Here is a 144,179-nt window from a genome sequence, read left to right on the forward strand (position 1 = left end):
TATATGTATATGTCACAAAAACTGGCTAACAGATTGAAAAACGAAATCTGTCCATAAATCTCTGAAATTTTTACAATGCACGTGACACTTTATTAACAGGATGCATGAAAATTATGAAAGTTGTTTGATGACTGGAGTGAAAAACGCTACTTAGCAATACAAGAATACTCACCACAACGCTGAGGTACTTTACCAATGCATCCTGGGACTTGTAGGTTCTAGTTTGGTCACGTGATGCAGTACATTTAAAGCACCTGTGTCTGAACACTGCTTATACCTTGATCCTATGACTTTGGTATATATGTATATATATATTCCAACATGCTTCACTCCTTCAGAAGAACTCGTTTTTTAGTGATAGACCGCCGCAAAAACCTTGAGACCACGCACACAGGTGAAGAAAGGCGGAAACGAAGGAACAAATGCAGAACAGAAAGATGAAAATGCAAACGTAGGTGGCAATTACAAAAGCAAGAGGGGCAGAGCAAAGAACTGGCAAAAGAAGTAAGCAAACAAAATATTACAAACAAGACGGTCATTAATTTATCTGACATCAAACTTACGAATGCTGAGACACAATTACTAGCTTTGGGCCTTTCCTTCTGTTCTCCTAACAATTTTAACTATGTACAAACACGAATCTACGTATTTAAATTTATACATAAGCTCAAATTAATGAAGCACTTTAAGCTTACCAAAAGTATTGAATCTATATCCAGGCCAGCAACAATTGAAATGTCAAGCACTACACTCCAGGTATCCGACATAAGCACATTACAATCTATATATGCGCTGGGACAAGACACAGAGGAACAGCAGAATTCCACACACGAACAATTAAAAGGAATGGGTATCATGGACAATCTTCCTTCTAATAGTCCCTTTTGTCCAGTGTCCACATTCATAACTCTTATGCCAAAAGATGCCATAAACACGTTTAGTGATTGCATAATTGAGGATTTAAAGAAATTGAATCACAGGAAATTGCAAAAACAGAAACGACGAAAATCTACTGACATACAGTACTCTGCACTTATGCGTAAATTAAAAGACAATGTGAATGTCATCATTAACAAGTCGGAAAAAGGGGGCAATGTAGTGCTGTGGCCCCGACCCCAATACATAGCTGAAGCTCAACGACACCTAACTGATGAAACCTGCTATAGAAAAGCAACAATCAAAGGCAGGTGAAGGACATGGTACATAGAGAACTGGGACAATGGAAAAGAGAAGGATTGTTAAACAAAAAGGAACACAGCTTCCTGAAAACGGATCATCCGATCACCCCAGTACTCTATTTCATACCAAAAATACACAAGAAACAAATACCTATACCAGGTCGCCCTATCATTTCTGCCCAAAAGAGTCTACTAGAAGCAACATTAAATATGTAGACTACCTTTTGCATGAACCAGTAGAAAATGTGCCTTCCTATATCAAGGACACAGGCTATTTCTTATCAACATTGTTAACAACTACTTGGAGTGAGGATTATGTATTCATTGTCATGGATATATGCCCTATTTATACCAGCATACATCATGTGGATGGGTTGAAAGCTGTGAAATACTTTCTGGAGAAGCGAAGCATACATTTTCGTCAACACAATGTTATGCTTCTACGCATGATTGAACTATGCCTCTTCAACAACTACTTTATGTTTAACAAAGAAGTGTATCAACAACTTCATGGAGTAGCTATGGGGGTATGCTTCTCTCCCAGCTACGTGTGTCTTCACGTTGGCTGGTGGAAGGAGCATGTCCTCAGGCAGACCCACAAGGATATCTATGAAGCACATGTCTCACAATGGTGGCGCTTCATAGATGATGTTTTTGTTATCTGGAAGGGGTCGATTGAATCAGCTAAAGAGTTTGTGGATTTGATCAATGTTAAAACTCTCAACCTAGAATTCACTGCATACATTAGCAAGGAAGTTGTTCAATTTCTAGATGCTGAAGTATATGTCAATAACAATAACATACAGACTACACTACATAGAAAATGCACAGCAGTGAATTCGGTACTCCATGCTAGCAGTGCCCATCCCAAACACCCAATTAAGAGTATTCCTTACGGTGAATTCCTAAGAACTAGAATGATTTGTAGTTCTGATGAGGACCTCTTACAATGTCAAACAGAGTCTTTTGAAAGATTTAGTGCCAGAGGCTATACAGCTAAAGACTTAAAGGCAGCTATGACTAAAGCAAAAACTATGCCTAGAGAGGAGTGCTTGAGTAGTGCCTCTAATAAAACTTGGAGTAAAGATCTACCAAGCACTGATATCCTCCATAAGACTACTAACCAAGTGAGAGTAATAACCACTTTCAATAACCAGGAGAAACTAATAAGAAATATCTTTTATAAAAACTGGTCCATAGTCAAAACAGATTTAACTATGTCTCAACTACTGCCAGATCTCCCTCAGATAACATTTAGAAGAGCTCCCTCTCTGAGGGATGCCCTGGTTAAAACTAGTCCTGAGGTTGTTAATACAGGTACCTGCTTATGTAAAAGAATAGGTTTTTTTTAATGGTTCGCCTGCAGAGCATGCAAATTTGGTACCAACATGTCTGAATATGTAAATGCCTTCCAAACCACACCTACTAAGATCAGAGGGACATTCACTTGTAGAACAGACTATGCTGTATATGTACTTGAGTGCTCTTGCCAAATGAAATATGTAGGTAGCACGAAATTACAAGTATACATGTGTATACTACAGCATTTACGAGCTATAGTCAATTCAGACAGCACCTATCCTGTAGCACGACATTTTAAATCAGTACATCAGAATAATTTGAATGATTTAAGCTACTATGTGATAGATGCAGTACCCAGACACCACAGAGGTGGTGGCAACAAAGAAAGAAAATTGCACCAAATGGAGTCACGATATATCTGGTTACTCGACACTAAAATGCCTAACGGTTTAAACAGAGGAGAAGATCTGCACAACTTTTTATGAACTTGGTCTGTTTATGTTGTTAAGCGCTCAACATATTCCTATGAATTTCAGTACTTGGTGGTTTTACGGGGTTAATGAGTGTTTTTATGGTTAGGCTGATTTAGTAGCGATTTTTAAACCATTTGAGAACCATTTATGAAGATTTTATATTATGATTTAATATAAACTTGCTTACATTATTGTTTACAGTTTTCAACACATCATGTTGTTGTTCTCTATTAATATTATTTATTCTCTGCAGTTGCACTTTAAATGCTCCTTTGGCAATTTAATATGAACTTTATGACAAAGCAAATTCTAAACTATGATTAGCTATGTGCACTTGCACTGTGGCCAGTTAAGATCCCAATAATATTCATTATCATTATGGATTAAGGGTGAAATTCAATACATATTGGATTAACTTGCTGCTATTTTGCTTTATTTTGCACATTGTATTATGAACTGAGTTTATGGATTTTTAAATAATATTTTTAAAAAACATATTCATTTTAGATTTACTAGTTAGATTATGATATGTGCTGTATGATACCTATAAGCGAAGATAATGCTAATGAATTGCCAATACATCGTCAGAGAAAATAATATCAATAAGAAGTAGGATTAGTATGGCCTCCTTACGATGTTTTTAATGTTTTTTATGTCTATGGTCTGTTATGTGTTTATAAACAGAGATTAGAAGACGATATAATTTTGCACTTGCACTTTATGTTTCATTATTTTATTTCTGGTCGATACCTATTGGTTTTTGGACTAGCCAATTTTGACATACGTTTTATTAATCTTATCCAATGTCATTAAATGCCACTTGAGATATATATATGTCTATGTAATACCATTGTAAGTGCACTAAAAGTACTGAATAATGTGGTATGGATCTACTTTGATAGTATGTCTTCTATGGCTATTCTACGGAAATGACTGGAAATGATGTGTCGTCACTTTAAATTGTTTGAATTCACCGCAGTGTGTCATGTGATCAAGGCCATGGAGACACGGCCGAAACGCGTCATGCTGTATCAACTGCAATAAAAGCACTTGTTAAAGAATCCAGCTTTTGTGATCCGTACCTGTTGTAAGTGCCGAGGACTTGGTACTCAGGATCGTGTTCTTATATATATATATATATATATATATATATTATCTACTGGCGGTCGCCAGTAGATAGTTATAGTTAGGACCGTGTTTCCATAGGAAATCTGAAAATTCTATTTTGAATAACTTTGGCGCCGGTTGACGAATCTTTGTGAAATTTTCAAAATAGGTGGGGCGCTCCGCTCCGCTCCTACCCTGAAAGTCTCGGGGGGATTCGTCAAGTGGGGGCTGAGAAAAAAGGGGGGTCCCAAAACACGTTTTGCCCATGCATTTTTCCATAGGGACCTTTAGTCCAAGGTACAGCCCGAACGGCTGAACAGAATTACTTGAAATTTGGCAGAGAGGTAGTCCTCAGGTCAGGGATGTGCCTTTTGGATATCTGGAGTCAATCTGTTCAGTAGTTCCTGAGAAAATTGCAGTTAAAAGTACATACATATCTATAGGCGCGCACTGTGCGCGCACGGTTCGCGCACGGTGACGTGCACGAGCGCAATTCTGATTGGTTGTTAGATGGCAGTAAACATTCAAATCGGTCGAAATCAGGAAGTGTCGGCCGCCATTTTGTCTCTCGCAGTCTGAGGCAGTGAAAAACAAAGGTGGAGAACGTGAAAAGGGGGCAGGGTGGACAGTTCCTGACCCCCTAGCCTTTGTCAGGCGGTCACTGAAGGAACCCCAAGGGTGAAAAAAACATTATTTTTTTTCGAAAATGCGCGGGGTGCGCGCACCATGTGCGCACGGCACGTTCAACGCATCGGGGGCGCTCGGTGCGCGAAGCAAACCTAGCACCCACAGCGCGCGCACGGTGCGCACGGTGAAAAACCTGAAAAAATATATATATATTAATAAATACATAACTTAGCATTTAAAAAACCGTACAAATTCACTTAAAAAACCATAGGTTTCACACACGTTATAGTTAGGAATTAGCATTTAAAAAACCTTGCAAATTCACTTAAAAAACCATAGGTTTCACACATGTTATAGTTAGCTGGACATTTCCCTCATAAAAAAACTATGAAATTCCCCCGTTATAGTTAGTGCAGGCAACTATAACTCACACGACCGCAATCCTCTGCTGATGACGTCAGATATTACATCACTGATGAAATATGTGTCTTTCTGAAAAATAAATATTTGTAATATATGTATAGCTAAAGATTAATGGAAGAAAACATGGGTAAATAAGTGTCTAAATACAGTGATGTAATATCTGACGTCATCAGCAGAGGATTGCGGTCGCGTGAGTTATAGTTGCCTGCACTAACTATAACGGGGGAATTTCATTGTTTTTTTTATGAGGGAAATGTCCAGCTAACTATAACATGTGTGAAACCTATGGTTTTTTAAGTGAATTTGCATATATATATATATATATATATATATATATCTCCACACAACAGGAACCCCAAAAAGGAGAAGCCACGAAGAAATATGTGAAGCTCACTGGTTTTATTGACAGCTTGCCAGCAGAAACCTTGTCTTGAAACATGCATCAAAGTTGATACACCAGACGCATTTCAGGAGTCAAAAATCCCTTCCTCAGTGGCGTGTTCATGACAAAATGAGAGCGCTGTTCAGTGCGCACAGTTCAAATACCTACACCTGCCCCCATGGGCGAGGCCATCCTCATGTACGAAGGGATTTTTTACTCCTATATCTGTATATCTGTATATATATATATATTCACTGAAAAAACCATAGGTTTCACACATGTTATAGTTAGCTGGACATTTTACTGATAAAAAACCAATGAAATTCCCCCGTTATAGTTACTGTAGGCAACTATAACTCACGCGACCGCAATCCTCTGCTGATGCTAATACTGTATTTAGACACTTATTTGCCCATATCTTCTTCCATTAAATTTTAGCTATACATATATTACAAATATTTTTTTTTCATAAAGACACATATGTCATCAGCAGAGGATTACGGTCGCGTGAGTTATAGTTGCCTACAGTAACTATAACGGGGGAATTTCATTGGTTTTTTATCAGTAAAATGTCCAGCTAACTATAACATGTGTGAAACCTATGGTTTTTTCAGTGAATTAGCAAGGTTTTTTAAATGCTATTTCCTAACTATAACGTGTGTGAAACCTATGGTTTTTTCAGTGAATTTGTACGTTTTTTTAAATGCTAAGTTACTTTACGCCATTTGTGGCGTGCGCGCCCACTTAACGCAGTTCGTTCCGTGCACGGTTTTTATCAACTTTAATAAGCCCTGTACATTTGGTGGCCTTCGGCCACCAAAAGCACAGGGGGTGAGGTCAATGTGGATAGTGTTTTTTTTATTTCGATTTTATAATTTCATGTTGCCAAAATTACGTTTTTTTTCTCTATTAATAAGCCCTGCACATTTGGTGGCCTGCGGCCACCAAAAGCACAGGGGGTGGGGTAAGTGTGGATAGTGTTTTTTTTATTTTTATTTTTTTACCGTAAGCGTACGGTAAGCTTACGGTAAGCGTACGGTAAGCGTACGGTAAGCGTACCCCGCGAAATTGCCGAAAAAAAAATAAAACCGTTTTTGCTCTTGGGGGATGTTTGGGGACTCCCTCAACATGACTATGTGGGAGGGAGTTGTCAAAACAGCCCCGTAACATGTTTTTGGCCATCATGTTTGATAAACAACACTCAGTGCGAGAGACAAAATGGCGGACGCCGCTTCCTGGTTTCGGCCGATTCGAATGTTTACTAAGATCTAAGAGCCAATCAGAATCGCGCTCGCGCACGCCACCGTAAGCTTACGGTAAGCGTACGGTAAGCGTACGGTAAGCGTACCGTAAGCGGGCTCAGATATATATATTGATTTAAAGGCTATTTTCTCAGAATCTACTGAACAGATTTACACCAAACCTACAAAAGGCACTTCCTTGACCTAGGGACTACCTCTCTGCCAAATTTCTAGTAATTCTGTTCAGCCGTTCGGGCTGTAGCTCGTTCTAAAGGTCCTATGGAAAAATGCATGGGAAAAACGCGTTTTGGGACCCCCCTTTTATCTCAGCCCCCGCTTGACGAATCCCCCCGAGACTTTCAGGGTAGGAGCGGAGCGTAGCGCCCCACCTATTTTGAGAAATTCGCGAGGATTCGTCGACCGGCGCCAAAGTTATTCAAAATAGAATGTTGAGGTTTTCCTATGAAAACGTGGTCCTAACTATAACTACCTACTGGCGACCGCCAGTAGGTAATATATATATATATATATATATATATATATATATATATATATATATATATATATATAAATATATATTATCTACTGGCAGTCGCCAGTAGATAGTTATAGTTAGGACCGTGTTTCCATAGGAAATCCGCAACATTCTATTTTGAATAACTTTGGCGCTGATTGACGAATCCTCGCGAAATTTTCAAAATAGGTGGGGCGCTCCGCTCCGCTCCTTCCCTGAAAGTCTCGGGGGGATTCGTTATGCGGGGGCTGAGAAAAAGGGGGGGTCCCAAAACGCGTTTTCCCCATGCATTTTTCCATAGGACCTTTAGTCCAAGCTGCAGCCCGAACGGCTGAACAGAATTACTTGAAATTTGGCAGAGAGGTAGTCCTCAGGTCAGGGATGTGCCTTTTGCAGGTCTGGTGTAAATCTGTTCAGTATTTCCTGAGAAAATAGCATTTAAATCAATATATATATCTATAGGCGCGCTCCGAGCGCGTACCGTAAGCTTACCGTACGCGCACGCTGCCGTGCGCGAGCGCGATTCTGATTGGTTGTTAGATCTTAGTAAACATTCAAATCGGTCGAAACCAGGAAGTGTCGGCCACCATTTTGTCTCTCGCAGTCTGAGGGGGTGAAAAACAAAGGTGGATAACGTGAAAAGGGGGCAGGCTGGACAGTTCCTGACCCCTTAGCCTTGGTCAGGGGGTCCCAGAAGGACCCCCAAGAGCAAAAATGCATTTTAATTTTTTTACGAAAAATCGCGTAGTGCGCGTAGCGTACGCGCACGGTAGAAACGGAAAAATTCCGCGAACTACGTAACGTGGGCGCACGGAGTGCGAAGCGCACCGTGCGCGCAAGGTACGCGCACGGTGAAAAACTTAAAAAAAATAAATTAATAAATAAATACATAAATTAGCATTTAAAAAACCGTACAAATTCACTGAAAAAACCATAGGTTTCACACACGTTATAGTTAGGAATTAGCATTTAAAAAACCTTGCAAATTCACTTAAAAAACCATAGGTTTCACACATGTTATAGTTAGCTGGGCATTTCACTCGTGAAAAACCAATGAAATTCCCCCGTTATAGTTAGGTCAGATAACTATAACTCGCGCGCCCGCAATCCAGTGCTCATGACGTCACATATTACATCACTCATGACATGGTCAGTGGCATTACTCATGACATCCCGATGACATCATCCTTGTGATAGAGTGGCGGTCCCGTGAGTTATAGTTATCTGACCTAACTATAACGGGGGAATTTCATTGGTTTTTCACGAGTGAAATGCCCAGCTAACTATAACATGTGTGAAACCTATGGTTTTTTAAGTGAATATATATATATATATATATATATATATATATATATATATATATATATATATATATATATATATATATATATATACATTCACTGAAAAAACCATAGGTTTCACACATGTTATAGTTAGCTGGACATTTTACTGATAAAAAACCAATGAAATTCCCCCGTTATAGTTACTGTAGGCAACTATAACTCACGCGACCGCAATCCTCTGCTGATGCTAATACTGTATTTAGACACTTATTTGCCCATGTCTTCTTCCATTAAATTTTAGCTATACATATATTACAAATATTTTTTTTTCATAAAGACACATATGTCATCAGCAGAGGATTACGGTCGCGTGAGTTATAGTTGCCTACAGTAACTATAACGGGGGAATTTCATTGGTTTTTTATCAGTAAAATGTCCAGCTAACTATAACATGTGTGAAACCTATGGTTTTTTCCGTGAATTTGCAAGGTTTTTTAAATGCTAATTCCTAACTATAACGTGTGTGAAACCTATGGTTTTTTCAGTGAATTTGTACGGTTTTTTAAATGCTAAGTTACTTTACGCCATTTGTGGCGTGCGCGCCCACTTAACGCAGTTCATTCCGTGCGCGCACAGTGAGCACGCGGTGTGCTTCGCGCACCGCGTGCTCACGTTACGCTAGATGGGCCATGAACGCACGATGCGCTTCGCGCACTGTGCGCACATGGAGGACATATGATGAGCATCGTTGTGACAGGTAAAATATATGTTTTGTTTTGCTGTAATAAGCCATGCACAAATGGTGCCCTTCGGGCACCGTTTGCACACGGGGTGGGGAGAATGTGGATATATATATATTTTTTTTATTATTTATTACAGTACGCGTACGGTAAGCGTAATCGGCGAAATTTTCGAAAAAATTAAAATTGCCTTTTTTCACTTGGGGGATCGTTGGGGACTCCCGCGACATGGCTAGGTGCTTGGGAGCTGTCTAAACAGCCCCTTTACATGTTTTTGCACTTTGTTTTTTCAACCCCCTGTCAGAGTGCGAGAGAGAAAATGGCTGCCGCCTCTTCCTGGTTTCGACCGATTCGAATGTTTACTAAGATCTAACGGCCAATCAGAATCGCGCTCGCGCACGTCACCGTACGCGTACGGTAAGCGCACCGTAAGCGCACCGTAAGCTGGCTCAGATATATATATTGATTTAAAGGCTATTTTCTCAGAATCTACTGAACAGATTTACACCAAACCTACAAAAGGCACTTCCTTGACCTGAGGACTACCTCTCTGCCAAATTTCATTAAATTCTGTTCAGCCGTTCGGGCTGTAGCTCTGTCTAAAGGTCCTATGGAAAAATGCATGGTAAAAACGCGTTTTGGGACCCCCCTTTTATCTCAGCCCCCGCTTGACGAATCCCCCCGAGACTTTCAGGGTAGGAGCAGAGGTCAACGCCCCACCAATTTTGAAAATTTTGCGAGGATTCGTCGACCGGCGCCAAAGTTATTCAAAATAGAATGTTTCGGGGGAGGAGCCTAGCGCTTGACCAAGATGGCCGCGTGAGCTCAGAGCTCCCGAGACCCTCGCGCCCTCCGTCGACTATCCTGTCTCTAATCCTGTCGGTATGCATGGCATCGTGTAGATGATTGGTCAGGGAGGCGATTGATGCTACCCGCGGTCGGATCGCCCACCGGGAACCGGACTTACGCCTGGCGGAAGACTGCGGCCTATCTCCCGGGGAAGCCAGGGGCTAGAGTTGGCTGGATGCCCGTCTCCTAGTTGAACAACAACGGCCAGGCGAGGTGTGAACTGTCGGACGGAGGTCCCCGCTCTTTCACTTTCGATTTCGCTCCCTTTGTCAGCCCTGCCACTGGAGAGCTCTGGGTGACTTTATTACCCCAAGGACGCTCTGCAGGCTATTCTGGCGGCCCACGGCAGAACTGATCACTCCTTATTCCTTTCCTTGAGAGGGACCTGTCTTAACTGAACCGACCTGCTTGGAGTCAATCATGACGGGCAAAGCAGAAGGGGATCGGCTGAAGGCTAAGTCTACCAGGCGGGGAACTTATACCCAAGTCAACAGCATGGACCGATATGCTCTGCAGAAGGGATCACCGAGTGGATCGAGCCAGGCGCCGGATGCCCAGAAGGAGGACTCGCCTGTGGCCCCGGAGCTCTCCCTACAGGATGTCATGGGTGCGCTCGAAGGGATGCAGACTTCGATTGGGAGACAGTTTGAGGCCCTGGCGCATAAGGTGGATGCCATCTTGGTGGATGTCAACCTGATCCGTGCGGACTTGGGCAAAACGAATGAACGTGTTAAGAGCTTGGACCTCAAGACCACGGGCCTCACTGATGATGTTACGGAACTGCAGACCGAGGTTCGTAAGCTGAGGACCGAGAGTGATCTCGTCGCCCGCCGGCTGGAGGACTTTGAGAGCCGGGCCAGGCGCAACAATGTGCGCGTCATCGGGGTCCCGGAGTCCTCGGATGAGGCTTCGGTTGACCTGCTTGTTGAGGACTTGGTCCTTAATCATCTGAAGCCTAAGGGCCTTGGGAAGTTCTTTGCGGTGGAAAGGGCCCATAGAGTGCCGGGCGGGAGGCCCAAGGCGGGTGCCCCGCCGAGGCCGATCGTCGCCCGGCTCTTTCATTTTCGAGATCGGGACGCTATCCTGCAAGCATCGAGGGTGACGGGCCCGGTCCCCTTCCAGAACGCGTCGGTAGGTGCAGAGGCAGAGACAGGGCTTCCTGGGGGTGAAGCGGCGGCTCCGGGAAAGAGACCTGAAGTATGCCATGCTCTTCCCTGCCAGACTGCGGGTGGTGCACGACGATCGGACATTCTTTTTTGACTCTCCTGTTATGGCCGACGAATGGCTGGACGCTTTGCCCCGGCGACGGACGGGGGACGACATAGCCGAGGATGGAGACAGTGGCCGGGATGGAGAGGGCTGATATCTCGGAGCCGGTCTGACTTGATTTGACTATACTTGAAGACTTGCATAGAGTGCAGTAACTGTGGAGGGTTGCGGGAGGACGAGGGGTGCTCTTTTCCTCCCTTAGGGTACTTTTTGTAGACTTTTGGTTTTGTAGGGCGACAGGCACACTGCAAGTTGGGGGGGCTTTGTCAGCTGCAGCAGGGGTGCAGGGTGGGGGGAGTTTCAGGGATTTTGGGTTTGTTGTTGGGGGGTTTATTTCTGCAAGGCATGATGATTATTTCCAGGGCTGTTCCATGGTGGCTCCTCGGGTGTGGGGTGGGCCTTTTTCCGTTTGAGGATGGGGGGTAGGGGCTTAAGTGTTATAAGCTGGAATGTTAATGGTTTGGGGGATCGCATTAAGCGGGGGATTGTTTTGCAACTCTTGAAACGATCAATGCCGGATGTTGCCCTGCTGCAGGAGACGCATCTTATAGGTAATACGTGCTATGCCCTGAATAGGAAGGGGTATAAATTCATTGCACATTCGGGATTCTCATCTGGGTCCAGGGGTGTGGGCATCCTAGTTAGAGCTTCGTTGCCATTTGAGGTGGACTCCACCATTGTTGATGATAGGGGGAGGTTTGTGGCGGTGGCGGGGCGGTGGGAAGGACGGACTTTGGTTTTAGTTTCGGTTTATGTCCCGCCGGCCCTGCAGGCCTCCACGTTTGCAGATCTGAGTAGGGCCCTGCTGGATCTCCGGGGGGAATGCTTGTGGTGGGAGGGGATTTCAACGCTGTTGGCTCCGGCCTGCTGGATAGATACCCGCCCAGAGACACAGGGGGGGCTCAGAAATGGCTTCCAGACTTCCTAGACACGCTTGGCCTGATAGACTGCTGGAGGCTCCGGCACCCCACACAGAGCCAATACACGTTCCACTCCGGGGCACATGGTAGCCTTTCCAGGATTGATTACCTGCTCACTCTGGCCGCGCATGCCTCGTTGGTATCCGAGGCGAGGCACATGGCGCGCGGTATATCTGACCACTCGCCAGTGTGGATCCGGCTGGATCTAGGTCGGGAGGGAGGAGGAAGGGTGGCCCCTATCAACCCGTGGTATTTCCGAGACCCTAAGATGCGCAGCGCCCTGGTAAAGAAGGTAGATAATTTTTTCAAGGACAACCAGGGAACCGTGGACTCGGCAGTGTCGCTGTGGGAAGCTTTTAAGACCGTGCTTCGGGGGGAAGCCCTCTCCCTAGTAGTGGCTGCCAAGAGGCGGAGAGATGGCGAGGTTCTGCAGGTGGAGGAGGAGATCGCGGCTCTGGAGGGAGCGATGGAGGAGGAGGTTACAGAGTCCTCACTGCATGAGCTTTGTTTGAAGCAAACTGAGTATAAAGACCTGGTGACGAACGCCGCTAAGACCCTCAGTAGGGAACAGCAGGGCCGATTGTATGATGTTGGTGATAAGGCAGGGAAACTCCTGGCGTGGCTGGACAAAAAAGAACGGGTCAATAGAGTGGTGCCAGAGTTGACGGGAGAGAGGGGAGAGGCGATTGTGGAGCCTGAGGGGATTGTAAAGTGTTTCTCGGATTATTTCTGAAGGATTTATGCCTCTGCGTCGGATAGGCCGCCCGAGGACTCGTGTAACCTCCTCCGTGATATCGAGTTGCCCTGCCTCTCTGCTATAGATCGGGACGATTTAGATGGTGACATAACGGTCGACGAGGTGGCGGGGGCTATCCGCGCGTTAAACTAGGGTAAGGCCTCGGGACCGAACGGCTTGCCGATCGACCTGTACAAGCTGTTCCCGGATAGGGTCGCCCCTCACCTGCGCGCCATGTTTTTGGAGGCGCGGGGGGGGTGGGACCCTCCCGTTGGATCAGCGACTGGCGTCGATTGTGGTCATACACAAAGAGGGTAAACCCCGCGATAAGTGCGCCTCATATTGGCCTATTTCACTTCTTAACGCGGAGCCGAAAATTCTGGCTAAACTCCTGGCGACCCGTCTGATTAGGGTACTTGGCGAATTGGCCCACCCGGATCAATCCGGCTTCATCCCGCACCGAAACACAGCGTTGAATCTTAGGCGTCTTCATGGCGTAATCGCCAGGGCGGGCACGCTGCGTGAACCGGCTATTGTGGCGTCTCTTGATGCCACGATGGCCTTTGACACGGTGGAGTGGGCATACTTGTGGGCCGTGCTGGCCAAGCTCGGCTTTGGACGCGGTTTTGTGAGCTGGGTGAGGTTGCTGTACGAGGGGCCGCTAGCTAGTGTTGTGGTGAATGGTCGGGCGTCGACTCCGTTTCAGCTTGGGAGGGGTACTCGGCAGGGTTGCCCCCTGTCGCCTCTGTTGTTCGCCCTCGCCCTTGAGCCTCTGGCTGCGTGGATACGTTGGCACCCGGATATACGGGGCCTTCGGTGGTCACCTGAACACGAGGACCGTATTTCGCTCTATGCCGATGATATCCTGTTGTATCTTGCCTCGCCTAAGAAGTCACTCATAGTGGTCTGTGACGTACTCACATCTTTTGGTAGGAACTCGGGTCTCGTCATCAATTGGAGCAAATCGTATTTGTATGTTCTTAGTGGCGAGGTTCCACCGATCCCTAGAACATGTTCGATACAGGTCGCCCAGCAGGGTTTCGTGTATTTGGGGATCTTTATCTCCATGGACTCTGCTGTGCGCTATGAGAAGAATCTGCTCCCCCCCCTGGCACGCCTGAGGCGCGATGTTGAAGGTTGGCGGAGGCTGCCGCTCTCCCTCGTTGGGCGTGCGGCCCTGTTCAAAATGATGTCTCTTCCCCGCTTCCTCTACGCCTTACAGAATACCTTGGATTGGGTGCCGGCCAAATACTTTCGGGAGGTCGAAGGCCTCCAAAGGACGTTGCTGTGGGATGGGCGGCCGCGAATTGCTATTGCAAAGTTGACGCTTCCATGGTACGACGGGGGCATTGCGCTCCCAGACATCCGACGGTACTATTGGGCCACACAGCTGAGCGCGATCAATCATGGGTTGTATGGCCCTGCCCTCAGCCCTGGGTATGCCATGGACAGGTGGTTGCTGCGTGGTGGTAACTACTACAGGGCGTTGTACTCGCGGTCCCTAGACTCGTCCCTCACGGGGCCCACCTGTGTGGCAGTGCGGGTGTGGAAGATGGCAACTGACTCGCTGGGCTGGAAGGATAGGCTCACCCTCGCTACCCCGTTGTTTGAATCGGAGAGATTGGGAAGGCTTTGGCATTCAAAAGGCTTTGATAAGTGGGACCTGATTGGCATCTCCAGGGTGGGTGATGTGCTGCATAAGGGGAAGGTGAAGTCCTTTGAGGAGTTGCAGACTGAGTATGAGCTGGGGCCCTCCGAGTATTTCAGGTATATTCAGATGCGCCACGCCCTCCGATCAGTCCTCGTGGAGGGTGAGAAGGTGCCTGAGTCCTCCCCTTTGGAGGACCGGGTCCTTGATGGCCATATGCCCGAGAGCACGATCTCGCTCATATATAAGAAACTGATAAACGTCCGGGCGGACATGCTTCTGGGGCTGAGGGACCAGTGGACTAGGGATGGCCTCGAGTTGGATGATGAGGACTGGCAGTCAGCTGTTTCTTCTCCTAAGGAGGTTGCGATCCCGTCGCGTCTGAGGCTGGTGCAGCTTAAAATACTGCACCGAGTGTATGTGACTGGGCCAAGGCTGGTCCACATGGGGTTCTCGGAGGACGGCCTGTGCAGGAGGGGGTGTGGTATGGTGGGTACTTTCCTGCACATCATTTGGGAGTGTGGTGTCATTGTGGAATTCTGGAGGAGAGTCCATGCAGTTATGGGGGAGGTGACGGGCATTGCTGTGCAGCCAGAGGCGCGGTGTTGTCTCCTGAATGTCTGGGGGCCCACTGACCTTGATGAGGCGCGGACCCAATGGGTGACTCTGGGTAACATGGTCGCTAAGAGGGATATCGCGCGATTGTGGGGCTCCTCGGGGCCCCCCACACTGACTGCGTGGAAAGAAAACATGGACTGGAGCATGTTTAGGGAGAAGACGGTCTATTGCTCTAGAGGCCGCCCCCGGAAGTGGCACGCCATCTGGGGGCGATGGAATCAATACAGGGGGGGAATATGTCTTGCCCCTGATCTGGAACCTCCCGAGGAACAGCTTTCCCCCTGACCTTCTTTCCAGCACAGTCTGGTTTATGAACTATTTGGGCCTCTGCTGTCCCCCTTCTTCCTCCTTACACTATCTTGTAACTGGTAGATGAGTGGGGTCCGGCCTCCCCTGGGGGCTCTCACCATGGGCTTTTAGTGTTCTTGCCTTGCTGGGGTTTGTTGTGAGTTTTTGTGTTTACTTAAAATTGAACCTTTGCACTCCTCTTTGTACTGTACTGGGGACGCATCACTGTTTCTAATTATCGATGCTGCCGAACCTCCGGGTTGTCGGCTGAATAGCTGTGTTCTGATTTTTAAATAAAGGTTTTTCAAAAAAAAAAAAAAAAAAAATAGAATGTTGCGGATTTCCTATGGTAAGAGGGTCCTAACTATAACTATCTACTGGCGACCGCCAGTAGATAATATATACATATATATATATATATACATATATATATATATATATATATATATATATATTCACTGAAAAAACCAAAGGTTTCAAAAACGTTATAGTTAGGAATTAGCATTTAAAAAACCTTGCAAATTCACTGAAAAAACCATAGGTTTCACACATGTTATAGTTAGCTGGACATTTCACTCGTGAAAAACCAATGAAATTCCCCCGTTATAGTTAGTTCAGCTAACTATAACTCGCGCACCCGCAATCCACTGCTGATGACGTCACTTATTACATCACTCATGACATGGTCAGTGACATCACTCATGACATCACTGATGACATCTCAAATGACATCACTGATGACATCATCCAGTGAATGTGTGTTTTTCTTCAAATTAAAAATGTTTTATATATGTATATCTCAAGGTCGATGGAAGAATAAATGGGTATATAAATGTCTAAATGGATGATTTTTTTATGAAAAATTGATTATGTGACTGATTCAGTGTATCATAGTGAATACATGGCTTTGTGAGTAATGTTTAAGTATGTAAATATCTATATCAGTCTCTCACTTTGTGTATAGGTGGCTGCATGAGTTGGTGAGTAGCTACATGGGTGTCTATATAGGTTATTAGTTGGTTTTTTGAGTATCAGTCTGAGTGTCTGCATGGTTCGGTGGGGGGTATTACGTAGTGCATAGGTGCATGAATTAGTGACTCACTGTTTGTATGTGTTGAAGACAGCATGTGTGCAGGACTGTATGGGTGGATGAGTGTGTGTATGGGTGTGTTAGTGAGTGAATGACTGTGTCAATAGTGTCTCTATGAGTAACTTCATATGTTTTATACTAGTATATGTGACTATTGGTGTTTTTAATTGAGTATATGTGAGAGTAAGAGATTGAAAGAGTTCCTGTATGAATAAGTATGTTTTTCTATAAGTGACTGTTTAAAAGACTAAGTATGTGTAAGTTTCCGTATAAGTAAGTGTGGTGGTGTGTTTATAACTGTATATGCATATAATTGTATGTTTTAATCTTTATTAGCATGAGTGACTATGTGTGTGAGTAACTCTATGGATGAGTGACATTATGTAACAGGATGTATAGGTGTATGAGTACATATGATGAGTGAGTACATGTATGAGTGACTGTATAGGACTGTTGGTGAATGAGTGGATTTGTATGTGGATCTTTGAATTATTGAATTGGTTGTTGTAACTGGTATTGGTATGTCCATTATTTTGAACATTGTAGTTTCTATTTTTGAATGTGTGTATCAAAGGTTATATTAGGGTGAGAGGAGGTCTGCTACTCAATCACAAGGATGATGTCATCAGTGATGTCATCAGTGATGTCATTTGAGATGTCATCAGTGATGTCATGAGTGATGTCACTGACCATGTCATGAGTGATGTAATATGTGACATCATCAGCAGTGGATTGCGGGTGCGCGAGTTATAGTTAGCTGAACTAACTATAACGGGGGAATTTCATTGGTTTTTCACGAGTGAAATGTCCAGCTAACTATAACATGTGTGAAACCTATGGTTTTTTCAGTGAATTTGCAAGGTTTTTTAAATGCTAATTCCTAACTATAACGTTTTTGAAACCTTTGGTTTTTTCAGTGAATTTGCAAGGTTTTTTAAATGCTAATTCCTAACTATAACGTTTTTGAAACCTTTGGTTTTTTCAGTGAATTTGTACGGTTTTTTAAATGCTAATTTTTGTATTATTTAATTAAAGATATTTTTTTTTTATTAAAAATAAAATTCATATATATTCATCTATATATTATCTGTATCTTTTTTTTTTTTATTTATAAAAAAATTTCAATTAGGATAAAGTTTTTCTTTTATTAATTTTGTAAATTATTTTTTGTCCACTTTTTTTTTTTAATATAAATTCTTGGGGTGCGCACTCTGAGCGCGCTCCTAGTACTATATCGTAAGTTTTTTATGAATTCCGTCGTACGTTATTTACGTACACAAATATACGTCATAGTGCGCGCTGGGAGCGCGCACCCAGTACATATGTGTGCGTACGTACGTACGCATGCGTGCATGCATCCTACGCGCTCTACGCGGTTTACTTCCGCATACGCTAAAATTACGCGCAATAACGGTCGCGTATACGCGTGATCAACGTATGCGCGCTAGGGACGCGCATATGACGTATGCACATGCGCTCTTACGCGTTCGCGCATACGTAATCACGAGGTGCGCGCTCGGAGCTTGCGCAGTGCGCGCACCTCGGGTTTATGCATAATAAAACAATATTTCTTATTGGTTATCATTACTTTCAGTTTCTAATTGTTTCAATACCACACCCAATCCCCTCATGGCAAGTCATGTGATCAAGAATCATCACTTTTGATTGGTTTGAAGTACTTTCAGTTCCAGATTCTTCCCAAACCACACCTACTCCCCTCATTATTAGTTCTGATTCCTTTGGAGAAGGAGCTATTCTGTTGTTGAGAGACAATGGCTGAACAGCAACCAACTTCAGACAGTGACCAGGACACTCTTGAGAGGCAGAGGAACAGGAAGCAGAAAGACAGCTTTATATGGCAGTTTTTCACTTTTCCAGAAGGTCTGAAAAAGGTAAATGCACCGAAAGTTACATGTGTACTTTGTGATAAAGTCTTATCTCGTGGGAATCCTAACAAGAAATATTCTTTTAACATTCACACTATGTTGAGACATGTTAACAAAATGCATCCAGTAACTTTTCGTCGAGCTTCTGGAGCAAACCCTCCACCTGCTCAGCCGACGACATCTGCAGCAGCTCAGCCGAGCACATCTTCGGCAGCTCAGGCGAGCACTTCAGCTGCGATGGTGCCTTCACCTGTTTCTACACCTCTTGTTGGTCCACCTTGTTTGGCGAGGTTGTCTACACGGTGCACTGATTGCGGTTCTCTTATTTCTGTGGGGGAGACCAGTCTTGATCTCCTTCAGAGAAAATTTGATGCGCATCTGTGCACTAGGCCATAGATGTTTTTTCTTTTTTTTCGTTTTTCTCTTCCTGTTTCCCTCCATTAACTCAAGGGCTCTTTTAAGAGCCACTTATAAACTAAACCCCCCAAATATTTTTTTGAGATATATTTTTTTGAAATTTTTTTGAGGTGCGCGCACCCTGCGCGCACCCAAGGTATTTTTTTAATTTTTTATTTTTTTTTATTTTTAAATTAATATACAAAAGGAGGTGAAGAAATGGAAGCATGAAAAGGGAGGATTGAATAATACTAATATTTTTCACTTATTTTTTAAAAAAAATAAATTTTTTCTAAAAAAAAAAAAAAAGTATTTTGCAAGGGAACAGAATTTTTTTTTTATTTTTTGTTTCCAGTTCTGCAAAAAAAGAAAAAAAGTATTAATATTCAATCATACATTACAAAAAGCATTACATGTTTTTACATATTTTACAAAGCAATTTTTTGCCCTTTTTTTGCTGTTTTCAGAATTTTTTTATTTTTCACTTAAAATAGTGAAAACAATTGTATTCATTATTTAACAGCGGGCAAAAAAAAACCAATCTAAAAGATTGCTTAAAAAAAGCCCCAAAACTATCCTCACTAAAATATACCTTGTTAGTACTTTTCTAGAAGAATAAAATTTTTCTAGACAAACCGTCTTTAAACCTTCTCGCAAAAGCACACATGCCAAAATAATTTCTGTCAAAGGAGTCCACAATTGTTTTTATTACTTTTCCTTTAGGCCAAATAGTAATTTCAAAATCCTTTTTAAGTGATATCTTCAATTAAAAACCTTTAAAATTACAAAAAATGCTTTCTTCAGATGCAGATTTTAGTTTTCAAAATTTAGGTTTCAGAAAAATTAAGTAAGAATTGGGTAAATCATAAGGCAAACGTTGCTTGAAAATCAATTGGGAATCATTACACAGTGTCCAGCCTTTTTCACATTTAAGATAAACTGTGTAATGTCCAGAAGTTACAGTAGGTCCTTCATGAAAAATTATTGCAACTGTAACAAAAGTTTTTCCAGAAATTGATAATTGCTGTCCTGTAAACTTCTTTATTAAAGTGTCCAATTTTGAACCATCACTTCTACAACGTTGCATCATTAAAATTACATACTGACCATATTTCTGTAAAAATAATGTAGAAAACATGTCAGATTTACATTCAGAACATTCCATGTTGTGATTGGCATCTTTAACTAATTTACTAAAAGTCACTGATTTACTTTGTGGTAATGGTAAAAATATGAACCTTTCGGAATCAACATTACTACTACATGTGTTCATACAGTTTTCACAGCAATGTTCCCACTTGTAAGAGACACCAAATAAGTTTTCTACTTCTACTCCTTCATCTTCTAGTACACTCAAAATAAATATTAAGAATTCCTGAGGATCTTGCTGGATATTTTCTTTAAACTGTGTAGAACCAGAACATACATCTAAAAGATTTCTAACATCAGTAGCACTTTCTATTTCAGTTTTATCAGTACTCAGCTTCTCATAAAGGAGACTCAGCAGTGAACACAATCTTTTTCCATGATTTACTTTTATCTGTTCTAGCAACTTTTCAAGATAAAATACAACATTCAGCACTACATTTGCATAGCAGTTGACACCAGAGCTATTTTCAAAATGGCAACCAACAACCTCTTCAACACTGTCCTTTTTCTTTTTCCTTGCTATCACATCACTGTCCATTTTTTTTTGTTCTGTTCATCCACATTACAGATATTTTCAAATTTCCTTTTCCGAGAAACAACATGTTTTTCAATCACAGGATACTGACCTAAATGAGGAGCATAGGTTCTTCTTAATCTATTGTACTCCTTTACACAGTTTGTATCAGCACTAACTTTTGAGTCATCAAAGTCTATCATAAATAAACCAGATAAGGTTTTCACTCGTGACAAAGCAACATATGCCATACCTTCTTTGAACACAGTAGAACCAAGGTTTACAAAAGCACTATCTACAGTCAATCCTTGAGACTTGTGAATAGTTACAGCATATGCTAGAGAAAATGGGAACTGCTTCCTACGTACATATAAGTCTTTTACAAGCATGAAACGAACTGAACAACGACAAATGTCTTTAACTTCTTCTATCTGATCAAATTTTATTTTTAAACATTCAATTCCTTCTTTTTTCTGATAATTAATAAAACCCACAACTCTTCCCATAGCTCCATTCACTAAACCTTTTTCTACATCCAAATTTCTCCTTAAAATCACTCGACAATTCATGTAAACATATAGATTTTTTTCTAATCCAGCTGTTTTGGAAATATTCTTCTCTAGTGAATCCAATTTATTTTTCAGTTTGCCTGTTAATGTGATAGTAATTCTTCCATCCTCAATTTTGTCCACTGCTTCCATTTTCTTAATCTCTTCGTTTTCCAATTTCAAAAGATCCTCATTGAATATCGAGCACTCACGTAGTGTTGGCATTAAGCAGATTACAGTATTTTTTTCTGCAATGTTCTGGTATATTTTCTCTGCAACTATTTCTCCATTTGGAAATAAGTTATGTAGCAACCGACTCTGTAATGCTTTTTTGCCAACTTTTGGAGACTTTCTGGTTATAGTATGTCGCACAGCTGACATAAAACTGTTGAGTCTTCCTTTTGAAAGAACAGGTCTAGGAAATCCAAATCGACACTTTGTGTAGAATTTATCTTTGGTCTTGTACTTCCGTCGACAGTATTTTCCACACCGATGACTTTGGAAACGTAAAACTTGTTCTTTTAACTTTTTCTCTTCTGTGCTTTTAGGTATAGCACATGTTGCATATTCTTCAATGAAAGATAACACTGCTTCATCAGTATCTGTTCCAAACTTTGGGGCATCCTTGATCCACAACAGCATATGAATATGAGGAGCACCTCTTGCCTGGTACTCTTTTCTCCAAAAGAAATCCACTACTTCTCCAAGAGGTGGATTTTTTTTATTGCAGATGAAGGACATCATAGCCTCAAATCTATGATTGAAATATCTGCAAACATTAACCGGATCCAAAGAGCACAGTTCACCAGCTGTCTTGTATTCAATGTTTTTAATGTTTGAATTTGCCTCTCGAATAAAATCCAATAAATCATCCCAAGCGTACTCGGCACAGCTTAGGGTTACAAACCATGTAGGAGTTCCTAAATTCCGTAACATGCATTTTAACTCACCATGGCGTCGGTACCAATATTAATTTGTCCCACGCTGACAAGCCATCAGATTGATCAGTTGTGTTTCCAAATGATCATCTCGGTGCTGCACTTTCTCCATAAAATCCTTAGCAGACACATTATGTAGATGTACTCCACTTTTCAAAATGTGATTTACTGCATAAGATAATGCAGACAAGTCGCTTTCAAATAAAAGATGGAACAAATATGGAATACTTTGACGAAATCTAGGATCTTCTGCATATAGTCTTGTAGTCCGATACTCAGAAGCTGGAATCTGTTCTGGGCGTTCATCGTATCGACCACCTTTTCCTGTAGGAAACAGCTGAGGAAAACATCGAGCTTCCAAGCTCTCCTCCCATACACTCACGGGAGTTCCTTTTGCTTTCTTCATCTGAAACAGATCCATAGTGTCTCCCATAACTTCTTTCGAATGAAGAGGATGTATGCTAAAATGTTCATAAATTTCTTCTTCCTTTGACTTGTCCACTTTTTCAATTTGACCAGTTGGTGTTTCTGTGTCTTCTTGTAAATCTTCTTCTTTTTCTTCTATATAAATTGATTCATACCATTTATTATTTTTTTTCAAATACAAATTTGCTCTTTGTACTTTTCGCACATCCACCAGCTCTTGCCAAATCTTCTTATTCTTTGTAGGTACACCATTAACCAGAATTACTAATGGTTCAGTTTCCAAAGTATCTGCATCAATAGTTTCCATATTTTTTTTCAAATCCAAGGGCAAATACACCACTCTTCCTTTTAAACCTCTCAGTAAATCAGAAGGAGGTAATTTTCCAGTTTTGGGCTCCATACGTACTATGGTCTGGAACAGATGAACACATTGAATAAGTATAGACTCATATGTATTTAATTCAGAAAGTTCGGCAGAAATAGCATCCAATTCTAAATTATTATGTACAGCTCTGGTCGGCATTCTATTTTGTTCTAATTTATTATAACAGTATTTACAAATACGCTGATCTTCACCCAATTCAAAACAATTTTCAAGAAATATATATGTTGCAAAATCCTTCCACTTATAATTATCTTCATTTTCACTTTTTTTATACAGATCAATATTCCTTGTTTGATTTTTATAATGACTTCTGCGGCAACAAATACAAGTAATATTTGGTGTTTCATTAGAGGTGATAGTAAATTTTGTCATTTCATCCTCAAAATTTTTAGTAATAATGAGTTCTACATTCTGTTCCTCATTTTCCTCATTTACTGTGTCATTTTCTGCACTTTCTTCTTCTGGACCAAAGTAACAAAACTGAATCTCATCAGTAACCTTCACTACATCTGATACAGATCCACGGAACAGAGCATTATTCAACTCATTCAACTTTACTGCTGGACTTTTAGCAAAATACAATGTTCTCACAAACTTTCTCATTTCAGTATGATGAACAGCCAGCATCCTAAAATGATGAAAAACACTTTTACACACTTTTCTAGATAGACAAGCCAGAGAATGTCCCTGCAAACCAGTATTTTCTCTCACTCTGCATGGATCTAGTGTTTGAAGCACCTTCATCTTCTGTTTTACACTCTTTTTACTATATTCTCTTAGAAAGTCACGTAATTTATCAATAGATTCCTGACGCACAGTACAAATACTACTACATTTCCAAGTATTCACTGGGGCTTTTTGACGTCTCCCCATAGCCTCAGCAGCCATTACTTCTTCCTCATTTCTAGGGACCATTTTCTCTTTTTCCATCACACAACCATCCTTCACTTCATATGCTCTACCATTAGTGTCAACTGCATACAACAAACTATTACTTTGAAGATAACTCTCTTCATTAAAAAATGGTTCAGTACTTGAACTGTGTTTCCATTCTCCCAAAAACACTTTACAAAAGTTACTTTTTTTCACTTCTCTTTTCCTTTTGCTTTGTGACTTCGTTGCATTCACTAATTTTTCTAATCTACGCATCCTAATCAAAATTAGAATAAAAAGTTTTCTTTTTTATTTCCAAAGCTTTACTTACAATTTTTTCTATAAATTTTTTTTTCTTAATAAATTTTGTTTTTTTCTTATATTTTTTCACATCCTTTAGCAAATTTAACATCACTCTTCTCTGAAACATTTTTCGACGAATGTTTTTAAAATCTAATTTTCGTGTTAAATCTGTTTGACATACTTCTGATTGTACATTAGCTTTTTTTTCTGTTGTTGACTGTGTTGTGGCTTTGTACATAAAACTCTCTTTGTTTTACAGTTATTTTTGCCATTTTTTTGTTTTTTGAAAATCTGTTTTATGAAATCTCTGCTCTGCTTACCAGTAGATTTTTTCTTTTTGCCATCACCAGCTTCTCCTGCTATTTTTTTTTTCCCAGTTTTGTCCAGATATACTTGTTGTTGCTTTTCTTTCCTTTTTCTTGTCCTTAAAGGCATTTTTTTTTCACTGTTGCTCAGCAATACCTGCAAGGAACTAAAAAAAAATCCTTTTTGTAATTATAATTCATTTAAATATTTTTTTTTACTTTTCATTTTTTTCAAATGTCTTTCCATTTGTCTCTCATTTGTCATTTACAAATTTGTGCACAGTACTAACCACCACAGTTGAAAAAAAACAAGCTGCCCCTTTCCCGCAAGTGCATTTTTTAACAGAACAACTGCAACACAAATTATATCTGTGGCCACAATTTCTGTGCACACACAGCCTCATGGTGTGCTTCTAAGCAGAAAACAGAATTTGATTTGCAAATTCAAAGCATATTTACTACTCTGTTAGATCAAGTGATAATTGCTGTTACAGCCTTACACATTTTACCTGGAAAATCACAGAGGCAGAAAAGAGCACATTTCCAAACAGCTACTTCATACCATAAGTATCTGCAACCTGGCTGAGTGTTTAGAGTACAGCAAAGAAAAAGAGGCCTTGATGACGTTGAATGTGTTTGCATTACACACAGACCTGAGTACTACACATGAGAGTGTTGGAGAAGCTGCTGCGTGTGTGCCAAGAGTGTGTTTCTGGAGACTGTGTATTCTCTGGTGCAAGAGAGATGAGCAAGGAGATTTCCAGAACTGCATGAAGACTACAGGGATGTACGTAACAATGCATGTGTGCTAAGGGATAATTTTTGTAAACACAACAGGCTGCCCCTTTCATGGGACTGCATTTCTTACTGAACAACATCTTCACAAATTAAATCTCTGCCCACAATTCCTGTGTGCACACAGAGTCATGCTATGTTTTTTGGAACAAAACAGTGTCCCTGAATAGTACCAAATTACTGTTACAGCCTGATACATTTACCTTATTATTTACAGAAGCAGAAAACAGCACATTTCCTAACAGCTCCTTAAGACCATGTCCATATGTTACAGAGTGAGTGATTACACTAGATCAATTTAAATGAGGCCTTGGTGACGTTGAATGTGTTTGCATTACACAGCGCTATCTGAAACAGCACACAGAGCTGAGTACTACACATGAGGGTGTTGGAGAAGCTGCTGCGTGTGTGCCAAGAGTGTGTTTCTGAACACTGTGGATTGTCTGTTGCTTGACAGATGAGCAAAGAGACTTCCAGAACTGCATGAAGACTGCAGGGATGTATGTAACAGTGCATGTGTGCTAAGGGATAATTTGTGTAAACACAACAGGCTGCCCCTTTCCAGGAACTGCATTTCTTACTGAACAACATCTTCACAAATTAAATCTCTGCCCACAATTCCTGTGTGCACACAGAGTCATGCCATCATTTTAGGCACATAACACAGGCTGCCCCTTTCATGGGACTGCATTTCTTACTGAACAACATCTTCACAAATTAAATCTCTGCCCACAATTTCTGTGCGCACACAGACTCATGCTATGTTTTTTGGAACAACACAGTGTCCCTGAATAGTACCAAATTACTGTTACAGCCTGATACATTTCCCTTATTATTTACAGAAGCAGAAAACAGCACATTTCCTAACAGCTCCTTAAGACCATGTCCATATGTTACAGAGTGAGTGATTAAACAAGATCAATTTAAATGAGGCCTTGGTGACGTTGAATGTGTTTGCATTACACAGTGCTATCTGAAACAGCACACAGAGCTGTGTACTACACATGAGGGTGTTGGAGAAGCTGCTGCGTGTGTGCCAAGAGTGTGTTTCTGAACACTGTGGATTGTCTGGTGCTTGACAGATGAGCAAAGAGACTTCCAGAACTGCATGAAGACTGCAGGGATGTATGTAACAGTGCATGTGTGCTAAGGGATAATTTGTGTAAACACAACAGGCTGCCCCTTTCTACGAACAGCATTTCTTACTGAACAACATCTTCACAAATTAAATCTCTGCCCACAATTCCTGTGTGCACACAGAGTCATGCCATCATTTTAAGCACATAACACAGGCTGCCCCTTTCATGGGACTGCATTTCTTTCAGAACAACAACTTCACAAATTAAATCTCTGCCCACAATTCCTGTGCGCACACGGACTCATGCTATGTTTTTTGGAACAAAACAGTGTCCCTGAATAGTACCAAATTACTGTTACAGCCTGATACATTTCCCTTATTATTTACAGAAGCAGAAAACAGCACATTTCCTAACAGCTCCTTAAGACCATGTCCATATGTTACAGAGTGAGCGAATAAACAAGATCAATTTAAATGAGGCCATGGTGACGTTGAATGTGTTTGCATTACACAGTGCTATCTGAAACAGCACACAGAGCTGAGTACTACACATGAGAGTGTTAGAGAAGCTGCTGCGTGTGTGCCAAGAGTGTGTTTCTGAACACTGTGGATTGTCTGGTGCTTGACAGATGAGCAAAGAGACTTCCAGAACTGCATGAAGACTGCAGGGATGTATGTAACAGTGCATGTGTGCTAAGGGATAATTTGTGTAAACACAACAGGCTGCCCCTTCCATGGGACTGCATTTCTTACTGAACAACATCTTCACAAATTAAATCTCTGCCCACAATTCCTGTGTGCACACAGACTCATGTCATCATTTTAAGCACATAACACAGGCTGCCACTTTCCTAGCACTACATTTCTTACTGAACAACAACTTCACAAATTAAATCTCAGACAACAATTCCTATATACACACAGACTCATGCTGTGTTGGTAGGCACAAAACACAGGCTGCCCCTTTCCTGGGTTATCAATTCTAACAGAACTAATGCTTTTTTCAAATGTGCTGCCATTTTCCTCCCTTTTTTTTCAAAGTGATTTCTGCTAAATGCTAACCATCACAATTAAAAAGAAGCTGTCCTTTTCTTTCAACTGCAGGTCTTACTTTTCAACAGCAACACAAATTAAATCTCTGCCCACAATTCTTCTCTGCACACAGACTCATGGTTTGATGGTAGGCACAAAACAGTATTCCTCATTGTTACCAGTACACATTATCTTATGTTGAAAACATACTCCATAATATTTTACATATTCAAAACAGTTAAATATCTCGCAAAACAGAAAATGTAAATCACAACTTTAAACAAATAATCATAATTTTTTTTTATATATCAAAATTAACCACAAACACCCCCTCTCAAACTCATAACTCACCTTTAAAATTAGTTAGTTGTGAAAGAAATGTGGCAGTCACACAGCAGTTTATCAGACCAGAATCACTGAGCTCCACACCTCTCTCCTCTCAGCAGAACCAGTTAATGGCACAGTTTCCCTCTCTTTTTTCACACATATACATGTTAATTTTCAATCTCAGTACTTCCCACATTTTTTCAAATGAAATCACACATTTCTATTGGTTGAAAACTTCAACCCCTTTCCAAATGTACCCTTCCCCCAACTTAACTTCTGCCTGCTACCATAGCAACAGGTCATGGAACACAGGTGTGAGCAGAGAGGTCAGAAGTTCAACAGACAATGTTTCATTTCCAAAGAGCAAGAGTGCTTGACTTTTCAAACCTAACAGCAAATCCAAACTAATGTTCTTTTTTCACACTTTTTTCTGAACCAATGCAATACATGCTTTTTAAAATTTAAACATACAGCCTAGTTTTTAGTGTAGAATGCTTTGAAATAGCCAATGAGTTCTTTTTATAAAAAAAAGTATGTGTGCCCCCTTTTTTCAACTGTCTTTCCTTTCTTTTTGCCTTTCTACTGAAAGACACCTCCTGAGTGCATCCAGATCTCCTTTGAAGATGTTCACAGTGTGGATTGTAGGTCACAGCTATGTCTTCTGGAGTGAAAAATTTGCAGTAAAAAGAGGTATGGTGAGAGACCTTGCTTTGCCAAATGTAGACATCAAATGGATTGGTCAGAGAGGGTTAAAGTGGCACCAATTAATGCCTTTGGTAAAAACCTTTCTACATCTCCCACAGCCTAACCTTATTATTGTGCACTGTGGTGGAAATGACCTAGGCACTTTAACTGGGGTAGGTCTGGAAATGCTTATTAAGGACACCTTTGTGCAATTGATGTCGCTTTTCCCACAAACTGCCTTCGTATATTCTAACATATGCCAAAGGCAAAAGTGGAACTGGTCCAACCAATTTTGTCCGCAGATTGACAAAGCAAGGAAGCACATCAACAAATCTATTTCTGCTATTTCTGCTGGCTTTTACATGCTTCAATGGATTTATTCAGGCAGACCGGTTTCAGCGTTTCGCCTTTTTCAATGCCTCTAGATATTTCCCAATCGCATTGCCCCCATTTAAATATCCGTGTGTGCTTCCCCATTGGTTGTGAGAAGCAATGTCAGTGATGACGGACAATAGTAGTTCTATCCGTTTTCATGTCCGCCTGAATAAATCCATTGAAGCATGTAAAAGCCAGCGAGTGCGTTATTTTCCTTTCAGGAAATTTGGTGAACGATAATTGCGTGAAAGCCACTTTCACGATAACGGCACCCGCCCGTGAGTTGTTCGGCAGTGAGTGGCATTTGATGGGGAATATTTTTGAACTGCCTGAACCGCCGCCACTTACCAGCAAGATGACATTCATCAACACTATGTTGTCATTTACTACAAATGAAAGGCATCCAGTTACTAAACAGGAACTTGTGTTGTCATCCCTGTGTTAGGTGGATTACGGCAGGGCGAGGAACATTCTTCAGTGAGCCCCTGTGTGGTGAGTGAAATCCGGCAAAACATGTGAAAGAGAACTGCATGCCCGCTCCCACTTAGGGTTGAACATTACGAAAATGAATATGCGAGCATGCAGCCAAGCTCACTTAGAGATTAACAAAACTTTCATGCTGACATGGCGGACATGAAAACGGATAGAACTACTATTGTCCGTCATCACTGACATTGCTTCTCACAACCAATGGGGAAGCACACACGTATATTTAAATGGGGGCAATGCGATTGGGAAATATCTAGAGGCATTGAAAAAGGCGAAACGCTGAAACCGGTCTGCCTGAATAAATCCATTGAAGCATGTAAAAGCCAGCGAGTGCGTTATTTTCCTTTCAGGAAATTTGGTGAACGATAATTGCGTGAAAGCCACTTTCACGATAACGGCACCCGCCCGTGAGTTGTTCGGCAGTGAGTGGCATTTGATGGGGAATATTTTTGAACTGCCTGAACCGCCGCCACTTACCAGCAAGATGACATTCATCAACACTATGTTGTCATTTACTACAAATGAAAGGCATCCAGTTACTAAACAGGAACTTGTGTTGTCATCCCTGTGTTAGGTGGATTACGGCAGGGCGAGGAACATTCTTCAGTGAGCCCCTGTGTGGTGAGTGAAATCCGGCAAAACATGTGAAAGAGAACTGCATGCCCGCTCCCACTTAGGGTTGAACATTACGAAAATGAATATGCGAGCATGCAGCCAAGCTCACTTACAGATTAACAAAACTTTCATGCTGACATGGCGGACATAAAAACGGATAGAACTACTATTGTCCGTCATCACTGACATTGCTTCTCACAACCAATGGGGAAGCACACACGGATATTTAAATGGGGGCAATGCGATTGGGAAATATCTAGAGGCATTGAAAAAGGCGAAACGCTGAAACCGGTCTGCCTGAATAAATCCATTGAAGCATGTAAAAGCCAGCGAGTGCGTTATTTTCCTTTCAGGAAATTTGGTGAACGATAATTGCGTGAAAGCCACTTTCACGATAACGGCACCCGCCCGTGAGTTGTTCGGCAGTGAGTGGCATTTGATGGGGAATATATATATATATATATATATATATATATATTGTCTACTGGCGGTCGCCAGTGGATAGTTATAGTTAGGACCGTGTTTCCATAGGAAATCCGCAACATTCTATTTGGAATAACTTTGGCGCCGGTTGACGAATCCTCGCAAAATTTTCAAAATAGGTGGGGCGCTCCGCTCCACTCCTACCCTGAAAGTCTCGGGGTGATTCGTCAAGCGGGGGCCGAGAAAAATGGGGGGTCCCAAAACATTTTCCCCATGCATTTTTCCATAGGGACCTTTAGTCCAAGGTACAGCCCGAATGGCTGAACAGAATTACTTGAAATTTGGCAGAGAGGTAGTCCTCAGGTCAGGGAAGTGCCTTTTGCAGGTCCGGTGTCAATCTGTTCAGTAGTTCCTGAGAAAATCAAAAGTAAAATCATATATATATGTGGGCGGAGCCTAACCACACATCTCATCCTGAGATCTGATTGGCTGTCAGCACTTCATCCAAGAAGTGTTGGCAGCCATCTTGGGACCAATATACATGATAGCACCTCATTAAAAAGCATTGCAGTTAATAGAAGGTTTTAAGACTTTAGTTACATTATAAATCATTTGTTGATGGTACCATACTCATTTTAGGAATTGTGTTATGTTCTAAGGTGATTTCACCATGTGAAAAAGCCTTCTGCTGGGATATCATGATTGAGAGAAAAATATTTTCTCATGCTTTTCCCACAGAGGTTTGGAAGGTGATCTATAAGCTAAACTGAGAGCACATTTTCTGTAAATTCACATTATCTTTCTCATTCATGTGAGAATGAAGTCTGACATTCTCAGTAAAACATGTACATCCAAGAAGGGCAGAGACTGTCAGTTGATTCCTTTGTGTTCTACAGCAGCTTCCCAGAGTGTTCCAAAGAACAACTAGAGCACTAACAGTCCTACTTATGATAAACGTATGGCACACCTGAAGCCATCTTGCTTGGATTAAAGTGGTAACTCTTAAAACATTTAATTTAAAAAGGAACAACATGAGGGGGTTCATTTTTCCATTAAAAGTATGATTAGTGCTGCAGAAAGATAAATTAGGGCACATTTTGAGTGACTTCTCAAATCCTCTTCTATTTCATTAAAAAATTCTGACATGCAGACTGAAACATGCACTTTCAATACCAGCAGCAGTTTTCCCTGATGAGCAGTAGCTTTACTACAGTGATCTAATGAGCAAAAAGAGTGCTAACATTCTGAATTTATGGCAAATGTGTGACACATCTGAATGCCTTCTTGATGGAGTCAAAGTAAAAAACTGAAAGTATTTCCTACTGAGGAGACTGCAGTAAATGAGGAAATTAGGAAACTTCATAACAAATAAGTCTCCCAAGATGGCCACCAGAGACAAAAGAGCCAAATGTAGCCCAAATATCACCCAGATGTAGCCCAAGTATAGCCCAATGACAGAATGTCCCAGAGTGTTCTTAAAAACAACTAGAGCACTTACTGTCTTCATTATCACAAAAGTATGGCACACCTGAAGCCATCTTGATTGGAATAAACTGGTAACACTTAAAACATTTAATTTAAAAAGGAACACAATGAGGGGGTTCATTTTGCCATAGAAATTATGATTAATGCTGAAGAAAGAAAATGAGGGCACATTTTGAGTGACTTCTCAAATCCTCTTCTATTTCATTAAAAAATTCTGACATAAAGACTGAAACATGCACTTTTAATACCAGGAACAGACTTCCATGGTGAACAGTAGTTTTACTACAGTGATCTAATGAGCAACTAGAGTGCTAACATTCAGAATTTATGGCAAATGTGTGACATATCTGAATACCTTCATGATGGAATCAAAGTAAAAAACTGAAAGCATTTCCTGCTGAGGAGACTGCAGTACATGAGGAAATTAGGAAACTTCATAACAAATAAATCTCCCAAAATGGCCACCGGAGACAAAAGAGCCCAAATGTAGCCCAAAATCACCCGGATGTAGCCCAAATATAGCCCAATGACAGAAGTGTGCAAAACACTAAGGTGCCGATCACGATCCGGCAAAAACCGGGTACGAACCGTCGGACGGAGCACAATCTCCGCCCGACGCGTACCCGGTCGTCAATTTTTACAAACAAGGAATTACGATTCGCACGGGTACACCATTACCGTACGAGTCGTAAAAAAGCCCGACTGAACAAAAAACACCTACCAATGCGATCCGGGAAAGCGCCGACCTGACGTCGGGACGCTCGCAGCCAGCCATTCACGACCCAGGAATCACGATTCGCACCGACGTCACCCCGCACGGTGAATATTTTGCGGCAGCCAAAAACTGCCGGGAAATCAGGACGACGCGAACAAGGACCACCAGTACGCGACGGACAGACGACGCCGCGAACAAGGAGGACCAGTACGTGACGGACACACAGGACGACGCCACCAAGGAGGACCCGTACGCGACAGGACGACGCGATCAAGGAGGACCCGTACGAGACAGGACGACGCGAGCAAGGAGTACCAGTACGCGACGGACAGACATGGACCCGAACCTACGAGTCATCCCTGCTCTCATAGCAGTACACCTCCTCTACAGGTTACGACGCAGACGCCGCAGAAGGTCAGAATAACTAAGGGAGGGGGGAAAGTGGGGTGGGGTGGGGGTGGCACGACCAGGGCAGGCCACAAAACAACCACATAAGTCACACACCACACATGGCCTGGACATACCTGACTCCCATGCCCTGGTCACCACGAGGGGGTGGGGGCGTGTCCTGATAAGCCAGCGACCGCCACAACGGAAGTCCGTCACCACGCGAACCGGCAACACAACCAGACAGGTACGTCCCGTACCCACGCCTGAAGAGCGTGGGTATGAGTCGGACCACGCCCACACACGTCACCCCAACAATGGCGGGACGGATCGCACCCACGTGGCAAAGGCCTGGGTACGGGCCGCACAAACATCACATAGCGTGGGGACGGATATGTACGGACCCTACCCCCACCCCGTATGCAAGGAGCGTACCCCCCAGCCCAACAGTGCAAGTACGACCCGTACCCCCACCCGCGTATGCATGGAGCGTACCCCCACCCCAACAGTGTAAGTTCGACCCGTACCCTCACCCGCGTATGCATGGAGCGTACCCCCCATGCCAACAGTGTAAGTACGACTCGAACCCCCACCCACGAATGCAAGGAGCGTACCCCCCAGCCCAACAGTGTAAGTACGACCCGTACCCCCACCCGCGAATGCAAGGAGCGTACCCCCCAGCCCAACAGTGTAAGTACGACCCGTACCCCCACCCGCAAATGCAAGGAGCGTACCCCCCAGCCCAACAGTGTAAGTACGACCCGTACCCCCACCCGCGAATGCAAGGAGCGTACCCCCCAGCCCAACAGTGTAAGTACGACCCGTACCCCCACCCGCGAATGCAAGGAGCGTACCCCCCAGCCCAACAGTGTAAGTACGACCCGTACCCCCACCCGCAAATGCAAGGAGCGTACCCCCCAGCCCAACAGTGTAAGTACGACCCGTACCCCCACCCGCGAATGCAAGGAGCGTACCCCCCAGCCCAACAGTGTAAGTACGACCCGTACCCCCACCCGCAAATGCAAGGAGCGTACCCCCCAGCCCAACAGTGTAAGTACGACCCGTACCCCCACCCGCGAATGCAAGGAGCGTACCCCCCAGCCCAACAGTGTAAGTACGACCCGTACCCCCACCCGTGAATGCAAGGAGCGTACCCCCCAGCCCAACAGTGTAAGTACGACCCGTACCCCCACCCGCAAATGCAAGGAGCGTACCCCCCAGCCCAACAGTGTAAGTACGACCCGTACCCCCACCCGCAAATGCAAGGAGCGTACCCCCCAGCCCAACAGTGTAAGTACGACCCGTACCCCCACCCGCAAATGCAAGGAGCGTACCCCCCAGCCCAACAGTGTAAGTACGACCCGTACCCCCACCCGCGAATGCAAGGAGCGTACCCCCCAGCCCAACAGTGTAAGTACGACCCGTACCCCCACCCGCGAATGCAAGGAGCGTACCCCCCATGCCAACAGTGTAAGTACGACCCGTACCCACACCCGCGGACGTACGGAGCGTACCCCCACCACACCAGTGTCAGTAGACTCGTACCCTCACCTCGCATGCATTGAGCGTACATATCCTGAAATCGGAGGTGTGTGTGCAGAGTCCACCCAGCAGTGCCCTGAGACAGGAGGGGTGGGTGTGGAGTCCTCCCAGCAGTGCCCTGAGACAGGAGGGGTGGGTGCCTATCACTCCCAGCAGTGCCCTGAGACAGGAGGGGTGGGTGTGGAGTCCTCCCAGCAGTGCCCTGACACAGGAGGGGTGGGTGCAGAGTCCTCCCAGCAGTGCCCTGAGACAGGAGGGGTGGGTGTGGAGTCCTCCCAGCAGTGCCCTGACACAGGAGGGGTGGGTGTGGAGTCCTCCCAGCAGTGCCCTGAGACAGGAGGGGTGGGTGCAGAGTCCTCCCAGCAGTGCCCTGAGACAGGAGGGGTGGGTGCCTATCACTCCCAGCAGTGCCCTGAGACAGGAGGGGTGTGTGCAGAGTCCTCCCAGCAGTGCCCTGAGACAGGAGGGGTGGGTGCCCATCACTCCCAGCAGTGCCCTGAGACAGGAGGGGTGGGTGTGGAGTCCTCCCAGCAGTGCCCTGACACAGGAGGGGTGGGTGTGGAGTCCTCCCAGCAGTGCCCTGAGACAGGAGGGGTGGGTGCAGAGTCCTCCCAGCAGTGCCCTGAGACAGGAGGGGTGGGTGCCTATCACTCCCAGCAGTGCCCTGAGACAGGAGGGGTGTGTGCAGAGTCCTCCCAGCAGTGCCCTGAGACAGGAGGGGTGGGTGCCCATCACTCCCAGCAGTGCCCTGAGACAGGAGGGGTGTAACACATGTGTGTGAGGCCAGAATTATCCACATGCATACTGGCTACAAGGGAACATGTCCCCATGAACTCATGTCAACAGACTCCACACACAAGTACAGTGATCACCAAGGATGCCACGATTGTCGCAGGTGGAGACATGGCCCTGCATGCATGGCCAAAGTAGAAGGGCTCCGTCACACACACAGCTCATGTAGACACAGCTCTGCGCTAAACATTGGGAACACCCTGCAGGGAAGAAAGCTGGGTGGAATACACCCTGGGACAAGTGCACCATGCAGTAACTGCTTACATGAACAAAGAAAGTTAGCCAACACCTTGTGATGGCACACAGATCACAGGGTCCCACCAATGAGCAGTACACTACTACATATCCCACACACCCAAACCCTTACACACCACCCAAAACCATGTAGCAGCCCCACCAACACCAATACCAGCATAGCAGTAGTGTGATAATGAAAACAAAATTAAGCTTTATTCAGCATGAGCACAATGTCCGTGGATCGCAGGCAGTTCAATCTTCACAAAGCCCATAGGGCAGTCAATGATTCTCAGCTGGATGGGGGACACAGTGGGATGTGTGTCCCCTACCTTGCCTGCACAGTCAAATGGCATCGTCTTCCACACTGGTGAGGGCATCAGGGGGGGGGGAAGCAACAGGCACCGCAGGGACATCAGGGCAAAGGGGCGGCGTTGTGGGTGCAGGGATGGAGGACTCCACCACAGGGGGTGGGTCAGTGCCAAAGGCGGAGGCCAGGATGGCACTACACACCTTTGCAAGGTCCTCCAGGGAGTCCCCTGCACCCGAAGGGACCTCAGGCCCCAAGGAGGGGGGGGGGGTCAGAGGGATGGGTCGCAGCGCCACCGGGGGAGGGTGTAGACAGGGGGGGAGACTCAACCACCCTGACCGGGGACCTCCTTGACCGCTTGCGTGGTGGTGTAACTGTGGGGCTCAGGGACAGAGCGGCCATGAAGGAGTCCTTGGGGGAGATGTGGCCAGGAGAGCTGAGGGGAGGGGATTTGGAGGGAGTGGACTGGGTGGAATGCGGACTCCCACTATGGCTGCGTGTCACACGTTTGCCCCCCGACCCAGTGGGTGTGCCTACCTCACCCTGTGTGTGCGTGTCAGGAGGAGTGCGGTGGACCTTCCCTGCTGGTGTGGTGCCCGTGTCCGTTGATGTGGGTGCATGCCGACGTCTGGGTGTACGTGTGACAGGCATGGGAGTGGGAAGTGTGGATGGGGCAGGGGTAGGTGGGGGGAGGTCGCGCTGCAGGAGACCCACTGCTGCAGTCAGTGTGGAGTCGATGGACCTCAGCAAGTTGCGTTGGTCAGCCTGCGATGAATGAATGCCCTCCAAGAAAGCCTCGATGTTGGTGAGGGTTTTGCCGTGGGCATGGAGGACATTAAGGATCGCAGCCTGACCAACCTGCAGTTGCCGCTGGATGTCCACAGACTCTGCATTGGCGGCAGCAGTGGAGACAGGGGCAGGGGGTGCGGTGCCTGGCAGGAAGGAGACATGCTGTGACCGGGCATGCTGGGAAGGGACACGAGCAAGTGGGAGGCGGCTGGTGGAAACTGAGGGGGCGGTGCGAGGTGTTGTTCCGCTGTCAGCTGCTGGTGCAGCCTCCGCCCACTCGGAGACATCGTCCCCGGACCTGTCAGCTTCGTAGTCTGATGTGCCAGTCGACAGGTCCTCGGCCACACTCTCCTCCGCCTCTGTCCCACTCGATGTGCCAGACCCGATGTCACGGCTGGCACTGGTGCTCGGTCCCTCCGCCTGGTCTGTGTCCATGTCTCCCTCTGTGTCCCCCGACGATGCTGTGGGCAGGGTGGAGAGACAGAAATTAATCAGACACCTGTACACATCTGTCACATGAGTCCAATCTACATAGGTAACATTGCATGGCCTGAAAAGGAAGATCCCTAACATCTACTGAACAGGGTACCGATGTAGGGCATGAAACACACAGTTGGTTGAGCCACCATGCCACTGAAATACCATGGAGAGCATGAGACAATAGCTAAACACAGGAAAAGGAGTCTGACATAGCACCCAGGCCCTGGGGACAATCCAGCACTGCATCTGCACCACACAGCGTTGGCGAAAATACCGATGACCAGGGACCATATCCATGAACTTGAGACACATGCTGCATAGGTAATGCTGAAAACATGCACAACATGACTCGGTCACTGCACATTGCGTGTGTGTCCAGACACATCACACACTGCCCAGACCCAGCAAGTGGTAATCAGGATTTAACACATAGGCATTGCCCGCCCCAACAAGACCCTACACGAGGCAAATTGTTGAGACACAGGTGGCACCAACATCTCATAGTCTGGGTGATACACACAGGGGCAGGCAAAAAGCAAGATTGGACGCCAAACAGCCAAGGTGCGCCTGTACAAATAATGAGGTACCAGTGCCCATCCTCAGATGAGTATAACAAGACACACAGGCACTGGCAACTGTGAGTATGAAGAAGGACAATCAGGTCAGGCTGCACAGTGGACACCTGTACAAAATAGCACGTCTATATACATGGTGACAGGGGACAATGGCACAGAGCACAACTTACGCTGTAGACACTGACAGTGGCCACGTTTATGATGACACATACACCACTGAGGAAAAGGTGCCCCAGGGGCCAGTAGTGGGCACGCAACTACATGCTACTGAATGGTAATCACTGCAACACACGTCACCATCCCTGCACTATGTGTATCGCACACTCATGCACATCATGTCACAGGCCACTACATGGGACATGCGCGCTGTAAGGCATGACACATGAGAGACCAACTCCCATGTCTGGAGTCAGCATCAGTGCCAACTGACATGGAACCCACATGCAGTGAACTTGACAGTGCACAGGCAAGGTCCCACAACCTGTTACACACCACCCCCACACATGATGCTACAGTCATTGTTCCCGTGGACAAAGCGCCAGCCTACATTACCCTGTGAAGGAGTGACTACACACAGACCAGGGAACACATTGCAAGGAGGGGAAGTGTGGCAGGGGCACAGCGCTATACTGGGGCAAACAGGATCTGCACAGCACCTTTAAACCCTGCCAGTGAATTCATGCTACTGTGCCCTTACAAATGCCGGTGACACACAACAAACACACATGTACCTACCCCCTTCCGGCTGCTGCATCGCCTGTAAGCGCCTCTCCAGGTCTGGAAAGACCACCGGCAGCACACGCCTGTGGAGGTGGCTCAGACGGCGGCGGCCGCGGTTCTTGTGGCTCTCAGGTGAGTCCCCCAGCAGGAGCCGTGCAATCCTCCGCGTCCAGCACCGGATATCCTGCCAGCGTTTCCTCACCTGGGGCAGGCTCCGCCTCCGACCATCCACACCCCTCACGGCACTGACGGCGGTCAGCCAGATCTGCTCCTTGGCAGTGGCGCCTACCTGTGAGGAGGAACAAGTGACACCACATCAATACACCAGCCACATGTCACAGAGAGACATATGGGTACAAATTAGCTGGTTACAACAAGGCATGTCATGCAGCCAACGCATTGCACCTTTGTCATAGGGACATCATCCCCTGGTGAGGGAAAAAGCACTACGTGCCACAGTGGGTACACAGGTGGAATGATGGCAATGTCACAATCAATGATCAAGGCTCACACTGTGCATCACACCCACCCCTCCTGTCTCAGGGCACTGCTGTGAGTGATAGTCCCCCACCCCTCCTGTCTCAGGGCACTGCTAGGAGTGATAGGCCCCCACCCCTCCTGTCTCAGGGCACTGCTGTGAGTGATAGTCCCCCACCCCTCCTGTCTCAGGGCACTGCTGGGAGACATCAGGCACCCCCCCCCTGGGACCCCCCCGACAGTACATGGCATGTGTGTTACACCTGGACGCAATGGCAGAAGTCACAGTCACCACATAGGGACAGTCTGTGGCAGTGGCCTATGCACTCACCTGATACCCTGGTCGCCCATACAGCATGGAGTACTGTGGGAGGATCACATCCAGCAGAGCCATGTTCTCCTCCAGGGTGAATGGCTGTGTCCTCTCCACAGCCCTTGACATGGTTCCAGGGAATCAGTAGCAGCAGCTGGGTCGACGAATGCAAAGATGTGCAGGCAAGTGCTCCCTCATGGGACCTGGCTCCCTTATATGTGCCCTTCTGCCCAGTCTCATGCACAGGAGTACAGAGAGATTGGTCACTCACATTTGCATCCTATGTTTCCACCAATCCCTTCAAACCTAGCAGTCTGTGGGTTCTCTATCGGTTTCATTCTCCTGCATGATGTCAGCCCCACAAACACATTGCAACAAAGTAGACAAATTCCAACTGACTTCTGCTGTGCACCTTCCAGAACAATTTCGAATTTTGAACTTGGTCTCCATGACAACCAGCATGCATGTCGGCCTTAATACTTGTCCCCTATGTAATTTGGAGCATCACACACAGGTACGGTGCGTGTGGGGGCCCTAGGGCACCCCAAATGCATGGCAACGGCCCGTACATGCATGCCTACGCTCTCCATCACTATGGGTCTGCACGCGTATGCGTACCCGTAGTGGTACGGAACGTACACTCGCATCTACGCTCTCTATCACTATGGGTCTGCACGCGTATGCGTACCCGTAGTGGTACGGACCGTACACTCGCATCTACGCTCTCTATCACTATGGGTCTGCACGCGTATGCGTACCCGTAGTGGTACGGACCGTACACTCGCATCTACGCTCTCTATCACTATGGGTCTGCACGCGTATGCGTACTCGTAGTGATAGTGAGCGTAGATGTGAGTGTACGGTCCGTACCACTACGGGTACGCATACGCGTGCAGACCCATAGTGATAGTGAGCGTAGATGCGTGTGTACGGCCCTATCACTATGGGTCTGCACGCGTATGCGTACCCGTAGTGGTACGGACCGTACACTCGCATCTACGCTCTCTATCACTATGGGTCTGCACGCGTATGCGTACTCGTAGTGATAGTGAGCGTAGATGTGAGTGTACGGTCCGTACCACTACGGGTACGCATACGCGTGCAGACCCATAGTGATAGTGAGCGTAGATGCGTGTGTACGGCCCTATCACTATGGGTCTGCACGCGTATGCGTACCCGTAGTGGCACGGACCGTACACTCGCATCTACTCTTACTATCACTATGGGTCTGCACGCGTATGCGTACCCGTAGTGGTACGGACCGTACACTCGCATCTACGCTCTCTATCACTATGGGTCTGCACGCGTATGCGTACCCGTAGTGGTACGGACCGTACACTCGCATCTACGCTCTCTATCACTATGGGTCTGAACGCGTATGCGTACTCGTAGTGATAGTGAGCGTAGATGTGAGTGTACGGTCCGTACCACTACGGGTACGCATACGCGTGCAGACCCATAGTGATAGTGAGCGTAGATGCGTGTGTACGGCCCTATCACTATGGGTCTGCACGCGTATGCGTACCCGTAGTGGTACGGACCGTACACTCGCATCTACGCTCTCTATCACTATGGGTCTGCACGCGTATGCGTACTCGTAGTGATAGTGAGCGTAGATGTGAGTGTACGGTCCGTACCACTACGGGTACGCATACGCGTGCAAACCCATAGTGATAGTGAGCGTAGATGCGTGTGTACGGCCCTATCACTATGGGTCTGCACGCGTATGCGTACCCGTAGTGGCACGGACCGTACACTCGCATCTACTCTTACTATCACTATGGGTCTGCACGCGTATGCGTACCCGTAGTGGTACGGACCGTACACTCGCATCTACGCTCTCTATCACTATGGGTCTGCACGCGTATGCGTACCCGTAGTGGTACGGACCGTACACTCGCATCTACGCTCTCTATCACTATGGGTCTGCACGCGTATGCGTACCCGTAGTGGTACGGACCGTACACTCGCATCTACGCTCTCTATCACTATGGGTCTGCACGCGTATGCGTACCCGTAGTGGTACGGACCGTACACTCGCATCTACGCTCTCTATCACTATGGGTCTGCACGCGTATGCGTACCCGTAGTGGTACGGACCGTACACTCGCATCTACGCTCGCCATCACGATGGGTACACATACGGCAGCACTCCCACAGTGATTTGGGAACATGCACAGGCCCTCTCAGCAGCAGTACGGCGGATTTTACACATCACTGTGGTGATAGGCGACACACATGTAGGAATAGGGCGGACATACTTGTCCATGGATGGACATACTTGTCCAGGAATGGACATCAAGGCATTGTCTGTGCATTACCACATGTGTGGGGCACAGGTGTCACAGGCTGTGATGTGGAACATGCCTCCTGAGTGGAGAAGGCACCAGATGTATGATGAGATGTGTACATGTGTACTGTGTGAGGGTGCAATGTGTGCCAGGCATGCCCTTGACTCCTTTGACATGTGTGCATGTGGGACTGCGCACTTGGGGTGAGCGTCACTGGCATGGCACGGATACCAACACACGGAAGTGTCCCATGATGCCCGGTACAGGGGTCATGACACATGACTTGTCACTACCCACAGTGCACAATGTGACTATGCCATATATGTGTCCGGGATTTACATCAGGTTGATGTTGTAGCACCCTCAAAAGCTGCAGCCGTTGCAGCAACCAACATGTGGCTGTGTGTAGATTGTCATTGCACACTGTTCCCAACACCATGCCACATGTGTTATCGGATGTGAGGTGCACATGTATGCAAGGGACACGGAGTAGCGTGACAAGGCCATGTCAGCAAACTCACAAGGAATGTGTGGTGAGTCATGACATGTGCACCTTCATGGCAAGGTGTGTGGGCTGGACTAGTGTAATGTCATGTGACCTGTGGCTCAGGTGTTCCGCTGCCAGTCTCTGCAATCGGCATCACACTTCTGCTGATGTGTGGGTGTATGTCACTCCTGTCTTGCGTCGGGCAGTGCACTTGCACTGGGACACAGCTATTTCCATGGCGTGGCATGGGGAGGTTCTCAATCACCGTGTGTAGCTGGGTCTTGGAAGGAGTGTCACCTTGCATCCATACGTGTCCTGGGCATGTAGCACATGCCTGACTCCCTATGTGGCATGTGTGTATTGCCAGATTTACATGTGCTCAGTAGACATGAGTTGTTCTCGTAGTGCACTCACTCTTCCTTGTCACTTCCAAATTACTGCAGAGCGCCTCCTGTTGCCCGAAGAATTCCAGACTTGGCCACCATGCAGGAGAATGACAGGATCCGGCTCTACCGCTTCACCCAACCGTTGATTCTGGAGCTGACGGCGAGACTGGCACCACACCTGCAACCGCAGCACAGGTATCCTACGGCACTGACACCCCAGCTGAAGGTAATGGCTGCCCTACATTTCCTTGCCACGGGTACCTTCCAAAATACCATAGCTCATGTTGGTGGCATGTCCCAGAGCATGTTCAGCGGTGTGCTGCATGATTTCTTGGAGGCCATGTTGATTCACCTGGATGACTTCATCAAGTTCCCAACCCCTGAACAGATGACTGAGGTCAAGCGTGGTTTCTATGCCCTGGGAGGGATGCCCCATGTCATTGGGTCCATAGATGGGACACATGTAGGTTTGGTACCACCACACGCACGGGAGGTGGCGTACCGCAATCGGAAGCACTACCACTCCATCAATGCCCTTGTGGTGTGTCTGTCCAACATGGTGATTTCACATGTCTGTGCTCGTTTCCCAGGATCAGCACACGATGCCTACATCATGAGGCGTAGCGGGATGCCTGATATGATGATGCAGCTGCGCAACGAACGGGCATGTGTTGTTGGTGGGTACCGTCTGTCTGTCCTGTATTCTGTTTGGCCGAGCAGCACTACCGCTTCGCCAGTTCTAACGATATCCATGTGCTTTCCATTTAGGGGACGCTGGCTATCCCAACATGCCTTGGCTGCTGACACCTCTCCGCAACCCCATCACGCCGGCCCAGCTCCGCTACAACACCGCCCATGGCCGGACAAGGCGAGTGATAGAGAGGACGTTTGGCATGCTGAAGAGCCGATTCCGGTGCCTCCACAAGACCGGCGGCGCACTCCCATATGCCCCGGCAAAGGTTTGCAAGATCTTCATGGTCTGCTGCATGCTGCACAACATGGCAGTTGAAAGAGCTGTGCCACTCATCCTGAATCAACATGACGAGGACCATCCACCCGTGGAGGACGAAGGGCTTGGCAATGGGGCTAGTGATGTGGAGGATGTGGAGCCGCAAGAGGACATCCGGACTCGGCTCATACGCGACTTCTTTGCTTAGTGGTGAGTACCAGTGTCTGAGTGTGCACGCCTTGGTCCCCGTGTGGCATGTGTTGTGATGCGTGTCTCCACCTGCATGTATGGCACGTGAGTCAGAGGTGTGTGTGGGTGTGTCACTGGAGTGATGGTGGCAGTGATGGTAGTATTTCCCCACTCATAATTGTGACCTAGCATGTTGTCATCCATACATGTGTCGAGTCAATGCACATGCAAGTGGCTGTGCTTTTTGTGGCTGACTTCTTGTGTGTCTCTCTTCCCCAGGTACCTGCGCATGCCGTCTTCTGGTTGCATTGTTGTGGCACTGCTATTCCTCATGGACATGGCATCGTGGGCTGACTCAGCGTTACAGGCACGGACACGTTTGGAAGTCTCCATGGGGTAAGGGATGCATCTGGGGTGTATTGGGTGTGGCAGTTGTTCACGATGTGTGCACACTGCCCCGGTCGGGGTTTGGTTCCTCTGCAGACATGTGGCATCCCCATGGGACACGACATGCAGCTGGGTACACCTGAATAGATGGGCTGCCTGGTTGTCAGTCATCAGTGATGGGATAGTGGATTGTGATGAAGGCATCAATGTGTGTGACACTGCCCTCGGACACATACGGTTAACATTGTCTTGACATGGCGTGGGACTTCCACATCAGCGAGTTGTATGGTGTATGGCAGTCTCTCCGTGAGCAGCTGTGGGTATTTAGCTGTTAGCCGACACTTGTGTGCCAGTTCCATGGCTATCACGCATTTGTGCTGCAGAAGGGGGGTGCCAGTGTTGGAGCCACATGTTACTCCACATGATGTGTTCATGTGTACTTCAAGTTGCCTCTGCAATCCCAAAAACATGACTATTAAAGGTGTCCCTATGCCTCCAAGGTGCCTCTTCTCAGTCAATGCTGGTGTGTTGCCACGGTGCATCCTGCATGTCTGGCATGGTATTCCCTGATTGTGGCTATGTGTCAATGTGTCGAGTGGCAAGATGCAAGCTGTGTGTGTGTGCTGAGACTGTGTATTGGGCATGATGTCCATGACTGTGTGGGTATTGTGACATGTGCCATCCCCATGCATCCAACGTTGTCCATGACCCCATTCTCTGCATCCACCGGACTCAAGCTTGCAGGACATGGTTCTGCCACCTGTCTACACATACCTGGGTGCCTCCCAGGACACGGGCCAGGATCCCTGACCTCTGCGCATGACTGTTGCTGTACTCAATGTGTCTGTCAGCACGGTTGTTCGGCCACCCCCTCAGCTGGTTCTGACCATCACGGGTGTGTATGGTGCTCCATGTCTGTCTTGCCTAAAAAACTGTGACCCATGTGTCCTGTGCCAGACTCAGGCCCCAGGGTGTGGATGGTTGAAGTGAACAGATGACTCAGGCATGTTTAGACTGTACAAGACACATGTTAGGTAATAATGCTACCAGCAGGCATCTACTCTTAATAGTGTGATTTATTATTGGGGGGGGGGGGGGGGACAAAGTGAGGGGCTTTCCGGGATTAGGGAATCCAAAGTTCAGTAGGGGAGTTGGTGTCCTTGCCATTGGAAATCCTCAGAGTCCATGCCACAGTCTTTGTCAACATTGGTCAGCCAGTGACCAGCAGGGCCATGTGGCAGAGAATGTCTCTTGATGCTGTGATGCTGTTGCTCCAGTGGGCCAGGTGCCAGGCCAGGTGTCCTGGGAGATGGTGATGTAGCAGCCACCCTCACGGTCCTTTCCGTGGACGACCCGGCTTCCTGCGGGGAACCTCAGCAGCAGGCCGTGACGACGTCTGGGATGCTCCGTCGGATGTTTCCTCCTCCTCCTCATGATCCCTCCCTGTGGGTGGTGATGTTCTCCGCCTTCTGGCACAGGGAGGGTCGGCCATGGTGTCGGCCATCCGACGGAGTTCAGCGTGAATCCCCTGGGACGCCGTCACTTGCTCAGCCTGTCTGTCCTCCATCCTCCGTTGGTGTCCCTGTAGACAGGCTATTAGCTCCGCATGTTGCTGGGCCTGCTGGACCTTGATACCCTCGAGGACGGACACAACCTGGGCCATGCCCGTGGTGTCCTGCCGGTATGAGTCCAGGATGTTACGGACATGGGAAAATACCGGATCCCCAGCCAACTGGTCAGGCTCGCGCCTCCGCCGTCCTCCACTCCCACCACCCCTGCCCACTTGCGCCTGGCCTGCCCTTGTGGGCACATCGGGTCTCCGGGACCCCTGAGGGGTGGCATTGGCGTTGTCGCCTGCCTCCTTCTGGGTGCCCGGGACACCGTGTCCCTCCTGGCGAGCCTGGCTGCATTGTGGTGTTGGGGCAGGGATCCTGGGTGTCTCCTGGGATGTGGCAGGAGTGGGGGTGGTGGTTGGCACGGTTGTACCTGACGCAGGTGCTGCAGGTGGTTGGACACCAGAGGGGCCAGGTCGGTCGGGGTCGTCCGCAGAGTGGTGAGAGTGGTCGCTGCCGGTGGGATCGGTCTCCTGCAGATCCGGGTCCTGTGAGTGTTCCCCCCCAGTGTTGGGGGGTGCAGCACGACGTTGACCTGTGTGTGAGAGAGAAAATGTTAATTTGGATCCATGCAACATCCATGTTTCATCCGTTACAAAGTTGGCACATTTCCTCTTGGAATTAGGATCTGTCTTGCATTCCACTCACAGTGCACTTGTGCATGGGTGTGTCCCTTGGGCACCAATTTGGCCCCTTTAACTATGTGTGGCACAGTCTTACTTGCTGCGTCAAGTGTGACTGCAGTCAGCAGTGGAGTGTGCATGTGTGCCGAGCTATGCATTTGCGCCTTCCTTGTAGCACTGTACATGTGCACATGGAGTGGATCCACACACTTATATGATGCAGGTGGCTGTCCTTGTGCTCGTGTACAGGTTGTGACATGGCCCTGCGTTTTGCCATGATGAAGAGGGGGGGTTCTGGCACTGGCCACCCTTGTCTACATGCACGCAGTCCACCTGCTGACGAGCAGACATTCCCACACACCAAAGGACTGATTTGCTCTCCCTGTGTCTCCCTCCTTCTCTGTCCCCCTCTCCCTCCCTCTCTGTCCCCCTCTCCCTCCCTCTGTGTGTCAGCCTCCTCCCTGTGTCCATCTTCCTGTGTCTCCCTCCCTCTCTGTCCCCCTCTCCCTCCCTCTCTGTCCCCCTCTCCCTCCCTCTGTGTGTCAGCCTCCTCCCTCTGTCCATCTTCCTGTGTCTCCCTCCCTCTCTGTCCCCCTCTCCCTCCCTCTCTGTCCCCCTCTCCCTCCCTCTGTGTGTCAGCCTCCTCCCTCTGTCCATCTTCCTGTGTCTCCCTCCCTCTCTGTCCCCCTCTCCCTCCCTCTCTGTCCCCCTCTCCCTCCCTCTGTGTGTCAGCCTCCTCCCTCTGTCCGTCTCCCTCCCTCTCAGTCCCCCTCTCCCTCCCTCTGTGTCCCCCTCTCCCTCCCTCCGTGTGTCACCCTCTGTCACCTTGGCCCAGCTTCCTGGGCACACACTGTTAGCAGATCTTTGAGTGGCCCTTGGCCTGTTGATGTGAGTTTGTTTCTGATCTCCAGGCACCCATTTTGTCTGCTGTGTGTCTGTGCGCTGCTGCTGTGGTGGTGTGTGCTGCCACTCTTTCACACTGTTGGCTGTTCATTAGCTGCTGGCATGTGCTAAACAGTGCCTTCACCCCCATGTGTTGATGCAAGGCGTCCGCCATTTGCTGGCAAGTCATTCCTGTGTTGGGACACAGTGTTTGTCTGGCTGTGACCTAGGCCATATGGGCAGAGGGCATTGTTGTCTGCTTTGGAGTCGCACTATGTGATTCTTGGTGCCCAGCCTCCCGCCATCCGGGTTACCGTGTCATGTGTTGTTGTCTTCAGTGGCCTGTGACTTGACATTGTCCAGCTGGGTGCATGGGGCATGGTGGCAGCAGTGGCATGTGCCTGCTCATGGAGTGTGGTTGAGTAATAAGATGGCTTGTGGTGGTTGCGTGGCTGTTATTAATTTTGGTTGTGGTTGCAGTTCCCCCCATGTGAGGTGCGTTGTTTGTGTACTCACCCGGGTCTCGGAGTCCTTCTACTCCTTCAACTGCCTCCACCGGCAGTATGGCCATCACCCTCTCCTCCCAGGGATGGTACTGTACGGCTCTGCGGGAGGGCCCTCCTCCGGTGGCGTTGGCCTGGTCGTGTTCCTCCTGTCTCTTGGCTCTGACCCTCCTCCGCAGATCGTACCACCTGTTCTGGCAATCCTGCTTGGTCCTCCTGGTGTCCGCAACAGCATTCACAGCATCGACGATGGTCTGCCACATGGCTGTTTTGGCTGCCTGGCTGGTGCTTCTGACCAATGTTCCAAAGATCTGTGGCTCGACTCTGAGGATTTGATCAACAAGGACCTCCAACTCTCGGTGACTGAACTTTGGATTCTTGGTAGTGGGCATGGTGAGGGGTGTGGGTGGGGATGGTGTGGGTGTGGGGGGGGTGTGGATGTTGGGGGGGGTGTGGATGGTTGTGTGTGTGTGTGAATGTGATGAGAGGGTGTTTGTGAGGGTGGTCGTGTGAAGGTGTGCAAGTGTAAGATGTGGTGTCGCTTGTAGTCTGGTTCTGTGGTGTCTGGCAGCAGTGGGTCTGTTGCAAAGGCTCATGGTTTGTGTGTGTGGGCCCTTTTCATTGGTCCATGGGTGGGTGTGGCAGTGTTTGAATTTTGGGTGGGTGTGTTATAAGGAGTGGTGGTGTATTGGGCCTCTGTTTGTTTTTGACAGTTGCAGGTCAGTGATTGTGTTATTTTAGTGGTTGTTGGCCATGTTTAGTGGCTGTGTGCCTTTCGAATGGTGTATTGTTGTGTTGTTTTGTTTTGTCCTTGTTGTGTACGTGCGTTTTGAGCGTGTGTACGGTGTGTACATGGGCCATTTGGTTGTACGATTATGTCCTTGTGTGTGGCTTTGTACGACTCGTACATGCGGTTGTGATGTTGGGGCATGGGGTGCGCTCCGTACTTAGGAGGTTGTGTTGGGGGTGCGCCAGGAACGTACTGGGGTGGGGGTAGACGGGGCTATGACACGTCCTGGGGTGGGGGTGTGGCTCGCACGTACTGGGGTGTAGGTACACGGGGGGTACGACACGTACAGGGGTGGGGGGGTGTCCATGGACGATGGTACGACACGTACTGGGGTGGGGGGGTGTACATTGACGGTGGTACGACACGTACTGGGGTGGGGGTACGACTGGAACGTACTGGGGTGTGGGTGGACGGGGCTATGACACGTCCTGGGCTGGGGGTGTGGCTCGCACGTACTGGGGTGTAGGTACACGGGGGGTACGACACGTACAGGGGTGGGGGGGTGTCCATGGACGATGGTACGACACGTACTGGGGTGGGGGGGTGTACATTGACGGTGGTACGACACGTACTGGGGTGGGGGTACGACTGGAACGTACTGGGGTGTGGGTAGACGGGGCTATGACACGTCCTGGGGTGGGGGTGTGGCTCGCACGTACTGGGGTGTAGGTACACGGGGGGTACGACACGTACTGGGGTGGGGGTACGACTGGAACGTACTGGGGTGTGGGTAGACGGGGCTATGACATGTCCTGGGGTGGGGGTGTGGCTCGCACGTACTGGGGTGTAGGTACACGGGGGGTACGACACGTACTGGGGTGGGGGTACGACTGGAACGTACTGGGGTGTGGGTAGACGGGGCTATGACACGTCCTGGGGTGGGGGTGTGGCTCGCACATACTGGGGTGTAGGTACACGGGGGGTACGACACGTACTGGGGTGGGGGTACGACTGGAACGTACTGGGGCGTGGGTAGACGGGGCTATGACACGTCCTGGGGTGGGGGTGTGGCTCGCTCGTACTGGGGTGTAGGTACACGGGGGGTACGACACGTACTGGGGTGGGGGTACGACTGGAACGTACTGGGGTGTGGGTAGACGGGGCTATGGCACGTCCTGGGGTGGGGGTGTGGCTCGCACGTACTGGGGTGTAGGTACACGGGGGGTACGACACGTACTGGGGTGGGGGTACGACTGGAACGTACTGGGGTGTGGGTAGACGGGGCTATGACACGTCCTGGGGTGGGGGTGTGGCTCGCACGTACTGGGGTGTAGGTACACGGGGGGTACGACACGTACTGGGGTGGGGGTACGACTGGAACGTACTGGGGTGTGGGTAGACGGGGCTATGACACGTCCTGGGGTGGGGGTGTGGCTCGCACGTACTGGGGTGTAGGTACACGGGGGGTACGACACGTACTGGGGTGGGGGTACGACTGGAACGTACTGGGGTGTGGGTAGACGGGGCTATGACACGTCCTGGGGTGGGGGTGTGGCTCGCTCGTACTGGGGTGTAGGTACACGGGGGGTACGACACGTACTGGGGTGGGGGTACGACTGGAACGTACTGGGGTGTGGGTAGACGGGGCTATGGCACGTCCTGGGGTGGGGGTGTGGCTCGCACGTACTGGGGTGTAGGTACACGGGGGGTACGACACGTACTGGGGTGGGGGTACGACTGGAACGTACTGGGGTGTGGGTAGACGGGGCTATGACACGTCCTGGGGTGGGGGTGTGGCTCGCTCGTACTGGGGTGTAGGTACACGGGGGGTACGACACGTACTGGGGTGGGGGTACGACTGGAACGTACTGGGGTGTGGGTAGACGGGGCTATGACACGTACTGGGGTGGGGGTGTGGCTCGAACGTACTGGGGTGTAGGTACACGGGGGTACGACACGTACTGGGGTGGGGGGGTGTACATTGACGGTGGTACGACACGTACAGGGGTGGGGGGGTGTACATTGACGGTGGTACGACACGTACTGGGGTGGGGGTACGACTGGAACGTACTGGGGTGTACCTAGACGGGTGGGGGTATACATATACGGGGGGTACGTGTCGGACGTACGGGGGCTGGGGGGAGTGTTGGGCGCGTATGCGGGCACATGTCTCCATGGTTGCTGTAGGAGTTCGGTGCGGACGGTGTTTTTTCCATACGGTTGTAACCTCGGACGCACGGGATGGATCGTGATTCCTCGGTCGGACTTGGCTTTTCACGTTTGTAAGGTAAATCGTCCGAGGACGTGTCGGACACATTTTCCGACCCGAGGACGTGTGGGGAATGATTCCCAGTGCGGTTCGTATGGACTTTTTACCATGCGAATCGTGATTGCCAGTTCGTACGGCACTTGTACGATTCGTACGGTAAAAAGACCCGATACGAGTCGCACGGGGGAATTTTTTACCGGATCGTTCGTGATCGGCACCCAAGTGATTTGACCAGAATCACAGAATGTCGAGCTGAAGCAGAAACTCCAACCTGGTCCCCAGTTGCAAAGTCTGCAGTTCTGGAAGTAACACCACATCCTCTCCCCTAAGTGCAACATTTAATCAAGTGGTCAACTGGATAAAAAACATAAAGATAACAAATAATTTAAAAGTGCTTTGTCGCTATTTGAAAACTCAGAAAATATGTCCTTATTTTAATCTTTTAGAGCACTAACCATAATTTTGATGCCAATAAGACCCTCTCATATATGTAATTTCTAAAGGAAATGCTCTAGGTATTACAGTTTTGATTACATCAAGATGACGTCAGGCGTTCCACACTTTTGTAATAAATATAGAATGTTAGCAATCTAGTTGTTCATTAGGATACTGTTGAGAGGCAGAGGCCAGGGGCACGGACTCTGAAAATTGAAGGCAGGTAGGAGGGTGCAAAGGCAACAATTTAACCACACTGAGCAGGTAGGAAGGGCCGTGGCAGCACAACAGACTATGGAGGGCAGTGGAAAGGGGGGCAGGGGCAACAAACCAACAATACAGGACTTGCAAGAGAGGCTGTGGCAATGTAATAGACCATTGTGGGCAGAAGGAAGAGGCAATGGTAGTACAACCATACATGCCAACAGACCCGATTCAGCCAGGAAACGTCCAATGTTTTTAAGCTCAAATGGGCTTTATTTGATCTGTCTCCTGTCTACAATCTCCTCTTTTTCAATGTAACTCAAAGGGGAAAATCAATACCCCAGTTTTTTTTCAAAATCTCCCTCTTACCAAGTTCAAAATGTTCGCAAGTATGGTACATTGGATCATGGAAGGAAATTGACTTGGATAACAGAGGACAGGAGGGACATGGAGAGGTGCACCAAACTGACCCTGCAGGGCAGGCATCAGGGTTTGCAGCAGCACAATACACCACACAGGGCATGCGGGACGGGAGTGCAGCACAACAATCCATAGAAAGCAAGAGGGAGGGGACAGGACCATGCACATGGACAACAGAGAACAGAGGGGCAAGAGGCAATGGTAGCTAGCTGACCATAATGGACAGACAGGAGAGAAAGCTGCAGCATAACAGACCATAAAGGGCAGGAGGGACGGATCAGGGGCATTACAATGGAACAGACAAGCCAGGAGGGAGGGAGTAGGGGTCTGCACATGTAAACAGAGGGCTGGGGGCAAGGGGGCAGGGCAGGAGCAGCAAGATAGCCATGGAGGTCAGGCAGGATGGGCACTAGAAGCAAGACACACCATGAAGAGCAACAGTGAGACTGTGATGGCATACACACAGACCATGGAGGGAAGGTGGGAGGGGGTCAGGGGCAGCTAACTGACCACACAGGGAAGGTGGGAGGGGCCATGGCAGCACAGAAGACCATGCATGGCAAGTGGGAGGGTTAGTGGCAGCACAATGGCTATGATGGGCAAGAAGGAGGGTGCAGGGGCATGCACAAAGGACGATGGAGGATAGAAGGGAGGGGCAGGACCTGTGCACAGACAAGAAAGTTCAGGGGAAGGGGCCTCACAACAGACCGCACGGGGCAGGCAGGAGGAGCAGTTGCAGCACAACAGACCAGGGAGGGCAGAAGGGTGTGGCAGTACAATGGACCATGTGGACAGGAGGAAGAGGATAGGGGCATGGCATGTGGACAGGCAGGGTGGAGGTGGCAGGGACAGGTTACAGTCATCTGACAATGCTAGGCAGGTGGGAGGGGAGTGGCAGCTCAACAGAACACTCAGAGTAGATAGGAGTGGCAGGTCCATGGAACATGGTGGGCAAAAAGGATGGAGCAGGGGCATGCACAAAGACATCGGAGGGCAGGGGGAAGGAGAATAGGGGCAGCAAGCTAAGCACAGAGTTTAAGCAGGAGGTCAATGATGGGACATAGAATTGGGCAATGGAGGGCAGGAGGAGTGGACTGGTACATCATACTAAATTGAGGGCAGTGGCAGCACATCAGACCATGCATGGCAGGAGGGAGGAGGCTAGTCCATGGATTCACACAACAGAGGATAGGGAGGAGGGGGATGGGGCAGCAAGCTAACTGTTCAGAGAAGGCGGGTATTAGGAACTTTATTGTTTTTAAAACGTGTGTCTGTGCGAACTACTTAAAATATGAACAAGTATGCAGCATAATCTCACTTTTATTCAGGAAGAAGAGGACATTTGTGACTGTGACTCCGGGCTCACTTGGCAGAAACACCCCCTGACCCTCCACCCCCTATCGCAAAATGTAATGCCCGTGAAAAGGGTAGGTGAACACAGTGTTATATAGAACATAGTCCTGAGAGCATGATTGAAAATGAAAACTAGATATAGTGTATGGTATAAACTATGCACCAAAAAGTGTGATATAAGATGAACCGGGCGTGAAATATAATATGCAATACATTGTGCGCAATGACAGATTCATTGGAGAGCGCGAGATAGCACAGGCACTAGCGCGTGCTATGCGATATGCGCCTTGGAGTGTAATATGCATAGGGCAGTGTTGTGTAACCTAACTAGTCTCTAAAGTTGTAATATAAAATATGTGCTGGGGAGTGTAACGTTGCATATGCACTGTGACAAAGATATGGATCCCAGATTGTAATATGTATGGCATAGCACTGTGCGTTATAACATAGGCATCGAGGAAGGCACGTTAGATGGGGCAATATAACCCGTACGAAGACAAGTGTGGCATGACATATTCACGGGGTGGTGTTACAGTGCACATGGGCTAGAGAGTGTCATAGCATATGCACTAGCTAGTGGAATATAACACAGAGGTGTGTGGCACTCAGCAGGCAATTGTGGGTGTAACATGGCATTGGGCTCTGCCAGGAGCGCGCTGTGACTCTCAAGTGATGTTCGTCCCCTTTCCAGAGAGTAAAATAAAAAGTATTACACATCCGGCAGTGGATGTGTGTTTTATTAATCGTGAGGGGGGTTTCTTGCATAGTTTTGGTCGAATTTTTGTCGAATCCCCTTTGAATGGCTTGGTGTGCATGTGTATTAAATGTGCCCGTCAATAGCTATCCATGTTTGTATATATAAACGACAAGGGTGTCTACCGGGATTAGGCACGGTAGGGCATCAGACATGTCAGAGCTTCACTAGTAGTGTAAATACATTCCACGTGGATTCATTGTATGCATAGTCGCCTTTTAATGAATATCACGCAAATCGTCATGGTGATAGGTACGTACGGTTTGTCCAGCCTGTCCTAGGTGTGTCTATAAATATATATTTTTTCAAAATAATAAAAAACAGTGGCCTGGGGATTGGGGTCAAAAAAATATAATTAGGAGACAGGCCCTGGGGGATGGGGTCATCAATCATCAGGGCCAATAAGTTAGAATAAGAATAAGAAGGGGAACCACACAGCCCCCCTTCTTAAAAAATGTAAATAAATAAAAGACTGGCATCGTGCCGGAGGCGACGCCCCCTCCTTGCAGCACTCTGCAAACGCGCCCCCTGGTGAGTTGTAAGTTGGGGAATTAATTCCTCTTCAATACTGAGGGTCCCTGAGGGCCAACTAGCCCAACAGGCATCTCCAGTATGCGCCAGGGAGCTGCGCTGCAGACAGGTGTTTTGAGGCCAAGCCCCTTTTTACACCTCTCTGCAACACAGCTCTGTGGCGCTTACTGGAGGTACCTAGTGGTCTAGTTTGACCCTAGGGACCCTTAGGATTCAAGGGGACTTAATCTCTCAACTTAGAACAGCCACAGGGCGCGTTTACACAGTGGTGAAGGGAGGGGACGGGGCCTGAGGTGACGTGTGCAAACATGCACTATGGCACGTTTTAAATTGGGGATATAATTTCCCTTCAATACTGAGGGCCCCTGGGGGCTAACTAGCCCACCAAGTGCTTCCAGTAAGCGCCACTGAGCTGCATTGCAGAGAGGTGGTCCAGGCCGTGCCACTTTTTACACCTCTCTGCAACGCAGCTCTGTGGCACTTACTGGAGGTACCTAGTGGGCTAGTTGGACCCTAGGGACCCTCAGGATTCAAATGAACGTAATCTCCCAACTAAAAACGGACACAGGGCGTGTTTACACAGTGGTGAAGGGAGGGAACGGGGCCTGAGTTAACGTGTGCAAAAACGCCCTGTGGCCTGTTTTAAGAGGAAGTTTTAATTCCCCTGCCTTATTATATACTAGGGGCTTACAGAGGAGGTCATGCTAATCACAGGGGGACCCCAACGCATAATGTTCCCTAGTGTATGTAGGTGTTTTCACTGAATTCTTGGGGCCCGATTCACAGAACTAACTTAAGACAAAATCCTAAACTTACTACCATTTTGGTATTCACAGAAGGCACTTACTCATTTTGGTATTCACAGAAGGCACTTACTCATTTCGGTATTCACAGAAGTTAGGACTCCTAAGTTTAGGACTCCTAAATGCCTTCTGTGAATACCGAAAGTCTTAAAATTAAGATTTTTCTCAGTTTAGTAGTAGTATAGTTAGGACTCCTAACTTTAGGACTCCTAAATGCCTTCTGTGAATACCGAAAGTCTTAAAATTAGGATTTTTCTCAATTTAGTAGTCCTAAATCTAAACTTAGGACTACTAAATTGAGAAAAATCCTAATTTTAAGACTTTCGGTATTCACAGAAGGCATTTAGGAGTCCTAAAGTTAGGAGTCCTAACTATACTACTACTAAACTGAGAAAAATCCTAATTTTAAGACTTTCGGTATTCACAGAAGGCATTTAGGAGTCCTAAACTTAGGAGTCCTAAACTTAGGACTACTAAATTGAGAAAAATCCTAATTTTAAGACTTTCGGTATTCACAGAAGGCATTTAGGAGTCCTAAAGTTAGGAGTCCTAACTATACTACTACTAAACTGAGAAAAATCCTAATTTTAAGACTTTCGGTATTCACAGAAGGCATTTAGGAGTCCTAAACTTAGGAGTCCTAACTTCTGTGAATACCGAAATGAGTAAGTGCCTTCTGTGAATACCAAAATGAGTAAGTGCCTTCTGTGAATACCAAAATGGTAGTAAGTTTAGGATTTTGTCTTAAGTTAGTTCTGTGAATCGGGCCCTAAGTGTCTTTTAACATAGCACTGGCTCTAGGACTGGTTAGTCAGACTCAGTTACCACCAGTATCCGTCTGAAAAAGTTGAGGGTACATGATGATTTTACAACAAGGCTTCTTTCTGCTCTTCTTTTTGTTCTTTCTGCACGTTATCCTTCTTCCTGCACTTTTCTTCGTCTTTGAGGACTTCTGTTGCTTCTTTCTGCACTTCTTTTTTTCCTTTCTGTGCATTTTTTCTTCTTTCTTCACATGTCCTATGTCTGTAGGCATAGTTAGAAATTAGCATTTAAAAAACCTTTGAAATTCACAGAAAAAAACATAGGTTTCAGGCACGTTATAGTTAGGAATTAGCATTTAAAAAACCTCAGAAATTCACTGAAAAAACCATAGGTTTCAGGGGTGTTATAGTTAGCTGGACTTTTCACTTGTACAAAACCATTGAAATTACCCCGTTATAGTTAGTTCAGCTAACTATAACTCGCGCACCCGCAATGCACTGCTGATGACGTCACATATTACATCACTCATGACATGGTCAGTGACATCACTCATGACATCACTGATGACATCTCAAATGACATCACTGATGACATCACTGATGACATCATCCTTGTGATAGAGTGGCAGACCTCCTCTCACCCTAATATAACCTTTGATACACACATTAAAAAATAGAGACTACAATTTTCAAAACAATGGACATACCAATACCAGTTACAACAACCTCTTCAGTAATTCTAAGATCCACATACACATCCACTCATTCACCAACAGTCCTATACAGTCACTCATACATGTACTCACTCATCATATGTACTCATACACCTATACATCCTGTTACACAATGCCACTCATCCATAGAGTTACTCACACACATAGTCACTCATGCTAATAAAGAATCAAACATACATTTACTTGCATATACAGTTATACACACACCACCACACTTACTTCTACGGAAACTTACACATACTTAGTCTTTTAAACAATCACTTATAGAAACACCTTCTTATTCATACAGGAACTCTTTCAATCTCTCACTCTCACATATACTCACTTATATACACCAATAGTCACATATACTAGTTTAAAACATATGTAGTTACTCATAAAGACACTATTGAGACAGTCATTCACTCACTAACACACCCATACACACACTCATCCACCCATACAGTCCTGCACACAAGCTGTCTTCAACACACAAACAGTGAGTCACTCATTCATGCAAGTATGCACTACGTAATACCCCCCACCGAACCATGCAGACACTCAGACTGATACTCAAAAAACCAACTAATAACCTATATAGACACCCATGTAGCTACTCACCAACCCATGCAGCCACTTATACACAAAGTGAGAGACTGATACAGATATTTACATATTTAAACATTACTCACTAAGCCATGTATTCACTATGATACACTTAGTCAGTTACACAATCAATTTTTCAAAAACAAATCATCCATTTAGACCCATTTATTCTTCCATCGACCTTGAGATATACATATATAAAACATATTTAATTTTCAGAAAAACACACATTCACTGGATGATGTCATCAGTGATGTCATCAGTGATGTCATTTGAGATGTCATCAGTGATGTCATGAGTGATGTCACTTACCATGTCATGAGTGATGTAATATGTGACGTCATCAGCAGTGCATTGCGGGCGCGCGAGTTATAGTTAGCTGAACTAACTATAACGGGGTAATTTCAATGGTTTTGTACAAGTGAAAATTCCAGCTAACTATAACACCCCTGAAACCTATGGTTTTTTCAGTGAATATATATATATATATATATATATATATATATATATATATATATATATATATATGTATTACCTACTGGCGGTCGCCAGTAGGTAGTTATAGTTAGTACCTAGTTTCCATAGGAAACTTGTTTTTTGTTTTCCCAATAACTTTGGCGCCGGTTGACGAATCTTCGCGAAATTTTCAAAACTTATGGCGTGCTCCGGTCAGCTCCTATCTTGAAAGTTTCAGGGTGATTGTCCAATACATATATATATATTTATATATATATATAATTTATGCCTGAGTTGCTGGTTTCCAAAACAGGTAAGGACCACCAAAGTCTTCAAAATTGTAAATAAATGTCCAAGAGATAGGGGTTACTTCTTCATTGCCATTTTATTGACATCACCGAAGTGTATGCCGACAAGTGTCCGCCCGGACGCGTTTGTATATATATATATATATATATATGGGGTATGCTTAACTGTTAAGTTTTTACCACATATGTGCCCTTACCATACATGCCTTTACAATAAAAATTCATTGTAACACACTTCAACGACAATATGAACTCTCCGGTTCAGAGTTTTCCATTATTTACAGATCAGCCACACCCTGGTAACAACCCTGCACAAGGGCTCCACCCCCCCTGAGTCTTCGCCGCTGGAAGACAGGTTACTTGATGGGTATCTCCCACTGAAAGCAATTTTGCTTACCTACTAGAAATTGATTAATAATAACCCGGATCCTCTTCACCGATTATGGGAATGTTGGGAAAGAGATGGCCTCGAGCTCGATGACAAGGAGTGGCACGAGGCGGTAGCCTCACCCCATGAGGTGGCGATATCCGCCCGACTGCGCCTGGTGCAACTGAAAATTTTACATAGAACGTATGTTACTGGGCCCCAGCTGGTACATATGGGAAAACGAGAGGGTGGAGATTGTAGAAGACGATGTGGCCAGGTGGGCTCTTTTTTACACATACTGAGTGTGAACAGATCCAGGAGTACTGGCGGGGGCTACACGTGATCATGCGGGAAGTACTGCATAAAGACATATATCCAGAGGCCAAACGCTGTCTTCTCAATGTTTGGGAATCCACTGATCTGACGGGTGCGGAGAGGCTCTGGGCTACCCTGGGTGTAATGGTGGTGAAGCGTGATATAGCGCAAATGTGGGGGCGGGTACAGGACCGACGTTGGTCACCTGGAAAAACAACATAGACTGGGGTATGTTCAGGAAGAAAATGGTCTATGTGGCACGGGGGTGTCCTAGGAAATGGTCCGCTGTATGGTGTAAGTGGAATACCTTCTGGGGAGATATATGTGCAGCCCCTGTGGTCCACTCAAAGGATGAGTCTTTGTTTCCCTGAAACCCGATCACCTGTTTGAAAGGGTCCTTACTATCTGTGATGCCCAAATGTATTTGCCATGTCACTCAATCTTAGCTAAATGTATGCTGTTCTGCCACATGTCCTTTTTTATGTTTAATAAAAAGATATAAAAAAAGAAAAATTCATTGTAAAGGCATATGCGTGGCAAAGACTTGCGTGGTGATTGAATACGTGGTAGTGTTGCGATCATTGTAATGACCACAGGGTAAATGCATGCGTGGTAATGGCATGCATGGTTACATCATACAACCGGAGATAGAAGGTATCATGAGGAATTAGCAGAGCTCTCTTCCACAGAATAGCAAAAGAAATCTCTTAAGCTCATCGTTGTATGTAGCTTACCTTCCCTACATTGTCACATTTGCTAGCTTTCTATTTGCTGGCTTTATATGTTTTAAGCTGTCCAGCATGTCTTTCTCCCTCCTGTGGATATAGCCTGTTCGCCATCGCTTCTTGTATTCTTCTGTGAGTTTGCACTTTCTGTAAACAGCCTTTTACAGCTCAGAAAAGGCCCTTCATGTCTTTGTGGTGGTCTGATATCTCTCCATATGTGTGTCTGATTTGATCTCTGACAATATTGGTGTTTGGGCCTCTCGAAAGGGTGCTTCTTAATCAGGGGTGTTTTGGGTGTGACCACCCCTCCAAATAAATGGCTTAGTAGTTTTATCTGGGTGCTTGAGTTGGGTCTGCTATGTCTGTATCTGTTTTTCTCAATGTCCTTATTTCACTAAAAGCTTTTAACATGTTCATTTTTTGGATCAGGAAGTTAAGTATATATAGTGACTGTTTACCAAAAAAGTAGCAAACCTGCACCCATAGAAGTACTCCTTGAATGGATGCAAATTTACAAATATTTGGAATTCACAAACATTGGCAGTAGTAGGCTTGGTAAGATGCACTATTCTCAAGTTTCTAGGCAATCAAACACCCAAATGCTGACAAACGAATACTTGCAAATAGTCCAACTCCTAGGTGTAGCATTTCAAACCATTGTGCCAGTATAGACAGAGGACCAGATTTTAATGTTTGGCAGACAGAAAAAAGCCAGACAGCGTGGAAGAGGAGTTTACATCCGCCGCCCTGCCTTTACTCCACCTGCTAAATTTAGAAATGTCTGCCAGCCCGCAGGCTTCTCTATGCATTGGCAGGAAGTGCTGTCATGGTGATTCATGTCAATGTAAGAATGGTTTGACAGTCAAACTTTTTCAAAGATTTTTATTTTTCAAAAACAAACTCCCAAAGCAGGAGTTTGAAAAAAAAGAAAACTAAAGACCCCCATACTATGGAAGTGTACTCCTATTGCGTGAGGGTAATCTTTTTAGGTCGAAGCCTACTAGACAGTTCAGCTACCTGGTTTGCAAAAGACATCTTGGGAACATTCTGAAAAGCTTCCCTGGAAATGTGTCCCACCTATTGCTTACCATTGGCTTTGTGGTTTGTAACTCACATTTGCTAGCTTTCTATTTGCTGGCTTTATCTGTTTTAAGCTGTCCAGCATGTCTTTCTCCCTCCTGTGGATATAGCCTTTTCGCCATCGCTTCTTGTATTCTTCTGTGAGTTTGCACTTTCTGTAAACAGCCTTTTACAGCTCACTGGTTCTTATCTTGTACCATTTGCTGTGCATTCAAAGACAGAGGTCAAATGTCAGTCTCTGTCTTCTTTTGATGACTTCAAAGTGAGTGGATTTATGTACAATCTTGATGGATTACTCGGGGTGGGAAAAGAAAGGTTTAATTCTAGCACACAACAAAATGTATATGTCTGTAAATTAACTGTGCAAATATTTAAAAAATATCAGAATTAGAAAAGCACAAATGAGGCATATTTTTGTAGTTCTGAAGTGTGCTGGAAACGAATAATTTAATATGATTAAAAGAAATCAATACGCTAGGTTATGCCAGTTCCACACATTACCATTTGTGCTCTGTATAGTTTTATCAGTAAAGCTGTATCTGCAAATGTAATGGTCATTTCAACTGAAAATGTGTTGTATGTAATGACAGTGTGCTACCACATCATGCATACTCCCCTTGATGCCACTCCACTCTACACCACTCCACTCAATGCCACTCCATTCCACGCCATTCCACTTCATGCCTCTCCACTCTACTCTGTGCCCTTCCACTCTACAACACTTTGCTCCACTCTATGTCACCTCACTACACGCCACTCCACTCTATACTTTGACACTCTATGCCAACCCACACTACTCTATGACACTCTGCGCCAATCGATTCCACTCAATGATACTCCACTCCACGACACTCCCCTCCTCTTTATTCCACTAACTAATAGCCATGCTGAAAAACAGCCACTCTGCTCTTGCATAGATGAGACCTATTGGCTCTTTGGCTCTGTTCTTTTTACTGACCCTCATTGCCAGGTTAGAAACGGGCAGTAATAAAAGCCATCCGACCATCCACTCTACATAGGTCAATTGGTCGGATGGCTTTCTTCTGGCAGCACCATCTCCACCAGGCCATTGGAGAAAGTTTACACGGATGGAGTAAGTTTTACTCCATTGGCATAGAACGTGCAGACTGCCTGACTCAGAATTTGGTCAAAATGACTTTTAGTTTGGAAGCCAGGTCCCTTATTATTGTAACTGAATACCTATTTGCCAAGCACTAAATCATCCTCAGTGGCCCACCTATGCAAATCCGTACAGACCATGCTCCTCATGCGACAAGTCCATACCTAATCTTGGTCATCTTTCCCATTCACCCTGCAGCCCACCGCTTATTTAGTTGGGAAATTTGGGATTCACATCCTTGAATCTCACTGCCTAAGCTATATGACTGTTTGTATTTGTAGGACTCTTCTTGTCTCTGTTTAATATAATTCCTCAAAAGGAACAATTGATGGACAGATTGCAGAAGAATGTCATACAATCACCCCAGCACAGAGATCTGGGCCTAAATCCATCGTGGTTTTGCTCCCCATGCCATTCCAGTTTGAACCCAGCTATAGGCAAAGCAGTCTTGACCCTGAGCCCAATGGGAACAGTCCAGCCCGAACTTCCAGGTCCGGCCCTCCCTGGACTGGAAACAAGCATCCTAGGACCGGTTTCGGGGTTTCACCCCTCATCAGCCAGGATAGCTTGTCTCCAGTGGCATGGAGAGCACGGGACCCACGTCAGGGCATACCCATCCCACTAGGATGGTAAAATCTTGGCAGTTTGGGCTGGACTGTTCCCATGAGGCACAGGGTCAAGACTGATTTGCATATGGCTGGGTCTAAACTGGGGTGGCATGGTGAGCAAAAGAACAATGGATTTAACCCAGATCGCTTGACTGGGGGTGAATGTTTGATTTTCTCTGCATTCCGTCCATCATCTGTGTGTCTTCTGCTTGATATAATTCCTCGCAATGTTTGGGCGTGATTTGCTGCTTTTCTTAGTGTATGTGTGTTAGCAAATTTCTTTTGCATGTGAGCTGTTGGATCTCATTTTCTGCATCTAATAACATGGCTTGCCTCATTTACATTGAATTCATGGCCTCTCCTTAATGTCTAATGCTTCTGCGTATTTGGATGAGCTTTGGCGCCTCACCTTATTTCTGTTATTGAATGCTTCCCCAATAATGGTGTAGTTGAAGGCCTACTACACACATTAATGAAACCTTGTTTGGAGCCAATCAATCTATTCAACCAATTAATCAATCAATCAGTCAATCAATCAATCTATTTATATTCTAATATGAAGATTGACGTAAAGATTAGCCATTTTTAGAACCCTGCATGATTACCTGTTTTTTGATGATTGTATTTTGTTTTTGCATAGCAGCAGGGTTCAAATGCTTTGATGATTGCTTACAATGATAGCACTTATGTCTGAAGCCATTTATACAGTTGTATTCTGAACTAGAATTTATTAACCTATGTTCACTCACTGAGCTTGTCATGCACAAACAAATTAAAACAAAGCGCTATAGTTTTCAGCAAGGGGATTCGACGCATGTTATGACATAGCTGCTCAATGGGTTGGAAAGGTAGAAAGAGGAAAAATCCTCCAGTGGGAGTGGCGTTTGGTAACATCTCAACTCAGCAAAGGAGGGAATGAATAAAATGCAAACAGTTTCCAAACAGAAACTATAAATAATATGCAGGGGCATTACAACATGTCGTTAGATCTAGGTAATATGCGCCGATCGAGGCATATACACTGTTTGGAAAGCAAATTCAGCACAACTGAGAGGGCGGAAACACTACATTTAAATCTATGTCACAGGGCTTGAAAGAGCATGGGCAAAAGGATGGGTGGGGCAGATAATGTCAACTACACTAATGAAAACACCATCTCCTATTCTTGGCCTGGGAGGTAGGATAGGAAACATGAAGCGTAGAAGATAGAGACTAGGTTCACAGCTGAGCTCAGCAACTCAGGAAGGCTATTAAGTTGTTATGGATTGATGTCATCTCAATGGCATGAGAATCTTTGTAAGAATATCACCTGACATCAATGTTGTGTCCTAAATCTCGTTTACAAAACTATCACTCCATTGGAGTTCATAAATGAAAATATACCCTGTGGAATAGTATTTTTGTAAACGATATTTGGGACACAATATGTATGTCAGACGATATTTCTGCATGTGATATCCTGTCAAACAGACATTCAGGTAGCTAAACATGGCAGAACAGTTCTTGCGAGCAGCATGCAACCACCCACAAACCTTATCGCTGAACACTATTTTTCCGCTTGTCCGCAATGAGTGAAGTGAGCTATAACCTGGGCTAATGGAATTATGTGGCAGGAGAGGACCGAATTATGGGAGAGAGGTAGCTAAACTATGTACCAAGAAAACACAAATTATGTTGCGTAGTGCGGCACATACTGTGGCTGAATTACTTCATTATTTGTCATTTTTAGGTCTCGCCTGAGCCAGCGCATGCGCTGTCTGGCGAGACATTTAGTGAGTGGGCATTTAAAAATGCTACCACATGCTTTTGCTTGTGGCCTTGAGCGTGCGGTTACGAGCGTGGGCGGGCGCTTACGAGCACAGGCGCCATCTCGCGGGCACCCTTACAGCCCGCGATCACTTTTGCGGCCACGCGGCCAATGCTTTTTAAAATTTTTTAACTTTTAGGGCGCCTGACTCTTGTCAGCAGCTCATTTCCCATTAAATTAGTTTTCTGATTTTAAAAACAGCACATCCTATTTCTCTACCTAACTAAATATCACTAGTGAATATTTAAAGACGCCGAATAATTGGAAACACATTGTCTGCTGCTCGCAAGTGCGTGTGCACCACTCGCACTCAGCTGTCCCCCTGGGGCACAAGCAGGCATCCACTTCGGCCTGCTGCTCGGCCTGTTAGTCAAGTCAATAAACAGCATAATTTCCCTGGTTGTAATTGTTGCGGTGTGGCACGCCGCACTTAATCTTTAAGTATGGTAGCGAGCCTTTGTTCAACACGGCGCTCAACCTCTCACCAACCTCTAATTTTAATATCATAAACAAACATACTTTAAGTATCAGCGCGGCACCCCTTCCACGAGCTTGACTTTCTTGTTTCGTGTAACTTCAGGGACTGTATCTTCCTGTGAGGTGCTCTCCTTGGCCTAGGGGGGCCTTTGTCGAGTTAACGTCGCTGTGAGCAGACCTTTCTGTTTAGGGGTCTCGTCCCCAGCTCATCACACTGCTGGCTGCGCTCTCAGACAGAGGACCTTACCCCTCTTCTTTTCTCCTGACATTTGCCGAGGGAGCCCAGCATGAGCCATCAATCCAGACTTGTCCCAAGCAGGGCTCTTTATTTTGTTTGCACCCACGTCACCTGCGACCTCAAGTGCAGCAGGAGAGGCGGGGGAGGAACCGGGGGTGCTGCAAGAGATGCTGCAAGAGACGGAGCGGACATGCCCGTATCCGTCCGGCTTTGGAAACCTTCTGCCTTCGCGCCGCTCCCCACTGGGTTTGTCTGTAGGGAAACGGAAGGTCTGCCATAGGTTTCGCGATTCAAAACTCAAACAATGTAAACATGTGACAGGGACTGGTGCATTCTTTCTGGCTGTGGATTGTGCAGCCTGGGGACCGTCGTGCTGTCTGCACATTTGGAGCAGACAGCAGACGACGCCAGAGCTGGCTCAAACCCTACTGAACAAAACCAGCAAAGGGGGCTGATTACAAGACCCAAGGCACAAATATGTGTTTTTGACAGTGCAGGACACATCAACCACACACCCCGTCGCTCTCCACAATCAGTACTTACTTGAAAGTCCCCCACGAGGCTTACAGGAATAAGCGAAGGCTGGCACTACACAGTGCAGTCAGATGAGTGGAAGCGTAGAGCGTGCTCTCTCTCTGGCAAACAAGCATTTGCAATGCAACAGGTCTCACATTTACCCGATTTTAAGCTATTGGCATTGACAATAACAATGTCTTTAATTTATGTTTTAAAAACCAAAACATAAATAAAAGACACTGTCATTTACAATGCGAATAGCTCAAACTCGCGTAAATGCTAGACTTATTGCATTGCAAAACCATCTCCCTCTCTCTTCTATGCCCTAGTGTGAATGACTTAAAAGCCATGAAGGGCTGGTTTCATTCTCGAGTCAGGCAACTCGGTAGAGCGCTTTAGGAGCTCACAGTGTGCACCTCGGCTGGGTAATCGGATTGAGCTGCAGAAAACCAACAAAGTAAATGCTTTGCTTCGTTTTCACTGCTGGCTTCATTTTATAGACAATACTAGGTCTGTCGCTGGCTGGCAGCCCTTTGGCTTTGTCAGGGCCTGTTCATGTTTTGTCGTTGTTTTGAACCGTTATTACTGGGAAAACTGCTCGCCCCTTACAAATACAACAAGTATTGGCATAGCCAATAGGTCTCGCCTTTGGGACCTTATACGTTTTTAGCCATGCAACAGTTGATGTTGTTGCACCAACTAAATACTTATAAGGTCCCAAAAGAGAGACCTATTGGCTATGCCAATGCTTGTTACTCATGCTAACTCTCTCTGGACGAAGATTTCACCTCATTTCACCAGATTAACAATCAAACGCAGCAAAAAGAACCTGAAAGATGACCAACATTTGCGAAGGGACTTCCACTGCAAGGGAACATGTCCTAATGTTTAGTAACTTTTTATCTGTTTGAGCTAAAAACCTTATTTTTTGTTAAAGCCTGCCAATTATACAGCAGGTGATGGATTATGTATCAAATGCTGCCAAACCATAATTATGTGGAAAATGCCATGGCCTCAAAATCGTATAATTCCAGGGGCTCTGACCATAACTGCCTCCATCCACATTTTGCTCATCCAGGTCAGAGTGCTTCAATAATGAACAAGGTGACTGGAGTACAGAGGACAGTCATCGTTGCCTCCACAGTCTCTGCATGGAAGAAGCAGTGGACTGCAGAAACATTTGCTCCTCTGCTAGGGAGCTATGGTTGCTCAGTGTCTGCACAGACCATCTGTGCCCACTTGTGCCACGTCCCTGACCCTTGTAGGCAACTCCTGCACTCTACTGAAATAATCCCTGGCATACTATGGGGAGGGAACAGTTTCAAACCTGTATCCCAAGGTGTGCACACCAAAACCTGAAGTGGAGAGTCAGTGGTTGAAACCTTAGCACGTTGTTAACACCACTGCCTCTTCCCGCTGCTTATGTCGCCTCTGCCTGCTTTTCATGGTGCCTCTTCTCAATCTTCTCCTATATTGACATTCTGGGCAGGGACATTTTTTTTTTTTTAGACCTCATTTTGCAATACTTGTGTCAGGTTTTGATATTTGGGGAAACCAGTGCTGCTGTTTCAACTTTCCTGGGCCAACAACTCAGAGTTTTTTCAACGGAGAGTTTCTCCTTGCAGCTGGAAGCCGGTTATCACCTAGACACAACGGAGGAAGCCAACGACCCTTAATTGTTTAGTGTATTGCCTGGATTAAAATCATTGGACTTGTCTTTGGTCACAAGAATTAGAGAAATCAGGGACATTTTAAGGATTTTTGGGCCCTGGGCTAAACGTACTTTGGGGGCCCCTGTTCGGAACAGATTTGAATTTATAATTCAATTTCAGCTCTTTCATGCCCTCTTTAACAGTGGAATGATCGTGCACAGGCACACTGGTCCAAATTCTAAATGTGTTTGCATTTAATATTCAGAGATATTAACAATATTGTAACACAGCAGCAGCTCACTAATATTACTTCAAATAATCTCTGTGGCACCCTCCCATTTCTCATATGGAAGGTTCTGTCTTTATCTAAAAGAAACTTTGTTATGGATGTTGCATAAAACATAAAGTCAACGTTTCTCTGCAAAATGTCTGTAATAGACTCTCACACATCACCCACATTAAAATTAATTAAAGGAAAACAGTATTTAAAATAATCTGTTTAAAAGAAATGTTCAAGGTCATTAAGGCACAACTGTGCAGAACTATGGGGGTCTCCTGAAAGACTGGGGCCTTGGGCCAGAGCTCACTTTGCCCATGAAAACGTCTCCGATTCTGGGCAGCATGTCTGTGAAGCATGTGGCATGTCCGCTTCTTGAATACAGGAAGCGAAAACTGGTAAGGCTGATGCAACTGACACACCACAGAAACCGCCAACACACCCGTCCTCAGCACCACATGGTATTTAAACTATCTATGATTTAGATTCAAATGTTTTGTTTCATTCTTTACGTTTCTAAATGTTTTTCTGGCAATACCAAATGTGGCACAAAGTGATGTGAAACGAAACTACGCCTTTCATCCAATCCAATTTATTTACATATCAGTAAACTCATTACTTCACCTAGTCCTCATCAAGTCCTGAAAGTAAGTAAATCTAACATCACGTGACAAATAATAGACACAAATTTCACTTTGTCATCATTTATTAAACAACAAAAACACACAACATTCAAAAGCACAGTGTTGATCAGAAAAGTTTTCAATGTCACTTGATTCAAGCTCGTACATTTCGCAAGACAGGGAGACAGAGACCATGTAGGGATCTTATGAATTATATTGATACAATTGTCAATTCTACTATTAGTAAACTGCCCAAATCTCCTCCGAATATTCCAGGGCAACTGCTGGGATATTGGCTTGATTGAAGTTATCTTTAAATAGAGTATATGTGCACCAGCTCGAAGCCAAATATAAGAAAGATTAAGGGAAACATCTGTAATCCTCCTGAACCTGCGGAATGTGTATTAGGATACATAAGTCAAGTGATTTTGACATTTGACTCCAACTCCAGTCTAAGGCCACAAGCCCCCTCTCAGCTGTCCAAAGTGGATTACAATTTTTATGGATGATTCCCTAAATTAATATTCCCACACAATGCAGCTCTAATTATGGGAATGGCAGTTGAGGATAATCGTGTGTTGAGAAAACTGAGGGCATTAAATGGTTTAATATGCTCTGATGTGTCCATACTTGCTACTCATCATTCTTCTCAAAGAGACGCAGTGATAGACTACAAGTTTATTACATGACCATTGTTTTAGTTTTGTAAATAGCCTGTTATTGGGTCATGTCTATGGTGTGGTATTACACTAAGCTCATGCCCAAAATAGTAGCACTCATACATTTTGCATTAAGGCAACTGTAGGTATATGCTTTAAGGCTCCACCACATGAAGCAAAGGGAGGCTACTAGATTTCAACAAAAGCCTCAAATGGTCGTCTGTGTTGTGTGAATTGGGGAGTGCCCAAATGGCAAATTGACTTTTTGACTGGGGCTTTGAAAAACTTTTCTCTGGTTTTATGGTCCACATCCCAAAGGTCAGGACCAGAAGCGGTATAAAAGATGTTTGACTCTACAGGAGAGACACCCCTATTCCACGCGTGGTGGATCATAACAAACATTGGGGTATATTTACAAAAACTGACGCATCGGCATCAATGCATCATATTCTTGCGCCTACCGCAGATGCCCCAACAATGCCATTGATGCGCTATATTTACAATATAGGGCTCCATGGTGCAAGGATCCACAGATATGTCAGAAATTCCGACACATCTGTTGGTGCTAAAGTGATGCATTGCCGGAGTTTGTCGTAAGACTTATGCAACTCAGCAATGCATCAGAACACAGAGGCTAGTCCCATGTTAAAAGCCCTGCACATTATGCTTGGTTTGAGAAGGCATAAGGATTTTGACGCAGTCAAGTCATAGAGTGACGTAGTGAAATGTAGCCAATTTTACTGTGTCAGTTCTACCTGGTGCGGGTATAATGTGACGTATGCCTCTACAAGCTGACACATAGGGCCCAATGCGTCAGTTTGTAAATCTGGAGCGGTGTGGAGCACTGATTGCGCAGCCGCTACGTCAAAAAAAGTGACGCTGTGGCGGCGCTAGCTCCTTGTAGATATGCTCCTTAGTGCCTTCATCTAGAGCAGTGCAGCACAAACTGGCCTTACTCTTTCTCAAATAAGCAATTTATATATGCCCTACAATGCTTTGAGTGGAATTTTGGTTTGTGGGATATCTAAAGGGAACATGGCTAAAGAGGTGTAAATAATAATGTTTTACCGGAGTCACAGCCTACGTTATTAAGACATGTCTAAAACATGTTAACCAGAATACTGTAATTGACAAACTATTTAAGTCTTACCTGATGAAAAATAACTGGTGTGTTTATATCAAGGTCAGTAAAAATCACAAACTGCAAAAGTATTTCAGAGCCACCTACACTTTCTCTAAGTTAATTTTAAAGCAAGCAGAGGCCAAATCACCAAGCTACAAAAAAAGGAAAGCGGATTTTACATAATTTCATTTTTCAGTATCAGGTCCTGGTCCATCCAAAATTTTAAAACACAAATAGCCAGTAGTTTGCTCAGATAAAGATGCCTATACTAGGGCCCACACTCATCCCTGGCAATTCCCACACATTGAGGGTTAGACTAACTTATTTTAGTGCGTGTCTCAGCATATCGTACTAGAATGCATTGTCCAACATATTTAGCTCCTCTTTCTTGTTTGAGGTGTTTTGCATTCAGTGCAGCATTTATAAAGCCAGTGCTACTGTGAGTGATCTTTTTATTGCCCCAGGCAGTGTGAGCCAGGCTCAGAATAGAGGTGCTTGTGGTTGCCATGGAAACCAGATCTCTCTGGGGCAAGATTTTTGTTGCATTAGGACCCTCCGTGCTGAGTCACGAGGCACATAACAGATGCATGATGTTAAGGGCATTCTCTTTCCTTCAGGATTGTGCAGTGCAACACCATGAACATCAAAGTGGTGACTAATGGGAACACGCATAGGTCTCGCCTATACAAGAGCTATTGGCTTTGCCAATATGTTTTAGTCATGTTGTACACCAGTGTGGCTGCTATTCAGCATGGCTAAAAGTTAATGGGGTAAAGAATAGTGGCGTGGAGTGGAGTGTCATAAAGTGAAGTGGCGTGGAGTGGCGTAGAGGGAGTAGAGTGTCATAGAGTGGAAGGGCGTAGAGTGGAGTAGAGCTGAATGGCATGAGTGTCAGTGTGGAGTAGAGTGGAGTGGCATAGAGTGTATTGGCACAGAGTGGAGTTGAGTGGCGTAGAGTGCAATGTCATAGAGTAGATTGTTTCAGGGTAGAGTGAAGTGGCATAGAGTGGAGTGGTGCAGAGGTCAGTGGCATGGCAGAGAGTAGTGGCGTAGAGCACAGTGGTGTAAAATGGAGTGGTGCAGAGTAGAGTGACGTAGAGTGCAGTGGTGCAGGGTAGAGTGGAGGGTGCAGGGTAGAGTGCAGTAGCATAGAGCAGTGGTGTAGAATGCATTGGCATGGAGTGGAGTGGCACAGAGTGTGATGTAGCAGAGTAGAATTGCATATAGTGCATTGATGATGGTGACCTCAGCTAGGCCTACCAGTGCAAGGGGTTCGCCCTTCTCTGCCCAGAGTCCTCAGACCAATTGGAAGAAGTTGGCACAGAAACTGGAACAGAAAATACAAAGTTTAATAAACCTCATCAGGTGGAACTACATTCACACAGCATCCTTCGGTGTTGAGTGAAGTAGCACACTGAACAGAAGAAGCATGGTCACACAGGGGCTGAAAAAGGCGGTACAAGTACACATGAGAAGAGTTATGCACATAGATGGTCATACAGAAACTGCACAGTCAACAAGTAGGAGGAGTAATAAGTTGCTGACATCAGTTAGAACAGCCTGACAGTTCTATACTATGAACAGGTGCATTCTACTAGCTAGGCCCATTTGAGCATGTGCAAGACTCTGGGAGAGGGAAACAGCAAACGGCCAGCACATAGCTAAGTAAAATGGCTGCCAAGTACAAAATGGCTTTCAGCTCATGCAAAGAGATTAATGCAATCTTCATCAGACGGTCCTTTTAGTATGAGCTAAAGATATTTCCCATAATCCAGTAGGAAAACAAAAAATATGCACATTAATTTTTTCATAAATTTATCAATATCCTAATTCATTGCCAGGTGGGCATTTCTCATTCTAAATATTGTTAAGCTGGTATGTATAAGGTATAAGCAGGAGTACAAAGGGAACAGAGAATTGGGTCATACAGATAGCAGGAGAGAATAATTACTATTATCAGAAACAGAACTATTAGCTTTCTAGTCCTAAGCAAATCCTAGAACCATCCAGTAAAAACATTTTCAAGGCTGCTATGCATTTCAGTTACCATCAATTTCAATATCAAAATAGCCAACAGTACATATCTAATAAAAACATTTTCACTAGACTTTTCCAGTATTTCCTTTATGAGGGCTAGAGTATTAATCAAGGAAAGGGTAAAGTAACATTTATCAGCTGCTCAGATGAACTTTTCTCTCGCAGAATAAACATTATTCCCAATACAATTATGAAAGCAGTCAGACATATTATTACAAAAATGATCCTGGATCCAGGGGACCAGGAGGACCACACAGGACCATGAGAATTAGGACGAAGAGCTGCAAAGGGTTGCTCCTCCTCAAAAATGGGACGACCAATGGGGTACATTTTCAACAAAAAAGAAAAGGAAGTCCTTGGGAAATTAAAGCCGCTGTACAACCAACCAGAGGGGAGTCTTCTCCCTGTGTCCGTTTGAGCCTCACAGGCAGGCTCTTGTTGTTCCCACGGTGGAGCTGCACGACTCGCAACTCAGGAATCATGGCCTAGATTCAAGGGAAAAGTTTCTTTTTTCAGGATAGGGCAATCACCCACCAGGGCAAATGCTCTCAGCGATCCTGTCCAGTGTCTCAGGCAGTGCACCAGTTTTCTTCATTTCAATCTAACAGGCACCAGAGACACAGCACCTGTACCCTGAACTCAAGTCCTTCCCTAATTCCTGTATTGCTCTGCTGGCACACTGCTCTTTCGTCATTCAGTGTGCCCAGGTATCTCTTGACCAACAAAGGTGAAAACTTTACAGCCAGCATTCAGGAGCGTGATGCTGAAGTGCCTGAAGCAACCCTTGTTTCAAAGGGGGTTACCTCAAGCAAAAACTTTCTTGCTGATCTGGTCGGTTTGTGACTCTCAGCTGGGCATCAAATACTTGATCCACGATTTCTCCTTTCTGATTTGTGACCCCGTCTTTCGCCCAAGACAGTGGCAGGGGTACGCACTTCACATCCCAGTGCTTCCGGCCTTCTACCTTCACTGAGGTCCTGGTTGCCAGCAATGCCTGTGCTGGTTACCTTCACTTTGACTTCAAGCTGGACTGGTGCTGACTCTCCAAGCTGGATCTGATATCCGTGCCCCTCTGGCAATGGTTGTAAGGCAGCAAATATCTATTGGTGGACAGAACAAAAGGTCTTTAGACAAGGCACAGAAATAATCTATCAACAGAGAGGATAGTCTCAGACTAGGGATGCCCCATATATTAGCAAGGCACCCAAGAACCACTTTCATCTATGTGAGAGTAAAAAAAACAACAGCCTCGACCTATTGGCAAGTATAAAAGGAACTCTTTGGTGAACTGACAAGAGTAATACGTCACCCAATCCCAAGCAGCCAAGGAAGTCTGTGTCCATTTACTAAATTCTGAGGAAAAGAGAAAAACAATACAGACATACTCCAAATCCTTACATCTGTATATTCCTATCTTAACCATCTAAAGACCCTCAAGAAAAAAGGAAATGTTCTACACTTTTACTCATAGACTTTGCATTACTGATACAGGACTGCAGACACTTCTAAAATGATTTCTCTTAATAAAAGCACCTACATTGTATGCTTAGGACCATGCTCTCATGTTATAGGAGCAACAGGAAAATCTAAAACTGCTACTTTAACAGGGATTCCTATTACATAAAGAACTAAAAAACTTCAACATAATGGGTACATTTTCTCCAGCAGAACATCTTGTGACACACAGACTCCTATAAAACAATATTTTCCTCAAAAATGTTTGCTAAGGATCACATAGGCATCTTCCCTGCATTCTACTTTTCACAATCCAAACTATGCAACATCAGCTCTGGTTAGGACTGTCAGTTTATTTACACAGACTAGCTAATAAAAACTAGCAATGCCCTTGCAAAACTGTATGTAGCATGAGAATAACAAACAATAGTGGTGTTATCACCTGAGAATTTTAGAACAAAAACAACCCACAGCTCGTTCCCCTTAAAGATCAAATAAGGAAACCACAATCTAGACTACTCATCCTTTTATAATTTCATCAGACAGGATGGGCAGTAACATAGCAAATTTATTTATTCATTTCATTAATGCCAATAATGTTTAAAACAGTATTACTGAATAGCCAATTAAATGTCTCATGGCTATTTCACAGACAGTTTAGACAGGCTCAAAAGAAATTAGGAAAAAGAGAGAGAAAACATAAATTTGCCTACCCTTAATTTGTAGAGGAGCTAGCCTCCTCCCCCCATTTTTGACAGTAGGAAACCTGTAACAGGTTTCATTCTGTCAACACTATCAACCCCAATTTGTAGCAACTGGGCATAAACAAACTCTGAGGAGCTAAATAGCACATTCGGCTAGCTAAAGAACATATTCCTTTAGCAAATGTACAAGTGTAACACGAGGGCACATGAATTCAAACTAAATCCCATTGCTTCCTTAATTCAGCCCTAAAAGCATTAGTGCTATACATATGACAGAGCCATTGTCTTAATAAAAGCTTACATATACCATTATTATTATGCAATCTATTCATGTGAGTGAACAAAAACTTGCTTTTGCCAAAAAAGTAAGCAAAACCTCTTTCTGTCCCTGCCCTGCCATTTCGTCTTTCAAATGTCGAAATGTCAAAGCAAACGTTGCGCTGAGCCCTGCAGGCTTCTAAATGTAGGACTTCGGCCTTTAACCTATGCAGCTGTCCCATCTTGAGTGCAAGGTTTTCATGGAGGTGTCCCAATTCAAAGTGACCCTGGAAACGGAAAGAGCAACAGCAAACCCCACTTCATTCCTGTCTACCAGCAATTCAGAGGTAAGCGTAATAACTTCTGCCAGTTTTTTTGTACATATTTATATTTGTAAGCAGTGTGCCGAGTGCTTGTCTAGCAGTATAGATGTCAGCTATTCATTCTATGCTTACATATGTGCATTTACTGTAGCCTGAGGCAGTTTAAAAGCTGCTCTGATTGGAATAACCTCATTTAAACAGTGAATTTTACTCAATTTCGACTTTGATGTTTGGGGCACTTAAAAATGAATATCCTACAATGTTTTTGCATAATAGTCATCCCCAGAATGTCCCCTACATATCCCAGAGATGTGGCATCAGAAATGTATAATGTATACCCTTATAAAAATGTTTTGTACGCCTGGGTAAAGTGACATTTCACATGTAAGTGACCCCCTATTGCTGTATAGCATGGCTTAAATTCAATTTGGATGCTAGGAGGTCACAGCATCATTATTAGGCATTATAAATATTACAAAACGAATTTAATGCACCTATTTTAAATAACATTTTTTATATAAATCCAATAATTTTGATGAGTCCACATATGAAAAGCAAGCTGCATCCCTTGCCTATCATATTTAAATGCATTCATTCACAGCCCTAAGAACAGAAACCAAACTTGAAAGTCTGCGCCACTTTTAAATGAAGGACAGTCATTATTATTTAACATCAAAAACCACTCTTATCCTTATTTAAAAAAGCATTAAGAAAATAAATCCCTACTGTCAATCTGTCCTCTGTTTATCAAAAATAATGAAACTATATTTCTAACTTTTAAAACAGCAGTCTGAAATGCAGCATTTTACACCGTGTTTGACTTCAGCTGTTCTCTGTGGCCGGAGTCAGAAATACCCACGTGCTGACACAGCTGCTTGACACGTAAAGGCGTTGAATTCACATGCCTTTCAAGTCAGCCTTGCCAGCCAGCACAATTCTGTCGTTCTGTAATGTGTATTTTGGGTCAGCAACAACCAATTCACTCAGATAATGTAATTGCCTTTTAATACCTAATACAGAAGGATAAATGCTGTGACATTTTGTATCTTAATTTATCTATTGCAAAACACATAATTTCGTTTTTTTTTAAGCTTTTTATTCCTATTAAATGTGGATTCTAATTTTATCTTGAACATTGTGGCAATTTGCACACATGTATATTGTCTTACTCTGTCAATTTAATGATAGCGTGCAGCTATTTAGCCTATATTATATAATTCATTGCTGGATTCTTTTAAAATGTATTTTATTTTAATGATATTTGGCACAACAGAATGATGACAAAAAAAACCATTGAGCTCATTCCAGACATTTTCAAACCGGTGTCATATACACAGAACACATAATACAGGGCACTTAAGGCTAGCCATTCTTGCACCAAGAGCGCAATCGCTACTTACAAGTACCACTAATGACAAACCACAGACATTTAAACACACATTTAACCCACAGATCAACACTTAGGACAGACACAAAAGACAGCCCACAGACTGTACTTAAACCAAACCATTTGTAAATACTAGTTGTAAGTCATATTCACTAGATTTGGCTGGCAGAACACCAAGAAAAAACTCTCTGCATATCACCACTTATGAATGTTACTAAGTGCACAGACCAGGATCCTTTCTATGTACATATTTAGTTCCTCTGGGTACTAGTCACCAAAGAATAAATACTTTTTTATACCTAAACCTAGTTAAGTATCCCCTCCAGGGGAGCCGGCTAATTATATACAAGTTTAAAAATGGTACATCCAAGAAAGCAACACATTCATAAATTTACCTGGGGGAAAACAAAAAGGCCATCACGCACTTGCTTACAATTAACTGCTTTGTTCTTCAGCTCTAATGCTTTCACATAAATGTTCTTTCGCTGTTCTTTTTCAATCAAGGCTTGCTCACGCTTCATTCGTTCACGCACTTCTTTCTCCCACATTCGTACACAATCAAACATCTCTTGCCTAGTCTTTCGCTTAAACATACATTGTTCCACATACTCAATCTTTCGTAAATCAAATGACCCATACATAGGCCAACACAACTCAGGATCCTTACGAGTGTATTTATTCCATAATGAGCTGTACATTATAGAAGAAAGACCATACTTAATATACATATCCCTATTAGGCATCCCCTCCGGGGGGCCGGTTGTGCTTCATCTAGTCTAAAATTGGTACCACTACAAAAGCAACACATCCTATGAAGTGTGCTAAAAACAGGCATGCCAAAAATAGTGCAGAATATGCAGTATTATAATCAAAGTAGCACTTAAGGTACCTTTAGTACGATGTGCCGTTCAAATCAATTCAAATAGAGAAAATTCTCCTCATTACCTGCATATATAGATTGCAATCCATATATAAATCTCATGACAGACCAAGTTGGCCAACACCAATTCCAAAATCCAAAAGCCACAGTAAGTGTTACTAAACTACCTTACCAATCCCAGGCATCAAAACCAACAGCAAGCACCACAGAGGGACACTTACCAATCACTTGGTGTCCAGGTTCCAACTGCCAAGTTCTAAAATCGACCAAATGGTCACTGCACGGCGAATCAACAGAAGAGGGCCGGCACCACCTGGATGGTCAGATCAGAAAGAAAGGAAAAACGCAGTGGTTGCCAAGACTCGGGTCTCATCGGGCAGAGATCGCGTCCAGAGCGAGATTCCAATCCTTCGTCGCGACCAATCCTTTGGGCATCCGAGTCACCGATGAGCCCCAGTAGTTGGGTGCCAATTTGTTGATGGTGACCTCAGCTAGGCCTACCAGTGCAAGGGGTTCGCCCTTCTCTGCACAGAGTCCTCAGACCAATAGGAAAAAGTTGGCACAGAAACTGGAATAGAAAATAAAAAGTTTAATAAACCTCATGAGGTGGAACTACATTCACACAGCACCCTTCGGTGTTGAGTGAAGTAGCACACCGAACAGAAGAAGCATGGTCCTTTTATACCCACACAGGGGCTGAAAAAGGCGGTACAAGTACACATGAGAAGAGTTATGCACATAGATGGTCATACAGAAACTGCACAGTCAACAAGTAGGAGGCGTAATAAGTTGCTGACATCAGTTGGAACAGCCTGACAGTTCTATACTAGGAACATGTGCATTCTACTAGCTAGGCCCATTTGAGCATGTGCAAGACTCTGGGAGAGGGAAACAGCAAATGGCCAGCACATAGCTAACTAAAACGGCTGCCAAGTACAAAATGGCTTTCAGCTCATGCAAAGAGATTAATGGAATCTTCAACAGCATTGGCAGAGCAGAGTGGAGTGGTCTAGACTGGAGTGGTGTAAAGTTCAGTGGCAAAGAGTGCAGTGCATAGTAGAGTGGGGTAGAGTGCGCTGGCATAGAGCAGAGTGGAGCAGAGTAGTGTAGCCCAGAGAGCATCAGTGTAGAGGGCAGTGACGTAGAGTGGTGCAGAGTAAAGTGACATAGAGTAAGATGGTGTAGAGTAGAGTTCAGTGGCGTAGAGTAGAGTGTTGCAGAGTAGAGTATAGTGACCTACAGTGCAGTGATGCAGAGTAGATTGGCATACAGTGCAGTGGCATAGAGTGTATTGGTTTGGAGTAAAGTGGTATAGAGTGCATTGGCATTAAGTGCAGTGGTGTAGAGTGCAGCAGCATAGAAAAGAGTAGCATGGAGTGTAGGTGCAGCGTATATTGCAGTGGCATAGAGTGGAGTACCATAGATCTGAATGGCACAGAGTGGAATAGAGTGGCGTAGAGTGCAGCAGCATAGAGTAGATTGTTTCAGAGTAGAGTGCAGTGGCATAGAGTGCAGTGCATAGAGGGCAATGGTACAGTGAAGATTATAGTGGCTTGGAGTGCAGTGGCATAGAGTGGAGTGATGCAGAGTAGAGAGTAGTGGCATACAGTACATTGCTGAAGAATGCAGTAGAGTGGTATAGAGTAAAGTGGTGCAGAGTAGAGTGCAGTGCCATAGAATGCAGTGGTGCAGAAAAGAGTGAGGTGGAGTTCAGTGGTAGAGAGTGCAGTGTTTCAGAGAAGAGTGACATAGAGTGAAGTGGTGTAGAGTGGAGTGCTGCAGAGTAGAGTGGAGTGGTACACGGTAGAGGGCAGTGCATAGAGTGGAGTGATGCAGAGTGTAGTAGAATAGAGTGTAATGGTGTAGAGTGTATTGACATAGAGTGAATTGGCATACTGTGGTGCAGAGTAGAACGGCACAGAGTAGAGTACAGTGGCAGAGAGTGCAGTGTTGCAGAGTAGATTGTCCTGGAGTGCAGTGGTATATAGTAGAGCGTTGTTTTTTTTTTTTTTTTGGAAAACCTTTATTATTCACAGTTGCATCATCATATAGTGTACATGCACCATCCATGGTGTCAAAGCAGCTATGCAATAGGTAAATGCTTTTCAAACAATTTGACACAGCCATTCAGCCGACAACCCGGGGGTCCGGCGGCGTTGTACTTGGTGGCATTGCTGTAGTCCTTGGACGCGCACCTGAGCAAGTGGTAGGTCTATTTTGTTGTTTGTGTATGTTTGGTGCTCCTGATTCGCAGTGTCGGCAGCAGGGTTGGCGTCGCGCCTCAGCCCGCGCCGCAGCCACCGCCCAGGCCCCATCTAAAGTTGTGCAGAGCATCATTAAGGATCTCAGACTTAGGGGCCCCTAGTCTGTACAGCACCAGCGCCATATCCGCAACGCGGGCCGGGCGCGGCGCCAGTGCGCCAGCACAGCTCACTGTGGCTTAAAGAAGAAAACCTTGCACTTAAGTCAGGCAATTCTAGCCTGCAATTTCGTATTCGGGTCCATGTGTGCGTTGTGTGGTGCACGCCCAGTCCCCGAGCGCTGTATCCCTCAATCCGCTGGTCATCGGGGCATGCCCAGCTCTCAACACTGCGCGCCCTCGACAAGAGTTTACTGCAAGCTTCGGACGCACCCATCCCTGGCAGGGCAGGTGGGTCATCGCCGCTCCACCGTCTGAGAGCAGGGCACGCATAGCAGGGCAGCGCTCCGGGGACGCCAGACAGCGCAGCCACCATTTGCTATCTGTGATAAATCAGGAATCCAGTCGGGAAACGCAGCCGTTAAGCAAGCTGCTCCCGACGCTTATGCGGCGATAGGGGGAATAGGGATGAGGGTTATTAACTCAAACAGGGTCAAGGGGGGAGGGGGGGGGGAGATCATTGTGCGCCAGTGCGGAGGGGTCAGCAGCCGCCTAGCGGGGCACAGCGGGGCTGTGCACTGTGCGTGGGAGATAGCAGCTGGGAGGGGGGGGGGGGTTTGAGGGGCCCCCGGGCTGATTGAGAGTCCAAAGCATCTACGCAACGCCCACACTTAGGTTCACGGCATGCAGGGCGCTCTGCTACGTTAAAGGGGGAGTGGCAGGTTGAGATGAAGTGGTCGCATCCTCCCGCCCGGGCCCCAAGCCAGGCGCCATTTGCACTGCTTCGGATCGGGGCGGCAGCATGCAGTAGGTGTGTGTGTTATCCGTTTAGTGTGAGTCCTCTGGTGTCAGCCTCGCTGAGAGTGGGAGCAGAGGGTACCGGAGGCAGGCAGGGGGGAGCAGGAGGTGGCGCCGCCGCAGTTTTGAGGCTGCCTCCGCCAGTCCACAAGGAAGCAGCAGGTGTTAGTGATTCAGGTTACCCCTCTTTCCTGGCAAGTCATCTGAAACACTTTGAGAAGGTCATCCCAGATCTGGGCGATGGGGAATTTGCGGAGCCCTGCTATTTCCTCACGAAGGAGCGCCGCGCTCTCCGCGTGCGCCCAGTTGGTGAAGGAGACTTTCCAGTGCCTAACGTGCGGGGGGGCCGCGGCCTTCCAGTGTTTAGTGAGCAAGCGCTTGGCCGTTATAAGTCCCAGAAGCGCGCCTGCACTTTGTTGTTTTTTGTGCGCTTATATAGCCCCAATATGCATGCTTCCCATGTATGCGGCAGTTGCCCGTTAGTGTCGCGCGCGAGCAATGCCAATACGTCGTCCCAATATGGCCGTACATCTGGGCAGTGCCACAGCATGTGTAGAAGGTCTGCTCCCGGTAGCAGGCAGCGCTGGCAAGCTGCGTCCGTCAGCAAGAAGTATCTATTTATCTTGTCGGGCGTGAGATATGCGCGCTGTAGTATGTAGTGCTGTATAATTTTAAAGCGGGGGTTGCGTGGGATGTTGGTCGGGCCAGCCAGGATCTGCGTCCATTCTTTGTCTGTCCAGTCTCCTCCCCTGTCCATCGCCCAGCGTTCTCGCAGTGGTAGTGTGGAAGGTTGCGAGTGTGCCTGCAGTGCCTGCGCTAGCCAGTGTATAACGTGCGAACCGTTGCCCATGACATGCAGATATTGTATGAAGCTGTGCATCGGGGGTTCTACCGTGATGTCGCCCCAGGAAGCAGTGAGTGTGCGCAGGAGGGACGCATGCAGCAGGAATTGCCCTGCCGGGAGAGCCGCGTCGTCAGCCAGGGTTGCGAAGGTGAGCAAGTCTCCATCCGCGTAGAGGTCGCCCAGCGAGGCCACTCCCGCGCGCCCCCAGCTAGCCAAATGGGCCTCTGTGAGCGGCCCCGTCGGGCCAGGTGTGCCCAGAAGCGGCAGGATCGGAGCATATGGTGTTGTTGCGCGCGTGAGGCGGAGGCACCTCAGAAAACACCTGCGCGCCACCGCTAGGTACATCTGGGAGGGGCAGCGCGTGCGGGTTATCGGGTGAAACAACGCGTTTATTTGTGTTTGTGTCCAGGCAGCCGCAGTCGAGGTGGTATCGTCCAGCTGCTTGCCGCCTAGCCATCCCGCCACCCATTGCATCTGTGCCGCGAGGTAGTACAACTCCATGTTAGGGACCGCCAAGCCCCCCGAGTCCGTGGGCATGTATAGTTTGGTCAGCGCCACGCGCGGTCTCCCCTTGTTCCAGATAAGGTTGCGTAGTAGCACCTCTAGCTCGCGGAACAGCTTGGGGGGGACATATACGGGCAGATTTGCAAAATAATAGAGCAGCTGGGGCAGTACAATCATCTTGGTCAGCGCTACACGGCTAGGCACATTGAAGGGTAAGGTGTTCCAGAATCCAATTTGCGCTCGGACAGAGGCTATCGCTCGGAGGAGGTTTCCCTCCAAGACGTCCGCTGGGTTTCTGTATATTCTTATCCCCAAGTAGCGGAAGGTGGTGGGGTGCCACTGTAGCCTGTCCCCACCCAGATGGATGTCACATTCAGGCGTGTCCGGACCAAATGGGTAGGCCCCCGATTTGGACCAATTGACTAAGGGAAGCGGGGACATCAGTGATGTCTCTGACGTAGAGTAGCAGGTCATCCGCATACAGCGACACCGCATGTAGACCGTCCGCCAGGGGGATTCCCCATTCCGGGCCGCGTGCTCTGAGAGTCGCAGCCAAGGGCTCCATGGCCAGGGAAAACAGCAATGGCGAAAGCGGGCAGCCCTGCCGAGTGCCTCTGCGGACCCGGAGGGCGGCTGACAGGAGCCTTCCCGTGCGCATTCGGACTGTCGGTCTACCATAAAGCAAGTCAACCATGGCTCTGTACCCTCCCCCCAGCTGATACTTCTCTGTGGCTGCTCTCAGGTATGGCCACTCTACCGAGTCAAAGGCCTTCTCCAGGTCTAGTATCAGACACCCCGCTCTGGGCCATTGCTGCGTGGCGTATTCCTGCACCCGAAAAAGACGACGGATATTGTGAGAAGTATGTCGCGTGGGGACAAAGCCATTTTGGTCTCGGTGCACCAGGTCGGGCACATGTGGGGCTAGTCTCCTGGCTAGGACAGATGCTAGTATCTTGTAGTCTGTGTTTAGCAGCGCCAAGGGGCGGTAGGAGCCCACCCGCGTGCTATCCTTGTCAGGTTTGAGAATGGAGACCAGAGTGGCCTCGTTTAACGTTGGGGGTAAAGCGGCGCTGTCCGCCGCCGCATTGTACACTCTCAGGAGTTCCGGGACAAGAATATCCGAGCCGGCCTTGTAAAGCTCAGCTGGGAGCCCATCCGGGCCCGGGGATTTGCCATTAGACAGGTTGAAGATGGCTTCTCGGAGCTCATCTGGCGCGAGTGGGGCTCCCAATTCGTCTTGTTGTGCAATTGTCAGCTGCGGCATTTGCAGGGGGGAGAGGTAGCCGGCCATGTCAGGGTGAGGGACCGGTAGGCGAGAGCGATACAATGCTTCATAGTGGGTGACGAATGTGTCGTGTATGCGTAGTTGTGTGTATACTAGATCCCCTCCCTCCGCCCGTACGGCCGCCACTGGGGCCGAGTGAGCTTCTTGGGAGATCAGCCAAGCTAAAAGTTTGCCAGGCCTGTCGCCTAGACTGTGCGTTCTCGCGGAGTGTGCTGCATAGTTTACACTGCGGAGCCGCTCTAATAGGCGCGCGTGTTCCGTGCGGGCTTCGTACAACCGGTCCTCATCGCCCGTCAGAGCTCCCTCCTCTTCGGCAAGCAAGTCAGTCTCTAACCTAGTCAGGTCCTTCTCTAGTTGGTGTCGCATATGGCCCTGCGTGTGTAGGCAGTGTCCGCGGAGCACTACTTTGAAGGCGTCCCTGTGAGAAGTTGGCCTGATGTATGATGTCACTAGTTCTAGTGTACACCTTATATCAGTCCAAATACCCTTATGGTGATTGGTTGTAAAGTCAACCTTATAGACCAGCTATCCTAGTGGTAGCATGGACAAGAGCAGTCTTAGGCTAAACTCTGAATGGCATGTGAAGCCAGCTGTGATACCATATATAATCCCTTGAATACCAAATGAAAGGACACCACAACAGATATATATATAAAATAAAGTGTATTTATTCTAGTCAAACCCTCAGCACTCTTTATGAGATTAGAGGTAAGTACAACACAGTCTTATTTAAGCATACATTAAGTCACACAGGTAAGTAATACAGTTAGGCCCTAGGGGCCACGCAAACCATATACTAAGTAAGTGGCATAAGGACCACTGTCACGGAAATAGAGTAGGCCTAGGCCTAGGGAATCGCTGGGGCTACACTACACTAGCGTTAGTTAGGAAGTGGGAGGCCCACGGGATTCGTGTGCAGAGTGGAAACACTCACGCGTAATGCGTAAAAGTCAATAGCAATAGTACAGTTTAGAAAACAGTAGATTTAGGACACTTCCGGAGTAGCTAGGAAGTTGAGACTTGAAAACTAGACACTAGGATAGTCACTATCCTGATGAGCACCGGAGTACCCAAGTTACCTAGCCCACAGGCTGCGGGTGCATAGGGGTGAAGATGCGTCGGTTTTCGTCGTCGACTCCTATGGATGCCTGAAGAAAGGTGCTGACAGGCAGTCAGTGAAGAGTGTCCGGTGGATCCCAAGGCTGGGATCAAGAAGAGAGGAAACCTGCAAGCAGAAGGGACAGAGTCAAGGTCACTAGCCAGTGACCACGTGGAACCAGGAAGGAACCAGGCGACGTCGTGAAGATTGCAGGTGAAGGTGAAGCTTGTCGCTGCAGCCAGGAGGACCAGGAAGCGTCGAGGACGACCAGGACCAGGAGGCGAGCTGTCCCACGAAGGCTCTTGCTGTCGGCGGCGTCGAAGTTGGACTAGGACTCACCAAGCCTTGGCAAGCGGAACCCACGAAGAACGGAGGACTTGCTTCTGGTGCAGACCAGGAAGGTCTGGGGTGCTTCTTCTTTGCAGAGAAGCGGGAGCCAGTCTGGAGGAGCCAAACCAGCGCAGAAGATTTCAGGGTGCTTCGTCACAAAGGCCACTAGCCAGCGGGCAAGCAACCGGACAGACGCGGCAAGCAGGAAAATGCAGAAGGGCCCCACGCAGGACTCGTGGAGTGTGGGGGGCTGATCTTCGGTGCAGATGGTGCTTGGGGTTGGGGCTTCTCAATCCCCGGTGCACAACTTCGAGGGTGCCTCAGAAGCTGCGCTTTAAGTTACTAGCCACTTTTCCCAGGTAGCCGGTCCCACGTCGCTCGTCGCCTCCACGGATCTCAGCTTTGCTGTGGATGTGGATCAGGGTCGGAGAAGTCTGGAAGTCAAGGCTCTGGTCGGGCTCTGCAGTCGGTTCCTCGTAGAACGTGGGCAAAGCAAAGGGTAGTCTCTTGATGGTGCCTGTTTGCACAGGGTAGCCACTCCTTGGCTACAAGGGAGATTCTTCAGTCTTCTTCTTTCGTCGAATGTCGAAGGTCCAGAGTTTCTGTTCAAGTTGCAGGTTCAGGATAATCTAAAGTCTTGAGGCCCAACTCCCACTCTTATACTAATCTGGGGGGCTGGGATACTTGCTAGGTCACGCCTTATGGGTGGGACCTGGGAGGGGGTGGTTACACCCACTTCCCTTTGTCCAGTTTCGCGCCAGAGCTGGGGCTGGAGTGCCCCAGCGCCGGTTTGAACTGGACTATGCAAGGAACACCTTGTGTGCCCCAGGCATGTCTCATTCCTTTCAGCCCACCCTGCCCCAATACACTAAAGGCTGTCTGGGGAGGTGCTAGCACCTCCCCAAGCAGGAAACCTATTGTCCAGGCCTCCCTGGCTGGGATCACTCCCAGCAGCAGGAGGTCAGACTTGTGTCTGTGGCAGCAGCATCCATTTTGTGATGCTGAGGCTTTGGTTAGAGTTAAACAGCAAAGTAGGATTTTAACATGTCTCTCCCTCTAGAAGGGAGGAATAATATCCTCATCACCAGAAATGGTATGGGGGTATTATTCCAAAGTGTTAGACACCTTACACAACATGTTTTGATAAAGCCAAACCATAGTTACCATAACCGTTTAAGATTATAAGGCACTTTAAGAGTATATGGTAGGCTATATCATAGAACAGCTATAAGGACATGGTTCCGAAAGCTGCAGACAGGCTCAGCTCATGCTAGAGCACCATCTCACATGTTACCAAGCACTCTGCCTTCAGGATTGTTAAGGCCTGCCATAGGAGTGACTGATAGGTACACATGTGTCTATATATAAGGGTAGATATAGGCATACTATATCTAAGCAAGGGGTGATTACACGACCTTGCCCCAGCTGAGTGATCAGCCAGTTGTGTCTGATTGGAAGGCCAGACCAGGGGTGGCATAATACATGCTGCAGCCCCTGGGAGGCCTAGGGTACACCTATGCCCTGGGTACCTAGGGTACACTGTACAGGGTCCAATAAGGTGATCCTTACCAATTGGTTATGTACCTAGGGTACATGGAGTCCATTTTAAAGAGAGAGCAGACAGCCTGAGACCCTGAATGGCAGGATCTCAGGCCAACTAAGTCGAAAAACCAGCTAGACACTAGGCAAAATGTTGGGGGTAACCATAGTCAGATATCCACCTTCCTACACAACCCCCCCCCCAAACGAAAGGAGATAAGGCTGGCCTTGACAAGGTAAGCCTCTATTGCCTAAGTGGCCATATAAGGAAGAACCAGCACTGGCATGGTTACCCCCTCTCTCATGGTCCACTAAGCAATCCCTCATCCTAAAGGTATCATAGGGTCTCCACCATAGGGAATCTCTACCTTGGGTGTGTCTTTGCAAAGTAAAAGGCTGGTGTTGAGATGGAGTACTGAAGTGAGTGTCCTCAAAGTGAGGCCTCAGCTTCCTCCAATCATCCTCCACCATGGATGCCTTTCTTTCTTTCACTGAGTTGCACTGTGCTCTCAGGGTCAGCCTCTGGCTACCTAAAGCTGGAGGCTGGGTCCCTTTTGTGGGCTTACTGGAGGGACAGGTCAGGTTTGGGGCCCTAAGGTCCCAGGTTTGCCTGTGCCCAACAGAATCCCTCTGGGGGAGGTCCCTAACTACCTGTACAGGGGATCCCTCAGGAATGTTTTTACCCATCACCTGGCTAGGGCTACTAGCCAGGCAATCCTCATTCTTTTGATTGGGGGGTTCTAGTGGACAGGGGCCCTCTTGGGGTCCACTGGCCTCCCTGACCTCTGCAGCCCTGGGCTGACTGAGGCAGGGTAGAGAGAGGCAGGCTACCTGCACCAGACTGGGTCCCACCTTGGAAGGGGCCACTGACATCAGAGGCTCTGCCAGGCCAGGCCTGGCTACCTCTGGGGCAGTTCCTTCACAAGGGGTGAGGTCAGATCCCTGAGGAGGCTGACCTTTTCCTAATGTCTGGGGAGAGGGAGACTTTTCTTCCTCCCCACTACTCTCTGTTTGTGTGGAGTGATCCATAGTTTCAGGTTTCACTACACCTATGTCAGTCTGAGTATGGGCTGAGACCATTACAGCCTTGCCAACCTTTTCAGGGAGGCACTCAGTTTGGGTTTGAGCTGGGACTGTCACAGCTCTGCCAGTCTCTACAGGGAAGTCTGACTTTGCCTGGGCTGTGGCTACCACTGCCCTTCCAACCTTTTCAGGGAGGAAATCTACTTGGACAGGGGTTGTGGCTGGCACAACCCCACTACCCTTTTGTGAAAGGCCTACCATTTTAGAATGGGTGTCTTGTTCAACTTCAGCCCAAGCTGAGAGTTCTAAGTCATTCCCCAGTAAGCAGTCCACAGGCAAGGTTGGAGACACTGCCACCCTTTTAGGGCCAGTGACCCCTCCCCAGCTGAGACATACCTCTGCCATGGGATGACTGTTCTGTTTGCCATCAATGTTAGTTACCTGGTATGAGAAACCAGGCAAAAGCTGCTCAGAGGGAACTAGCCTATGGGCCACCATAGTGATGCTAGCTCCAGTGTCTCTGTAGGCCTCAGCTTTTCTACCATTGATGTAGGGCTCCTGTCTGTACCTACCCAAAGTGTTGGGACAGGCAGTGAAGTTGGCAAACCCCATGCCACCATCACAGACAAGAGTAGCTGCTGTAGGGGAATTGGCTAAGCCAGGATCCCCCTGTGTTCCCCAAGAGAACCCAACCAAATTTTTGGGGGCACTCCCACCACCTGGGGGATTACTGCTGACAGTAATAGGTGGTGTGACAGGAGTAGTTGGAGGAACAGTTTTGTTTTTAGCCCTTGGGCAACTGCTGTCAGTTTTCCAATGCCCAGGAGTTTTACACTCATGGCAGTAAGGCTTTTTAACTGTGGTAGAGGAGGGAGCTTGGGACCCACCACCCTCTGTGGAGTTTTGGGGCCCTGAGGAAGATTTCTCTTTTGTTTTATCCCCACCCTTCTCTTGAGGCTTGGTGGTATCTTTCTTTTGGTCACCACCCTGATTTTTAGGCCTAATCCTGGTCCTGACCCATTTATCTGCCCTCTTTCCCAATTCTTGGGGAGAGGTCAAATCTGAGTCTACCAGGTGTTGATGGAGAAGCTGGTTCTGACAATTACTAAGGATCTGCTCCCTCATAATCAAGTTGTACAATCCTGTATAGTCCTGCACCTTGCTGCCATTTAACCAACCTTCCAAAGCCTTAGTGGCACAATCCACAAAATCAGACCAGTCCTGTGTCTGTGTCTTCTGGGTGTCTCTGAACAACAACCTATATTGCTCAGTGGTTAAGCCAAACCCATCTATCAGAGCACTCTTCAGGACTTTGTAATTGTTTGCATCCTCATCACTGACTGTGAGGAGCTTGTCTCTACCTTTGTCAGAAAAGGAGAGCCACAAGATAGCTGCCCACTGACTCTGGGGAGCCTGCTGTACTTTGCAGGCCCTCTCCAAAGCAGTCATCCACTTGTGGATGTCATCCCCATTCTGATATGGGGGGACTATCTTGCTTAGGTTTCTATGGTCATAGGACCTATCCCTATCTCTAGGAATGTTGCTGCCACCAGTGGGTTCTAACCCACTTAACTTTTGTTCTCTAGCCAGAGCAAGCTTCTCTTTGGCAAGGGCAAGTTCTTCCCTCTGAATCCTCAGATTAGCTTCCCTCATTCTGGCTTCATGCTCCTTTCTCTCAGGGGAAGTCATTCCCCTGTGAGAGGAAGCATTAGAGATGTTAGAGACATGGGAGTGGATGGATTCCCTTGAAGGGGATCTGTCCCTCCTGCTTCTCTGTGTAAGCCTACTTGGGGGTCTGTATGGGGGGACCCCATGCAAACTCCCATGGAAGCTTAGGTTAGCCTGGCTAAGTCTTCCTACTTGGCCCTGGCTGTCTACCTCTTCATCTGAAGTCCCATCTGACTCCTCTGTGGTGGGTATACCCTCCTCTGTACCTAGGGTACCTGCCTGAGATGCCCTAAGAGTATCATACTCCTCTAGGAGTTGTCTTAACTGAAGGAGGGTAGGGTTTGCACCCTGTTTTATTCCTCTGGAGGTACACAAGTGTCTCATCTCCTGGAATGTTAAGGTATCATATCTAGAGGGGGTCTTTTGCAGACCTGATCCTCCTGAGAGAGCATCTACTTGATCTCCTCTCAGAGACATGATCCAGTGAGGGTGTGGTGTGTGCACCTACCTACACTAGTTGTTTCTACTAAAACCTCTCTAGTAGTTGTAGTCAGGGTGTGTTACTCCCTTCAACCTACAACTACTAAGTCCAGTAGGACTTAAGTATTATAATCTATGTTATATGTACCTAGACAATATCTGTGTGATCTTTCAATTTAGTATCTCAAGATTACAATGGTATTACAACAGCAAGCTCAGATCCCACCGCTGCCACCAATGTGAGAAGTTGGCCTGATGTATGATGTCACTAGTTCTAGTGTACACCTTATATCAGTCCTAATACCCTTATGGTGATTGGTTGTAAAGTCAACCTTATAGACCAGCTATCCTAGTGGTAGCATGGACAAGAGCAGTCTTAGGCTAAACTCTGAATGGCATGTGAAGCCAGCTGTGATACCATATATAATCCCTTGAATACCAAATGAAAGGACACCACAACAGATATATATATAAAATAAAGTGTATTTATTCTAGTCAAACCCTCAGCACTCTTTATGAGATTAGAGGTAAGTACAACACAGTCTTATTTAAGCATACATTAAGTCACACAGGTAAGTAATACAGTTAGGCCCTAGGGGCCACGCAAACCATATACTAAGTAAGTGGCATAAGGACCACTGTCACGGAAATAGAGTAGGCCTAGGCCTAGGGAATCGCTGGGGCTACACTACACTAGCGTTAGTTAGGAAGTGGGAGGCCCACGGGATTCGTGTGCAGAGTGGAAACACTCACGCGTAATGCGTAAAAGTCAATAGCAATAGTACAGTTTAGAAAACGGTAGATTTAGGACACTTCCGGAGTAGCTAGGAAGTTGAGACTTGAAAACTAGACACTAGGATAGTCACTATCCTGATGAGCACCGGAGTACCCAAGTTACCTAGCCCACAGGCTGCGGGTGCATAGGGGTGAAGATGCGTCGGTTTTCGTCGTCGACTCCTATGGATGCCTGAAGAAAGGTGCTGACAGGCAGTCAGTGAAGAGTGTCCGGTGGATCCCAAGGCTGGGATCAAGAAGAGAGGACACCTGCAAGCAGAAGGGACAGAGTCAAGGTCACTAGCCAGTGACCACGTGGAACCAGGAAGAAACCAGGCGACGTTGTGAAGATTGCAGGTGAAGGTGAAGCTTGTCGCTGCAGCCAGGAGGACCAGGAAGCGTCGAGGACGACCAGGACCAGGAGGCGAGCTGTCCCATGAAGGCTCTTGCTGTCGGCGGCGTCGAAGTTGGACTAGGACTCACCAAGCCTTGGCAAGCGGAACCCACGAAGAACGGAGGACTTGCTTCTGGTGCAGACCAGGAAGGTCTGGGATGCTTCTTCTTTGCAGAGAAGCGGGAGCCAGTCTGGAGGAGCCAAACCAGCGCAGAAGATTTCAGGGTGCATCGTCACAAAGGCCACTAGCCAGTGGGCAAGCAACCGGACAGACGCGGCAAGCAGGAAAATGCAGAAGGGCCCCACGCAGGACTCGTGGAGTGTGGGGGGCTGATCTTCGGTGCAGATGGTGCTTGGGGTTGGGGCTTCTCAATCCCTGGTGCACAACTTCGAGGGTGCCTCAGAAGCTGCGCTTTAAGTTACTAGCCACTTTTCCCAGGTAGCCGGTCCCACGTCGCTCGTCGCCTCCACGGATCTCAGCTTTGCTGTGGATGTGGATCAGGGTCGGAGAAGTCTGGAAGTCAAGGCTCTGGTCGGGCTCTGCAGTCGGTTCCTCGTAGAACGTGGGCAAAGCAAAGGGTAGTTTCTTGATGGTGCCTGTTTGCACAGGGTAGCCACTCCTTGGCTACAAGGGAGATTCTTCAGTCTTCTTCTTTCGTCGAATGTCGAAGGTCCAGAGTTTCTGTTCAAGTTGCAGGTTCAGGATAATCTAAAGTCTTGAGGCCCAACTCCCACTCTTATACTAATCTGGGGGGCTGGGATACCTGCTAGGTCACGCCTTATGGGTGGGACCTGGGAGGGGGTGGTTACACCCACTTCCCTTTGTCCAGTTTCGCGCCAGAGCTGGGGCTGGAGTGCCCCAGCGCCGGTTTGAACTGGACTATGCAAGGAACACCTTGTGTGCCCCAGGCATGTCTCATTCCTTTCAGCCCACCCTGCCCCAATACACTAAAGGCTGTCTGGGGAGGTGCTAGCACCTCCCCAAGCAGGAAACCTATTGTCCAGGCCTCCCTGGCTGGGATCACTCCCAGCAGCAGGAGGTCAGACTTGTGTCTGTGGCAGCAGCATCCATTTTGTGATGCTGAGGCTTTGGTTAGAGTTAAACAGCAAAGTAGGATTTTAACATGTCTCTCCCTCTAGAAGGGAGGAATAATATCCTCATCACCAGAAATGGTATGGGGGTATTATTCCAAAGTGTTAGACACCTTACACGACATGTTTTGATAAAGCCAAACCATAGTTACCATAACCGTTTAAGATTATAAGGCACTTTAAGAGTATATGGTAGGCTATATCATAGAACAGCTATAAGGACATGGTTCCGAAAGCTGCAGACAGGCTCAGCTCATGCTAGAGCACCATCTCACATGTTACCAAGCACTCTGCCTTCAGGATTGTTAAGGCCTGCCATAGGAGTGACTGATAGGTACACATGTGTCTATATATAAGGGTAGATATAGGCATACTATATCTAAGCAAGGGGTGATTACACGACCTTGCCCCAGCTGAGTGATCAGCCAGTTGTGTCTGATTGGAAGGCCAGACCAGGGGTGGCATAATACATGCTGCAGCCCCTGGGAGGCCTAGGGTACACCTATGCCCTGGGTACCTAGGGTACACTGTACAGGGTCCAATAAGGTGATCCTTACCAATTGGTTATGTACCTAGGGTACATGGAGTCCATTTTAAAGAGAGAGCAGACAGCCTGAGACCCTGAATGGCAGGATCTCAGGCCAACTAAGTCGAAAAACCAGCTAGACACTAGGCAAAAAGTTGGGGGTAACCATAGTCAGATATCCACCTTCCTACAGTCCCACTCCACCTGGGGGGTGGATGCCGTGCCTGTATTATCCTCAAAGTACTGTGCAGCACGCGCGAGTAGGGAATCGTGGAAAGCCGCGTCTAGTAACAATGCAGGTTGCAGGCGCCATGTAGGCACAGGGGGGTACGGTTGCTCCCAGGTTATGGACATAAAGTGTGGGTTGTGATCTGAATGCGTGCGGCCCATGTAACGCGTGTCTGTGACGTGGGGCAGCAGGCCAGTAGATGCCACGAACCGGTCCAGACGGACATGTAAGTCATGAGCTCCAGAATAGTAGGAGTATACCCGCATCCCTGGGTTGCGCGTCCTCCAAACATCATGCAGGTCCCATTGTGCGGCCCACTCCTGCAGCGCTTTCGTGGCTCCCCGTGTGGAGGCGTTAGGTGGGGGCGGGGAGGAGTGATCCAATGTTACGTCTAGCGTGCAATTATAGTCGCCCCCCAGTATCCACGAAGTTGCATGCCAAGGTGCCATGGTCGCTGAGAGCCGCGCCAGAAAATCACACTGATCAACGTTGGGGGAATATAGGGACACTAGCGCAATTTGTTGCCCATCTAGCCTGCCCTGCGCAGCAGCAAATCTGCCCTCCCGGTCTACAGCGATATCCGTGACTTCCAAAGGGGTTCCAGGGCGGATCCATATCAGCGTTCCGCGAGCGTATGAGGAGTAGTCTGTGGCATACAGTTGCCCTCGCCATCTGCGGTGTAGCGCCCGTACCTCGGCTCTGTTTAAGTGTGTTTCTTGTAGTAGCGCTATGTTGATTTTATGCCGCTTGAGATATGAAAAGATGTGATAGCGCCTAGCCGGCGTGTGCATTCCCCTGACGTTCCAGGTGCATACTTGAATGTTAGCCATAGCAGTCGTGCGCACGTGCGTCCCTCGCTCCCTCCCAAGGTGGAACTCTCAATGCCGCATTCCCCCCCCTCCAGTGCTGCGCCCCCATCGCAAAGTTGGTGTTGGCGCCATGTGTGTAGTGCCATGATCTCCTGCAGGACATGGGGGTAAGGAAGAAAGGGGTAACATATAGCCTTAACATGGCAACAAAGTCAAAAATGCCAAAAGGTCGGCTGCACAACATGTCGCCGTCCAAACACTCGAGTGAGCTTGTAAACTATACAGTCTTAGGGGGTGTCTTGTGACGTATATTCCAACAGTGAACCAAACAGTGTAGTCTTTGGAGAGCTCAGCATCTCTCCCGGGTGAAGTGCGGAGGCCGCTGCTGCTCGGCGGGCGCTCCGTGTCTGCCGCTCAGTGGCACAGCTACGGCATGCTCAGAGTCAGACAATCGTGGGCAATGGTCTCAGGGGGGCGTGTCCCTCTCCGGGCGCCTCTTATGGCAGCGTTGCGTTAGGGTAGCACCGTGTGTCATAGTGTCTGCGGTGTGGGTGATGGGAACTCGTGTCTATAAATATAAAATGTACTCATAGTGTCCGGCTCTGTTCTCAAGTCCCCAGAGCGGCGATGATGTGGACGTCGGTAGGCCCATGACCCACCCAGTGGAGGGTGAGGCAGCCAGACAGGTACTGGGGTGTGTCTGTGCCATGCATTATGTGTCAGGCCGCCACCGAATTCCCATCAGCCAAATAAATCCACTGTTTGCGGCGTGACGTCCGGGAGTTCCCCCGAGCTCTGAGTATCCGGGATCCCAAACACCGCCTCATCGTCTGTTAAGGACACAGCAGGGCTAGCTCCCGGGTGAAGTGATGGCGCCGGAGAGTTGCTAATTGCTGCCACCTTGCGCAGTGCGTCTCGCTGCTCCTGTTGGATGAGATCCACCGGTGGGGAGTGATTCCTCATGTCTCCGGTCAGCGGGGACGTGGGCGATCCACGGCGGCGTCTTCGTCGCGGTCCCCGGGTCCGGTCTTTAGTTGCCGCTCCCAGCATTCTCCTCGGTGCCTCGGGCATTCCTCCGTCTAGCCAGGCCTCCGCCTCCTCCGGGCTCATGAAGAAGTGCGTCGCGTCTCGTGCTATCACTCGCAGTTTGGCAGGGAAGAGAAGTGAGTACTTGAGGTTGGCTTCGCGTAATCGCTTCTTTACTGCCAGAAAGGAAAGCCTCTGCCGCTGCACTTGCACCGTGTAGTCCGGAAAGAACATCACCTTGGCATTATCTATAGTGATGTCCCCTAGCTTCCTTGCTTCGCGCAGTATAGCATCGCGGTCCCTATAGTTGAGGACTCGGAGGAGAAACGGTCTAGGGTTCGAGCCAGGGGGGAGCGGTCTTGTAGGCACTCGATGGGCTCTCTCCACCACGAAATACGGGGAGAGCACGTCTTCTGGCAACAGTTCTCTCAGCCATTCCTTCACTCGGCGAGTCGGGTCCATCCCTTCCCATTTCTCCGGAATGCCCACGAGGCGGATGTTGTTTCTGCGTGCCCGTCCTTCCGCATCCTCGGCTCGATCTTCCAAGAATTCCACTCTGTTCAGGAGATCTTGTACTTTTCTGTCTGCTTGCGCCGCCTGCGGTTCTATGACTGCCATGGTATCCTCCAGCGCCTTGGTGCGATCTTGTAACTTCCCGTGGTCAGCCCGGAGGTGGGTTAAGTCTATTGCCACGCCATCGATTCTGGTCTCCAGGGAGGTGCGGGTCTGTTGGAGGGATTCTTCCATACGTTCCATGGCTGCTAGGACGCAGTCCAGCTTCGACGCCACTTGTTCTGCATCCATCTTGGGCGTCACTTTCGCTTGTTTTCCCTTCGTCGACGCGTTCCCCCATCCGGTGCTCATTCGCACCCCTCCAGACATGAGGTCAGCGGTGCAGACAAGGTGTTCTCTCCAGGCGCGAGGGGAGTGGGGGCCCGTCCCGCGTGGTGTGTTGCCCCTGTGTCGTCGAGGTTACTGTAGCGGGTCGCAGGCCTTCTCCAGGGAGTGGGGTGCCCCACTCGCCCGTCCCAGGGTGGTACCGGATTCCGGAGCCGTGGGCCCCTAGGTCCCGCACGGCGCGGCCGTGCCGTTGCGGTTTCCGAGGCGCCTGGTGGGGAAGGGTGCAAAGCCAGCCGGGCAGATATCAGGCGACTCCCACCAAAGTGTGCAATCGTGTCCGCATCTCTCACCCGCTCCTCGAGGTTGTGCACTTCCCGGTAGGCAGCGGCAATGTGGGCAGGTATGTCTATTAGGAGCGTTGCCCCCTGCCAGTGGGAGTCCGCCCCCAGGTCCCAGCGCCTTGCAGGTCAGAGAAAGAGGGGGGGGAGCAGCCCAGCGCCCCCCGCGTGCTCGCAGACTCCGTTTGCCGCTAAAGCAGCCCACTCCTCCCCAGGGCGAGCCAGCCCCAGCAGCGACCAGAGGGCATCGACCGCCGTGCGGCGCCCGCGAGGCTCCGTCGTCGTCCCGGCGCAACTCCGCCACTCCCAGGGCTCCAAGCAGCGCACTTATGTGCAGATCAGATGTCCAAGCCGTATCCCATGCGGGTGCCCTAGGTCGACTCCAGTCCGCCGTCTCCTCCGATCATGCCCCCGGGGGGAGGGGGGGCGCTCCCCAGGCCACCCCAAGCTCAGTCCCAGCTGCCCGGTCCCAGTGCCCCACAGGCCAGAGAAAGAGGGGGGGGGGAGAGCAGCTCGGTGCCCCTCGTGTGCTAGTGAGGTCCGTGTGTCGCTGGAGCAGCCCTTCCCCCCTCAGGGCAAGCCGGCCCCGGCAGCGTCCAGTGGGCATCAGCCGCTATGTGGAATCGGCAGGGCTCCGTCGTCGTCTCCGCGCCACCCCGCCCCTCTCGGGGCCCCAAGCAGATCGCCCACTTGCCAGTCAGGCTTTCAAAACCTTTTCCATGCGGGTGCCCTAGGTCGCCCCCAGTCCGCTGCCCCCGCCGATCGTACCTTCGGGGGGGGGGGGGGCCCCGATCACTCCAAGCACAGTCTCAGTCGCTCAGGGGCTTCTTCGTAGGGGCCGCCTGCCTCTGCGCGCCGCCGCGCTATTTCCCTCATAGGCCTCAGCGCAAGGCCTAGCTGTCCGTTGGAAGCCGCGGACTCGCGTCGCCGGGGTCCCCAGCAACGTCGTCGCCAAAGCGGCCTCGACCCCGCCTCTAGTGTCGGTGCGGCATCTTATCACCGATCAGCGCCGGAGTCGGCCAGTGCGTGCATCGGGTCTCAGGGCAGGTCCGCCGGCAGTTGCAGGCCGTGCAGGAGAAGTTTACCGGGTAATTCACCCGGGATAGGGAAGCTCAGCCGGGAGCTCTACCCAGGCACGTCCATCCGCTTCGCGTGGTAAGCCACGCCCCCCCATAGTACAGTGTTGTTGAGAGTATTGGCAATGTGTGATGTGTTGTAGAGTGGTGCAGAGTAGAGTGGCATGGAGTACAGTGGTGCAGAGAAGAATAGAGTGACGTAGATTGCAGTGACGTAGAGTACAATGGCACAGAGTATGGTGTAAAGTATTGCAAAGTAGAGTATATTGGCAGTGGTGCAGGGCAGATTGGAGTAGAGTGGAGTGGCATAGAGTAGAGTGCAGTGGCACAGAGTGGAGTGGCACAGAGTGCAGTGGTGCTGAGTGCAGTGGCACAGAGTGCAATTGCTTGGAGTAGCTTGTTTCATAGAAGAGTAGAGTGGTGCACGAAGAATACAGTGGCATAGAATGCAGAGTAGATTAGAGTGGTGTACAGTGGAGTGACATAGAGTGCACTGGCATTGTGTGGAGTGTTATAGAGTAGGGTGTATTGGCATAGAGTGCAGTGTCATAGAGTGCAGTGTTGCAGAGTGGAGTGGCTCATACTGAAGTGGCACAGAGTGGATGGTGTAGAGAGCAGGGGCGAAGAGTGCAGTGGTGGATAGCAGGGTAGTTTGAAGTAGAGTGCTTTGGCATAGAGTATTGTGGTTTAGAGTAGAGGGGCATAGAGTAAAGTGTCATAGAATGGTGTGGTGCAGAGCAGAGTTTAGTGAAGAAGTGTGGAGTGGCATTGTATGGAGTGATGCAGAGTGGAGTGCGGTAAAGTGGAGTATGCTTGGTGCAGTAGCGCACTGCCATTACAGACAAAACATTTTCAATTGAAATGACCATTACATTTGCACAGTCACACAGTTTTACTGATAAAAGTATACAGCCCATAAACGGTGTGTGGAAATGTAATCACCGAGTATATTGATTTGTTTTGATTTAAATAAAATATTTGTTTCCACCACACTTCAGAATACCAAAAATGTACTTATTTGTGCTTTTCTATTTCAGATGTATTCTATAATATTGACACAGTTTATTGACAGACAAAAAAATAAAACTGTACAGCCTTCCTCAAGCCCACCCCCACTAGTCAGCAAGATTGTCACATACATCCTCTCACTTTGAAGTCAAAGAAAGAAAAATAAACACCAATTTCCATAGAAGACAGAGACGGACTTTTGACCTCTGTCTTTAAATGCACAGCTAATGTGACAAGATAAAAGCAAGATTTAAAGACCTGTTTAAAGAAATCCAGTATTCCTGAAAGAATATAGTAAGTAGTGTTTGGGCATGGGTAGGGATAAACTCAAGCTGGACAGCCTAAAACAAACAGAGCCAGCGAATAGAAAACAAGCAAATGTGAGTTACAAGCCACAAAGTCAATGGTAACCAAAGGGTGGCATACATTCCCACTGTAGCTTTCCGAATGTCCCCAAGATGTTGTTACCAAACCAGACAGCTGCGCTGTCTGGTAGGCTGTGACCTAAACACAGTGTGTGTTGAATGGAGTCAACACAATGAAGTACATGCTAAAAGTGTGAAAAGACAGTCATGTAGAGGAAGGAGATGACCTGAGATATGCAGATAGTAGATTTCAGGATGATATGGGGATTAAAAGGGTTCAAGTGGCAAACAGTGGAAGACCGCAGAGGAAGGTGGTGTGAAGGGAGAAGTTAGTGATAAGGACTCTTTAAAGGACTATTACCACACACCTCAATAATTTTTACTTCAAAATCTAATATTTTCAGAATTTACCCTTGTGTGTGTTGCATACCATAAATGCAGAATTTCAGTGGTTTTGCATGCTTTTGCCAAGTAGTTAGCTTTTTTATTTCCTGTGCCATTGGAAAAGTGGCATATTTATGCTGGTGGGTGATATGAGTTATGGTGTAAGCTGCAAACCGTGACTGCCTAATAGCAAGGATTTTCTGAGTTTGCATTCGCTCATCTGTAAATAAACTTTAAGTGTGTGTGTGTTTTAGGTTTTGCCTGCACAGAGCTAGCGGTGTGCATGTGAAATCTATTGTTTTCAATATAAACTCAAAAGGGGCTTACATCCCACCTCCTCTCTTTCCTGGCTTTTCATTGGTTCCGGTGCTTGCCACTTACTTTTCCTCCATTTCTATTGGCTGTCGCATATTTTCCTGCATTTACTGATGCATTTTCCTTGTCTGCTTCTTTAATCAGTTTCCCATAGCCAAAATACTGTTAACATCAGCTTTGGTGGGAAAAAAATGCCATAAAGTTTGGTCTCTTTCTGCTTTTTTGTCTTGCAGCACATTTATATAGCCCAACTTATTATCCTTCGTCCAGGACAGTGAGAATTTCCAAGTGAAACGAGTCAATGTTACCCTATGGAGAAAATGTAGGTTATCGGCTTTCAGGTAAGTACTCGACTGGCAGAGTTAAGGTTCTGGGCATAGACTCAGGGGTCTCCCAGGGTCAGGTAGGTACAGTTGTTACACCCTCAGCAGCACAGGGGCAGCTGGGTGCAGAGAGAGTTAGGCCCAATGTTAGCCTATGGCGGGCAGGGGTCCTTTGGTTGGTGGCTGCTAGCAGGCAGGTCACGCGGCTGTGGGAGCTGAGCTCCTGGTCACTTACACAGGGCAAGTGGGGAAGTAAGATAGGATAGATGTTGCACTTCCAGGGGCACTCGGGCGGCTGGGTGCAGGGTGCTTCTGAGCCGTCGGGCGCTCAATGTATTTCAATGGAGAAGCTGCAAGATGAACAAAGGCTGCAAGCTCGGGGACGGAGATTCTTCAGGTGTGACCACCACTTCGAGAGGTAAGTTGGGAAGCTGTAGGTTAGGTAGGCACCCAGGAGTTGAGCACAGGGGGTCGGGAAATCTTACCCTTTGCTGGTCGCGGTTGGAGGGGTCCCTGGTTGTGAGGCTGCAGGCGTCGTCAGGAGCGTCGAGAAGGGTCTTTGGGTGCTGGATTCTTGGTCACGGTCGCCGGGGGGACGTCCTCATGGTCTTTGTTCACTCAGGCACAGGTCAGGCTCGGCGGGTGCAGAGCGTGCTGAATTCACGTTTTTTTGGCTGGCACCAGGGGTTGTTGCTGTGTGAGCAGAACCATTTCTCGTGGGAGTCCCAGTCTTTAGATGAGCAAGGCAGTCAGGTCCTCCGGGGTTTTCAAGGTTGCTGACCAAAGGAGACACCGGTATTCAGCAGGAGCAGGTGCGAGGGTCGACAGACCTGTAGGGCTGGGGCCAAGTCAGTTGGTGTTGTCCTCTTGCTAGCAGCTGCACGGCAGGTCTTCTTTCTTGTTGTTGTTGTTCTTGTTTCAGAATCGGGATCTGAGGAAGGAAAGTTCAGGGTGCCCCATAACACTAAATTTAGGGGCGTTACAGGTAGGGAAAGGTCAGGGACCAATGGGTCCCTTCCCTGGGGTGGGTACACCCCCTATCCTGCCACTCTCCAGTGGGAGGGGGCAGGAGCCTAGTCCTGATTGGGTAGGGCTCCTCATCATCAAGACGGCGAGTGCCCGGAGTTGTGCTTCACCTCGCCTCCCCCACCTGAGGGGTGGGGTTGGCACAGGCTGGCACACCCCCTTTCCTCACTTGGGTTTTCCCGCCAGTCTTCCTGTCAGAGTGGGGGTCAGAACCGGTGGGGACCAGTTGCTGAGTACAGCAAGTGGTCCGGGGAGGCTCACAAAGGCGGCATGCCTTTGAAGCTTCCCCTGCCCATCCTGGGGGAGGAGGCTTGGCACCTCGCTCCAGGATGGGCATTGTTGCAGGCCCACGAGAGCGGATGGCTCTCTACCTAGGGGGCCAGCAACCTATCTGCTGGGTGGCAGCCTAGGCAGCCTCTCAGTCAGGACACTGGGTGTGGGTTAGTTTTAGGGGGCAACTCTAAGATGCCCTCTGTCGTGCATTTTACATTAAATCCCACACTGGCATCAGTGTGGGTTAAATGTGCTGAGACGTTTGATACCAAACTTCTCAGTCTTCAGTGTAGCCATCATGGTGCTGTGGAGTTCGTAATGACAACCTCCCAGCACCATATACTCTTAATGGCAGCACTGCACTTACAGTGCCCAGGAATGGATCTGGGTACTGTAGGGGTTCAGGGCTCATGCACCTGTACCCACACCACTGGCATAGTGCACCCAGCTAGAGGGATGACTGAGGTATACCAGGGCAGTGTGTTTGTGGGCATGGCACACTGGGATGTGTGCCATGTCGACTCTTTGTTTGGTTCTGTACCAAGACACTCAGCCTGCAAAGGCAGTGTGTGTGTGTGTGTCAGGGTTCAGGGCCTCTAAGGGTGGCACAATAGGTGCTGCAGTCCTTAGGAGCCTTTTATGGTCACAGTGCCCTGGGTACATGGGGTACCATTTACCAGGGTCCTACCTGTGGCCAGAGCTGTCAAATGGGTTTTTTGGGGGGGAAGGAACACAGGCCCTGGGGTCCTGCTTGGCAGGGCCCCAGAGCACATCAAGCCATATAGCATCAGTAGTCTGGCAACAAAAAAAAAGAAAGGGGGTGTTTACTGCAACAGAAACCCACTTTCTCACATCAATGTACACACATATGATTTATTGTCAATGTATAATTTATACATGTGATGTATAGCGCTCTGACACCATGCATTGGGATGAGCACTACTCATCCCAATGCAGGATGTCATAGCGCTTTATATCACAGGTATACAAATAAAAATTTAAATACCACTATTTTGTTTTATGTCTTCACAGCGCTTTAGGACTACTGTGGTGCTAAAAAGCTATAAAAGTAAGAGAGAATTGCTTTTGACTTTGTTCAGTCCCTGTATATAAGAGCTATGCATACACTGTAATAATCAAAAGACACACAATTGATGGACGGAATGCAGAACAAATCAAAACATTCACCCCCAGTCAAGAGATCTGGGTTAAATCCATCATTCTTTTGCTCACCATGCCACCCCAGTTTAGATTGAAACCCCGAAACCGGTCCTAGGATGCTTGTTTCCGGTCCAGGGAGGACCTGGCTTGGCATTTCGGGCTGGACTGTTCCCATGAGGCACAGGGTCAAGACTGATTTGCATATGGCCAGGTCTAAACTGGGGTGGCATGGTGAGCAAAAGAATGATGGATTTAACCCAGATCTCTTGACTGGGGGCGAATGTTTTGATTTGTTCTGCATTCCGTCCATCAATTGTGTGTCTTTTGATAATTACAGTGTATGCATAGCTCTTATATACAGGGACTGAAAAAAGTCTAAAGCAATTCTCTCTTAAGTACTTGTAAAGTGATAAGCCATGGGCCTTTGTTTCCCCTCCATTGCATCTAGGTGTGAGACTCAGAATAGCTCCCAGCCAGGATACTTCAACAAAAAGAGGTCTAATGGCCCCTTATTTCAGTGGTGTAACAAAGATCCCCGCAGCATCCACAGTGTGGTGGCTTCCTCAGCACAGTACTGAGGCCTGAGAGCTCCTGAGTGAGTACGGAGCGGGCCCCTTTATGTATTTGCACAGGGGCATCCTCAAGTTTCCTTGCTCCACTACCTTACCTTTTCTTTTTGATATGGGCGCAGCTGGAAATTGATAAGTCCCTTCCCCACCTGCACGTTGCTGCTCAAGGAACAAAGACAGACAATGTGCAGGCACTGCAAAAAGTGTCCTGGTGTCAGAAAATTACACCGGGATGAGTTTAACATATATCTATGAATTCCTGGAGAAGTAGGAAAGGAATAGGGCACGCTGCTGAAGGTGGCCAGCGTTGCAGCAGGGTAAACGGCGTCTACCCAAGTCTACCCTCGGCTCGAGCCCTGCTGACATCTGAGGTGAGGGCTTTCACCCTAAGAAAGGAACGTTTCCTTCATCCATGAGCAGATAGGAATTTTTACCTTTCATTTTACACCTGGAATTCTTTTTAGGCATGGTGCCAGAATTGCATATTGTAAATGTGGTGGTTGTTGGTGACATGATTCCGAGGTTGGAGTGCGATTAGAGAGTGATGGGTTTTCACAGGGCGGGCTTTTGATGAAAGTGCTAAGTGCTCTTGTGCCAAAGGCAGATGTTTATTTTTCAGTTCACTGGCCAGAGCAGAAGCCGCAAAACCTTCATTGACATGTGCAGGCAGCACCGTTTCCATGGCAATGTGCTGACCTTTGTACACTGCTTCAATCAGCTGCTCATCCCAAACAGCTGAACTTGTACTGTCGCAAGGCGCTGGCAAATAATTAAACAGAGAACACCAGGGCTATAGATCTATAGTTACTATTCTAACTCCAGGGGGTGCAACAGTAGGGTAAGTGTTGGATTGCGTTGTAATGGTATGCGTTGTAAAGGTAGTATGCGATGTAATGGAATGCGTTGTAAAGGTAGTTTTTTGCCCCTGTGCCGAGGTCGAAAGAACAAGAGACATAGCTTCCATTGTAAGAGACAGTCGCTAATCGGGGATTAAGAGAATAGGTCATTAATAGGTCAATGGGATTGACACTAACCAATGCAATAAAAAAAATGCCAGCTGCAGACCAATACAATGAAACAAGTGACTACTTTTTGTATATGGTGATGCATGTATAAGATAGTTTAAAGAAGTCATGTAAATATTTAAAGGTGCGAGCACAGCATGTACTTGTAGGAAATTTACCTTTTCTGCATGGTCACCCCGGGTTTGTCATCTTTAGCTGGACACTATGGGCCCCATTAGTATGGCGGGCGTCTTTGTCCGCCCGCCATACCCTCGGGAAACGGGACCGCCCGCTGAGGGTGTGGCGGTCCCACACTCCCGATTAGTATGCGCCCGCCACACTGGCGGGCGCATCTGCAACATTGCGGCGGGCGGTGCAGAGAGCACCGCCCACTGCAATGCCACAAAGTCAGCCTGTGCCTTTCAATGCACAACGTGACAGGCACCGCACTGTGCCTGCCACGTTGTACATTGAAATGCAGGGGGGTACCATAGGTACCCCCCATGTGCACCCCCTAGAATCCCTGCGGGCCCGCTACGGGCCCCCAATGTCAAACACCGCCTGCCTTTCCGTGGTGGCAACGCTGCCACGGAAAGGCAGGTCCCCGCCTGCATAGTAATATGGATGGCGGTGTCTACCAGACGCCGCCACCATATAAACTGCTTTTCCGCCCGGTAGGCAATTGGGCGGATTGCCTACCGGCGGAAAACCGGCAGACAGTCTTCCCGTCTGCCGGGGTCCCCCCCGTCATGGTAATGTGGTGGGGGGGAAATTGGCAGCGGGCGGTGCTTTTTAGCGGGCGGATCGCCACCACCATACAGGCGGTGGCGATCTGCCCACTATACTAATTAATGACCCCCTATATGTGTGCTGGCTTTAGAGCTCTGTGCACTTTACCCCTTCTAACCAGGTACATGGTACAAAGTTTATCCGGGCCATGAAATTTATATGTCAGTAGTGGATAGCAGCACCTTTTGTTCCATCCACTATAGTGGCAGTGCAAACATGGCTGCACGCTTGCCATTGTAGCTTGACTGTGGCAGTGTAAAAACTGCAATATGACCTGTCAAAATAAACCTTTTTGTTAGGTCAAAAACCCCCTTTAAAATATTCAAAAGTTACCCCTATATAGACCTTGTCGTTCACAAGAAGGGTGCATGGAATCTAAAAGTAGGACATACAAATATCTAATGTTAACATGACCTTATAGTGACTAGCACCCAAAATCTATTGTCACTATGGCTGGCCTTGCAGTTCAAGGTACAAAACCAGGGTACAGATTAAAATACTAGCACTGTAATTCAAGAAAGGGACTAGCTAGAAAACAAGTAAACAACTGCTTGGAAGAGTTATTATTAATCAAGTTAATGGGTGAAGTTAGATTTTTAATAAATATTAAGGGAAAGTAACTTTTAAAAAGTTCTCTTTTCACTGCCAGACGTTTCAGGAGGCTGATTAGCATTGCCTCTCCAGCTTCTTCGAACCAATAATTAGCCTTGAATAGGTCTGGATAGGTGAGAAATGCCTCCCAGGAGCAAACAATAGGCTGGCCTAAATGGGCAAAGATGTCTTCTCTGAATGCCACAGAATATGTAGGGTCAAGGCTGTTGGCATCCTTTTTGACATTACAGTGTAAAATCTTGCTTGTGTATAAAATCCTTCTTGACAGTCCTGTATATAAAACTTAGTGCCCACTTGAAAGTGGATAGAGCAGGATGGCAAGACAATTCTTGTGGATCAACTGTCTGGTTACTGAAGGACTCTGCTTTGTCCTATCAGACTTTTGTCTATGAGTTTGTTGTGGGTACAGTGGTTGCCTCAAATGGATTTTTGTGTTAGATGTGGAAGGACACCAGGATTACTATGGCACATTTCCACACATACCATCTGACCTTGTAGCACAAGTTGATATCAACGAAGACTTTCCCTATCTTGTAAATGCCAAATGTGGATATGTTTGCACTCAAAAACCTTTCCACCATTGTTTAGGGCATGCCCAGGAGTAATTCTCACCCACTAGGTAGTGCCAGGCATAAAGATGGCACCTACCAGCACCCACCTCAGAACACTTTATGGATCTGCTGAGGTTCAAAACGGGACTAGACCTGGTATCTGTGATCTGAAAGTAGCCCTGAAGGATTGGACCTGCTACCTCTTGTACACTGGGGAAAGAAGGGATCTCCAGGGAGACATCAGGTCAGATTATGTATATCTACAGGGGGACATCAAGCTGCAAGAGGCCTTTACCCAGAACTACCTAGCTGGTTGGTGGCAACTGGACCCCGCTTTTGACCTCTGGCTGACACCCTATGAGTCTCTGAATGCCTCCCCTGTGTCATACCTGTGCTCGAGAGGGAATCGCGGCAGCATCTGAACTTCCGCATTCCCCAGTATAAATCACATCGCGTCAGAACGTTTGACTCTTCGCGTTCTAGTGGTTGCGTACACACGTTACTTCCGGGGTCTTCCCTTTCCGCTTCCGGGACTTGCGAGTCGGTGGAGAAGCGTCGCGTAGGATTCCGGTCCTCCTGTTTCGCCTCGTAGAGGAGAGCCATCTGAATTGAAGCCCCTAGGAACACCTTGGGTTTGGTCCTTCGAGGGAACTTCTCCTCATCAAGGCGGTAACGCGCTTGCGCTCAGTAGAGAGGGTTGGTCCCTCCATTTGGAGCTCCCTCAGCGGGCCGCTTTGGAGCTCACTTCAGCAGCCCTTCGATTTCATTGCATCCCAGGCTCCCGTGGTGGGCGAATAGGGGCTTGTTGCAAAGGCGTTGTGGCATCTGCCTCTTCTTATACATTCTCACCGCTACACACAAACTGCACCTCCATTTCTGCTGAGCCTATCAATCTCTGTTGTAATGTTTTATATGTTTCTAACGATAAGGAACGAATATGCCTTAGCAAAAAGCCGCAAATAGGTATTTCATAAGGTTGTGACGAGAACAACCTACACATTGGCGCACGAGTGAACATAATTGGTTGTGCTATTAACAACCAAAGGGGGATTTGCTGCCACATAACAGTTCATGTCGACTCTTGCTTTGAGAGGGTAAGAAGAGTAGATACATGCCCTATAATTGCTTATAGCACATGGTATGTGTATATGTAACGTTATTGTTTCTTTATGTTTAGGATCATCACACTGGTCGTTTAAGATGTTGTTACCTTTTGTTTGGACAACAGAGGAAGAGGGGAGAAGTACAGGTAGAATCTGGGACACTTGTTTAGTTGTTGTTATTCTGCCTATTAAGCTGGCTGTCTGCTAACGTAACCTTTTGATTGCAGGACTTCATTTGGATCTCAGTGGGGCTCTAGAGGTGCTGGAGGTGCGCTGGACCTGCCTTGTTTTCTCATTCCCTTGTCTCCCCTCTTCCCCCCATTCACTTGTTCTGCTTTGACCTTGTTGGGCGGACTGGTGGTGGAGGGAAGTTGGGAATTGTCATCTGTTTCCTGCTTCCTGCCCCCGCAGAGACCTCAGGTGAGCCTGACACCCTGAGGTCATGGGGGCTTTAGAAGGGTACTGATTTTGTGTATTTGGGCTTAAAAGGCTAAGTCAAAAGGTAAGTATTTCACCAGGACAAACCTGGTTGGTGTAGTCAACCTACACTCCATCGCGGTCAGCCTTAGATTGTGCCTAGGCTCCAGTCTAGAGTGACCATTGACTTTCACTGGGACTTTTTGGAGCTATTTCTACATGTAACTTCGTAAAAAACATATATCCGTTTCCGTTATTGGATTTTTGTCATTTGGTGTCACCTGGTTTATTACCTGTTACTCAATTTTTCTAATTCCATTTTGGAGTTTTATTATTTTGCCTTTTGACTTTATTACTGTTTTGGCACTGCATAAATACTTTACACATTGCCCTATGTTAAACCTGTCTGCTTTGTGCCAATGCTACCAGAGGGTTGAGCTCAGGTTAATTTGGTGACTTTTAAGGGTTCACCCTGACAAGGGTTGTGAAGCGGTCTACAGTAGAAAGACCGATTTCCTGCGTTAAGTGCCCTACCTATAATACGCATCGACAGAGCAATATCTACACCCATATACAGACCAACAAGCACTCATGTGTACACACACATATATACATAGGCAGCACACATAGTCATAGTCGTCATAAATACACATCGGTGAATGAAGCCTGATCTAAGATCTGCTCCTTATAAGGTCTTTGCCCTCCAGTTCGGAAGACAAGGCCTTTTTAGAATCCACTCATTTAGTTCCTGATATAATTTAGAATGTAACCCCTTTTGGGGCACACTCAGTTCACAATAGTCCTATAGATCTATAGTTACTATTCTAACTCCAGGGGGTGCAACAGTAGGGTAAGTGTTGGATTGCGTTGTAATGGTATGCGTTGTAAAGGTAGTATGCGATGTAATGGAATGCGTTGTAAAGGTAGTTTTTAAACATGCGTTGTAGTGTAATGCGATGTAATGGAATGCGTTGTAGTGGATGTTGAGTTGTAAAAATTTCGTTGTAAGTGTAGTGCATTGTAATAGTTGCGTTGTAAAGGTTGTTCACCGCATTTTATACCTAGATTGCTATGCATAACCCACTTACCTATAAACTGGCCCTTGTTCTGAACACATGACCTAAGTTTTCAAGCACTTCTTCTTAAATCCTTTAAATCCCAACCCAAAGCCTCTCACATATCTTATGTACAAATAAACAAAAACATACAGAGCTTGACTTTATTTGTTAATAATACTAACCCCTAACCTACTTATTATGCTCATGCCAATGACATTCAATGTATTAAAAATCAGTTGCTTGGTGACAATGTTTAAGACTATTAGAACATTAGAATGTTGAGAGCTATATTGAAGATAATAGATTGCTTTAGGTCCAATAATGGCAAATGCAGACCTATTGTTCCGACATTTCATTGTTTGCCTTTCTGGTTCTACTGACTTAACTTAGAAAATTTCACCGAGTGGGTTTAATATTGTTATAGCTTTACAGTCCTAATGCCTAGGGATATAACAATTGTAAAAGGCATTATACTCGTTACAGTACCTCACATGCAACTTGGGATGATAACTTGGGTTTGGGACCATTAGTAGTCATTAATGCTATAAAGGTAAATTAGAACATTGAAATGTTGAGAGATCCATTGAAGACAATGTAGGCTCTGAGGTAATAAAGGCTAGTACAGGCATTCGGCTCAATCCTTCTAAAGCTTGTCATTCTTTTTCTCCATTTTTCCCTTTTTCATTTAGAACATACTACCCCCAGTGGGTGGAATGTTCAAATAGCATTATATCCCTACTTCCCTGGATTATACTGTTTGTTACCTGCCCTCTCTCGCATTACAGCATGTTGTAGGCCCTTGCTAGTGTCTCAAGCTAATAACTCAGATTCAGGCCTTTAACAACCAGTATTTATAGGCAGTTGTAATATTATATTACAACATTGAAATGTTGGGAGCTCCATTGAAAATAAGGGAGTGCTCGGGCTTCTATGGCTGGTGGAAGTTCCGAGCTCCAATATTCCAATGTTTTTTTCACAGCTGTAGCTGTGAACAAAGGCCTCATGGGGCCCCAGGGGATCTCAACTCCCTCAGGCTCCATGTGGCCTTTGTTATACAAATTGGGACATTCTGTCCTCCAGGGGCGGAATGTTCTAATAGCCGTAGAGCCCTCCATAGCAGACTCTACCGGGCATTAAAGTTCTGCTCCTTTGTTAAAGGCCGCATCTCATCAGGGATAGTAAGTGCTATATAAATACTAATACAATACAATAAACTGAGGAGACAAACACAGTCCTTTATTACTTTCGATTATAATGTGAGCATGGGCTGTCTAACCCTGGTACTATAGCCTAATTAATAGTTAGATGTACATATGTGCCTGGATTCCAGGTGACCGGAAGTACATTGTCCAACCAGTACCTCAGTACATATTTACTGCTATTAAGAGTTTATCCCTATGGAAGGGGAAATATTTGTGGAGACTGGATTTGTCTGGTGGTATTCAGCATGGAATTCCCAATCCCATGGGATTTAATGCACACACTTACCATGTGCTCTCAGCAGGTGGTAAAGGGGCGAGAGGCCTCCTAGGTGCGACAAAGGGAATGGGGAGGTCAATGGAGAGAAAAGGAAGGTGCCTTGGCTGAAGGTTGATCTAGGTCCAGAATATAGGCCTAGGCCTCAATGCAGTCCTTTGAACAAAATGATTTTCCCAGGTGGTAAAACCTGGTTTGGTGTTCATACAACCAGTGAGTCCTGGTGTGGTGAAGTGGCCATCTCAAAATTGTGCCGAGCGAGACACCATACAAGAATTCTGCACTTCAGAATTCCGCATTAATTTAAATATTTTTGCCACGTTGCACGCACAATTAACAGTTTTAAGGGAGACCCTCTAAGTTATATCGAATCGCCAGTGAAGACATCGTTTATGACTATTTGTGATATGCAAGGCGAGTGATCGAACGGGGAGGGTGAAGGAGGAAAGAGCGCAGTGGGATACAACGTATATCCAGTAATTGGCAGGTAGTAAAACCGCCTCGCATCCATGGAAGCTTTGGGGAAGTTGAAGGGCTCACCGTGGGTCCATTTCACTTGGGCCCACTGAAGGCAGCATTGGCGTTTTGTTCGTGCATCTTAGAACTTGTAATTCCTGAAGGAGAGTAGGGTCTGCTATCCTATGGTCACCCCAAATTTTTGCTTTTGCTTCACTGGTTTTATGACTTAGTGTGGCTGTGGGCCTGCTAATCAGACCCACAGCCCTGCTGCTCTCTCCCTAACCTAATGCCAATGCACACTAGGTGCATTACCAATTGGAACTGGTTCACCTTATTGGCCCCTGTAACAGTGTACCCCAGGTACCCAGGGCATAGGTGTATCCAAGGCCTACCAGGGGCTGCAGCATGTATTGTGCCACCCCTGGCCTGGCCTCACTATTTGACACAACTGGCTGGTCACTCAGCTGGGGTAAGTTGGTGTAATCACCTCTTACTTAGATATAGTATATCTATATCTAACATATATGGGCACATGGTAACCTATCAGCCACTCCTATGGCAGGCCTTAACAATCCTGGAGGCAGAGTGCTTGGTTTCATGTGAGATGGTGCTCTGGCATGAGCTGAGCCTGTCTGCAGCTTTCGGAACAACGTCCTTTAGCTGTTTCATGATATTGCCATACCATATACTCTTAAGTGCATTATGTACCTCGCGGTCAAATGCTAACTTTGGTTTGGCTTTATCAAAACATGTCGAGTAAGGTGTCATACGATTTGGAATACTACCCCCTCGCCAGTTCTGGCGACGGGGGTAGCATTCCACCCTTCTAGAGGGACACGACATGTACCCGACCTGAAACCCGGGTAAAGTTAAACAGAGCCTCAGCATCACAAAATGGATGCTGCCACCACAAACACAAGTCTGCCCTCCTGCTGCTGGGAGTCCTTCCAGCTTGGTGGTGTGGACAAGGGGTTTCCTGTCAGGGGAGGTGCTTGCACCACCCCAGACAGGATTTTGTGTAGTGGGTTAGGGAGGGCTGAATAGATTGAGACATGCCTGGGGCACACAAGGTGTCCCTGTGCATATTCCAGTTCAAACCGGAGCTGGGGCTCTCCAGCCCCAGTCCTGGCGCGAAACTGGACAAAGGAAAGGGGGTGTAACCACCCTCCTTCCTGGTCCCACCCAGAGGAGGGACCTAGCAGGTAATCCGGCCCCTAGATTTGGAATAAGAGTAGGAGCTGTGTCCCAAGACTTCAGATCATCCTGAAACTCGACTTAAATAAGAAGAACTACTGGACTTCGACGTTCTGCTGCACAGAAGACTGAAGAGAATCTCCCTTGTGGCCAAGGAGTGACCACCCTGTGAATACAGGCACCATCCAGCAACTCAACGACTGCTTTGCCGCCGCCTCCCGCTGGAGACCGAGCCCAGAGCCCAACAAGACCCAGACTCCCAGACATCTCTGAGCCAGATCCACAGTCCCTGCAAAGAAGAGACCTGTGGAGGCACCGAGAGATGTGGGACCGGCCATCTTGAAACGTCCACGAGAAGCTGACCGCGCAGCACCTGAGGCACCCTCAATGCTGTGCTTTGGGCCCTGAGAAGCGCCAACACCGAGCAGCATTTGCACCAATGATCAGTCCTCCAGCATCCACGAGATCTGCGTGGGGCCCTTTTGCTTTTTGCCACTCGACGCGTCATCCCGGTTACTGGCCCGTTGGCTAGTGGCCATCTTGGCAACGAAATCTACAAACAACACCACTGGTCTGGTTGCTCCAGACTGGCCCTTGCTCCTGTGAAAAGGAGCAGCCCCTCTGACCTTGCTGGTCAGAGCACCAAGCTTGCATCGATTCCTGCGTGGCTTGCATTAGCCAAGGCCTGTTTGCTCTGATCAAGAAGCCGACACCACCATCAGCTAGAGCCTTCATGGGACAGCTCGTGAGTGACTCCTGGTTGTCGTCGATCCCTTCACTTCCACGTGGCTGCGGAGACAAGTTTCCCTTCTTCACCTGTTGACACCCGACATCGCCTGGTTCCTTCCTGGTTCCACGCCGGTCACTGGCTAGTGACTTTGAACACTGTCCTCTCTGCTTACAGGTCGTCTACTCTTCAGATCCACCCTTGGATCCACCCGAACTCTTCCTGCCTGGCCGCCTGCAGCATCTTCATCTTCAGGCTCCATAGACCTGCACGACCAAACCCGACGAACTTTGACACCTATGCACCCGCTTCCTGTGGGTGAGGTAACGCTGGCACGCTGGTGTTCCTGTGTAGAGAAACATCTCTAGTGTCTAGGTTTCAAGTTGCTAGGTTCTAGTCCATCCGGAAGGTTCCTTTTTCTTTAACTTTGTAACTTGTACGCACCCATTGAAATCAATAGGTGCACGCGTGTAACTTTTCACACTGCACACGCATCCTGTGGGCCTCCTGGTCACTAACTACAGTTAGCTCCTTGTCATCCCAGCGATTCCCAAGGCCCTAGGCCTCCTTTCCTTTCAATTGGTGGTTCTTATACCACTATTTTAGTATATGGTTTAGCTGGCCACCTGGCCCATCCATAATTGTGCAACTTTTGTATATTTAAACACTGCCTTGTTTTAACGAATGTGCTTCTGTGCTCATAAAGAGTATAGGGGATACTTTAAAGTAAATAAATACATATATATTTTGAATATATATCTGTGTGGTGTCCTTTCATTTGGTATTCCAGGAGGTTACATATGGTAAAACAGCTGGCTTCACATGCCCTCAAGAGTTTAGCCTGCAGACTGCACTGTCCACGCTACCACTAGGATAGCTGGTCTATCAAGGTTGACTTCAACCACCACCATAAGGGTTGTTTGGCATGGTACAAGAGTGATCACTAGAATTAGTGAGCAGCATACACCAGGCCAACTTCTCACATTGGTGAGCAGCGGTTGGGATTTGAGCTTGCTGTGTTTTACCAATTGTTATCTTTGAAAATATCATTTAAAAGATCACACAGGTACCTTTAGGTACATATAAAAACAAGACTAGTATACATAAGTTTTACTGAACTTAGTTGTTGTAGAGCAAAGGGAGTAGCACACCCTGACTACAACTAACTAGAAAAGGTACAGTAGGAAAACACCAGTGTAGGTAGATTGCAACACATCCACCTCACTAAGAGAATGGCTGGAGCAGCAGGAGCCACTGGGCTCCCAGTTGTTGAGAGTGACCCTCAAAAGGCACCATCCAAATATTCTATGATAAACTATCAGGAGTTGAGACAGCTGTGTAACACCAGAGGTCTTAAGCAGGGTCAAAACCCTACTATAGCCCAACTCCTAGAGCTATTAGATCACTCTGATACTCTAAGTCCCTACAGGGTCTGGAAATGGAGGTCACCCATCTGAAGATGATAATACTAATGCCGCTATCACTCCAGAGGGAGATGATGCAGATGAGGAGGAGGTAAATTCAGATGATAGACATAGCCAGGTGCCAGTCAGGAGACTTAGCTAGGCTAACTTAAGCTTACATGGGGCTGGAAATGGGATACCTCCCTACAGACCCCCAAGCAGGCTTAACCAGAGACAGAGGGATAGAAGATCCAGTTCGAGTGGGTCTGACCATTTCACTGGCTCTAAAGGGCCAAGTGCCCCTGCTCAGAGGAGGATGACTTCCCCTCAGAGGAGAGAGCATGAAGCCAAGATGAGAGAGGCTGAACTTAGGATTCAAAGGCAAGAACTAGAAGTTGCCTTAGCTAAGGAGAAACTTGCTAGAGCAAGACAGTCTAGAGAGAGTGGATTAGATTCCACTGGTGGCAGCAATATCCCTAAGGATAAAGACAGGTCCTATGATCATAGAAACCTGAGTAAGATTGTGCCCCCCTACAAAACTGGGGATGACATCCACAAATGGATAACTGCCCTTGAGAGGGCCTGCAGAGTACAGCAGGTCCCTCAGGAGCAGTGGGCAGCAATCTTGTGGCTCTCCTTTGAAGGTAGAGGCAGAGACAAGCTTCTCACAGTTAGTGATGAGGATGCTAGAAACTACATGGTCCTGAAGAGTGTTCTGATTGATGAGTTAGGCTTAACCACTGAACAGTACAGGTTAATGTTCAGAGACACCCAGAAGACACAGACTCAGGACTGGTCTGAATTTGTTGAGTGTGCCACTAAGGCTCTGGAGGGCTGGTTGCTGGAAAGTAAGGTTGCAGATTACACAGGATTGTATAATCTAATTATGAGAGAGCAAATCTTAAATAATTGTCAGAACCAGCAGTTGCATCAACACCTGATTGACTCAGATCTGACCTCTCCCCAAGAATTGGGAAAGAAGGCAGACAAATGGGTTAGAACCAGGGTTAAGCAAAAGAACCAGAACCACAACCAGGGTGGTGACCAGAAGAAGGCAGACCAAAAGGGTGGGGAACAGAAACCCAAAGACCAGAAGTCTTCACCAGGCCCCCAACAGAATAATGAGGGTGGGTCCCAAACTTCCAAGAAGAAAGAAGGTCAGAAAAAGCCATGGTGTAATGTCTGTAAAAACACCTCTCTCTGGACCAGTGATTGTAAGAAAACTGGAGCCCCCAACACTGCAGCCCCTAAGGTACCTGCACCCCCTAGTACAGTTAGCAGTGTTGGTCCTCAGGCTAAGGGAGTAGTGGGGTTAACCTTGGGTACTGAAGGAGATTCTGGCCTAGTCAGAACTCCTACACAGGCTGTTCTGATTTGTGAGGTGGACATGGATTTGTCCACTACTATGAGCCCTAGTAATCTAGGCAAGTACAGACAGACGCCTTTAATAAACAATAAAGTGGCTCAAGCATACAGGGACACTTGTGCCAGTGTCACCATGGTGACACCTGGCTTTGTGGACCCTGGACAGATAGTACTAGGTGATAATTACCTAGTGACCAACGCCAGCAATGTCTCTACTTCACATAGTGTGGCAATTGTTAATTTCTCCTGGGGAGGGGTAACTGGCCTCAAAAAGGTTGTGGTAAGTGCAGACCTCCCAGTTGAATGTCTGTTGGGCAATGACCTAGAATCCTCTCTATGGTCAGAAGTGGAGTACAGGACTCATGCAGAGATGTTAGGGATTTCATCACATGTCCTTACTGTGACCAGGTCACAGGCCAAAAAGTGCCTCACTGAACCTCAGGTCTTGGATCCTGGAACAATGGACCAATCACCCACCAAGAGGAAGAACAGAAGGGTAAAGGCTGTGCCTTCCCTCCTGCCTGAAAGTGAAGATCAGTCTTCTCAGGAAACTGATTTTGAGACCCCTGAAGGAACTGCCCCTGAAGAGCTTGAACCTGACCAGGTTGAGTTTCTGGGGGCAGGGGGACCTTCTAGGGCTGACTTAAGGCAGACTCAGTTAGACTGTCCTTCCCTTGAACCCCTCAGACAGCAGGCTGCTGCTGAGGCTGCTGGGAATGCTCAAGGTACCCATAAAGTGTATTGGGATGATGGGCTCCTTTATTCAGAGGCTAGAGACCCAAAACCTGGTGCAACCAGGAGGTCAGTTATACCTCTGCAATTTAGGGGCTTCCTTCTTACCTTGGCCCATGATATTCCTCTAGCAGGACACTTAGGCCAGAACAAGACTTGGGACAGGCTTGTCCCTCACTTTCACTGGCCTCACATGAATGAAGATACCAAGGAGTTTTGTCGCTCCTGTGTAACCTGCCAAGCAAGTGGCAAATCAGGTGGCACAACAAAGGCCCCCCTAATACCACTACCTGTGGTGGGGTTCCCTTTGAGAGAGTGGGGATTGATATTGTGGGTCCCATGGATCCCCCCACTGTATCTGGGCACAGATTTATACTGGTGGTAGTGGATCATGCCACCAGGTATCCAGAGGCAATTCCCCTTAGGACCACAACAGCTCCTGTTGTGGCCAGGGCCTTACTGGGAGTATTCTCCAGAGTGGGGTTTCCTAAGGAGGTAGTATCTGACAGGGGTGCCAACTTCATGTCAGGATACTTGACAGCTATGAGGAAGGAATGTGGTGTCAACTACAAGTTCACCACCTCTTATCACCCACAATGCAATGGGCTTGTTGAGAGATTCAACAAGACCCTAAAGGGTATGGTCAAAGGGTTATCTGAAAAGCTAAGGCGAAGATGGGACATCCTTCTACCCTGCCTTTTGTTTGCTTACAGAGAGGTCCCACAAAAAGGAGTTGGCTACAGCCCCTTTGAATTGTTGTTTGGGCACCCTGTAAGAGGACCCCTATGTCTGGTGAGGGAAGGATCGGAGTTACCTCTCAAAAAGCCTAAGCAAGACATAGTGGACTATGTAGTTGGTCTCCGCTCCCGGATGGCTGAGTACATGGAGAAGGCATCCAAAAACCTGGAGGCAAGCCAAGAATTACAGAAAGCTTGGCATGACCAAAAGGCTGTTTTGACTGAGTATCAGCCAGGACAGAAGGTATGGGTGTTGGAGCCAGTGGCCCCAGCAGCACTCCAAGACAAATGGTCTGGACCCCATACAATTGTTGAAAAGAAGGGAGAGGTTACCTACTTGGTGGACCTAGGAACTCCCAGGAGCCCCCACAGGGTGCTCCACGTCAACAGACTCAAGGCATATGTTGACAGGGCAGACATGGGCTTGCTCATGGCTACAGATGAGGGACAGGAGGAAGAGAGTGACCCTCTCCCAGACCTGTTGTCTCAGAACCCTGAAGATGGCTCAGTTGATGGTGTGGCCTTAGGTGGCAGCCTCACTGAACATCAGCAAAATGACTGCAGACAAGTTTTACAGTCATATAGACATATGTTCTCATTGACACCCAGTCAGACTAACTGGTGTACCCATGTGGTGGACACTGGTGACAGTCTTCCTGTGAAAAACAAGATTTACAGGCAACCTGACCATGTCAGGGACTGTATAAAGACTGAGGTGCAGAAAATGCTGGAGTTAGGTGTCATTGAGCCTTCAGAGAGCCCCTGGGCTAGCCCAGTGGTTCTGGTCCCCAAACCTCACACACAAGATGGAAAGAGAGAGATGAGGTTCTGTGTGGATTACAGAGGACTCAATGCTGACACCAGGACAGATGCACACCCAATTCCAAGAGCAGATGAGCTCATAGATAGACTGGCTTCTGCCAAGTTTTTGAGCACATTTGATTTGACAGCTGGTTATTGGCAAATCAGGTTAGCTGAGGAGTCTAAGGCCAAAACAGCATTCTCAACCCCAGGAGGTCATTACCAATTTGTGGTGATGCCCTTTGGTCTGAAGAATGCACCTGCCCCTTTTCAAAGGTTGGTGAACCAAGTCCTTACTGGGTTGGATGACTTCTGTGCAGCATATCTAGATGATATTGCTGTCTTTAGCTCCACCTGGGAGGATCACCTGATCCACCTGACAAAAGTACTAGAGGCCCTGCAAAAGGCAGGCCTCACTATCAAGGTTACTAAGTGCCAGATAGGGCAGAGTAAAGTTGTATACTTGGGCCACCTTGTAGGTGGAGGCCAGGTTCAACCACTGGAGAGTAAGATCCAGACCATCAAGGACTGGTCCCCTCCAACTACCCAGACTCACTTCAGAGCTCTCTTGGGCCTGATTGGGTACTACAGGAAGTTTGTTAAGAACGATGGGTCCATAGTGGCTCCTCTTAATGATCTGACATCCAAGAAGATGCCCAAAAAGGTTCAGTGGACAGTAAACTGTCAAAAGGCATTTGAAGACCTGAAGAAGGCCATGTGCTCTGCACCTATCCTGAAGAGTCCTGACTACTCCAAAGAGTTTATTGTCCAAACAGATGCTTCTGAGTTGGGGGTGGGAGCTGTGCTTTCACAACTTAATGTAGATGGTCAAGACCAGCCCATTGCTTTTATTAGCAGAAGGCTGACCCCTAGAGAGAAACGTTGGTCAGCTATTGAGAGGGAGGCCTTTGCTGTGGTGTGGACCCTGAAGAAGTTGAGGCCATACTTGTTTGGAACTCACTTCAAGAATCAGACCGACCATAAGCCCCTCTTTTGGCTAAATCAGATGAAGGGTGAAAACCCCAAACTACTCAGGTGGTCCATTTCCCTACAGGGGATGGACTTTACAGTGGAGCACCGCCCAGGGACTGACCATGGTAATGCAGATGGTCTCTCCCGGTACTTCCACTTAGAACATGAAGACACAACTGGTCAAGGTTAGTCTAATGTCCCTGCGTTTGGGGGGGGGGGGGGGTTGTGTAGGAGACTAGGGTCTGCTATCCTATGGTCACCCCAAATCTTTGCTTTTGCTTCACTTGTTTTATGACTTAGTGTGGCTGTGGGCCTGCTAATCAGCCCCACAGCCCTGCTGCTCTCTCGCTAACCTAATGCCAATGCACACTAGGTGCATTACCAATTGGAACTGGTTCACCTTATTGGCCCCTGTAACAGTGTACCCCAGGTACCCAGGGCATAGGTGTATCCAAGGCCTACCAGGGGCTGCAGCATGTATTGTGCCACCCCTGGCCTGGCCTCACTATTTGACACAACTGGCTGGTCACTCAGCTGGGGTAAGTTGGTGTAATCACCTCTTACTTAGATATAGTATATCTATATCTAACATATATGGGCACATGGTAACCTATCAGCCACTCCTATGGCAGGTCTTAACAATCCTGGAGGCAGAGTGCTTGGTTTCATGTGAGATGGTGCTCTGGCATGAGCTGAGCCTGTCTGCAGCTTTCGGAACAACGTCCTTTAGCTGTTTCATGATATTGCCATACCATATACTCTTAAGTGCATTATGTACCTCGCGGTCAAATGCTAACTTTGGTTTGGCTTTATCAAAACATGTCGAGGAAGGTGTCATACGATTTGGAATACTACCCCCTCGCCAGTTCTGGCAACGGGGGTAGCATTCCACCCTTCTAGAGGGACACGACATGTACCCGACCTGAAACCCGGGTAAAGTTAAACAGAGCCTCAGCATCACAAAATGGATGCTGCCACCACAAACACAAGTCTGCCCTCCTGCTGCTGGGAGTCCTTCCAGCTTGGAGGTGTGGACAAGGGGTTTCCTGTCAGGGGAGGTGCTTGCACCACCCCAGACAGGATTTTGTGTAGTGGGTTAGGGAGGGCTGAATAGATTGAGACATGCCTGGGGCACACAAGGTGTCCCTGTGCATATGCCAGTTCAAACCGGAGCTGGGGCTCTCCAGCCCCAGTCCTGGCGCGAAACTGGACAAAGGAAAGGGGGTGTAACCACCCTCCTTCCTGGTCCCACCCAGAGGAGGGACCTAGCAGGTAATCCGGCCCCTAGATTTGGAATAAGAGTAGGAGCTGTGTCCCAAGACTTCAGATCATCCTGAAACTCGACTTAAATAAGAAGAACTACTGGACTTCGACGTTCTGCTGCACAGAAGACTGAAGAGAATCTCCCTTGTGGCCAAGGAGTGACCACCCTGTGAATACAGGCACCATCCAGCAACTCAACGACTGCTTTGCCGCCGCCTCCCGCCGGAGACCGAGCCCAGAGCCCAACAAGACCCAGACTCCCAGACATCTCTGAGCCAGATCCACAGTCCCTGCAAAGAAGAGACCCGTGGAGGCACCGAGAGATGTGGGACCGGCCATCTTGAAACGTCCACGAGAAGCTGACCGCGCAGCACCTGAGGCACCCTCAATGCTGTGCTTTGGGCCCTGAGAAGCCCCAACACCGAGCAGCATTTGCACCAATGATCAGTCCTCCAGCATCCACGAGATCTGCGTGGGGCACTTTTGCTTTTTGCCACTCGACGCGTCATCCCGGTTACTGGCCTGTTGGCTAGTGGCCATCTTGGCGACGAAATCTACAAACAACACCACTGGTCTGGTTGCTCCAGACTGGCCCTTGCTCCTGTGAAAAGGAGCAGCCCCTCTGACCTTGCTGGTCAGAGCACCAAGCTTGCATCGATTCCTGCGTGGCTTGCATTAGCCAAGGCCTGTTTGCTCCGATCAAGAAGCCGACACCACCATCAGCTAGAGCCTTCATGGGACAGCTCGTGAGTGACTCCTGGTTGTCGTCGATCCCTTCACTTCCACGTGGCTGCGGAGACAAGTTTCCCTTCTTCACCTGTTGACACCCGACATCGCCTGGTTCCTTCCTGGTTCCACGCCGGTCACTGGCTAGTGACTTTGAACACCGTCCCCTCTGCTTACAGGTCGTCTACTCTTCAGATCCACCCTTGAATCCACCCGAACTCTTTCTGCCTGGCCGCCTGCAGCATCTTCATCTTCAGGCTCCATAGACCTGCACGACCAAACCCGATGAACTTTGACACCTATGCACCCGCTTCCTGTGGGTGAGGTAACGCTGGCACGCTGGTGTTCCTGTGTAGAGAAACATCTCTAGTGTCTAGGTTTCAAGTTGCTAGGTTCTAGTCCATCCGGAAGGTTCCTTTTTCTTTAACTTTGTAACTTGTACGCACCCATTGAAATCAATAGGTGCACGCGTGTAACTTTTCACACTGCACACGCATCCTGTGGGCCTCCTGGTCACTAACTACAGTTAGCTCCTTGTCATCCCAGCGATTCCCAAGGCCCTAGGCCTCCTTTCCTTTCAATTGGTGGTTCTTATACCACTATTTTAGTATATGGTTTAGCTGGCCACCTGGCCCATCCATAATTGTGCAACTTTTGTATATTTAAACACTGCCTTGTTTTAACGAATGTGCTTCTGTGCTCATAAAGAGTATAGGGGATACTTTAAAGTAAATAAATACATATATATTTTGAATATATATCTGTGTGGTGTCCTTTCATTTGGTATTCAAGGAGGTTACATATGGTAAAACAGCTGGCTTCACATGCCCTCAAGAGTTTAGCCTGCAGACTGCACTGTCCACGCTACCACTAGGATAGCTGGTCTATCAAGGTTGACTTCAACCACCACCATAAGGGTTGTTTGGCATGGTACAAGGTGATCACTAGACTTAGTGAGCAGCATACACCAGGCCAACTTCTCACATTGGTGAGCAGCGGTTGGGATTTGAGCTTGCTGTGTTTTACCAATTGTTATCTTTGAAAATATCATTTAAAAGATCACACAGGTACCTTTAGGTACATATAAAAACAAGACTAGTATACATAAGTTCTACTGAACTTAGTTGTTGTAGAGCAAAGGGAGTAGCACACCCTGACTACAACTAACTAGAAAAGGTACAGTAGGAAAACACCAGTGTAGGTAGATTGCAACACATCCACCTCACTAAGAGAATGGCTGGAGCAGCAGGAGCCACTGGGCTCCCAGTTGTTGAGAGTGACCCTCAAAAGGCACCATCCAAATATTCTATGATAAACTATCAGGAGTTGAGACAGCTGTGTAACACCAGAGGTCTTAAGCAGGGTCAAAACCCTACTATAGCCCAACTCCTAGAGCTATTAGATCACTCTGATACTCTAAGTCCCTACAGGGTCTGGAAATGGAGGTCACCCATCTGAAGATGATAATACTAATGCCGCTATCATTCCAGAGGGAGAGGATGCAGATGAGGAGGAGGTAAATTCAGATGATAGACATAGCCAGGTGCCAGTCAGGAGACTTAGCTAGGCTAACTTAAGCTTACATGGGGCTGGAAATGGGATACCTCCCTACAGACCCCCAAGCAGGCTTAACCAGAGACAGAGGGATAGAAGATCCAGTTCGAGTGGGTCTGACCATTTCACTGGCTCTAAAGGGCCAAGTGCCCCTGCTCAGAGGAGGATGACTTCCCCTCAGAGGAGAGAGCATGAAGCCAAGATGAGAGAGGCTGAACTTAGGATTCAAAGGCAAGAACTAGAAGTTGCCTTAGCTAAGGAGAAACTTGCTAGAGCAAGACAGTCTAGAGAGAGTGGATTAGATTCCACTGGTGGCAGCAATATCCCTAAGGATAAAGACAGGTCCTATGATCATAGAAACCTGAGTAAGATTGTGCCCCCCTACAAAACTGGGGATGACATCCACAAATGGATAACTGCCCTTGAGAGGGCCTGCAGAGTACAGCAGGTCCCTCAGGAGCAGTGGGCAGCAATCTTGTGGCTCTCCTTTGAAGGTAGAGGCAGAGACAAGCTTCTCACAGTTAGTGATGAGGATGCTAGAAACTACATGGTCCTGAAGAGTGTTCTGATTGATGAGTTAGGCTTAACCACTGAACAGTACAGGTTAATGTTCAGAGACACCCAGAAGACACAGACTCAGGACTGGTCTGAATTTGTTGAGTGTGCCACTAAGGCTCTGGAGGGCTGGTTGCTGGAAAGTAAGGTTGCAGATTACACAGGATTGTATAATCTAATTATGAGAGAGCAAATCTTAAATAATTGTCAGAACCAGCAGTTGCATCAACACCTGATTGACTCAGATCTGACCTCTCCCCAAGAATTGGGAAAGAAGGCAGACAAATGGGTTAGAACCAGGGTTAAGCAAAAGAACCAGAACCAGGGTGGTGACCAGAAGAAGGCAGACCAAAAGGGTGGGGAACAGAAACCCAAAGACCAGAAGTCTTCACCAGGCCCCCAACAGAATAATGAGGGTGGGTCCCAAACTTCCAAGAAGAAGAAGAAAGAAGGTCAGAAAAAGCCATGGTGTAATGTCTGTAAAAACACCTCTCTCTGGACCAGTGATTGTAAGAAAACTGGAGCCCCCAACACTGCAGCCCCTAAGGTACCTGCACCCCCTAGTACAGTTAGCAGTGTTGGTCCTCAGGCTAAGGGAGTAGTGGGGTTAACCTTGGGTACTGAAGGAGATTCTGGCCTAGTCAGAACTCTTACACAGGCTGTTCTGATTTGTGAGGTGGACATGGATTTGTCCACTACTATGAGCCCTAGTAATCTAGGCAAGTACAGACAGACGCCTTTAATAAACAATAAAGTGGCTCAAGCATACAAGGACACTTGTGCCAGTGTCACCATGGTGACACCTGGCTTTGTGGACCCTGGACAGATAGTACTAGGTGATAATTACCTAGTGACCAACGCCAGCAATGTCTCTACTTCACATAGTGTGGCAATTGTTAATTTCTCCTGGGGAGGGGTAACCGGCCTCAAAAAGGTTGTGGTAAGTGCAGACCTCCCAGTTGAATGTCTGTTGGGCAATGACCTAGAATCCCCTCTATGGTCAGAAGTGGAGTACAGGACTCATGCAGAGATGTTAGGGATTTCATCACATATCCTTACTGTGACCAGGTCACAGGCCAAAAAGTGCCTCACTGAACCTCAGGTCTTGGATCCTGGAACAATGGACCAATCACCCACCAAGAGGAAGAACAGAAGGGTAAAGGCTGTGCCTTCCCTCCTGCCTGAAAGTGAAGATCAGTCTTCTCAGGAAACTGATTTTGAGACCCCTGAAGGAACTGCCCCTGAAGAGCTTGAACCTGACCAGGTTGAGTTTCTGGGGGCAGGGGGACCTTCTAGGGCTCACTTAAGGCAGACTCAGTTAGACTGTCCTTCCCTTGAACCCCTCAGACAGCAGGCTGCTGCTGAGGCTGCTGGGAATGCTCAAGGTACCCATAAAGTGTATTGGGATGATGGGCTCCTTTATTCAGAGGCTAGAGACCCAAAACCTGGTGCAACCAGGAGGTCAGTTATACCTCTGCAATTTAGGGGCTTCCTTCTTACCTTGGCCCATGATATTCCTCTAGCAGGACACTTAGGCCAGAACAAGACTTGGGACAGACTTGTCCCTCACTTTCACTGGCCTCACATGAATGAAGATACCAAGGAGTTTTGTCGCTCCTGTGTAACCTGCCAAGCAAGTGGCAAATCAGGCGGCACAACAAAGGCCCCCCTAATACCACTACCTGTGGTGGGGTTCCCTTTGAGAGAGTGGGGATTGATATTGTGGGTCCCATGGATCCCCCCACTGTATCTGGGCACAGATTTATACTGGTGGTAGTGGATCATGCCACCAGGTATCCAGAGGCAATTCCCCTTAGGACCACAACAGCTCCTGTTGTGGCCAGGGCCTTACTGGGAGTATTCTCCAGAGTGGGGTTTCCTAAGGAGGTAGTATCTGACAGGGGTGCCAACTTCATGTCAGGATACTTGACAGCTATGCGGAAGGAATGTGGTGTCAACTACAAGTTCACCACCTCTTATCACCCACAATGCAATGGGCTTGTTGAGAGATTCAACAAGACCCTAAAGGGTATGATCAAAGGGTTATCTGAAAAGCTAAGGCGAAGATGGCACATCCTTCTACCCTGCCTTTTGTTTGCTTACAGAGAGGTCCCACAAAAAGGAGTTGGCTACAGCCCCTTTGAATTGTTGTTTGGGCACCCTGTAAGAGGACCCCTATGTCTGGTGAGGGAAGGATCGGAGTTACCTCTCAAAAAGCCTAAGCAAGACATAGTGGACTATGTAGTTGGTCTCCGCTCCCGGATGGCTGAGCACATGGAGAAGGCATCCAAAAACCTGGAGGCAAGCCAAGAAATACAGAAAGCTTGGCATGACCAAAAGGCTGTTTTGACTGAGTATCAGCCAGGACAGAAGGTATGGGTGTTGGAGCCAGTGGCCCCAGCAGCACTCCAAGACAAATGGTCTGGACCCCATACAATTGTTGAAAAGAAGGGAGAGGTTACCTACTTGGTGGACCTAGGAACTCCCAGGAGCCCCCACAGGGTGCTCCACGTCAACAGACTCAAGGCATATGTTGACAGGGCAGACATGGGCTTGCTCATGGCTACAGATGAGGGACAGGAGGAAGAGAGTGACCCTCTCCCAGACCTGTTGTCTCAGAACCCTGAAGATGGCTCAGTTGATGGTGTGGCCTTAGGTGGCAGCCTCACTGAACATCAGCAAAATGACTGCAGACAAGTTTTACAGTCATATAGACATATGTTCTCATTGACACCCAGTCAGACTAACTGGTGTACCCATGTGGTGGACACTGGTGACAGTCTTCCTGTGAAAAACAAGATTTACAGGCAACCTGACCATGTCAGGGACTGTATAAAGACTGAGGTGCAGAAAATGCTGGAGTTAGGTGTCATTGAGCCTTCAGAGAGCCCCTGGGCTAGCCCAGTGGTTCTGGTCCCCAAACCTCACACACAAGATGGAAAGAGAGAGATGAGGTTCTGTGTGGATTACAGAGGACTCAATGCTGTCACCAGGACAGATGCACACCCAATTCCAAGGGCAGATGAGCTCATAGATAGACTGGCTTCTGCCAAGTTTTTGAGCACATTTGATTTGACAGCTGGTTATTGGCAAATCAGGTTAGCTGAGGAGTCTAAGGCCAAAACAGCATTCTCAACCCCAGGAGGTCATTACCAATTTGTGGTGATGCCCTTTGGTCTGAAGAAAGCACCTGCCACTTTTCAAAGGTTGGTGAACCAAGTCCTTACTGGGTTGGATGACTTCTGTGCAGCATATCTAGATGATATTGCTGTCTTTAGCTCCACCTGGGAGGATCACCTGATCCACCTGACAAAAGTACTAGAGGCCCTGCAAAAGGCAGGCCTCACTATCAAGGCTACTAAGTGCCAGATAGGGCAGAGTAAAGTTGTATACTTGGGCCACCTTGTAGGTGGAGGCCAGGTTCAACCACTGGAGAGTAAGATCCAGACCATCAAGGACTGGTCCCCTCCAACTACCCAGACTCACTTCAGAGCTCTCTTGGGCCTGATTGGGTACTACAGGAAGTTTGTTAAGAACGATGGGTCCATAGTGGCTCCTCTTAATGATCTGACATCCAAGAAGATGCCCAAAAAGGTTCAGTGGACAGTAAACTGTCAAAAGGCATTTGAAGACCTGAAGAAGGCCATGTGCTCTGCACCTATCCTGAAGAGTCCTGACTACTCCAAATAGTTTATTGTCCAAACAGATGCTTCTGAGTTGGGGGTGGGAGCTGTGCTTTCACAACTTAATGTAGATGGTCAAGAACAGCCCATTGCTTTTATTAGCAGAAGGCTGACCCCTAGAGAGAAACGTTGGTCAGCTATTGAGAGGGAGGCCTTTGCTGTGGTGTGGACCCTGAAGAAGTTGAGGCCATACTTGTTTGGAACTCACTTCAAGAATCAGACCGACCATAAGCCCCTCTTTTGGCTAAATCAGATGAAGGGTGAAAACCCCAAACTACTCAGGTGGTCCATTTCCCTACAGGGGATGGACTTTACAGTGGAGCACCGCCCAGGGACTGACCATGGTAATGCAGATGGTCTCTCCCGGTACTTCCACTTAGAACATGAAGACACAACTGGTCAAGGTTAGTCTAATGTCCCTGCGTTTGGGGGGGGGGTTGTGTAGGAGACTAGGGTCTGCTATCCTATGGTCACCCCAAATTTTTGCTTTTGCTTCACTTGTTTTATGACTTAGTGTGGCTGTGGGCCTGCTAATCAGCCCCACAGCCCTGCTGCTCTCTCCCTAACCTAATGCCAATGCACACTAGGTGCATTACCAATTGGAACTGGTTCACCTTATTGGCCCCTGTAACAGTGTACCCCAGGTACCCAGGGCATAGGTGTATCCAAGGCCTACCAGGGGCTGCAGCATGTATTGTGCCACCCCTGGCCTGGCCTCACTATTTGACACAACTGGCTGGTCACTCAGCTGGGGTAAGTTGGTGTAATCACCTCTTACTTAGATATAGTATATCTATATCTAACATATATGGGCACATGGTAACCTATCAGCCACTCCTATGGCAGGCCTTAACAATCCTGGAGGCAGAGTGCTTGGTTTCATGTGAGATGGTGCTCTGGCATGAGCTGAGCCTGTCTGCAGCTTTCGGAACAACGTCCTTTAGCTGTTTCATGATATTGCCATACCATATACTCTTAAGTGCATTATGTACCTCGCGGTCAAATGCTAACTTTGGTTTGGCTTTATCAAAACATGTCGAGTAAGGTGTCATACGATTTGGAATACTACCCCCTCGCCAGTTCTGGCGACGGGGGTAGCATTCCACCCTTCTAGAGGGACACGACATGTACCCGACCTGAAACCCGGGTAAAGTTAAACAGAGTCTCAGCATCACAAAATGGATGCTGCCACCACAAACACAAGTCTGCCCTCCTGCTGCTGGGAGTCCTTCCAGCTTGGAGGTGTGGACAAGGGGTTTCCTGTCAGGGGAGGTGCTTGCACCACCCCAGACAGGATTTTGTGTAGTGGGTTAGGGAGGGCTGAATAGATTGAGACATGCCTGGGGCACACAAGGTGTCCCTGTGCATATGCCAGTTCAAACCGGAGCTGGGGCTCTCCAGCCCCAGTCCTGGCGCGAAACTGGACAAAGGAAAGGGGGTGTAACCACCCTCCTTCCTGGTCCCACCCAGAGGAGGGACCTAGCAGGTAATCCGGCCCCTAGATTTGGAATAAGAGTAGGAGCTGTGTCCCAAGACTTCAGATCATCCTGAAACTCGACTTAAATAAGAAGAACTACTGGACTTCGACGTTCTGCTGCACAGAAGACTGAAGAGAATCTCCCTTGTGGCCAAGGAGTGACCACCCTGTGAATACAGGCACCATCCAGCAACTCAACGACTGCTTTGCCGCCGCCTCCCCCCGGAGACCGAGCCCAGAGCCCAACAAGACCCAGACTCCCAGACATCTCTGAGCCAGATCCACAGTCCCTGCAAAGAAGAGACCGGTGGAGGCACCGAGAGATGTGGGACCGGCCATCTTGAAACGTCCACGAGAAGCTGACCGCGCAGCACCTGAGGCACCCTCAATGCTGTGCTTTGGGCCCTGAGAAGCCCCTACACCGAGCAGCATTTGCACCAATGATCAGTCCTCCAGCATCCACGAGATCTGCGTGGGGCCCTTTTGCTTTTTGCCACTTGACGCGTCATCACGGTTACTGGCCCGTTGGCTAGTGGCCATCTTGGCGACGAAATCTACAAACAACACCACTGGTCTGGTTGCTCCAGACTGGCCCTTGCTCCTGTGAAAAGGAGCAGCCCCTCTGACCTTGCTGGTCAGAGCACCAAGCTTGCATCGATTCCTGCGTGGCTTGCATTAGCCAAGGCCTGTTTGCTCCGATCAAGAAGCCGACACCACCATCAGCTAGAGCCTTCATGGGACAGCTCGTGAGTGACTCCTGGTTGTCGTCGATCCCTTCACTTCCACGTGGCTGCGGAGACAAGTTTCCCTTCTTCACCTGTTGACACCCGACATCGCCTGGTTCCTTCCTGGTTCCACGCCGGTCACTGGCTAGTGACTTTGAACACTGTCCCCTCTGCTTACAGGTCGTCTACTCTTCAGATCCACCCTTGGATCCACCCGAACTCTTCCTGCCTGGCTGCCTGCAGCATCTTCATCTTCAGGCTCCATAGACCTGCACGACCAAACCCGACGAACTTTGACACCTATGCACCCGCTTCCTGTGGGTGAGGTAACGCTGGCACGCTGGTGTTCCTGTGTAGAGAAACATCTCTAGTGTCTAGGTTTCAAGTTGCTAGGTTCTAGTCCATCCGGAAGGTTCCTTTTTCTTTAACTTTGTAACTTGTACGCACCCATTGAAATCAATAGGTGCACGCGTGTAACTTTTCACACTGCACACGCATCCTGTGGGCCTCTTGGTCACTAACTACAGTTAGCTCCTTGTCATCCCAGCGATTCCCAAGGCCCTAGGCCTCCTTTCCTTTCAATTGGTGGTTCTTATACCACTATTTTAGTATATGGTTTAGCTGGCCACCTGGCCCATCCATAATTGTGCAACTTTTGTATATTTAAACACTGCCTTGTTTTAACGAATGTGCTTCTGTGCTCATAACGAGTATAGGGGATACTTTAAAGTAAATAAATACATATATATTTTGAATATATATCTGTGTGGTGTCCTTTCATTTGGTATTCAAGGAGGTTACATATGGTAAAACAGCTGGCTTCACATGCCCTCAAGAGTTTAGCCTGCAGACTGCACTGTCCACGCTACCACTAGGATAGCTGGTCTATCAAGGTTGACTTCAACCACCACCATAAGGGTTGTTTGGCATGGTACAAGGTGATCACTAGAATTAGTGAGCAGCATACACCAGGCCAACTTCTCACATTGGTGAGCAGCGGTTGGGATTTGAGCTTGCTGTGTTTTACCAATTGTTATCTTTGAAAATATCATTTAAAAGATCACACAGGTACCTTTAGGTACATATAAAAACAAGACTAGTATACATAAGTTCTACTGAACTTAGTTGTTGTAGAGCAAAGGGAGTAGCACACCCTGACTACAACTAACTAGAAAAGGTACAGTAGGAAAACACCAGTGTAGGTAGATTGCAACACATCCACCTCACTAAGAGAATGGCTGGAGCAGCAGGAGCCACTGGGCTCCCAGTTGTTGAGAGTGACCCTCAAAAGGCACCATCCAAATATTCTATGATAAACTATCAGGAGTTGAGACAGCTGTGTAACACCAGAGGTCTTAAGCAGGGTCAAAACCCTACTATAGATCAACTCCTAGAGCTATTAGATCACTCTGATACTCTAAGTCCCTACAGGGTCTGGAAATGGAGGTCACCCATCTGAAGATGATAATACTAATGCCGCTATCACTCCAGAGGGAGATGATGCAGATGAGGAGGAGGTAAATTCAGATGATAGACATAGCCAGGTGCCAGTCAGGAGACTTAGCTAGGCTAACTTAAGCTTACATGGGGCTGGAAATGGGATACCTCCCTACAGACCCCCAAGCAGGCTTAACCAGAGACAGAGGGATAGAAGATCCAGTTCGAGTGGGTCTGACCATTTCACTGGCTCTAAAGGGCCAAGTGCCCCTGCTCAGAGGAGGATGACTTCCCCTCAGAGGAGAGAGCATGAAGCCAAGATGAGAGAGGCTGAACTTAGGATTCAAAGGCAAGAACTAGAAGTTGCCTTAGCTAAGGAGAAACTTGCTAGAGCAAGACAGTCTAGAGAGAGTGGATTAGATTCCACTGGTGGCAGCAATATCCCTAAGGATAAAGACAGGTCCTATGATCATAGAAACCTGAGTAAGATTGTGCCCCCCTAAAAAACTGGGGATGACATCCACAAATGGATAACTGCCCTTGAGAGGGCCTGCAGAGTACAGCAGGTCCCTCAGGAGCAGTGGGCAGCAATCTTGTGGCTCTCCTTTGAAGGTAGAGGCAGAGACAAGCTTCTCACAGTTAGTGATGAGGATGCTAGAAACTACATGGTCCTGAAGAGTGTTCTGATTGATGAGTTAGGCTTAACCACTGAACAGTACAGGTTAATGTTCAGAGACACCCAGAAGACACAGACTCAGGACTGGTCTGAATTTGTTGAGTGTGCCACTAAGGCTCTGGAGGGCTGGTTGCTGGAAAGTAAGGTTGCAGATTACACAGGATTGTATAATCTAATTATGAGAGAGCAAATCTTAAATAATTGTCAGAACCAGCAGTTGCATCAACACCTGATTGACTCAGATCTGACCTCTCCCCAAGAATTGGGAAAGAAGGCAGACAAATGGGTTAGAACCAGGGTTAAGCAAAAGAACCAGAACCAGAACCAGGGTGGTGACCAGAAGAAGGCAGACCAAAAGGGTGGGGAACAGAAACCCAAAGACCAGAAGTCTTCACCAGGCCCCCAACAGAATAATGAGGGTGGGTCCCAAACTTACAAGAAGAAGAAGAAAGAAGGTCAGAAAAAGCCATGGTGTAATGTCTGTAAAAACACCTCTCTCTGGACCAGTGATTGTAAGAAAACTGGAGCCCCCAACACTGCAGCCCCTAAGGTATCTGCACCCCCTAGTACAGTTAGCAGTGTTGGTCCTCAGGCTAAGGGAGTAGTGGGGTTAACCTTGGGTACTGAAGGAGATTCTGGCCTAGTCAGAACTCCTACACAGGCTGTTCTGATTTGTGAGGTGGACATGGATTTGTCCACTACTATGAGCCCTAGTAATCTAGGCAAGTACAGACAGACGCCTTTAATAAACAATAAAGTGGCTCAAGCATACAGGGACACTTGTGCCAGTGTCACCATGGTGACACCTGGCTTTGTGGACCCTGGACAGATAGTACTAGGTGATAATTACCTAGTGACCAACGCCAGCAATGTCTCTACTTCACATAGTGTGGCAATTGTTAATTTCTCCTGGGGAGGGGTAACTGGCCTCAAAAAGGTTGTGGTAAGTGCAGACCTCCCAGTTGAATGTCTGTTGGGCAATGACCTAGAATCCTCTCTATGGTCAGAAGTGGAGTACGGGACTCATGCAGAGATGTTAGGGATTTCATCACATGTCCTTACTGTGACCAGGTCACAGGCCAAAAAGTGCCTCACTGAACCTCAGGTCTTGGATCCTGGAACAATGGACCAATCACCCACCAAGAGGAAGAACAGAAGGGTAAAGGCTGTGCCTTCCCTCCTGCCTGAAAGTGAAGATCAGTCTTCTCAGGAAACTGATTTTGAGACCCCTGAAGGAACTGCCCCTGAAGAGCTTGAACCTGACCAGGTTGAGTTTCTGGGGGCAGGGGGACCTTCTAGGGCTGACTTAAGGCAGACTCAGTTAGACTGTCCTTCCCTTGAACCCCTCAGACAGCAGGCTGCTGCTGAGGCTGCTGGGAATGCTCAAGGTACCCATAAAGTGTATTGGGATGATGGGCTCCTTTATTCAGAGGCTAGAGACCCAAAACCTGGTGCAACCAGGAGGTCAGTTATACCTCTGCAATTTAGGGGCTTCCTTCTTACCTTGGCCCATGATATTCCTCTAGCAGGACACTTAGGCCAGAACAAGACTTGGGACAGGCTTGTCCCTCACTTTCACTGGCCTCACATGAATGAAGATACCAAGGAGTTTTGTCGCTCCTGTGTAACCTGCCAAGCAAGTGGCAAATCAGGTGGCACAAAAAAGGCCCCCCTAATACCACTACCTGTGGTGGGGTTCCCTTTGAGAGAGTGGGGATTGATATTGTGGGTCCCATGGATCCCCCCACTGTATCTGGGCACAGATTTATACTGGTGGTAGTGGATCATGCCACCAGGTATCCAGAGGCAATTCCCCTTAGGACCACAACAGCTCCTGTTGTGGCCAGGGCCTTACTGGGAGTATTCTCCAGAGTGGGGTTTCCTAAGGAGGTAGTATCTGACAGGGGTGCCAACTTCATGTCAGGATACTTGACAGCTATGAGGAAGGAATGTGGTGTCAACTACAAGTTCACCACCTCTTATCACCCACAATGCAATGGGCTTGTTGAGAGATTCAACAAGACCTTAAAGGGTATGATCAAAGGGTTATCTGAAAAGCTAAGGCGAAGATGGGACATCCTTCTACCCTGCCTTTTGTTTGCTTACAGAGAGGTCCCACAAAAAGGAGTTGGCTACAGCCCCTTTGAATTGTTGTTTGGGCACCCTGTAAGAGGACCCCTATGTCTGGTGAGGGAAGGATCGGAGTTACCTCTCAAAAAGCCTAAGCAAGACATAGTGGACTATGTAGTTGGTCTCCGCTCCCGGATGGCTGAGTACATGGAGAAGGCATCCAAAAACCTGGAGGCAAGCCAAGAATTACAGAAAGCTTGGCATGACCAAAAGGCTGTTTTGACTGAGTATCAGCCAGGACAGAAGGTATGGGTGTTGGAGCCAGTGGCCCCAGCAGCACTCCAAGACAAATGGTCTGGACCCCATACAATTGTTGAAAAGAAGGGAGAGGTTACCTACTTGGTGGACCTAGGAACTCCCAGGAGCCCCCACAGGGTGCTCCACGTCAACAGACTCAAGGCATATGTTAACAGGGCAGACATGGGCTTGCTCATGGCTACAGATGAGGGACAGGAGGAAGAGAGTGACCCTCTCCCAGACCTGTTGTCTCAGAACCCTGAAGATGGCTCAGTTGATGGTGTGGCCTTAGGTGGCAGCCTCACTGAACATCAGCAAAATGACTGCAGACAAGTTTTACAGTCATATAGACATATGTTCTCATTGACACCCAGTCAGACTAACTGGTGTACCCATGTGGTGGACACTGGTGACAGTCTTCCTGTGAAAAACAAGATTTACAGGCAACCTGACCATGTCAGGGACTGTATAAAGACTGAGGTGCAGAAAATGCTGGAGTTAGGTGTCATTGAGCCTTCAGAGAGCCCCTGGGCTAGCCCAGTGGTTCTGGTCCCCAAACCTCACACACAAGATGGAAAGAGAGAGATGAGGTTCTGTGTGGATTACAGAGGACTCAATGCTGTCACCAGGACAGATGCACACCCAATTCCAAGGGCAGATGAGCTCATAGATAGACTGGCTTCTGCCAAGTTTTTGAGCACATTTGATTTGACAGCTGGTTATTGGCAAATCAGGTTAGCTGAGGAGTCTAAGGCCAAAACAGCATTCTCAACCCCAGGAGGTCATTACCAATTTGTGGTGATGCCCTTTGGTCTGAAGAATGCACCTGCCACTTTTCAAAGGTTGGTGAACCAAGTCCTTACTGGGTTGGATGACTTCTGTGCAGCATATCTAGATGATATTGCTGTCTTTAGCTCCACCTGGGAGGATCACCTGATCCACCTGACAAAAGTACTAGAGGCCCTGCAAAAGGCAGGCCTCACTATCAAGGCTACTAAGTGCCAGATAGGGCAGAGTAAAGTTGTATACTTGGGCCACCTTGTAGGTGGAGGCCAGGTTCAACCACTGGAGAGTAAGATCCAGACCATCAAGGACTGGTCCCCTCCAACTACCCAGACTTACTTCAGAGCTCTCTTGGGCCTGATTGGGTACTACAGGAAGTTTGTTAAGAACGATGGGTCCATAGTGGCTCCTCTTAATGATCTGACATCCAAGAAGATGCCCAAAAAGGTTCAGTGGACAGTAAACTGTCATAAGGCATTTGAAGACCTGAAGAAGGCCATGTGCTCTGCACCTATCCTGAAGAGTCCTGACTACTCCAAAGAGTTTATTGTCCAAACAGATGCTTCTGAGTTGGGGGTGGGAGCTGTGCTTTCACAACTTAATGTAGATGGTCAAGACCAGCCCATTGCTTTTATTAGCAGAAGGCTGACCCCTAGAGAGAAACGTTGGTCAGCTATTGAGAGGGAGGCCTTTGCTGTGGTGTGGACCCTGAAGAAGTTGAGGCAATACTTGTTTGGAACTCACTTCAAGAATCAGACCGACCATAAGCCCCTCTTTTGGCTAAATCAGATGAAGGGTGAAAACCCCAAACTACTCAGGTGGTCCATTTCCCTACAGGGGATGGACTTTACAGTGGAGCACCGCCCAGGGACTGACCATGGTAATGCAGATGGTCTCTCCCGGTACTTCCACTTAGAACATGAAGACACAACTGGTCAAGGTTAGTCTAATGTCCCTGCGTTTGGGGGGGGGGTGTTGTGTAGGAGACTAGGGTCTGCTATCCTATGGTCACCCCAAATTTTTGCTTTTGCTTCACTTGTTTTATGACTTAGTGTGGCTGTGGGCCTGCTAATCAGCCCCACAGCCCTGCTGCTCTCTCCCTAACCTAATGCCAATGCACACTAGGTGCATTACCAATTGGAACTGGTTCACCTTATTGGCCCCTGTAACAGTGTACCCCAGGTACCCAGGGCATAGGTGTATCCAAGGCCTACCAGGGGCTGCAGCATGTATTGTGCCACCCCTGGCCTGGCCTCACTATTTGACACAACTGGCGGGTCACTCAGCTGGGGTAAGTTGGTGTAATCCCCTCTTACTTACATATAGTATATCTATATCTAACATATATGGGCACATGGTAACCTATCAGCCACTCCTATGGCAGGCCTTAACAATCCTGGAGGCAGAGTGCTTGGTTTCATGTGAGATGGTGCTCTGGCATGAGCTGAGCCTGTCTGCAGCTTTCGGAACAACGTCCTTTAGCTGTTTCATGATATTGCCATACCATATACTCTTAAGTGCATTATGTACCTCGCGGTCAAATGCTAACTTTGGTTTGGCTTTATCAAAACATGTTGAGTAAGGTGTCATAAGATTTGGAATACTACCCCCTCGCCAGTTCTGGCGACAGGGGTAGCATTCCACCCTTCTAGAGGAACACGACATGTACCCAACCTGAAACCCGGGTAAAGTTAAACAGAGCCTCAGCATCACAAAATGGATGCTGCCACCACAAACACAAGTCTGCCCTCCTGCTGCTGGGAGTCCTTCCAGCTTGGTGGTGTGGACAAGGGGTTTCCTGTCAGGGGAGGTGCTTGCACCACCCCAGACAGGATTTTGTGTAGTGGGTTAGGGAGGGCTGAATAGATTGAGACATGCCTGGGGCACACAAGGTGTCCCTGTGCATATGCCAGTTCAAACCGGAGCTGGAGCTCTCCAGCCCCAGTCCTGGCGCGAAACTGGACAAAGGAAAGGGGGTGTAACCACCCTCCTTCCTGGTCCCACCCAGAGGAGGGACCTAGCAGGTAATCCGGCCCCTAGATTTGGAATAAGAGTAGGAGCTGTGTCCCAAGACTTCAGATCATCCTGAAACTCGACTTAAATAAGAAGAACTACTGGACTTCGACGTTCTGCTGCACAGAAGACTGAAGAGAATCTCCCTTGTGGCCAAGGAGTGACCACCCTGTAAATACAGGCACCATCCAGTAACTCAATGACTGCTTTGCCGCCGCCTCCCGCTGGAGACCGACCCCAGAGCCCGACAAGACCCAGACTCTCAGACATCTCTGAGCCAGATCCACAGTCCCTGCAAAGAAGAGACCCGTGGAGGCACCGAGAGACGTGGGACCGGCCATCTTGAAACGTCCACGAGAAGCTGACTGCGCAGCACCTGAGGCATCCTCAACGCTGTGCTTTGGGCCCTGAGAAGCCCCAACACCGAGCAGCATTTGCACCAATGATCAGCCCTCCAGCATCCACGAGATCAGCGTGGGGCCCTTTTGCTTATTGCCACTCGACGCGTCATCCCGGTTACTGGCCCGTTGGCTAGTGGCCATCTTGGCGACGAAATCTACGAACAACACCGCTGGTCTGGTTGCTCCAGACTGGCCCTTGCTCCTGTGAAAAGGAGCAGCCCCTCTGACCTTGCTGGTTAGAGCACCAAGCTTGCATCGATTCCTGCGTGGCTTGCATTAGCCAAGGCCTGTTTGCTCCGATCAAGAAGCGACACCGCCATCAGCTAGAGCCTTCGTGGACAGCTCGTGAGTGACTCCTGGTCGTCATTGATCCCTTCACTTCCACGTGGCTGCGGAGACAAGTTTCCTTTCTTCACCTGTTGGCACTCGACATCGCCTGGTTCCTTCCTGGTTCCACGCCGGTCACTGGCTAGTGACTTTGAACACTGTCCCCTCTGTTTACAGGTCGTCCACTCTTCAGATCCACCCTTGGATCCACCCAAACTCTTCCTGCCTGGCCGCCTGCAGCATCTTCATCTTCAGGCTCCATAGACCTACACGACGAAACCCGACGAACTTTGACACCTATGCACCCGCTTCCTGTGGGTGAGGTAACGCTGGCACTCCGGTGCTCCTGTGTAGAGAAACATCTCTAGTGTCTAGGTTTCAAGTTGCTAGGTTCTAGTCCATCCGAAAGGTTCCTTTTTCTTTAACTTTGTAACTTTTACGCACCCATTGACATCAATAGGTGCACGCGTGTAACTTTTCACACTTCACATGCATCCTGTGAGCCTCCTGGTCACTAACTACAGTTAGCTCCTTGTCGTCCCAGCGATTCCCAAGGCCCTAGGTCTCCTTTCCTTTCCATTGGTGGTTCTTATACCACTATTTTAGTATATGGTTTAGCTGGCCACCTGGCCCATCCAAAATTGTGCAACTTTTGTATATTTAAACACTGCCTTGTTTTAACGAATGTGCTTCTGTGCTCATAAAGAGTATAGGGGATACTTTTAAGTAAATAAATACATATATATTTTGAATATATATCTGTGTGGTGTCCTTTCATTTGGTATTCAAGGAGGTTAAATATGGTAAAACAGCTGGCTTCACATGCCCTCAAGATTTTAGCCTGCAGACTGCACTGTCCACGCTACCACTAGCATAGCTGGTCTATCAAGGTTGACTTCAACCACCACCATAAGGGTTGTTTGGCATGGTACAAGGTGATCACTAGAATTAGTGAGCAGCATATACCAGGCCAACTTCTCACAATTCCCTCCTAAGAGTCAGTCTCATGGGTATTCAGATCTGTGACCTCCTGATAGTGCAGAGATGAAGTGCTATAACTTGAGCTATAGGCCTGCGCATAAAGCATCACTAGGCCAAGCCATCCGTTTATCCTTTGTAGGTTGATAAAATGAGTGCCAAGACACTGCTAAAATGTGTTACTTGAATTATCTAAAGACCACTCAGTTTGTGATGCATGCTGTAGAAGTGAACTTCTGCATGGTGACAGGCTTGTTACCCATTTAATGAGGTGAACATATTAAGCTGAACACATTTTAAGGTGTAGCATAGATGACATGTAACGCTGGAAAGTGTGTCATACCTTAAATCAGACCTGGCCAAGTGAATTTGGCAAACAAGCATTTGCAAAGCCAATAGGTCTCTTCTATGCGAGAGCAGCTGGCTTTGGGAATGTGTTTTAGCCATGTTGGACACCAGTATGGCTGCTGTTCAGCATGGCTAAAAGTTAGTGGCATGGAGTGGGCTGGGGTGGTATGGGGTAAGGGAGATTGGGGTACAGTGGAATAGGGTAGATTGGGGTAAAGTGGAGCAGAGTAGATTGGCTTGGAGTGGAGTGGAGTTGGGGTAGAGTTGGATAGAATGGAGTTCGGATTAACTGGGATAGATTGGAGTGGGATGGAGTGGTGTTGGATAGATTGGAGTGGAGTCAGATTTGAAGTGGAGTCAGATTTTGAGTTGAATGAGATAGACTGGGGAAGAATGGAGTGGGGTAGATTGGAGGGTAGTGTAGTGGTGTAGATTAGGGTGAGGTGGAGTGGGCTGGGTAGATTAGTGTTGGGTAGATTGGTATGAGTGGGTAGATTTGAGTGGGGTAGAATGAAGAGGAATGATTAAAGTGTGGTAGTTTGGAGTGGGGTGCAGTAGAATGGAGTGGAGTGGGCTGGATCGGAATGGGGAAAATTGGAGTGGAGTAGGATAGATTGGAGTGGAGAAGAGTGGGGTAGATTAGGTGGATTTGGGTGTGGTATATTGGAGTGGGGTGGATTGCGGTAGATTGCAGTGGAGTAGATTGGGCTATATTGGAGTGGGGTAGATTGTGGTAGAGTGGGGTAGATTGGAGTGGAGTGGGGTATATTAGAGTGGAGAGGAGTTGGATAGATTGCAGTGGAGTTTGGAGTAGAGTGGGGTAAATTGGAATGGACTGGGGTAAATTCGGCTGTGATAGATTGGAGTGGAGTAGAGTACAGTGGTGTGAGGTAGGTTGGAGTGGTGTGGGTTGTATTGAGGTACGTTGGAATGGGGTGGATTGTGGTAGATTAGACTGGTGTAGATTGGAGCGGAGTGGGGTAGATTGGAGCAAAGCGTGGTAGATTTGGGTGGAGTGAGGAAGATTGAGTGGGTGTCGTGTAGATTGGAGTGGGGTGGGGTTGACTGGGTGAGATTAAGTGAAGTGGGGTAGATTGGAGCGTAGTAGATTAGAGTGGGTAAAGTGGGATGGAGTTGAGTGGGGTAGATTGTAGTGAAGTTGGTTAGACTGGATCATAGCAGAGTGGATTGGGGTAGATTGGAGTGGAATGGGGTGAATTGGAGTGGAGTAGGGTAGATTTGAATGGGGTTGATTGGGGTACATTGTATTGAAGCAGAGTAGGGTGGGGTAGATTAGGGTACATTGGTGTCGAGTGGAGTGAGATGGATAGGAGGGGAGAGGGGTAACTGTTGTGGAGTGGAGGGACTTAGAGTGGAGTGGGGTGTTGGGTCGTGGAGTGAGTGGCGTAGATTGAAGTGGCGTGGCGTGTTGCAGACTGTCTTGGAGTGAAGTGGCATGCCGTAGGGTGAAGTGGAGTGGCGCAGAAAGGAGTAGCATGGCAGAGAGTGGAGTGGCGTAGTGTGGAGTATGCATGGTGTGGTACCACACTGCTATGACAGACAACACATTTTAAATTGAAATGACCAATACGTTTGCACTGAAATGCAGTTTTACTGCACACAAATGATAATGTCTGCAAATGTCAATACTTAGAATAATGATGTGTTTTCATCGTTATCAAATATTTGTTTCCACCACATTTCAGAATTACATAAACAATGTGCTTAAGTACTAATTCTGATATATTCTGAAACATCAACAAAGTTCATTTTTGCTGTTGTTGTGTGCTACAAAAAAATGCTACATCCTCTCCTCTTACATGGGTACTCAGCAGGATTGTCACATAAATTCTCTCACTAAGAAGTCAGAGAAAGAAAACCAAACACCAAGATTCCTGGAAAAGAGAGCCTGACATTTGACCTCTGTCTTTGAATATACAGTAAATGTGATAAGATAAGAACAAGATTTAAAGCTTGTTTACAGAAAACGAGTTTGTGAAAGAATACAATAAACAAGGTTTGGGCAATGGGACTGACAAACTCAAGCTGGACAGCCTAAAGCGAATAAAACCAACAAATATAAAGCCAGAAAATGTAAGTCACAAACCACAAAGCCAATGGTAAGCAACGGGTGGAATGCCTTCCTTGGCCAAGTTTTTGAATGTGCCGAAGATGTCTTTAGCAAACCAAACATCACAGGCTTCGATCTAAATACGGGAAGACTGCCTGAAGGTATTATCAGTTCTTACGCCATCAGAATATAATACTGTATAGTCTATCCAGACAGAGAAAGGTAATAGGTCACTTCCTTCAGCCATCTGTTGTTAGAAGTGAATTTAATGTGTTGATCGACCCACACTATCGCTCTTGGTTGTTGTAACTGTAATTGAGGACATATGGTGTTTTCCTCTTTTCCACTTTACAGCAGTTGTTGTACGAGGGCAGTAGGAGGTCTCGTTATGGTCTTGCTTGTGACTGTCACAGAAAGAAACAGGGAAATCCAACACTGCCTATCTAAGCAGTCTCCGCGTTAGGTAGCCTGGGAGATGGAACAGACACACAGCCTGCTTGCAGCTTCAGAGTGAAGTTTAGAAATAGTTTCTCCATGTGATCCTGGAGTTCGAAGCTCCTGAAAATAAAGGTCATATGTATGTCCTGTCTAGCAATACATTCACTCCACATATCCAGAATAGCTCTCTTTCCTGTAACAGGAAGAAGCTTTAGTTTTCTGACCAATCCCTCACCACCAAGGTCATTCCAGTGCTGTCAGTGGTGTAACGCAAAATGATGGGGCCCCGGCAAAATGTGATGAGGGCCCCCGCTCCCATATCTCACGGATAGCTATAGGCTTTAAAATGGATTGGGATGCCTAAAGGGTAGGGGGCCCTAAAGATTGAGGACACCTGTGCCATAGGTACAGCAATGGAGAATCACGCCTCAAACACCACCTTTGAGCCGGCGCTGGGAAAAATCCTGCTGAGGATCACAGGATGTTATTGTTGCTCAAAACTGTGGTACCGGATCCACCACACATGTATTACCAGCCCTCTTGAAACTTGCAAATTTCTAAAAAGTTACTTTATTGCACAGCTGATGCATAGCTGCCCCAACACCCACTGGTGACGCTTTTCTATCTCTACGACCTTTGTCTATACATAGGCACACACAGTGTGTGGTAGGGACTTTCAAACACTGAAAACCGTTCTAACAATCTTGTTCTTTTGAATTCTCCTTTTAGAAAGCTACATTTATATAACATTAGCTATGACAGGACCTCGAGCCCCCCTGCGATCCTCTGCCCACCCCACTATTTCTTCCCTCTGCTGGGAGCATGCACCTGACCTCCTCCTGTGCGGCCTGCAGTAAAAAGATCAATTACGTAAGTTATTTCTGACTTTAGAGGCACCCTTGGAAATAAGGGCATACTGTTCAATTCTGCTTTACAGGATGAGGTTACCAGTGGGCAGTAGGAGGTCTCGTTATGGTCTCGCAAAGTGCTGGGGCCCCCCCTGCAGAATGTGATGAGTGCCCAAGCGTCCCCCATATGTCACAGATATTCATTGGCCTTGGCATGATTGGGGCCACCTTGAAGGGGTGGGAGGCCCCTGGAGGGTTGGGAGCCTCCCTGCGCCAGAGGTGCTGTTGTGGCCTGTGTTACACCCCTGGGAACATTTATTTATCAGTGAGAAAAACTTTGGGACACCGGGACAATACTCTGAATAAAGGGACTGTGCGGGCAATCAGGGACATCTGGTCATCCTACGCTGTGTGCTGTCTTCTGGTAGCTCTATGGCGTAATAGCAAAAGTCCAGTGTGGCACGCAGGACACCAGGCAGCCACGCTAATTCTATACAAAGGTTGCTACTTCACAACAGGAACAAACAGTGGTGCCAGGAGTTAACTATTAAAAACAAAGTAAACTTATTTTCAGAGTAAACTGTAAGCACATGCCAAAGTCAAAGTCAAAACAAGCTTTATTCGGTATATAGAAATATATCCATAAAAGCATCCTACAGAAAAAGGAAGTCAATTCAGCACAAATTTTACAATAATCATAATTAATTGCCCAATAATACATTCTCCTTTGAACATTTTCACCCTAATTTGTTTGCTTAAGACACATTTTCCACGTTAATATAAATACAACATACAAATCAATTTTACGTATCACATGGGGCGATAAAAAAAAAGTGCATACAGAAATTCTTTTATAAAAAGGATCACATTTCCACATATTAAAATATGCAGTCTATTCAATTTCATAATTCAAAGTTTCCAGATATAAAAGATCCTTTCTTCGCTTGATGGCCAATTGAATAAAAACAATACCCGCATTAAATAGATACAATTTCCAAATTTCATAAAAAGCGGTTTTATAAGAGTACAATCTATTGACAATGAAAAGTGGGCGTAAAATTGATTTGCCTAATATCCCTATAAAAGTTGCAAAACAATAAAAAGTGCAAAGGGCTTTGGGAGGATTGACCGTCACACAGGCACTTAGGTAAATGTGTGCTCCACCTACCCATCTTAGGGAATGCTATCTGGTAGTGGAGCGTATTCAGCCTTAATCTTGTTAAATAAAATCTATGGACATTTCTAATACAAAAATAAGATATGGCTGGGTACCCGGTGAAAATGGCCCTTCCCAGTTCGATCTAACACATGATTTCGTACTCGTCACAACTTCCCTCATTTTATTACTCAATTTGAAAAGTCTCCTTTTTAATTCCCCCTTACTATAAATCTGAATACTCGCAGGGTCCTTAAAATCAATTGCCATATTACACTCAATTAAAAGACTATGAATATATTGTAGCCGTGGTATTTTCCTTGACTTATCAAGTGTGAGACAATCTCATATTATGTCCTTAGTAAAATGCGTTTCATCCTTTGTCCAAATGCGATACCACAATGTAAGGGCAGACATGCTAATCAGGTCACTAAGGTATGGTACATCTGTCTCCCTATGGACAATAAAGGTAGCCGTGGAATTAGGAACCAATAACACCCTTCTTAGAAATGTATTTTCCAGTGTTTGTAGTGGGGAAGTGTCTGCCATACCCCATAATGCTCCACCATAACATACCCCTGTTATACACTTACTCCCATATAATTAAAAAAAATTCTCGTACTGGCTTATTGCCTATTTTTGGGGAGAATCTGAAAATAGCCTCACTTGTCCTCAAAAATTTCAATTTGCATGAATTGATATGTGCGCTCCATGTGCCTTTACAATTCAAAAGTGACCCCAGATAAGAAAATGTAGATGTCCTTTCAATGGGTACTCCCTCAAAGTAGTGGGTTCTGCTCTTAGTTTTACTTTTCCCACCCGTCATGACGAAGGTCTTAGTCAAATTTATCGATAGATTTTTATCGGTCATAACATTTGTAAAATTGTCTATCAGGAGTTGAAGGCCATTGGCAGTCCTAGAAATCAAAACTGCATCATCAGCATATAATCTATTACTTGTTGCTTCTCTTATTCAGACGCTCCTGTAGCCCATTCTTTTTTTGCTTAAAATTGCTTTATTCGAGAATAAACTCATAAAAGCTTTACAAACAACATTAAAAAACTGTTATAAAACATTTAAATCGGTTAAAAAAGAGTTAGAAAAAGTGTAATAAAAAATGTATCACATACATTGTCACATAAAATTTACAGATAAAATATGTACACTCTGATTAATGACCTCCAGTTCATTCATTTATCTAAAAACTTTTGTCTAATGGACCATGACCAGCCAAGAAATCTAGAAGTGGCTATTAGTATAAACAATGAAGAACTAGTACAAATAATTCTTAGTGCCACTACACTGCTGGTCGTACCTAAGTTCTTACACATAGGAGTAAGCCAGATGCGTCTGGGCTCTACATAGGATTTGCATGCAAGTAAAAAGTGACTGATTGTTTCGTCATGTGCTCCACAGGATGGGCAAGAACTGTTTGAGGGGCCTCCCCACCTGCCTGTTAGGGATTTAAGAGGGAGAGAACCTGCTCTAATCTGGAAAAGCAACTTCCTATCCCTTGGGCTAGTGATAGTGTCCCAGTATGGTTCTAGGCTTGGGAGGAACTTTGCTTGCAGAAATTTTCCAGCCATAGTCTCTTGGTTGATTTCATTCCAAGTCCGTTCTGCCACCTTCTCCCAATAGATCTCTTTAAGTTTAGTCTTTGTTGGAAAAGTGACCACCTCCGGATTTTTCCATAACATGTAGAGGCCTAGTTTGCCCAGCATTTTCCTTAGTTCATTTAGCCATCCTATTTTGTGGTACTCATCTGCATTAATTATATCCTTAAATCCTTCCGCATAGTGTAAGAGTTCGGGTGTAGTCCAAAGTCTACGCCAATACATAATAGGTCTTAATCTTGCTAAGTCAATTAATGCCTTTCTGCCTAGATCATACCTTAATGGCAGCAGGGGGGTGCTCTTGGGAAGACTTGTAATAAGTCGAAAAAACTTATTTTCCGAAGTTTGTAGTTTCCCTAGGTTCTCATTGCCCCATAACTCTGCACCATAAAGTGATGATCCTAAAGCTTTGGCCTCATATTCCTGGAGCACAGGTTTTACTGGTTTTGTTAGGGATTTTCTGTTCTCAGAGCCAAGTGCACCAACTATTTGCCTATGCTTTATACTTGCAGTATCTATATGTTTGGTCCAACTTAAATCGTTTGATATGTGGATTCCCAAATATGTAAAAGCATTGACAATCTCTAATGGGCAGTCATTCATAACAATATGAGGTTTACGGCCACGAGGAGGGTTAAAAACCATTGACTTAGTCTTAGACACATTAATTTCTAGTCCGTGGTCCTTACAAAATTGATCAAAGATTATTAAAGCGTGTTGTAGACCACTTGGGGTCTTGGATAAAATCAGAGTGTCGTCGGCGAACATTAAAATCGGTATCTTGCTACCAGCCAGTAACGGGGCATCAACATTCTCAGCCAACATGCGGGAAACAACTCCATTAATATACAGTGTAAACAAAGTGGGGGCCATAGAACATCCTTGTCGTACCCCACGCTTCACTGGAAAGTCAGAGGTTACCTTACCATGCCCTCCCCACTGAATCTTCGCGTAATTTGCCTCATGGAGCCTCATTAACATTGTTAAAAGTTCTTCAGGGATGCCCAGGTTCTTCAACACTTGCCACAGTTTGGGCCTTGGAACGAGGTCGAAGGCGGCCCGTAAATCTACAAAGACTGCGTACAGGCTACCCTTCCTTAGTAGCACGGTTTTCCATTGTAGAAGGGAAAAACGAAAGACCTGATCCATTGTGCTTACAGATTTTTGAAAGCCTGCTTGAAATGGTGATAAGGCGTTATTTTCCTCGGCCCAGTCCAAAAGTCTGTTGACAACCACCCTACCTATCACCTTTTGGATGGTGTCAATTAGGCTTATGGGCCTATAATTTCCTGGTTGTGATTTGTCTCCTTTCTTATAGATAGGAATTATAATTGCACATTGCCATGACGCCGGTATATTAGCGCCCTGAGCAACCGCATTCAATAGGAGAAGGATGTATTTACACCAGCGCTCCTTGTCGTTGAGGAAAAGGTCCGCCGGCACCCCATCTAGACCCGGGGCTCTACCATTTGAAACTGTACTCAAGGCCATCATAACCTCATTACTGCAGAATAAATTGTCTTTATAAAAAGAAGGTCTATGTTCAGTCATCAAGTTATTGGACTGGGTGTCTGCATACTGCGGCTTGAAGTAGTTGATCCAGTCCTCCTGGGATACATTATTATCAGGGGGCTCTGGTGAACCCCCCTTGCCCCATTTGACAATGTTCCAGAATAGTCTAGAGTCATTTTTGTCGCTTGCTTCCTTTAGCTCTCGCCAATGCTGCTCATCCCACAGTTTCTTCGCATTGGCTATGCTTTTTCTGTACGTAGTTCTGGCAAGACGAATAGACACCATATCCCTCTCCCTGATCGCAACTCCTAAGGCTACTCTAGTCTGCCTACACTCAGCATTATACCACTTCACTGGTTTGGCATTTCTTATGTCACCTTTCTTTGCTGGTTTCTGGAAATAGTCCTTAATAGCTATGAAGAGGTTCTCATGGATTTTGGTTGCTTTATCACTCCCTGGATATTTAGGGTTTGATTGTTCAAGAAGTGTTACCGCTTCATCAACCTGGGAATTAATGCTGTTTATAGTTTGCTGGTTAGCCTTAACATGCAACCATTTCAGCCTGCACATATCATTGGTTGGGACAATCAAAGGGGCATTAACTACCTCACATGCCTCACCCATACTATATGGAGCCCACCATTTGTGTTTAACACATAACGGATTGTGATCGCTTTCTATTCTAGTTTTAACCTCCATATCGATCACTTGTCCCCAAAGCTTTAGACTACATAGAACGTAGTCTATTCGGCTACTGTGTCTCCCGTTGTCAAAAGTGCAAGCCCCCAACCTGTCACTTCTTGTCCTTCCATTTAATGCCCTCAAGCTATTTTCATAGCAAATTGCATTTAAGGAAATTATATCCTCAGACCATCGGGTGACAGGTTTCAGATGTAATTTGGGGACACCCCATTGCCTATCTTCCTCATCTCCAGCCCAGTCATCTTGAATAGCCAAGGGTTCAAAAGTTCTGTTTAAATCACCCGCTACCACAATTCTGTTATCAAGCGAGTGAATTTCTAGGAGGGAAACCAAAGCT

Source organism: Triturus cristatus, chromosome 1_2 (genome assembly GCF_964204655.1).
Source record: "Triturus cristatus chromosome 1_2, aTriCri1.1, whole genome shotgun sequence".
Lineage (NCBI taxonomy): Eukaryota > Metazoa > Chordata > Amphibia > Caudata > Salamandridae > Triturus > Triturus cristatus.